Genomic DNA, 144,179 nt, shown 5'->3' with positions numbered 1-144,179 from the left:
TTCTTACATCATAAACATATGATTTTTCACCTATGAGAATGACACTACAAATGGTGTCATCTGGTAATGTCTCCTGGAATTCACAGATAATTTTAATGTTTGTCCTGTCATTCACCACAACTTGTTTTCTTTTTGAGGTGTTGATTACAAACATGGGTCTCTGTGCTTTGAATTCATCTGGTGTGTAATACATGTCAGTATTGCCTGTAGTGACACGCTTGAAAGCCGAAAAAGCCTCATATAATTTGAGGAAATCATCCTTGGAAATGTCTAAATTGTAATTTTCTCTAGGAAATACCTCATTTCTGCCATTTTTAAGATATATGTTCTTGATGTTGCAGTTATCAAATTTACTCGAATTTTTTTCCTGATTGTTGTGTCTTCCAGTCTGAAACAATACCACCACAAAATCCGGCATGTCATATTGTATGCTGGAGAATGAGTTTGTGGCATCAAACTCATAATAAGTACCAGCGGCGGGCTTCTGTACACATTGATATGTATAAAATTGCAGAGGAACCTGTGGATTTTTTATTATATCAGCTTTGTATTTAAGAGCATAACTGGCCTCATATTCAACAACAGGGATTCTTAGCTCCATAGTCTGAATAATGCATTTGCCTTCATCAGGTAAGGTATTAGGCAGAGCTTCTCCTGTAGGGTTTAATGTGCTGTACCTCATCAAAGTATTATTATCATTTGCAGCTCTTCTAAATGTAATTCTTAAACCGCCCTTCCACATAATATCTTTGTAATCTGAGAAGAATCCCGGCAACAGGCGCATGGGGAACAGCACTGTGTGGCTCTTGGTTAATATCTTATCACCAGCCTCAAATCCGCCGATTTGGTAGTATGAAGCCTCGGTTTTGGATAATTTTAGTGTGGCCAAAGCTGTGGAGGTAATGCCGGGATAATCTATTCTGTTTATAACAACGCCATGTTTTCTGATCTCAATTTCAGAGAACAGATGCGGTACAAAATTATCCACCAATCTTATATTTGAATTTGCCGGATAATCTGTTCCATCGAGCTTTACAACATCAAATTTGATGTATAGATCTGCTCTGTGAGGGTGTATAAATCCATCCCCTACATCAAGATCAATCTCAATTTCTGTGTTGGGTTGATTTAAATTTGCAAATGTCCTCCTGTTTGGAGGGAATGATTGTAGCTCATAACTCTCAATATTTTCCATTGTATGTATTTTTATTTAAATGTTAATCTCTATGATAGCAGTTGTTGTGGCTCCAGCAAAATCAACTAATTCTTCTTTTTCATTAGTGACCATCAATTCAATGTAATCTATTCTGTTATGACACACAGGAAAATATAATGTTGGGGATGGATTGTAGATGATTGGCTCCATGAATTCGGAATTAGGTTTGAATGTTGCAATGATGCCAGTTTGTTTGTGAGTGCCTATGCTATTTGATTTGGTGATCATACCCTCGGCCACATTACAGTGAATATTCAGAGTCTCTATGGCTAAGAATTTAGGTATATTCATAGCAGTGTGTTTGATGGCCGGTTCAAGTTTCGTGTTGTTCTCAAATCCTAACAGCTCTCCTATAGTACCCAGATCCACTGTTTCTGTAGCAGATACAATCTCTACTCTGTGAGTGACAGAATTTTGACTTAACACTATACCTCTGGGTAACTGAGCATTTAGAGTGGACAGATTATATTGCCCTGGAGTGATGACAATTTTTTGATCCCCTACTGCAATTGTATTGTTGTGGTGTGTAATATTAGGTATCAAGTACATGCCGTAAAATGCTCTGAGAGCTATTGTTTTGGGATACACTATATCATCATGTAATTTGAGTTTCAATATTGAATTTTGGCTGGTGAGATGGAATACCCCCATGATGTTTTAAATACCACAAGGCTTTTTGAAAATTTTCAATTGATGGTTTATTTATTTGAGACATATATCTAAGAACAGATAAACACAAATGTCCGCAATTAACATCTTTGAAGTTTTGAACACGGGTATTATTGTAATAAAGATTAGCTGATTTTAGATATTTTACTAAATTTTCAGGTGGAACACCTCCAAATGAATCAAACACAAATGCCTTATTGTTTAAATATTTAAGATAACAAATCCAGTGAGTGCCCTGATTTTTGTACTCATCCAAATTAACAATGCCACACTCTTTGTTGAGTGGTTGTTCCGGTAAAGAATCAGACATGTACACACCCCTAAAATGTTTGATGCCCAGTGGCTTGATTAAAGCTTCAATATCTTGGTTTGTAAGCGGCTCTTGTTTTTTTTAAACTTACTCATGGCTCTCTTAACACCTTTGCCTTTTTTCTCCATTGCCAGGTTATGGCGCCTCTGCTCATCTAATTCTGCCCTATTTTTCTTGGCATCTATTACTGTTTTTGCTATGGCAGCTGATCCCCCGGCCAAGCTCCCCACAGCCCCGAGAGCAGCTAAGATGGCAGGGATAGTAAATATGAAACCCCCCACATGTGATTTTTTTCTTGATTGCTGTAATTTTTTTAATTGGGGGGTACTAAGCAACAATTTCATACCATGTCCCTTTGCAATACAAGAGCTTTTTTTCTTGCGCTGCTTTTTGGTTAAAAGACTATCAATAGTTTTAAGAGATTTGAGACCTGCATAAGGTATTTGATACATAACACCCTTGGCCTTCATTGTAGGTTTATTATATTCACAAACCCCACCCCAGTTTTTGTTTGGTGCTCATAGCTATGGTGGTCCCCAATGCTGATATTCTCTCACTCAAAGAAGCATCTTTGCTTACAAATCTACCAAATGCAGCCTCTTCTAATTTCTTGTCTGCAACATGTCTCTTGTCAAGATCAGAATGTGTGTTGTATGCTATGTCATGGTCTCTACAAGCAGCATCTAGGGGATTTACACCAGGATCACCTCTGTTTAATCTATGCTCCAATTTTGTGCCTGGACCACAATACTGATAGCCTGGAATGTGTAGTTCAAATGGCAGCTTGTTTATAATGTCATTAACCAGGCCCCGACCCTCAGAAATATTCCAAAATTTAGGTGGTAGAGTATTAATAATTTTTATGAGATATCCAATCCCCTTAGGGTCATTCACTATAAAATTAGACAATTTGGTGCTTATCATGTCCATAATTCCAACCTTTTCATTGTAAAAATTGTGGTTCCCAGCATTTTCCTCCCCAGCTATCACCAATAACCTATCTACAAGTTTCCTAACATCATCAACCCACACAAATTCTTTGGGCAGGGTGTTGTATTGTTTGATTCCACTGCCAGTCTTGATCTGTGACCATATGGGCTTGATTAAATTATTGTATTTTGCCCCACTGCTAGACTTGACTCTTTTTTGTGTGGGATCATTGTTCTGGTATAGAGCATCTGATTTTATTAATATTTCTTTGTAATGTTCATAATCTTGATCTGTATAGCTGCCAGGCCTTTTCCTAGTCATCAGTTCCCACAACCCAGGTGTTCCGGGGTACTTAACAAAACCACCTTTTTCTCCGAGACGAGATTCTGAATAAACAATCAGATCATCCCCCATAAATGTTACTCTGAAATTGCCAATTCTATGTATGATGCTCCCGTCAAGCTCTGTGTCAGCATATAAGCCAAACACCTCATCTTTGTTGTCTTTAGGTGTGGTTAAATATTTTTGAGCAAGAAGACCCAATTCAATAGGATCCTGAGTAGCTTCAATTCTTCTAGGAGCAACAGGACTAGGTGTATGAATACTGGAAAGTGGGGTGAATGGATAATCTAATATGTTCCTAGCAGCAACAGGTACAAGCTCTGTGATCAGATCTTGATTTTGCTCTGTAACAGTTTTGATATTCTTACCTAAATTATTAATAGCATCAATTACGGGCTGTTCTGTTTGTTTGTGTTTTTCATAGATTCCCCGGTTCTCTGATTTCCATCCCTTAAATCTTTTTACAAGATAATCTCTTAACTTAAGATCATCAATGATTGGTCGTTTCATGGTTGTTTATATATGTTTCAACGTCTAGAAAATTGTTGATTTTATTTCTGTATTTGCCAGTATTGGGTGTTCTTGTCATATCAATTGTGACAAACCCATAACTGTCCTGGTTCCAGCACCTACTGCAAAACTTGGAAAAATCATTGTAGCTCAAGTCCCCACCTACATATTCATCGTGTATGTGTTTGAGGTTGGTATGATCTTGATGAAACACACATATAAAATTGCTGTTGTCTCGGATCAGCTGCTTCGGTATTTTAGAAAAAGTCTGTGCCAGGTAGAAGCAATCAATGTTTTTGTGCCGCCCCTGTGTAAAGAAATTTCTAACCTTGTTTTGATTATCCAGTATAACGTCATCAAACACAACAACAGAATTATCGAGACATTCATCAAGTGGCTTAACATCTGGTTCAAAAGTGGCAATATCCAATCCATCATATAGCTTCATCAGCTGCTGATATTTTAATTGTTCCAAGCTCTTAGAGAAAACATACAAGTGCCTGTTTTTCCAGTCTAACCAGTTGGGTGCCAATAAAAAATTATCAATTAATAGTGTAGTTTTACCACAAGCAGATGGTCCAACAATAAGACACCTAATATTATCAGGCAGCAAGTTGCCATTTCTCTTATTCTGCTGTTCAGGTTCTGGCAGCCTTTTTATAACATCCCAGGTGCTCATATTATCACTTTGTCTGCATCGATCCAGCTGTTTTCCGGATGACCCAGCCATTTGACAAGTAACTTGTTGCCTTTCCTGCGGATGATTTTTTCTATGAGATATGTGTCAGGCTGTTTAGTTTTGCTGAGTTCTTGTTCATAGAACCGGCCTTTGAGAATTTCTCCTCGGTGATCTTTTATTATATATGTGTTAAGGGTCCCGGGTTTAACTTGAACCACTGTAAATAATTCAGTGCTCCAGTTTCTTGTAAAGCCTCTTTTGAATAAGTGCTTATATTTGCTGATTCTTACTTGATCCCCCACCCTGAATTTGGCCCTTCTTGTTGTTGGCTGGTATCTAGGATAATAAACAGTCCTGATCAATTTTTGCTCATCAGATGAAGTTACTTCAGAGGGTTTCATGTTGATTGTGGAATGGACCGAGTGGTTATATTTATGTAGAAGTTCTGGAAGAATATTAATCCATTTATAATTACCTTGAAGTGTAAATTGTTTATACATAAGATTTTTTAAGGTTCTGTTGAATCTCTCTACAATTGAGGCCTTGAGATCACTGTAACTCGAGTAATGTTTTATTGCCTGGCTTTTAATAAATTGTTGGAACACTGAATTATAAAATTCTTTGCCATTATCTGTTTGCAAATAGCGCGGTGATCTTCCACTCTGATTGATGATTGTCCTGAGGGCTTCTGTAACACATTTTCCAGTCTTGGATTTGAGTGGCACAGCCCAGGCAAATTTTGAAAATGTGTCTATAACAGTAAGTAGATACTTGTAGCCCTTGTTGATTTTGTCTAAGTTTTTCAGCTGTCCACTTGCCATCTCAATCAAGTCGCTCTGCCATAAATCATCTATGCCTTTTGTAACTACTGGGAGTCTCTTATAATTATGTCTGGCTTGTCTGTGTAATTCATCAACAATAATTTGTCTAGACATAATATGTAAACAAGAATATTGCAACTATAGGGTGTTCAGCAGCTGAGACTGCAGGATTTTCTAAATATAATTTGTCCCCTATTTGTATTTTAAATTCCAGAGATCCATCATCTTCAGTATAGGCTGTTTCTAATGTATTGGGATCTGTAAAATCCTCTAACTCTACACTGGTGATTTTTGGTTTGTTGTCAGCATTTGTTATTGATAAGGTAGGGTAGTGGTGTGCCTGAGGTTGAAGCCAATATTTGATCTTGATTGGTCTCAGTGTGCCCCCAACAAAAAATTGATAATAAAATTGTGCAGGGGACAGCATATATATTTTGCCACCTGGTGTAAATGGTGAATCATATTCTTTGTTGGGGATGCTGTACAATTCAAGAATTACTGAATGTTTTGGATTCTCGATTATGCCTGTTATTTCCTTTTCTGCTGTGAGCAATCTGCTTGTTACAGATTCAAGGTGCTCATTGATGGTCCTAACAACATCATCATGGCCTGGCTTGATTTTTATGTCCACAATAAGTTTCTTGTATTGTTGCACAATTTCTTGTAGCTGGGTGGCAAAAACAGACAGAGCATTTGCTTGATTGGATTCCATGGTCCCTAGCTGTTGCTTGATATTAGCTACAATTTGTTGTAAATTTTCAACAACTGCCAATTTTGAATTTTGAGCAGTAAGATCATGTACCTGTCTTCTGATATCCTCAAACAGGGCATGCAGTTCATTAATATGTTGATTGGTTGGTAGAGTGGCCACTGTCTGAGTGAGTTGTTTGATCTCTGTCTGGATATTCTTGATATCTTCTGATTTCAATATGCGATTCACTGCCCTCTTAATATTTTTAAGTTCCTGTGATGTAGGAAGATTTGATACTGTATTCTGCAAAGATTCAAGTGCCAATTTTACATTATTTAATTCAGATGCATCAGCCACATTTTGCATAGCATTTTGGAGCAGGGCTATATCTGCCTGAGAGGGTGTTGATTGTTGTAAAATTTCAAGTTTTGTTTGGATATCATCGATCAAGTGATGAAAATGAGATAGTTCAGATTCAGTGTTGAGGTTTTCAAGCTTTGTGATCTGTTGCTGGACACTGACAAGTGTGTCTACAATACCGGGCAGGCGAGATTCTTGTACATTTGCCAAATCACTTTGCACTGCTGCTATTGTACCCTCAAGATGGGTTATGGTACTTTGAATTTTTCCAAAATCTTCATATGTTTCAAGTTGCAGCTTGATGTTGGCAACACTCCGAGTTATTGCATTCAAAGCATCAGAAGATGGCAAGTTGTTCATAAAATTTTCAAGTGTCTCAATTTTTTCTTTAACCTCGGCTATGGCATTGTGCAGAGGATCCAGATTAGGTATCTGGAGTGATTGAATCTGTTCTTTTAGAGTGGAAATCACTAGATCAAAATCTTCTTGTGATTTTATGCTTTTGACAATTGTTTGGAGCTGTGCCTGGACATTATTTATCTGTTCTTCCAATTGTTGTTTCAATTGCTCAGAGTTGTTAGCCTGGGTTTTAAATTTGGCTTGAAGAGCTGCTACAGCTTCTTCTAAACTTTGAAAATTATCTAATGTTGCCAAATCAGTATATTTCTGAAGCAGCACTTTGAGTTCTGAGTCAATTTTAAGAAGAGGGTCCATGCATTGTGATTGTAAATTTGTAATTTCTAATTGAAGACTGGCATTGAGTGTGGTTTGTAAAGCTTGTAAATCACTTCTTAATTTCTTGACTCTGACATCAAGCATCAGAATCTCATCACTGTGATCTTCATGTCTTGTATGGCCAAATATATCATTAGGCATTTTTGTTTTAGTGGTTATTTATTATAGAGTATCTGATTCTTAATTCTATAAAAAAAGGTATAAGCTTGTCATAGGATCCAGGGACCTCAATATATATGCAGTCACCAGCAGAAACAGTATATACAGTGCCAGAAATCATGTTTGAGTGCTTAATTCTATAAATATTTCTCCCTACTGAAATCTTGACATCACCCTCAGGGGTTGTAATAAATTGTAATTGCCCACCTACAGGTAATTGGTAATGATTTAAATTATTGTTAAATATGTACAATGTTTTGCCTGTTTCATCATCAACATCTGTAAGTATGCTGTTCAGATGAATAATTAACAAGCCACTCAGTTTAGATATCATATCAGAAGAGGGTTGTGGTGTTGGCAGCTCCATAATAGCCTGTTTTTTGAACCCAAATAAGTTCATAGGCATGTTTATTTATTTCAAATCATGCTCTGTAATTGGGCATTGTTTGCCACTTCTCAAATCACAATGCCCCCAAGGTAAAGTATGTATGCCACATGATAAAATGCATCTCTTATCATCATGTGGGTCCAGAGCCACTTTTCTTACAATATTTGAAGTCAAGAAGTGATCCTCACTCTGAATTCTATTTTCTGATGTTCTGATTGTGCTACATGATTTGATGCAATTTTCATAATCTTCAAATTGGAGATCTTTTTCAACAGTAACTCTGCCAATGCCCTTGGCTTTTTTGACAACAGCACTACATGTTTTAAAAGTGTACATCTTGGCACTTAACCCAGCAAATGCCACAATAACATCACCAAGTGTCTCATCTTTTAACTTGCCAGGCACCTTTTTGTTGTGGGGTTGAATTATTGTATGTTCACTGGTATCAAAATATTTAAACAATTCAGGCTGTGACATATCTTGATAAACATCTTCTGTTTGAATATCAAGAATAAAACTATCCGTGTCCATGTACAATAATTTTACACGATCACCATAAAAAGGTTTCAACACGTCATAATACAATGTTAACATATGTAATTTGGACAATTCCAATATCACAGCCCCTACATAAATAGGTTTATCAAACTTAATTTTTGTTTTTTTCATGTTGAAAAGTGCCATGTGCTCATCATAAATTCTTCTGTAATTGAAGTTGGGCTTTGCAACCAATTTTTTGCTCCGGCTGGGGTCAGTAATTATTTTAACATCGGTATGTTTTCTGACATTTTCAATTGTTTTGCCATAGACAGAATTAACCATCAATTTAAACAAGCCCTTATCAAATTGGCTCTTTGCAGATGTTCGAAGCTCCGTGTTTGTATCAATGTATGGTTTCAACCATCTTGAGTGCCTGAACCTCAAAACTTTGCCAACTTTGGTTACTTGAACACCATGTTTCATCAGGAACTGGAGGTTTTTGTAATATATAACATAATCCTGTTTCGGCTCTAGGGTCATCATGAGCTTCTTCTGTTTAGAGCCAGGTGAGCACTGAACCTCGGGAATTGGGGGCAGATCAGAAAATTTATTGTGCAAATCATCAGGAATTGTCAGATCAACCTCTAAGAACAGGCCATAATCACTGTCATCAAAGTCCTTAAGATCCTCAATATTGAAATCTTCAACCCATTCAAGCCCTGCATATGGCAGTTTTTGCATCATGGCATGACCATAGAGGCTGTTGGCATCTACATACAGTATATAATTTGATGGCCGTGCTGGATCATAATCAGGCATATGCTTGTTATTTGCTCTGGCATATCTCTGGGAACATTGCACCATCCCTCCTCTTATACATTTCTCCATAAACAGATACATATCTTGATCGTGGATTAGATCCAATTGCATTTTGGTGTTCAAAAACGTTGCGGCCCATGCTAGACCCGGGGCACTGTAAAAATACACTGGGTCCAGTCTATAATTTTGCATAGAAGATTTTCTGAATGCTTGCAATATATCAGCTAAGAGGGTGACATCAAGTTTTAAATATGCCATGTGATAATCACCAAATGTCTTGCATTTTAACTTGTTCCACATCAACTGAGCATGGTGATAATCATCATCAGTGATTCCAGATCCTCTGATTCTGCTGTAAAACTCTTCTTGTGGTGGCAGGGAACACTCATCAAATTTAGAAAAATCTGTAACATAGTCATATGGATATACACCCTTCCGCCTAATTAATTTCAGGTCCTGATTTGGAAACATTGCACGTGTGATTTTCAAGTGATCATCAGGTAATTGAGTGGCCAGTGTGGCCAGGCTAGCCGATAAAAATCTGTAAGAATCAAGAAATCTTATGTGAATGGGAACACCATTAACTTTAATTATCTTGCTAATAGATATATATTTCTCATCATTTTCAGCTAAAATATTTAAATTCTGCTTGTCAAACCCCCCGTACCTGATCAGATGATGGAAATCATAATTGGATGCTCCATGGAAAAATACGGGGACAAATCTTGGTCTCTTGATCTGAATATTACAGCTATTACACAGGGCCTGTTTATATCGACCATCTGCATGAGAATGGTGTTTCACCTTGATATTTGTATCTGAAAATTCAGAATCACATACCGGGCATTTTTCTGCATTGTTGAAATCTTCAATCTGTTCCTCTGTTAAAGGCAACATAGGCTTTGATTTTAATAAGATGTTAGATGCTATGTCACGGCTCTCATTTTCTATTCTATGTTCAAATATTTTGATGGCATCTGGTCCCATGTATAAGCGCGGCTCACTAGCTACACCATCCCGTATAACTGTATAACAAAAACTGGAAGGTTCATGTTGCTGGTATGGTGTACTTGAAGATTCTTCAGGATCTGGGCTACAGAATGCAAGAGGTTTGAGGTTCGATTCAAAATCACAGACAATATATGCTGGGTGTTCCAACAAGGCTTCAAACTTTTTGAATTTGCAATTTTCACTTGGATTGGGCATCACCATATGAACAGGTTTATGGTTCCCACAGTATTTCTGATGCTCAATTAACTTGTTTTTGGCAATTTCTGCATTCTCTTCCCGAACCCCATTCACCATTTTTCTACCATCAAATTCAGTTAAACATCTTCTACACGACTTGAATATTGTATTGGATTTGTCTAGTTGTTTTCTGACTAAAGCTTCAAGACTGTGTATCAGAGTGTAATGATATGTGCCATCCCCTTCAATTAAGAGCAGATCAATCGGAATAGCAGATTCATCATCAAGTGTACTGATTCTGAGAGGTGCTATCAAGCAATTGCCAGTGGAACAAATAAATACATTAATAGATAATTGCTTGCCATTGATGTGCCTGGCCCTTTTTTCAAATTTATCAATATTCTGAATAGACATTGGATATTCTAAACCCTCTATTGCATCGTCAAAAAGATGTTCATGCTGTTTGTAATAACTTATTCTCTGAGGATCCCTTGAAACTGGATACAGAGCAGCTAATATACACCACAAAAAGCATTTCTGGTCGGTATTTTTTATATTGACCACGGCTCTTTTGTTTTTGATATTAGCAGGTAATGGCAGATATGTAGAACCTTTTAATGGGCTGAATTCAGAAATATTAACATATAACTTGTGCGGAGAGCCACATAGGCTCCATCCGGACTCTTTTGCCGCAAATTCAGAGTGTTTGATTTTCAATTGATCTATCAACCTGCTTATTATTCTGTCCAAATTTGCATTTGAATATACCGGTACAGTTTCTGTTATGTGGGGCTGTATAAATTTTGTGTCATCTGGCTTCTTATATTGTGTATACAATTTGAGGGAGAGCTTATAAGAGCCATTTTGTGCATTTAGAATTGCCTGCACATCAGGATTTACACTGTTCAAGAAATTCTCAATGTCACATCTTGGCTCTGATACAAACCGGTGATCCCTTAATTGGGCATTAAAACTGCTACGGATGGGTTCATAGCGTGGCTGCTTTGCTGCTCTGGCATTAAGAGGTGCTTCGTGCCTTCTTTTCAGACCAGAAGTAGATGGTTGTGTTGATGATTGTGCAGAGCAAGTATCTTTATGTTTATATGTGAAATATTCCATGTTATATTCTCTATGGCATTTGGGGCAAATTATTGTGGGAGTTCTGTATTTGTCTGGGTTACAAATCTTTTGGTGCTTGGCCCAATTGGAGCTGGATATATTTTTATTGCACTGATTACAATATTTTTGATTCGGCATTTTTGTTGTTGTTTATTATATACAATTTCCTGGGATTCAAATCAATATTCTATGCTTAATAAAAAATATCAGCTGGGTTCAACACTGTGCTTTGTGTGTGTGTGTGTGTGTGTATGTGTGTATACACTTAATATTTTTGGCTTTGGTATTTATATACAATTTCTTGGGGTTCAAATCAAAACTCTATGCTTAATCAGTTGGGTTCAGTGCAGACAAAAAAACTGCATAGCTCTATGTCAATTAGTTCTTGAGTTTTGTATTTAGGAACCACTTTGGCCCCCCCCCCCTGCCAAAAATTGGCTTTTATTGTATCAGTGTATATTGTCTCTATGACCTTACTTGGGTTATTCCAGTGCAGACAAAAAAAACTGCATAGCTCTATGTCAATTAGTTCTTGAGATATTAATTATTTTGTATTTAGGAACCACTTTGGCCCCCCTGCCAAAAATTGGCTTTTATTGTATCAGTGTATATTGTCTCTATGACCTTACTTAGGTTATTCCGCCAAATTATATGCTTCAAGTCTCCTATACTTTGGTGGAGCCTTTTCAGGTTCTATCCCCCGCGATGTGGGTTCCACTGCCGATCCAGCAGTGGTGAAGAATCTGCACTGTGCCCTGGCTTATATAGATTTACAGAGCCAATAGAAACACTGCTTATTTAAACGTAACACATAATCGCATTATGTCATAAGCAACCAATCAGAAAACACCACACAGCACATTATGTCATAACCATTTAATCAATTAATATTGCACAACATGATGCAATAGAAGTGTGCCGGGAAGTAAATATGTATGGATGTGGGTGGGTGGGTGTGGGGGTGGGTGTGGGTGGGTGGGGGTGGGTAGGTGTGGGTGTGGGTGTGTGGGGGTAGGGGTGGGTGGGGGTGGGGGTGCATCTTGGCTTAGTTTTAAGTGCTGTGTTCAAAATAAAAATATAGTGGCTGGTAGCTATATCCAAGCCCTATTATAATTTTTGTTTCTCCATTCTGTCACTAGTTTTGATCCTAGGACAATTATATTTATAGGGGTGAGTCTGCATGGCCCCCAGAGCAACATACTGAAATTTTGAAAAAATCGATTATTTTATTTTTGCAATTTTCACTAGTTTTGATCCTAGGCCAGTAATATTTTATGGGGTGACTCTGCATGGCCCCCAGAGCAACATACTCAAATTTTGAAAAAATCGATAATTTTTTGGATTTTGATTATCTCTGGAACCATGAATCCTAGAGACATGGGGTTTGTTGCTTTGGACTCAGCACGGCAAGATGCAACTTTTTGGTCTCTATAAATTTTCAAAAATCTCTTGTTGTTCTCTAGATCTTGAATAACTTGCCTATTTTTCAAGATAGGAGCATGGGGGTTGCATATTTGAAGTTTAGAAGTTTTGTGAAAAAATCGATAATTTTTTGGATTTTGATTATCTCTGGAACCATTAATCCTAGAGACATGGGGTTTGTTGCTTTGGACTCAGCACGGCAAGATGCAACTTTTTGGTCTCTATAAATTTTCAAAAATCTCTTGTTGTTCTCTAGATCTTGAATAACTTGCCTATTTTTCAAGATAGGAGCATGGGGGTTGCATATTTGAAATCTAGAAGCTGTTTAGAAGTTTTGTTAAAAAATCGATAATTTTTTGAATTTGAGATTTTTCAAAAACTATCAGCACTGGAGACTTGAAATTTTGTAGGCATATTCTAGGCATGATTCTCTACATTTTTTGTCTCTATAATTTTCCTGATATATGAAATATTTAAGCTGTAAATGCCTAATTTTTATAAATAGAATTTTCTGAAAAATGCAATATTAACAAAATTGTTAATATTTTGAAATCTATACATGCTGGGGAACTATAGCAGTTACTATACTTAAGATATCATACAATATCAAGAGGGGCATATTTTTGACAAGTTTATGGACAACAATCTCACAGAAGTGCCTTTTGTAAGTGTGAACAAATCAATCTGAGGGGGGTCATACTTTCTCAGGAAATTCCCGAGGGCATTTTTACAAAAATCTTGGATTAGACAAGATTCCACACTTGAGCAAAAAGCTCATATGGGCATGTTGAGCCTGTTTTAAGTGTAGCCAAATCTGCTTGGGGGGGTTCGTACTTTCTCGCGCTGTCCCTACCACAAATACCACTACTTTCCGCTCCTGGTAGCGCTGTGGTTCGCTCGCGAACCCGGTACCCTGGCTACGACAGAATTCCCACATGGGAAATTTTCATCATTCCCAGGATTTTAGCTAATGTAGAAAGTGTCCCAGACTGTAAAATTTAGGATTTTCTTTCTTTCTTTTACATGGCCTTTGGTATGAAAATCATCATAGCTTCGTCTGTAAGTGTTACAATACAGCTATAGAAATTTTGTAAACCAATTTTTTATACTTGACGTTCCTGTGCAATTCGCTCAGACTGTGATTCTGCTTACCTTAACATATTAATTATCTACATCCTTAACCTGGATTAAAAGTAATATTAAAGTTATAACGAACGAGGAATATAAATTAGTATTAAAAGACTCTGACTCAATTGCACTCAATGAGTCACAGCAGAGAGTGTGCTGAGTCAATTGCGTTTGTTTTAATTAATTGAAGTTTTTAAAGTATCAATCTAAATTCCTACTCATAACCCGACCGTAATTAGTAAATGATCTAGAATGCATTAGCTATAAAATGTTAAAATTATTGCTAAGAGGATATTACATTTTAATAAATATAGTTTTGGGAACGAACAAGGTCCTGTGGTCGATTCATTCATATTCATTATGACTGAAATCTCCCAACCCCTCAAGAAGGGAGCTTAGATTAAGGAGATAGTCGAGGAATTCACGAGTCAGTGACATTGCCTTACGTTACCTTAACTAAGGAATAAATTGCTTTATCATTAGATACATGGTTAACATGTGAAGAAACGAAACCCTAATTATAAACCATCCGATTAATTAAAAGTTCTAGTTTAGAAATAATGGCTGTTTTAGTTGTATGCATAAATAATGAATAATGTGCATATAAGGATAAATAAAGCAGTCTGCTAGGACAGAGTGTAAGATGTTTTAAGCCATAGAATAGGCTTTAGTAATATAAAAGAGTACGTACACGTACGAGTATATATACATTTTAATGGCACCCACGGACCATAGAGGACATCAAAACAAACAAATTTTCTCAGTAACATTTTTCTCGTTGGAGCGTCGTTTCGGCGCTACATTCGTTCAAAAAAGCCCGTTTTGCCGCCTGAATGCTGGCAACCCAACTCAACATTTGATAGGATTTGTGACGTTATATCCCGTTGTGAAGCGATGCGTTACAGGATTGCCAGGAACACACATGTTCTGTGAAAAATGACATAGCTAAAATCAACCACATTATGTACCGTAAAACAAAACGAGAAAACACGTTCTGTAACTAACAGGAAGTAAACAAACGATACGAAAAATGGTAGAAAGAAAATAGAATTCAAGTGGAAGTGGTCATATCGAATTTTGTCTCAGCTTGCAAGTCAAATATTTGCAAATCTAGTTACAAAGTTAGCATCTACAATTTAGTCTATCCACTTCGTTCTTCTGATACTAGTTGTCTTTGACACACTGAACAGATGACAAAATACAAATGAAAGAACTCAAAATTCAAAAGATAAGTAACACATAATAAAGAAAAGGTAAAGTGTTCCCCTGTGCATAGCACCACGCCATGAAGGCGTATAGGGGGTGTGAGGGTAACGCCCAATATATTGTATATTCACGGCATTATGAGGCAAGGCAAAAATGGTTGAAAATACAGGAATATAAGTAGTAGAAATACAAGGTCTCTGACGACTGTGTTTATCTATGCACCAGATACACATGTAATAGTTTGCAACTGTGAACATGGCAGTATATTCGTTACTGATTCATCATTACGTTGTTACTGTGGTTGTACATGTTTTAGCCATAATGTAACAACATGAACCTCGGATACTTCCGTTATAAGCACAAAAGTACCACAAGGCATCTGGACACAAACCTGTAGCTATCAACTTTACAACGAAATTTGCAAATATTTGACATGTAGCTGGGCGTAAACAGCCACATGTAAGCTGCAACTCCAATAAAAATTATTGTTGTTAATATTTGACATGTAGTCTGAGACAAAATCCGATATAAACACCTTATTTTGAATACGTTTTTTACCATTTCTCATATCGTTGGTTCACTTCCCTATTCCCCTGAGATGACTGCTGATCTTCTGACTGGTAGGCTATGATGTTCGGTCTTCTGGACGCGTTTCTCGCTTCGTTGTACAGCTAATAATGTGGTTGGTAGTTTCTCATTTTTAAGAAAATTTGTGTGTTCCTTGCAATCCTGCCGTGAGCTGTTTCGCCGCAGGAAATCACGTCACAGATACGATCAAATGTTGTGTTGGGTTGCCAGCATCCAGGCGGCAAAACGGTCTTTTTTGAACGGCTGTAGCGTCGAATCGACACACCAACGAGGAAAATGTTACTGAGAAAAGTTGTTGTTTTGATGTGCTCTATACGAATCTGTGGTCCGTGGGCGCCATTAAAATGACACCCTATATATATATATTTATGTTTCAATCACCTTAGCCAACTTAATAGGATAGATATACAAAATTAAGAGAGCAGTATACACGGTGCGAACGTTTCTCACATATTAATGAGATTTTTTTGTTGATTATATATATATTTTTCTCTCTCAACTGTTGTATTCATATCTTAATATCCCTGTTTAGAATTTTTATAGTTTTGAATTTTCAATACTTTAAACTTCATGTGGAAAATTTTACACATAGTATTTAACAATTTCAAATAACAATAACACAAGTTTAAGAAGATTCATAAGAAGAAAACAAGTCACTAACTCTCACATAATAACATCTCAAACCAGGTGGTAAAATAAAGTGTGCACAAAATAACTTTAATCAAGGCATTAATTTTAAAAAAAGAAATTGATAAATATGCGAAAAAAAAATTCGAGCTAAATACACAAAGATACCGTCACAAAAAATAATTTCATCTTCAAGAAGAAGGTAAACTTTCATATTAGCAAAGTTTTGTATTTAGCGCAAAGTTATAGAGAATATTTATTTTATGTGAAAATGAATACGTCGACGACAAGATTATGTTGCGCACAAATAAGAAGTATTTTCCTCGGATATTGGATCATGACCAAAATCCTGGAAATGCATTTTGCTATCGTAGAATGTTTATGGTTAAACAACTAACGGTTTTAGTTTTAATCTTTGCCATAGCAATACGCTAAGCGTATTTTAGAATGAAATGAGAGAATGAAATATTGCATGCTCGAGTTTCTAATGAAGTTTAGTGTAAAATAAAGTTAATTATCGCATGTTTATAGAGTACTTTATCTTATTTTTGATGGTCGATCTCAAAATGAACGATTATCAGCAGTCCAAAAGTAAAATAACGAGACTATAATAATAATTATATTTTAAATAGTCAAGTTTAAACAAATTTAAAACAGAAAAGCCACCAGCAAGAAAGGTAAAACGTCAGGCAGGAAATAGCGTTAGTTGTAAGAAAGAGTATCTGCGGTTATAGACTAAATATGCAAGTTTAAGATTTCTAATAATTCTGAATTATCTTTCTTTTACGTTAGAGCCAAAATCGTTTACATGTCCATACAGTATTGCTACTGGTTAAATTTTACATCCCATTTTGAGCCTTCCAAACATGGTGTCTCACTTTAATGCATTAAGACCTGTCTATATTATAAACAAAGTTAAAAGACGAAACACAATAAAACAACCTTACTCGTAGTTCGTAGTTTAAATGACTGAAATCTCCTCGCCCCTGAAGATGAGAGCCTTGAGACTAATAATTGTAGCGAGAAAATGCATGAGTCAGTCGCATTGCACTTTTTTATTTTACCTTATTTAAGGAATATTTTTTTTACTAAAGTAAAGTTAATATGTGAAAAAACGAAACGATAATTATATTTCTAGGAACAGAGTAGCAAATATATGTCCGCTACCGCGCTGGCGTAAGTAGTCAGAATAACGCTACCATTCGGTTAGAGTATAACCAGCTCGTTGATTAAATGTTCGAGCTAAGAAATAATAATATGTGTTTTAGTTGTACGCACAGAAATACCGGTAATGAAATATAAGAGTGTGAGGAAGTATATACAGGGTGATTGGTAATTCGACCTATTCCTTGAAAGGGGTAATACTAGAGCATATTTGCAACAAATTTGACCCTATGCACCGGGGGTCGGAAATCAATGGGTTTCGAGTTATTGCAGTTTGTAGATTTTCGAGAAATATTCCGACTTGCGACAAAAAACTAATAATTGTGAAAAAACTACTACACCCTGGACACTTAATCGACACGTTGCTAACAGCTGACGAATGAGTGACTACTGGGGAAAAAATTCATGCCCAAAATTCCCCTACCCAGAGAAAGAAACAGTCATTGGTGCACACGTTATGAAGAAATTTGGAAATTATCGTTTAAATCGAAGAGGATTACTCAAAAATTGGCAACACACTTAGCGTAAAAATTACGGAAAAAACTTCCTCCTTTCATAAGCTCTCCAAAAATATACAAATGTTGTCAACTGGCACACGGGTTGGGGGAAAAATCTGAATAATAAGCGGAGAAGGCGCGTTGTAGACCTCTTTGTAATGTGAAAAGAAGTTGTTAGTTGTGAGAAATAAAGGGACGAAAATGAGTGAAATAATAATGTTATTTACCATTCTCATGATTCCAGGTTGTCAGAATTAACTGTTACAAAAACCACAAATCCTGTTCAAATTGCCTCCCCGGTTACGTATGCAAGCACGCAGCCCGCGGCGTACTTCAGACACAGTCACTCGCGTTGACACTCTGTCTCTTATGTCTCAAGTCTCTCTATCAACTCTTCTTGGGAATCCACTGGTGTACTGTAGACTAACTCTTTCATGTGGCCCCAAATGCAAAAGTTGCATGGCCACAAATCCGGACTCCTCGCCGGCCAGGGTTTCGGGCCGCCTCGACTAATCCATTGCATGGAATAATTGTCGTCCAGCCACTGTCGCACACCCCGGAAATAGTGGGCTGGGCAGCCATCATGTTGGTAAATCATATACCCCATCTTGTGGCGAGCGGCACATCCTCCAGCAGCGTCGTCAATTCTTTCCTTAGGCTGTTTTCGTAGGTAATGTGGCAGAAAGAATGGCCCGATCGCATGATTGTGGATGATTCCCATCCACACATTTAGTGAGAATTTTCTCTGGTGAGAATTATCTTTAGATGTTCTTGGGTTATAACCTTAGGGGCCCAAAAATGAGCATTATAGAAATTCGTAATACCATCGAGGTCGAATTTGGATTCGTCCGTCCACAGAATTCTTGTCAGGTGATGGGGGTCTTCAGTGTCGGTATGTAGTAAAAATCGACAAAAATCCATCCTTCTGACAGGATATCCCTCCTCAATAGCATGCGACTTTTACATTTGGGGTCACATGTAAGAGTTAATCTACAGTACACCAGTGGATTCCCAAGAAGAGTTGATAGAGAGACTTGAGACATAAGAGACAGAGTGTCAACGCGAGTGACTGTGTCTGAAGTACGCCGCAGGCTGCGTACTTGCATACGTAACCGGGGAGGCAATTTGAACAGGATTTGTAGTTGTTTTAACAGTTAATTCTGACAACCTGGAATCATGAGAATGGTAAATAACATTATTATTTCACTCATTTTCGTCCCTTTATTTCTCACAACCGACAACTTCTTTTCACTTTACAAAGAGGTCTACAACGCACCTTCTCCGCTTTTTATTCAGATTTTTCCCCCAACCCGTGTGCCAGTTGACAACATTTGTATATTTTTGGAGAGCTTATGAAACGAGGACGTTTTTTCCGTAATTTTTACGCTAAGTGTGTTGCCAATTTTTGAGTAATCCTCTTCGATTTAAACGATAATTTCCAAATTTCTTCATGACGTGTGCACCAATGACTGTTTCTTTCTCTGGGTAGGGGAATTTTGGGCATGAATTTTTTCCCCAGTAGTCACTCATTCGTCAGCTGTTAGCAACGTGTCGATTAAGTGTCCAGGGTGTAGTAGTTTTTTCACAATTATTAGTTTTTTGTCGCAAGTCGGAATATTTCTCGAAAATCTACAAACTGCAATAACTCGAAACCCATTGATTTCCGACCCCCGGTGCATAGGGTCAAATTTGTTGCAAATGTGCTCTATTATAACCCCTTTCAAGGAATAGGTCGAATTACCAATCACCCTGTATATACTCGGATGTTCATTTATAATGATAGTATGGAATATCGCATGCACAATGCATCCAATCGAAAAATTGCACAGATAAAAATTTGATAATTTTGTAAATTATTGCAACCTTCGAACATTTATAAACATTTTGTAGTTTCTGTTAAATTTTGTTCCCTTTATGTAATAACAGTTTTGGTTTCCGTTGAGAACATTGCAAAAACGATTTGTGTTCAAAAAATATGTGCAAAGAATTCGGCAAAAGAAAATTGTTTGCAATTTATGTTTTTGTGTAACAATAAATAATATTAATTTGTTCCAACTATTTGGTTTCAAGGAAGAATTTCATATGAACAACAAGATTAAGTATGTTACTACAAATTAGTTATCATTTGAGGCCCACAAATAAATGTTTTAAGGAGCAAATGTTCAAAATGATGACCGTTGAAATGCATTGAAAAGAACTGTCCTCATTTTGAACATTTGCTCTTTAAAACATTTATTTGTGTACCTCAAATGATAACTAATTTGTAGTAACATACTTAATTTTGTTGTTCATATGAAATTGTTCCTTGAAACCAAAGAGTTGGAACAAATTAATATTATTTATTGTTACACAAAAACATAAATTGCCAACACTTTTCTTTTGCCGAATTCTTTGCACACATTTTTTGAATAAAATTCGTTTTTGCAATGTTCTCAACGGAAACCAAAACTGATATTACATAAAGGGAACAAAATGAAAGTGAAACTACAAAATGTTTATAAATGTTCGAAGGTTACAATTTTTTTACAAAATTTTTCGAACAAAATACTTCATTTTCAACAGGGAATCCAAATATGTAAAACGAATGGGGGTGTTCCATTTGAAATTTCACATTTACCCCCACCCCCCTAAGAGGGTGGTGCCGGAAAACTTTTTGCGGCATTGACTTACCCCCTCATTAGTATCAAACTTTTTTCTGTGCAATTTTTCGATTGGATGCATTGTGCATGCGATATTCCATACTATCAAATTCCCAAATTACAAATGGACCACCCGGTATATGTTTTAAGGAATAGAGGCAATGATGTCCGCTACTAATAGTAGTAAGATTGACGCTCGCTTCCCATTAGTTTTAAGGTTAATTATGCCTAGCCCTACGAATTAATTGTGTACACAAAGGTACCCGTAGCTAGAGGAATGACACTGTCATTGTAGCGCAATGACATAAGAATGACTTAGTCTGCATGACTTTTAGTTTGTTAAAACACCATAGCAGCATATTTAACTTTAACTTACGTGACTTTCCTTTCATAGCCAGGGAACTTCGTGCTTTTAGAATGCAAAATAATTACTTATGGGATTACAGATTATTTTAATGCCAAATTTAAATTAATTGTATAATAAGAATACTTGCATTTATATTTAAGTTTATCCTACGTCATAAATCAAGTTGCTTTATTTACATTGTCGTTGAGGCCCTGTTTAGGCACCTGGGTTTAACGCAATGAACCATGACAAGTGCTACAGTCTCTTTCTAGGCCGATAACGATTGGCCACTGTTTCCGGATCCGATTGGATGGCTTTTTAACCACAAAACGACCATGAAAGTCGTAATATTATATTTTGTTTTGTCCTATTTAGCCCGATAATCAGAAGAGTGAATGGAGACGTAGAGCTCTCTCTTAAAAAAGAATATCTCCTTTCGCGGCGGGTCTAACAGACCAAGTGAATCGAGGTCTACGGCGGATAAGCATCAAATTTGAACAGTCCGATTTCTCTCTCTTCTGTTTCCTGCAAATTTGGAATCGAAAATGTTTTTTTTTTAATTTAAATTTTTGTTTGTTCATAATATTTATTGGTTTTCAATGTTTAATTCCTAAATAGCGCCTAGAGGCTAAAACAGACGTACATTGTGACATTTAGTTTCGACGATCCGGCCAGTGGCCAACCTTTGAACACCGGCTTCCCAGGTTTTAAAAGTTTATATTTTAATTTTTTTCCCCTTTTTTAGAGTTAACACCATAATTTTTCATCCAAAATGTATTATTCAAACTTAGAAAGTACATATTTCATATTACAGTTTATTTAGTTCCAAACGTTCACGATGCAATAAATTCTATCCTGTAAGAACTCGAAATAGTTACTTTAGTTCAGAACTTCTATCATTATTTTATTACCGTTTTTCTTATTATTTATTTAGCAACTGTTTCTATGCAAATGCAATTGTGGGGATTATTTAACTTCATGGATACTCAGTAAGCACAGGACACTTATTTTAACGGCAAAATAGAGGTATTACGTACCACCAGCTGGTCTTAGAATATCGTCGCCTAAATATGCACTAGCCTATTCGCAAGGACCGTGCCTACTGCGCTACATAACTGGTCAAGCTTTAACCCAAATTTCACAGGCAATTTTATTCCCTTTAGATCAGTTTATTATTGATTACAGTGCAATACAGTTTTCATTTATTTTATCCAATTTTTCCGTCGCTGTAATTTGAAATATTTTTTTTTAACTGTTTATATATGCTATACTTCAGGGGTATGCAGGCGCAAACCATCCTTGACTAGTGAGCGTTAAAAATGCGTGACTATGCTGCTTTTGCCTTAATAATCCATTTTATTCTGTATATTTAGTCAATATTGATCCTTACTTCATCGGAGCCATGTTATTTACTATTTACTATATATCAAGGATCCAGAACATACTTTCTTGGCTTGGTCCCCTTTAACAGTTGTAACGTTACCAAATTTTGGGTTAATTATAGTTTTCTTTTCCATCAATTCCTTATTTTTACAATGCTTCGACTTTTCTGACATGACGTTAATGGATTTCGTTGGGTTATTGTTCTGATACCACGGGTTATAATTTATACCGTACACCTTTACTCCATATACATTTATCAATACTTAATCATAGTTATTTTGGTTTCTTTTATTATTCTTACTTTATTAAACAATGGTGAAAACAATTAAAGGGACAAATGGTTTTTAATGCAAAAACAAAAGATAACAACGAAATAACGCCAAATGTGGCCACAATATCATCCCAGAACAAAACAATAGATGAGAAAACAAACAATGGTACAACCGCCACCCATAAAAACCAAAAAATGCCAAATGTCCAGCACAGCAGCTGACCGACGCTCTGTCAAGTGAGGCCAAAAAAACATGTCTAATAGGGCGTATGATCGCCCCCTACAGCAATACAACTCTGGCATCGGCGATCCATAGTGTGTACGAGGGTCCTTAGCAATTCCTGTGGCAACCGCACCCACTCTCGCATTAAGGCACACTTGAGCTCAGCGATGGTTGTTGGAGCTGGTTGGAGGGTTGCAATTGAGCGTCCAAGGGCGTGTTCTATGGGATTAAGGTCAGGGGACATCGCAGGCCACGGCAATCGTTGAATATCCTCTGATTGAAGGTATTCATCCACCAACTGCGCCCTATGTGGACGGGCGTTGTCGTCCATAAACATGAACTGCGGTCCATATGCTCCGCGGAAAAGTCGCACGTAGGGTGCAAGGATCTCGTCCCTGTATCGCGGACCTGTCAGAGAACCTCTATCGAACACATGAAGGTCCGTACGCCCGTCTGCCATGATGCCCGCCCACACCATCACACCCCCTCCGCCATAGTGGTCATTTTTGACAATGTTTGAGGGCCGATATCGACTCCCCGTTTCTCGCCAGATGAGAACACGTCTTGAGTCGCTGTCCAGACTGAATCGCGACTCATCACTGAAGAGAATGCGCCCCCAATCATTATCCGTCCAATACAGGTGTTCTCTGCTCCATGATAACCGGGCCCTTTTGTGCTGCACAGACAAAGGGATGGACACTACAGGGCGCCTCGCATCCAACCCACCTTCATGCAGTCTCTGGGCGACTGTTATGTGTGAAATTGATGTCCCTGTTGCATTATACAGGTTTCGAGACAGCTGTGTTGCTGTCGCGGACCTATCCCTCTTGGCAAGAAGTCGCAAATAACGGTCTTCAGCCGGCGTTGTAGCCCTTTTGCGGCCTTGACCACGTCGGCGGACCACTGTTCCCGTCTCTGTGAACTGTTTCCACAGCATGGACACCACATTTCTCGGAACCCCGAGGTCCCTACAACAGGTTGCCTGTGATTGGCCTGCCTCGAGCCTTCCAACTATCCTCCATCTTGTGGCATCATCTAAACGATGCCGACTCACCATACTAACGATGGGTAAACACAGAAATTCAAAACACACGGATTGCCCAATGCTACGGTGTTTCACAACGTACTGCGGCTCCGATCCACGCCGAGCAACTGGGTACCTATATATATTAATTTTAAAGAACTCATCTTATTCATTTTTCCAGTGCTACAAGGTTAAGGCGACAAAGTACATTTTCCGCCTTTTATTTTATTTTCATTCTCTCCAATTTTGTTTTATAATTTACATAATTTATTGGGAATTTATTTCATTTTATTTTACTCATGATTTTCACTTGCGTATAAAAAGACGATTATTTTATACATTTTTAATATTTTCAATCTACACTGACTGAGTGCAATGTATACTTTCCAATGTCCTACCTGTTTCCTACCTTGTTCGGTAGTTCTACTAGTTCCACGAATTTCAAAAGTAATCCAGCGATTCCTTTTGAGGACGGAAGAAGAACGCGTCATTCCTGATGGCTTTGGAGCTCCACAGCCTCCTTTTGGATACCAGCTGCTTATGTCACCGGAGCGACAGCTGAAATCCCCCCTCCAGATGCCCCCTGTTGCTGTCACGGATTTTCGACACTCAATGCAACCAGTACGGCCTATCCCCTTGGTAATCTCCGCCCCTGTTCCCTATTATCTACCATCAATTGGGACCAGCGAAGCAGCTACAAACATCCTACCTCACGTGCCAACCCAGAAACGGAACATACTAAACATCACAAGAAATGTAGATTTACAGAGCAAACCCCCCCATACGCTATAACCCTCTTAAGAAGAAACGTGAGCATCTTTCATGAACATCCCTTTTTGCTCTGTCCTGCCAGGCAGTGTATCGTAACGGCATATTGGAACTTTCCGGGTACAGTCAACGACCCAAATGTGTTGAGACCCCACCCCTGTGGATATGCAACCTGCCAGGCCACCTCTGCACAGTTTCATTCCAGCAGTGTCCCTGTTAGTGTTCCCCTTCTTGGAATGGCTGAGGCAATACATGACCCATGGACACCTTTTGCATACAGGATGCAACGGCACCGTACACTCTCGTTTACGCATGCACCCAGCAGCATTTTCTCTCCAGGGCATATGAGGTATGCGGGACCTGTGGAATGACGTGTGCTTTCCCTGGAGTTTCGAGGCCTATCATCAGCCCACCCCCACTGACAGCCATTGGACAACGCATATTTTGGGGCTTGCTAACGCTATTTGGAGTGACTCTTCATGGATTGCCCGGTATTCGACCGCCCCCACTGCCAACGTGTTTTCATCTGATGGACTGTATTCCAGAACTTTCCTCACCGGGATTCGAACCCGGTCCCCCTGTGAAATTTCGATCGGTCACGGACAGTGCCTCTCCCGGAACAGTGCTTCGTACCCCAGGACTCCAGGGTTCAAGTGTGTTTGGACTTTCGCCGCTTTGGACTGGAATTTCCCCGCCTGGCGACGAACTCTGGTTGTTCAGGAACTTGTGTACGTCACGATATGGTGTATAAGTAACAAACTACGTTATGGCAAGTGAATGTATCATAATCTTTACTTCGTGTGTTTTCGTGTTATAAATACCACAAGTGCGTTTTAATTTGTCTTCACGTGCGTCAGTGATTTACCTCCGAGCAGTACAAGCGGAGATAGGTGTTTACCACGATCATTTTCTCTCGTCTGTTGAACTGTCGTCCAGATGACGAGGAAGACCCCGAACATAACGCCTCGAGGTTTCTCAGCTCACGCCAGGCGCTTAGTTAGCACTTGCCAAGTTGCCGTTATTTATCTATCCGTGCTGTTATGTGAAACGCAGGAGCCATTGGCATATATGTGTACATATATGATACAGTGTATTGAACTTTCCGCTGACTTCGCGGACCTGCGAACAACACTTGCTGGCGCATGTTGATCAAACGTCAGCATTTTGATTTCAAAAGACTCTCCCAGTGTGTGGCTAAAGGAAAACAAAAGCCTTTCCATCTGCAGTCAAGCTCTGAGCTTCAACTTTCTTCAACCAATTTTATTTTTTAGGTGAAGGGTTTCCAACATTATTATTATTTTATTTTATGTAACTTTTTTTCATGCAATAAAATACTTTTAAATTTTCGGGAATGTCAGAAGGTTTAATTTAAAATTTTAATGATTACAATTTCAATTTGGGAAATTGTTTTGCAAGGGAGGGATCGTAGAGTATCCGCTCGGTTTAAGAAATATTCACCATGGCAGACCTTGTCAGATCCTGCATTAGAAATGTATAGAATAAGACTTTTACAGGAAATGGTAAGAACACTGGCCTTTGGCTAGAGGTGACGAGAGGCCAAGCGAGGGATTAAAAGGTGTGATGAAAGTAACACGAGGTCTTTTTGCCGGTAATCGTCGGGGAAGCAGGAGCTATTAGTCTATTTCCTAAACCAATCAGGGTAAACTATCCTTCGTTCTTATCTGCCATTCGCATTGCTCAGTTCAGTCTAAACCGAATCATGCGTTTATATTAATGTTAATTTAGATATTTGTACCTGCCCTTTCAGGGCTGTCTCTACCATCAGTACTGTTAATCGGGAGGGGCAAGTCACATCCCTATTTAAGATCCCAGCGTTCATGAGGGAACGCTACGATATCAATCTTGAAAACATTATGTAACCTTGCACATTTTTTATATTTGTTTAGAATTTTTTTTAAATATGGTGCCCGTACTTTTTAAATATAATCTATAGTGTCTACATAATCTGACAGAAAGTGTCGTGAAGATGCGTTTAGAACTTCTACTGCAAAATTCCATTTTATACTCTGCAACTAAAAAAAACTTTTATTGAAAATAAGAATTATGGAAGCTTTTGCTTAGATAAGCAGTTCTCAATATTTTAAAAATCTTAAATAGTTTTAGATACTCTCTCTCTCTCTCTCTCTCTTTCTTTCTCCCCCTTATTTCTCTCTCTCTCTCTCTCTCTTTCTCCCCCTTATTTCTCTCACTCTCTCTCTCTCTATTTCTACACCTTATTTCTCTCTCTCTCTCTCTGTTTCTGTCTGCATGTGTCTGTCTGCCTTTCTGGATGTGTGTAGGTGTACATAGGACTAGGCAAGTACGAGAATAGTAGCCTATCATATCATGAATCTAACTTCTTTCATATTCACACAATAACTATTCATATTATTTGAACATTTGGACTCAAATTGTCTTGTATAATTTCCATACTACTAAAGTAATTTATCTTCTAATTTTTATTGTTCGTACTTAAATTAGTATTTAGTACTAATCTTTTATCATTTCAAAGTTTGCTCAACGATATGCTACGTGGAATGAGAACCTTCATTTAGAAAATCACAATTAGTAATGTAAGAGTACAAAATAAAAAAATATACAGTATTAATAAGGAGACAACACTAACTTTAATAATTTATGCCAATCTTTAACTACAATATAATGTAATATTATATTATAGTCTTTTACAAATTACTTTCAAGATTTAAGACCAGGTATGTGATTTCATTTAGGATGTCGTTAATTGAAATAGAGTACAGAACATCACGTACTAATAGCTTATTGGCAGGGATGTTCAAGCATGGACGTCCAGCTCAGATTGCTGGCTGGGGGCGACTACAGAACCACGGCTCATCCCAGCCCTTCCTCAAGGGTGGGAGGGTGAAGACGATGTCCAGGGAGAACTGCGTGGTGCAGTCCAAATACACCCACAAAGAAGTGGAGCCGGGCCAGTTCTGTGCCCTTGCGGATGATGAGGAAACTTGCACAGTAAGTTCGCTCTGTATAATAAGAAAAGCAAAAGACTTAGTTGTACGGTTTTTCATTTTACACCATTGTTCATCACATTTGTGAAAAAGAAAAGCATTTAGGCTAGTTATGAAACCATCCCAGGAAGTTTCTCGCCTGAAAATGAATCAAGAGTATGACATTGAATTGCTTGCTTCATATTAGAAATGCCTCTTTTGTAAGCGCAATTTGAATATCGTTCTGAAACTTTTGATTGCATTTTTCTCCGTAAATTGATCTGGATATTCGAATATAGTACGTGATATCTAATGTAAATTTGCAAATCATAGAGAACATTGGAATGCTTTTAAAACTATTTTCCTTCGTCCTTTCATTGAAAAAAGTGGACAACAAACCCAATCTATACAATCATGAAGAATATTTATTGATGTATTTATTAGACAAATCATGACAGAGAACATTGTCCCGTTGAGGCTTACATGCATACTAGCATTGCAGAAATAATTTTGGAGTCATTAATTACAGTACAGATGAAATTTTCACTCCTTTCTCCACCGCGCCACTAAGGATCCTTTGAAAGAACGCAATGATGTACTGTTTACATCAAGCACCGGTTCATTTTCCTCCAGTTCACTGTCATGTTTGGCCATTTTTCCCATCGGAAAAGTTTACCAAGTTTATTCGAGATTTCGGCAAATGAAACAACCCAGATTTCGGTCTGGCTCTGAATTCAGGCTCACGATATTGTAATAAAGATACTAACCCTATAGAGTATATTTTGATGATAGTCAAGTCGGTTGGGCGTCTTACTGCCACGCGGGAGGTCGAGGTTCGATTCTCTGGGTGGGTGATTTAAGGCCGGAATTCTTCCGGCCTTGTTCCAGCATAATAATCAGCTCTAGGACTCACCCAGCCTCAAAGAAATGGGTACCTGTAGATAACCCTGAGGGATGAAGGTGGTCGGAGCGTGGTGCTGATCACATCACCTCCAAAAAATTCCTATATCGAGAATGTGTCGGGCCCTACCCTCACATCCCCTATGGCATGGTGCTATATGCACGGGGAACTTTATCTGTACCTTACCTTACAATTTTATACAGCATGCTAATCAAATTCAGATTTTCAGATTAAATCATTCTTCCATTTTTGCGATAGAAACTCAGGTCTAAGATTGTCTTCAAGACCCAGAGAATAAGATGATATTTCATCAGTTTCAGAGCCCTGATTGTAGACACGATAGAATGCATGACAATACCATTCTAAACCTAAGTGGAGACAATTTTGTATGTTACAGTTGAATTCTGAAAGATATACCACAACAAGTTGCTCCCAAAGCAGTCTTAATCGAATAGATCCAATCACTGCTGAGAAGTTGGAAGACGTTACTCTTGAAGAAGTAAATATATTCCTAGACATTATAATGTACTCTAGAGAATTTATGCAAGGAAGACATTCTGTATACTGTGACGTTACATAAACTTTATACTTCAGGCACAATTTACTTTTTAATTTTAGTTCTGTGAGTGTATCAATTTTCTAAAGTAGGGTTCACAAGTTTATCTTTTCTCTAAGCACTACATGGAGGTCCTAGGAAGAATGCATCACCTTATTTATGAACGAGTGAAACGTAAATGATGGGGGAGGGGTGTCATAAACAAATTGATAACACTAGGGAACAGCCATTTCGTACCCAGTTAGCGAATATGAGTTCTTAACTAATTCGCCATGCTGATATCGGATTTACCACTCATTTCTCCATAATGTACCATTTTCGAGATACACGTGACGTCATATATAGCATCATATGGGTGATGAATACACCACTGAATTCCGGTGTTCTTGTAATCTGGCAACACTGCAAAGCATTTCAGTGCCAAATTTTTATGTATACCTTCAGTCGTCTCTTATGTGTTGGTATGTGAGGTGTATTGTAACGCTGTTTGCTACGGAAAAGGATAATAAAATATATTCTAACAAAAAAGTATCATCTAGTTTACAGCATTTGATTTGTGCAGTGATACAGTGAACTGTGCTGTGATTAATAAAAAAACTATGCCGACTAAAAAAAACCTTAACTGTGTATATCATCCTAATACTTTCTGTTACATTTCTGACCAATGCACTCCAAAATTCCAATGTAAAATCATCACAGATTGTGTAAAGATAGTGTACCGACTGTACTTTCGTTGTCACTGGAATGCTAAGACCGCCCATGTGCCTCACGTGGTACATGTCATAGTCCTGCTGTAACACTAAGAGATTGGTTGAATGTTATTCATTCAATGCCTTTTGATGTGTCCATGATAAAGTTTGAACCAAGGAACCACGTGACATTGTTATTTTTGCCTCACCGTAATGCGTGGCTATTCCTCGAAGAATAAAAGCATATGATACCGATGTGCCCTCCACATTAAAGTCGTTACCACATAGTGAGGGATTCCCAATTCCTAAATCACTATCCACCACAGTGGAATTGAACATTTCTCGTGACCAGGAACGTTCTTTCAAATATAAATGATAGCGTTACATAGAAAATGATGGGTAGGTTAGTTTCTTGAACGATAAATTTCAAATCTTTTATTTCATCTGGAAACTAACTGAATAACATCGCCAGATATCGGCGCAAATGGTACTGCACTCTGGCACAACCAATGTGACCAGTAAAATTCGTAATTTCAAAAAACTTACATTTTTTTATGAATACGCATGAACATCTACATAAATCGTCTGAATTACTCCCATATCCTCTAATGCACCCTCATGGCACGGTGCTACTATATACGCTGGAAACTTTGACTTATTTTTTAATCTTTCATCCATAGAATGCATGAAAATGTATCGTTATTTTATCAATTCGATAAATAATCATTGAGACCATTGACATGCATCGAAAACTATTGCAAGCGACTCCATATCTGTCTTTCATCCATGTTTTTCTTTCCCTCGTACAATATTTTTTTTTACACCTTACAAGCTTTTATTCGATACTGAACGTTCATCCAGAGGATTATTTTCGTTTTAATGTTTAGAGAATATTAATATAGATAAAGTTAATAACTAATACAAGGTTCATGTCTATCGTCTTTTGAACAAAAGTTAAGTACGTTCAAAGTCTCGGTTAAATGACATTTTGGACACCCTGTATATCTCGGAAATGTGACGTCATACACAAATTTTGAGACTTTCTCTGAATTCATCGAACCAAAGTTAGTAAATATCACGTTATTTCATTCAGGATACAGAAAAAAAGTTGAAATTTGTCCCCTAGTATAGTGTAATATCCACAGTCCTAGTTAGATAATTCAATGTTCATTGAAAACTCATTTACGCAGCAATATTGGAATCATATTGATATAAATCTTAACTCTGGCATCACATTTCCCGAAAAAAAATAAACACCTAAACACGTTTCCCTGAAGCTATTGACTTATACATTCAATAAACCGGCCCTGTGGAGGAGTGGTTAGCACTTGGCGCTACGATGCCAGGGGGTCCGGATTCGAATTCCGGCTTGGACATGGATATTTCTGAGTGTCCATTCATCAATTTCATCATGTCATCACTCATCTTTATCTTCGCAAATTAGCCAAAAGTGGCACAAAAAGCTAAGAAAAATAAAGCAAATCAACCAATCAATCAATATGAATTCAATAAGAAGTTTTCAAAGTAGTGATAATTATATGCATGTTGCTGACAAAGCAGTAATCACATATACGTATATTCATATCTTTCAAATTGGAATTAACTTTTCAAATTAATGTTTGAAATATCGTAATGCATACTTTATATTTGTAGAACTGTCCAAAAAATTTATATTAAATATTATGACGACAATTAGGGTGGGGAGGGCAGTTGTTTGCGCGACCCCCTTGATTTCTTGTCACCACACTGTGACCTCTTAATGTCAATCAAGAAAAAGTAAACTGCCCCTCCCCCTACTTTGGGCTCCCAATGGCCGCTACTGCCTATTTCATTTATATTTTGTACTTCCGCATACTATGAGAGGAATAAATATTTAAAATATTGTTTAGTAGAACGATATAAGTTATACGTTGTGTTAAAACTCTGACTTTATTTGTGAATATGATGCCTTGGAAGGAATTTCCTTAACCTAAAGAGGCTTATTAATAGTTGATCTATGACATGACTTTTTCATACACAACACCAATGCCAGAAGGCCATATGTGATAACTTATACGGAATAATGTTGACCAAATATTGGCATGTGGTTGTATTTTGACAGGGAATATTACAGGAAGGGAGAGAAGAACTGAATACTGCGTATTAATGTGTGACTTGATAGCGTTTGTGAACACCTAGTAATTTAACATTCACTTATCCTCAATATGGAAATACATATTATGAAACGTACGTATTTATCATTAAATCCACTTTATATATTATAATATTATTTCCTCAGGGTGACAGTGGAGGTCCCTTGATAGTGGAGGTGCTAAGGTCGCCTGTTACAATGGAACAAATTGGTAAGAAAACAAAATAAGCAATGAAGTTATAAATAGTATTTTATTCGTCTAGGGTATATATTTCAAGGTCTTGCGTATAAGATCTATGTGAACTTAATTTCATAGATAATAAAATCTCTCTTTGTTGTTATTGCCTTAAAAAATTCTAAATTTTTACTGCATACTGAATGAAAGGTCAAGGGTTGACTTGTTTTTCTCGTAGAGTTCTATGTGCACCCAAGAATTTATGTAGTATCAGTGTCAAAATATTAGTGTTCTACAAAAGATGTCGGATTCAATGATCCAATGGATTAAAATGGCGATAATTTTTGTTCTATTCTCTAATTGATCTCAATAAATAAAGAATAGTTTTTTATAATTCACGTTTTCCTCTATCATTCGCATTTGTCCAACGATAATAATTTGAATTTTAAAAGCGACGTTTAACGTTTATGTGCTGTTAAATATCCCTTCATTGATTGTGTTTGCTTCTTTAAGTCCACTTTATGCACAGATAGGCTAGTCTAGACTAGACCTGCAGTTTAAAGTGAGATCCAAACCACTGTGCAATGTGCCTCGAAAGGGTATCGAATCCGGGATCATTTGACTACAAGGTTGTTAGCCTTCGAGGAGGGCCGCCCTTAAATATGTATTGAAAATATACTTTACATCTTCGGAATATAAAAGTGGAAATGAATTGATATTATAATTTGTATGTAAACCATCTATACACATTTTTCACAACATTAGTTATTTCTACTACTGCGTATTATAAAAATTCACAATTTTAACAGATATCCATACATAAATGTATGTAATTGTGTTCCTTGAATTTTCTCCTTAGGCGTTGCAGCAGGTGGCGTAGGATGTGCCGATCTTAGTTATCCTGGCGTTTATGTCAATGTATCCTATTACCTTGATTGGATTAAGGAAAATACTCTTGATGCCAAATATTGTAGATTTTAAGATGGAACACCATGTTGAGATGGAAGGTCATGAAGACAATTTTCTGAGTAGGATTGGATTGCTTATGTAACGTTATAATTAAATTGTTTGTACGTAATATAAGTAAACGGGTAGGAAGTGGATAGTGAAAGGTCTCTTTTAATTTTCAAAGACATTTAAAAGGACGTAAGTGGCAGACATTATCAAGGCCCTATCTTTTCCGAGAAGTTGAATTTGAAAGTGCAGGTGGCGGAAGAATTTCTAGGTTTGTTTTCATGTAAAAATATATTTTTATTTCATAAGTATGCAAAATGTGGCTTGGCACCATTTTACTCCAACTCCTTAATATGTAACAATGCATAGTACAGAGTCGCCCAAATAAAACTATATCCAAAATAAAGTTTTAATAAGCCAGTTTTTTATCATCAGAATGTTTTTGTGGTTTATTGTCAGAGACTTCTTGACTGACGTGTTCTTTGATTTATTCTTTAAAATTTGTCAAGAGTTTCAAAATCTCAGTTGCAGTTGTGATATTATACACCAGTAATTTCAAGCTGCATTCCAAAGCATTCTGAGAAAACCGTCATGTGCTACCTCTATGCGGACAAATATACTCTCAAAATCTTGTCTGGACAGTGGAATGTGTGCACTGTTGTGTCTCCATTTGTCAAAGTTTTAACATGTAAGTTACAGATGTACTTCATCGAACATACTAACGCACTTTGCTCCGTTCGGTATAGTTTTGTTTGGGCCACACACTGAAGTATAAGAAGAGTGGGTTTTGAACTACAATGCAACTTGAAAATTTATGCGCAATAAACTGAGGAAGCTGCAAAGAAATTACCAGATGATAGGATATGACATTGGCTACTCTGAACAAATTTCCTGCTATAAATAGTATCATTATGTCTTATTCCATAGGTGTATGCATTATTACAACAAATATTTTAATTACTTGTGTAGAACTAACTAACGAAAATAATTACGTTCGAATATACACATTTCTAATGGAAAAGTAAATCATACATATTAATGTGTAATACACAGTTTAATCTGCAGAACTATTTATGCGGCTACTATATGTGTTAGTGAGTTTGATTTTTTCAAATAAAGCTCCTCTATGTTTTCTAACGTATATGCAACTTACACATGCACTTTGTCCTTTCGGGCTGTACTTTCTATCTGAAGCAATAAAGTCCGTACGAATTTATTATTACTAATGTTATGGGCGGTATTTTAGTGCTTCGTTGTTATTTATTTGTTAGCTGTATTGTTTATATGAATGATTTCAAGAATACTTAATAATTCTAATTTTGTTCTTGATCTAGTTATTTCTTTCTCAGGGCTACAGGGAATAATTCCCGTGAACAAGCTTTGACATTTCAAAAAGTATAATTATAATAACAGACTGAAACAATTGACCAAATACCAAACAAAACAAGCAGGAGAAATTATTACATAGTATGCTTTTTGAGTAATTAAGTGAACATATCAATATACCATTAGATACGTATTACTAGGGACGTTCAATATATAAGTTTCCCTGTGCTATAAAATATTGTATAAAGCAATGCCATTAAAAAGAAGCACATGGTTGACAAGGGCCATCCTTCGTCTACAAGGAACAACAATCGATTCGTTATCAGACGTGAAGGCGCATGCGCTCAAGGGCGAAAAGTAAATGCTTGTTCGGAAAACGCGGGCTCGTGTCATAAGGAGAAGCATGCATGTCAAGGGCGTTCTGCTTATGGACTTTTTGGAACGAGGAAGAACAATTAACGCTGACCGTTATTGTCAAACATTGGATAAACTGAAAAACGCAATTCGACATAAGCGACCAGGTCTTCTGTGAGATGGTGTCATTCTTCTTGACGATTACGATCGCCCCCACTCAGCAGTGCAAACACAACACAAAATTGAAGAATTGGACTGGGAACGACTGCCTCACCCTCCATACAGGTCCGATTTAGCGCCAAGTGATTTCCATCATTTTCCGGTGTTAAAGTCTGAATTGCAAGGTTACCGTTTCGAAACAGATGAAGAAGTGAAGCGGAATGTGAGAATAGTGCTCAATAGCCAGAGCCCTGATTCTCTTACAAAGGGTATGGACAAATTGGTGCAACGGTGGAACAAATTCCTGAATCTCTATGGGGATTATGTGGAGAAGTGAGGATGGATCCTCCTACACATGTATGTATAGTTTTCTAATGTATCTTAAAAATAATTTTTTTTACAGCATACGGAAACTTATATATTGAACGACCCACGTATATAAAAGTTCTGTTCCTAAAAGTAAAGGAAAGTGCTCCCCTGTGCTTAGCACCACGCCATGAAGGCGTATAGGGGGTTTTGGGGTAACGCCCCACACTTTCTTGAGTGTGAGTGGAGGTGATGTGGAGGTGATGTGATCAGCATCACGCCCCTGACAGCCTTTATCCCCCAGGGTTTCCTCAAGGTACCCATGTCATTCGACGCTGGGTGGGTGCCGGGGACACTTCCAACGTTAGAAAAGGTACCGGATTTGAACCGGCCGAGTGCTGTTCCTCCGAATATTATAATTAATTTTTAATGAATATGTAGCCCCAAAGTGTTTTGTGTTCTCTATGGTGTATTATTGTAATAATGTAATGAATGAACCCATAAATAATACCTTTTATGTTTGTGGAAATTACGTACCAAGGTATCTTTGGAAATCAAAAGGACACAAACTTGGAAAACCTGGAGACAGAAAAACTCGTTGGTCAAAATGTCCGCGATTTGTAATTAATACTTTACACGTATGTAAAGGATTTACTTTTCACTTGACACACATGGAAATAATAACTACTAAAACTGTAATTTAAGAGGTTTATAATACAAATACAGGGTGGGGAGTGAAAACCTGATGATTTTTTAAATTATATGGCACAGTATATAAAAAAAATTGTCTTACAGACATACGTGGCATTGTTATTGAAAAACAAAAGATTTCCACCAACATTAAGTGCGGAAATTACGTCTCGCCTATTTTGATCCACACACTACTGGATTCGTTGACTGAAACTTCTAATCACATTTTGCAGCATGTTTCTCGGCATGGCAGCTACCTCGCGTTTAATGGCTGTATTTAATTAAGGATTCGAATTATTTATTACGAAGAAATTCTGAAATAAAAAGGTTTGACTTTATTACTACACTTCATACACAATAAATCTCAATACAATACTTGTAGAAAGAAAAGTAAACGTTTGTATTGTAACCCACGACGTCTAATTCCCTGAATGAAAATACAATCTCAGACATAGGCATTGTATATACCGATTACACTGCAAGATCACTGGAAGCAAAAGTCTATAAACGTGGTGATGATTACGCAAGCGACCACTTTACCATGTCACGAATACATTTCTTTTGCTCATTATGCTGAATATTAATTCTTGTGCATTGCACAGTACTTTGCAAGTTTTGTTCAATATATATTTCGCAAATTTACCGTGTTCGGGCTAGACAGGGATTCACTCCAGATGGACCACTATCGTGTGTAGTGATTCAAACGTCATAGAATATCTCTGCTTATAATCTAATAAGCAGAATACAAATATTATCAGATATTGTTCCAGGTATTCAGATTTTCATTTTGTTCCCTGTCAATATGCTGGAATATAGTTTTAGAAAATATCAATAAAATGGTAAGATTAAAAAATTCATAACTTTTAATTTTGGTGACCAGCCTTGTACACATGCAACCAACCTTCTGCTATCATTTGGTGATTTTTTTCTTTTTCTTCTTCATTTTTGAAATTAAGACCAAAGGCTACAGGCGTGGCACATACATAGGCTACTGTCGGGGTAAACGTACGTACATGCATGAATTTCATTGCATTTAAATAATTTCAAGTGCCACTTCTTTGGGGTTAATTTGTGTAGTAAATGAGTTTAATGTTTGTGGAATGCGAATGTATTTATTACTGACACAGTCCACGAGGTGCATGTTCAAGATCAGCTATGAACTGAGTCTACAGCGAAATATGATATTATTGTGTCATCACGAGGAAGCTTTGAGGACCTTGCCATCAAACTCTGGGAATTGCAACAGATAATGAAAAACTTGAAATCCACATATTAGAGGACCATTCCTTCATCGTTCGCCTCAAAGGCAAAAATACTGAAACCTCCAAATCTAACAGAAGAAAAATAAAAGCGGGATAAACTCACCACAAACGATGTGTCCTTGTCTAAATTTTGGTCTGTTGTGTGAACAGTACGAGAAGTGCAATATACGTGCTAGAAGTCGCCGTTCCTCTCCCCCGTGCCCTTCTAAAACCTCAGTTCCTGACCTACGAACTGAGGTTTCCTCGTGTATCCCAGTAACTAATTTTCATAAACAGACATTTCTTTGGTCATGACTCTCATTCGATGGACTATGAGAAGGTTCTGTTTGATTTTTTCTAATGTCAGTGGATTGGAAGAAATATGACCAAAATTCAGCTTTACGGAATTAATCCTGACATTCGATATTTCTCCCCCTTTATTGACTGAGTTATGAGGCTTTTCATTGAATAAGGCATATTATTCTGCCAGATTATTTTTTTATTTCTGTTTCCAAAGTCATCCCAATATGAAACTTACACCAAACAGAGATTGCATTTAACTTTGTAACATAGTTTGTTCCCCACAAAATGGAACATACATACATTTATACATGCAAGGTCAAAGCATAATGTGACCTTGAAATGAAAATTTGATTATTTTCATATAATATTTTTTTTATGAAAACTATATTCTCTTAGCATCAAAGCAAGCCCTAGATAAAAGATAAAGGGGAAGGTTGCCGTAATTGGTCCGTTGCCTAAATTGGACCGCCTTTGTTTTTGCCTATAGACGAGTACTTGAAACAGGTGAGTTGGCACTACTGGTTGGCGACAGTTTCCGTGTGCAAATGACTCAACGGTCAGTCAACTAAAGAGAGATGTTCGACGAAGTAGCAGTGCTGTTATTGTGTTTCATTGTTAGTGTTGCAATTATTGTGCTTCGGTTCTTAGCTGTTGTGTAAAGTAGAAGTATGTAATCAAATGTCCTGTAGTATATTATAAAAGTGTAATTCATTAACCACTAACTACATGTCGTAAAACTAGGGTTTAGTTGCGTATGTTTGTGTAGCGTAATATTTTTTATTTTTAGGGGAATAGTTGGCTAAGTTGGACCACCATGTGTTTCCCAAATTGGACCGGTCCATTTTAGAAGACGTTAGGTAAGGAGAGATATTTTTTGTTAAATTTCAACAGGACGTAATTGGAGGACTGTCTCTCATTATGTTCCCAAGATGTCGAAAAGAGGCACGCATGGGAAATGGAACGAAGATGATTTGCAGATGGCTGTGGCTGCTTACAGAAACGGTGAGTAGGGGGACAATTAGTGTGCCCGCGTATATAGAGTGCCATAGGCTACAATAAAGGGACACGCTTACAGTAAAAATACGTTTTTGAATACAAATAAGTGCTTCGGTAGGCAAGCAACCTTTACTGCAGAAATGGAAAAAATTCTCGCCGACCACATTCTGTTATTTGAGGAAAGGTTTTTCGGCTTCACAATCAAAGATGTTCGTAAGCTAGCCGTTGATATTGCAGAGATATACGAATTACCACACTGCCTTAACAAAGAAGAAAGAATGACCAGTAAAAAGTTGTTTTATTCTTTTATTAGTCGCAATCCACAGCTTTCCCACTGTCAACCTGAAGGAACATCAATAGCCCGAGCTAAAGGGTTTAACCAAGACCATCTTCAGGTTCAGGCCACAGCGCTCGGTCAAGACGTCATCATCTGGAGGCGATCGTCTTAACGCTGTAAACCCTTTGTAGTATTTTTGTCGTAGAGAATTAAGGTATATTTATTTCTTTTATGATGTTAAATTTTGACATTTACCCTCCCGATGAATATAGTTAGAAGAAAATAGTAGAATATTGAATATTTTCACCAAAATTCAGAAAGTCACTATGTCCATCACAAAAATTCCTACCATAGCACAGAGAGAGAGTTGAAAACCTTTAGAAACTTCCTGGCGGAAACAAATTAAACATTGCATTTCTTTGAAAAATATTATCCGGAATATTTGTCAGCTACAGTAAGACTCGTTACAGCTTTTGTATGAACTTTTGTATGTAAAAATCAATGGATGAAATCAAAATCCCGCATGTTCGGTTGACAGTAAACTTGCCAAGATACCTAATCAATTAAATTTTATTTATCTTTACCCAAAAATCAACCAGTTTCAAAAAATCAAAAATCAAAACAGATAATGCATATATTCTGTGTAGCTATAAAATCTCAATAAAAAAACTCAATTTCTATAACCTCACAGCAAATGCGAAAGAAATTGGTACAAGGCAATGTTACATTTCTGTGAATAAAGACTAAACCTAAATCACTAGTCACATTGTAAATTCAACCCTTTTGACTTTATTGAACAAAAGATAATAAACAAATTGAATCTTTTCATTGTGGTTAGTAAGATCTGTGACAATAACTTAAGAGTTTCAACATTTTCATTGAAAAAAAGCAGATTAATATTTCGATCTTAGCATTCATTTGGAATATTTCTTACACTTTGTTTACACTCTGTTAATAAAATGTGAATAATGTTAGTGAATTATGAAACATTATCACTGATTTAGTAATCAAAATTATAAACATCGAAGCTTCACAAAGTCGAAATATAAAATAACAATTCACATGAAACAATTTTATAAAATTTACTACACTTGTAGTTCATAATAACATAGCTAGGTAATAAAATGTTTTTTGTGTAAAAACAATTAGCTATATTGAAACATAAGTAATATAAATCTTGGATAATTTTACACATGAATATTTCATCGAAGTTCTTGTTACACATCATACCCTTGTATTTGAAATCATACCATATCTTCTTCCATTATCCTCCGATTAGCCTAAAGAAGCATAAAAGCGGAGTAAAATTAGAATGTAAATATACATATGTATCAATTTGGCCCTGTTGTATAACTTTCTTTCATTAGCCATATTTTGAAACTGAACATTTCTGTAAATTATATGAATATGTTATTGAATGCTTACATAATATTTACACTAACAAAACTGCTTTGGTAGATATGACCGTAATATTTTAAACGTTCACTAAATCTTAAAACTAATTATTTTGCAATCATAAGCAACAACGCATCTTAAACGCTAATCTTAACGTTGTAATTCAGGGTAAGTTATTTGATATTTCTAAAAAAATTGTTGTACAAAATATAGAACTTGACCAAATCTAAGAGTATATTAGATGCCTATTCCGGACGCATGAAATCCTTACATCATGAACTATTTCTGTTATTTATTTATTTATGAGGATAAAACCTTTGTTACTTAAGGGGGTTCTAAAGCCATGCTAAAGCATAGACCCAAATTTCTAAGGGTAACCGTACAACTAATATAGATTCGGTAAGGAAGAAATTTTCCGATATGAAAGATTGTTTTATTCACTAGAACATGTGAACCTTATAATTCTGTTACGATTGAAGGGATTTAAGTAAATAACAGAAAATATAAGGTCTCCGTCATGTTCAAACTGCTCCGTACAGATGGCGCTGAAGTGGTAGTTTTGTTAATACCGGTGCATTTTCTTTCTTTTATGACTAGTATGGAAGATTTCGTGGTGAAACAAAGATCACATGTTCTTCCCGCAAGCATCTGAAATACTATGTGAAAAAATGAAAACATTTCGTTACCTTCAGAGAGTAGTGCCTATCATTAAAACTTTTGAAGTGGCGTTTCGTCGCAATATACTCCGTGGTGCAGATTTTAGCCTACACTGTTGCCGATATTTCACGCCGTTTTTTCTAATTATATGATCAATACAAGTGCGTCGAAATCGTGAAAGTTAAACCGAGTTACCAGAGAATAACGAATCCAGTACATGTTGGAATAAGGAAACATCGGAAAACACTGAAAGGTAAGTCTTATATTTAAATGCTTGTTGCTTAATCCATCAAAAGTAAAACGTTTGCAATATGCAAGAGTGATGCAGAATGTATGATTTATTTATATGTTGAGGAAATACCTTCCGATATAATTTCTGTGAGAATATCGCTTCAACGTCTCAACCTTTACAACGCAGCACGCATTTTTCCTTACAAACGAAGTTCATAATTCTTTGCAATTGTAAAATCAGAAGAGAATGTTATATTAAATTAGGCATAATGCAGATATTACAGTCTTGTGATTATTACTAGAGCATGAAATACCTTGATATAGATTATATTCTGGCATTAAATCGATATTACACAAAATGCTCTACTATCGTTCTTGGGAGATTATTTTCGTATTTCACTGGTGCTATTCAAATGTACGTACATCGCAATTTGTATTACAAATCAGCCGTTCATTATAGTTTCACTTTGCCCTTGTACAAGGTTGGAACGAGTTGTTTCTGACCTGTTTTGAACATGATTTTTCTCTTTTATGTTTTTGAAACTTGAACACAGTTCATAAAACTCGCAAATGTTAAATGCAATAAGTAGGTTAAGTTGTTAGGTTGGATTGGAATAGATTTATTGTGAGATCACAGAATTTTGTGCAAGTTCTGGACAACGTTCTGTTATCTTCTTTCACAGAATCAGGTCAGAAAACCGGTTTTGTAAGCTGTATAAAACATTTGGTTTTCTCGTTCTTTCATAATTTGAACGGTTTGTAATGGTAGCGCAACATTTCCAATAAGTTCAAGCTTTATGTATTTAATGTGTAAAAGTACACCATAACAATCTACCAAACAATAGTTTCCGTATTTACTGAGAATTTACAAATTAGTATAGATTAGTAAATATTAGAAGTTCACATATTTTACAAGTGCAAGGCCAATTATTTATTTGTGGGTAAGATTGAGTGATTTTCAGAGAAATCATAATTTGTCCAGATTATGTTACGAATATTTGATTCAATAACCTACTTAAGTCAAAGTTCTATTCATAGGCGTGCGCACGGGGGCGGGCAAGGGGGGGTGGGGCTCACGGACGTTCGCAGATTTTTTCCACATAGGGACAAGCAAGATATTTTTCCGTGGGGCATATTACCCCGATAATAGTGTTGCCCCCTCAAAAACACCACTTGAATTTGAAATTATCGCATACTTGCGTCCCTCCATTACATACGTAATAATTAATGTAAATTCTATGACTGAAATCAAATTATACGTGTGAAATATATACTTTTAGGTAGATATTCGTTTTTGAAGAGGGGGGTGTGGTAATCCTTGCCCCCCTTCTAGACGTTCCATGCCCCTACATTATTATATATTCAACTAGAAATTTAGTGTAGAAGAATCTTCTGACTTATTAAACGATATTGGTTGCAGTGGCGCAACCACAAGGGGGCAGAGGGGCATTGCCTTATCACAACATTGGACGGAAAGCAATTCTAGGAGGGCAAACATTGAATTAAGAGAAAGTAAAACTAGCAGAAATTAAGAGTAGCAGGACAATAGGATACTCAAAATGGAATTAGTTTTCACGTCTTTCTATCACCATTTTTTCCAGACGGCCAGGAGCACTTGTAGGGTGGCACAGAGGGCCAATTGACCCCTCGACTTCAAATTTATATACAAACAAAAATACATTTCGTAAAATTTTCTTGCTCGTTTCGCTCGCAATATCTGCTTTTCTTACAGTCTTGTCAAGTTCATAGTCATAGCTTGGGGACGGCGGGAGTTGTCCCTGGACGATGAACAATCTGAATGAGAAAAATTGTAAAAGAGAACGCCATGTCGTCCCGTGATTTTTTTTGCGCCATATTAAATCAATACAGTTTTCACTTTGCAAAAAATTGGATCGTGAAATCTTCTTGCTCGCTTCGCTCGCAATTTATTTTCTGTAGTGCATTGTAAATTACCAGAGACAGTGTAAGAACAATTAAGTACTTCAGACAGTAGCTCCTGTAACAGCTTGGTTTGGAAAAAAATGAGCGCGAATATTTCAGAGACAATTTATAACATTTTTGCTATTGGTTTGTTATGGGGCGGATGAATTGATTATGTAATGTATATAAATAATATGTCATATACACACACACACACATATACCCATCAATGCAATAGAACTAAAACAGTGAGCTAAAGTGAAGTTTTTCTTTCCCGACTAAACTTTCAAGGCTTTTGCCCCCCCCCCTAATCAGAGGGTCTGCGCACGCCTATGGTCATATTTAACATGCACTGTAAAGATACGTAGATCTGAGTCACTGAAGTGAGCTGATACCGTGAATCAAACCTTTTATAATTCAGTTATAAAAGGACCACTTCGTTAACCATTATGGTGCAGTTTAGATCAATTATATTCATATCCACTTACACAACATCTCTAAGTTGTTTTCATTTTATTATTAACTCAACTTGTCTGTGGTTGTAACAATGGAATGAAAATTATTTTTTTCATCGTTGTTAAGTTCATAGTCTCATACACCATATTAACAATATTTTTATTTTCCCCTTTTGCAGATGAACACTTAAGAATCTATTTGATGTGTCTTCTAAGAATATCTTGAAATTTGTAAAAAGGTAAACAGATTTGACTAACAACGGCAACCCAATACCGTGGATATGTAGATATGCTTCTATGGAATCAAAATCGTCTGTGTGGATTGTTTGAACTGTACACAATTTGTACCTACATGGTTGGATGGTGATGGTTTACAAGATATCAAGAGTCCAAAATATACTCAAGAAATGATGTTGCAAGATTTCTTAATATCTGGTTGCAAGTAGTCAGCAATTGGGAACGGTATATTTGAGAAACTGAAAATAATGGGAATGGTATAACTTGTTTGTCTTGTCTGTCAAGTTATAGCACACATTCCTTGAAATTTTTGCTAGTTCCAATTTTGAAGGGTATTTGCCCACAATCTTAGGATATTTATTGCTTTCTGAATGGAATGATGATTTCAAGACAGCAAGAAGCATACGCATCTATGAGAGAACCACATAATGTTGCAGGATGGGCAAGAAAGAGAATGAAGTTACATTGAAAGAAAAATGTTAATGTGAATTTATACGTATATCCCGAATATATAGTTTTAGTAGTCCCTTCATGCAATGATTTTTGAATGATTTGAATTTTATTCTAATGGTAATTATTACCATATTGTATCTTAGAAAACTTCTCTCACATTTCTTATCTGAGTATCTTATCTAAGATATCGACAGTGTGTGTAAAGTTACTTTTCAAAAGTAATTCAAAGTTAATCACTTGAGAAAAATTCAGTTATAATTACTGTAGCTTTAAAACGTATCTAATTTAGTTACTATTACAATTACTTATTTCTAGATTAGTTATATCTTGTAAGACATGGTTCAGAACATGAAATGCAAGTGCACTATTCATTTCATCACAGATGACCACCAACAACTTAGCATTAAGTTCATATATAATTGAGAACTAAAAGTGGTAAACGTTGTAAGTGCCAAAAGCGAAAGTGTTGGGAAATCGCATCGTTCCGCACATCAGCCCGTAAGAACGTGCACACTAGTGACCTCTTTACACGCCCTTTGAACTACTTAGAGGACTACCAGCCACATTTCACGTTTACCACATTATAAAGCATGGCACATTTCACAGTTTAACGTGGAAAACGGTGTTTGAATTATTGTGGCACTTACAGCGTTTACCAATTTTAGTCTTCAATTAAAACTGCTGGTGTCCGTGTTGGAGTGGTTAGAACAGCGCGTTACGACTCTAGAGTCTCTGGTTCGTATCCCGGCATGGGTATGCTTTGCATGTGATCCTTCATAAGTTTCATCATTTATCACTCGTTCTCATCTTTGCGATTAGACAAAAATGGCAGAAAAGCGTAGTAAAATAAACTAAATCAATCAACCACATAATTATAACTAAGTTAATATATTTTATATGTTAATACAGAGGTAATAAAATCCACATCTTTTATTTAAAGATGAAAAAATACTATTTTATTGTATTTTTGTTGAGCAAACAATATATTATTCGGAATTACTGTTGAACTGTGGTATACCAATGAGGATTGTTGGAGATTATATAGCCTGATGTCGAAATTATTCTAATTAAAATACACTTGGAATAGATACATTCTGGTTCTTGGCAATAAATAAGATTGTTCTCATGGTTTCACGATTTCAATAATCACTAATTCATCCATTCTTTCAGGCGAGGATATGATTCAACAAATTGTAAAAATTGAACAGAAGAAAATTCCTTTCTATGCAAAAAAAAAAAAAAAATAGTAATTGTACGCTTCTGTTCACATCAATTGGTACATACTTCAACTGTTCGAGCCTATAAAGAGTGATACTTTATGTGAACAGGAGTGTACAACTAACTTCGAAGTTAGTTACTAGGTAGGTGGAAAAATAACTGAATTTCAGGTACTAATTTCATAAAGTAAGTAGTTTACAGTTAATGTTACTCGAAAATGTTACTGTTACTTCCAAAGACAGCTGCAGAACAAACCAGTATAATTCGTGAAGAACTGTGAAACAGGACTTTGGACATTGTGCGGAGGCAACTTTGTAAAATTGTACTTAAATATTTTGAAACGAACAAGCAATCACCCTGCTGCTCGTTTACCTTTATTCCCGGTTTTCAAATAAAGGCCTCCCCGATGGCGTGGTGGTAACGTCGTCGCCTTGTAGCTACTCGAGAGGTTCGATACATGGTGGAGGCGCATTGCACAGTGGTTCGGATCCCACTTTAAACGATAGGTCCAGTCCTGATTAGTCTTTCTGTGCGTAAACATGACTTAAAACATAAATTTAAGTTTTTCAAATAAATAATTTTCTTAAAGTATAGTAATTTGAGATTTAATTTCCATTGTAACATTGTTAAGCCTTGTTTTCATGTCATTAAAATGTTGACGTAGGAAAGCTTTTGTAGTAGTTGACTACGCCAGTGGCTGTTTGTGCCCTCGGGCGTTTAATATTCGCAATTCATTTGCACGTACTTATAACTAATTTGCACGTACTTATAACTAATTTGCACGTACTTAGAACTAATTTGCAGGTACTTAGAATTTATTTGCATGTACTTAGAATACTTTACATTTATGTATTTGCATGTTTATAACTTTTATAAATATATAATTATTTATTTTATGAAAAATATGTATATAAAAGGTAATTAGAGGTACTAAACGCTATGCATATGTTTTTATATTCATTACTACAAAGTATGTAATGTATGAAACTATAATAATTAATGTTTATAGTATTGAAAATAAGAGTTTATGGTTTATGAACCGCTATGGAAGGTGTTAATGGTACGAAAGAAGACGGTCCCGGTACTCGAACCCGCGATATGTAATATTATTAATTAGTACTATGTAATAATGTATGTTATTATTGTATGAAACACGATGATTTCAGACGCTAGACAGAATACTGTCTCCGAATCTCGACTCCGCTCTGATGCCAGACAGACAAGGGGAACTCCGCGCAGGTAGAGGAGAAAGGAATTTTGGGGGAAGTGCGTTCAAGGTCAAATGACGTCACAACGTCAGAACAAACAAAGAACCCGGTTGACCAATCAGAACCGATTTTTTCAAGGTTAACCAGTACGCAAGAACAGGGGAAAGCTATGCAATACTGTAGGGCAGGGGAGGGATTCAACCAGACAACAAAGAATGTCTGAGAATGCGCAGCAAGGGTCAAATCTCTGAAGCTATGCGTCGCTTGTAGAACCGGTTTCCGCCGCCAATTAATATTCCGCTCAGGTTTGCCTTCAAGGCACAGGACGCTTTAGCGCAGGGGTTTTTTATCTGTACTATGAAGAAGGGAGAGCTATTAGGGACGGGGCCTACAGTTTTCACCATTTGCTTTTATCACGGGGTAACGAACCTAGGACCCTTTGATTATTGATTTAGGTAGTAAATGTATGTTACTGTGTGCTATTTAACTTAATTTTGAGTTTATTTTTTACCAAACTTTGACTTTATGTCAAACATTTTCACAGCTTATCCTTATTTTTACAAAAATAACACTATTTGTACTATTCAGGCAACATTTTTTATTAAATTTTGGACTCGCAAAGATATTTTTACAACTTTTTAACTTATTATTTTACAATTTTATGTTAATTTTTTACCAAAATAACACTATTTGTACTATTCAGGCAACACTTTTATTAAATTTTGGACTCAAAGACATTTTTTCAACTTTTAACTTATTATTTTACAACTTTAAGTTAATTTTTTACCAAAATAACACTATTTGTACTATTCAAGCAACATTTTTTATTAAATTTTGGACTCACAAAGACATTTTTTTCTACGTTTAACTTATTATTTTACAACTTTATATTAATTTTTTACCAAAATAACACTATTTGTACTAATCAGGCAACATTTTTTATTAAATTTTGGACTCACAAAGACATTTTTTCAACTTTTAACTTATTATTTTACAACTTTATGTTAATTTTTACCAAAATAACACTATTTGTACTATTCAGGCAACATTTTTTTATTAAATTTTGTATTTACAAAGAGATTTTTCAACTTTTAATTTATTATTTACAAGTTTATGCTTATTTTTTACTCAAATAACACAATTCTATCTGTTCAGGATAGACTTTTAGTTACATTTTCGACACACAAAGTGTGTGTTCTCAACTTCTATCTGTTTATTTCACAAGTTTAGGCTTATTATTACCAAAATAACACAATTCAATCTGTTCAGGAAAGACTTTTAGTTATATTTTCGACACACAAAGTGTGTGTTCTCAACTTCTATCTGTTTATTTCACAAGTTTAGGCTTATTATTACCAAAATAACACAATTCAATCTGTTCAGGAAAGACTTTTAGTTATATTTTCGACACACAGAGTGTGTGATCTCAATTTCTATCTGTTTATTTCACAAGTTTAGGCTTATTATTACCAAAATAATACAATTCAATCTGTTCAGGAAAGACTTTTAGTCGCATTTTCGACACACAGAGTGTGTGATCTCAACTTCTATCTGTTTATTTCACAAGTTTAGGCTTATTATTACCAAAATAATACAATTCAATCTGTTCAGGAAAGATTTCTAGTTACATTTTCGACCACAAAGTGTGTGTTCTCAACTTCTATCTGTTTAGTTCACAAGTTTAGGCTTATTATTACTCAAATAACACAATTTAGATGTGTTTTGAATTATATTTTGGATGCAAAAGTATGTTTTGACAAGTTCTACCCTTTTATTTTACAAGTTTAGGCTTATTATTACTCAAATAACACAATTTAATCCAGTCAGGAAGGATTTGTTATTATATTTTGGATGCACAAAGAGATGTTTTCAACTTTTTTACTGATTTATTTTGCAGGGTATGTATTAATTTGTATTTATTTTGTTTCGTATCATATATACATTTACAAATTTTTAATTTAGAGTTTAGTATTTATTTAATTATTTTCAAAAACACTAAAGAAAAAGTACTTTTAGCTAAAATGTAAGCCACAGAATATATTATTATTATTATTATTAGGGTTTACTGATTTCCACTATGCTATTTTTGGTTCTGTATTTCTATATGTATTTATTTAGGTCAGGTTACGCCTGCTATGTAGGAAAGTTTGTTTATTTTAGAGTTTGCTGAGTATTTTGTTAGTTTTATACTAGGTAAAGTTTTCTAAATATATCAGGAAGGGCTCCATCCATATACTTTTGTTTTTGCTGTTTGGAGATGATGCGATCAGCATCACTCTCCATCTGCTTTTTATTTTATGTACCCAATATTATTTTGAGGCTTAGTGAATTCTAGAGCCTATTTATGCAGGAGAGAGGGCTTGAAAATTTTCATTTCAGATAACCCACAACTATTTGTCAGAGTATTTTAAAGGATATTTTATATTTATTATGTGCTACTAGAATATCAAAGCTTGCTTAATTTTTATGTTTGTAACGCTGTTATTGTATTTCTAGCTAAGGTTTACTGGATAAAGTACACGAAATGTTTATCATTTCGACTATTTACTTTTATACGAGGCCAAATTTTTAGTGTAACGAAAATTATTTATTTATTTATTTCCCCTTCAACAGAGACAAATCTCCAATTACAGAAAGGTAATATCAAAATATTACATTTTCATTTACAACTTGTATGTACACACGTACACATTCTCCCTCCTTCCTCCTGTACACACACACATATTCACAAACATAGACAGATAATACATAATACATATATATATATATATATATATATATATATATATATATATATATATAGACATCTTGGTGACAGATAAGGTTTACTGCTTAACTGTGACAACAGAAATTATCATATAGGCCTATTTACACATTTCATCTGAATTACACAAAACAAGTATCACAAACACTGGTACAATATATCATTACAACAAACTTCAATATGACAAATCCAATTCTCATAATAAATACATTATTAAGAGAGATACCCCTTTAACATATTCATAAATTTGGTTCGTGTCATGCCGAAATCTAAGTCCACCAAATGATTTGAGATCTTGTTATATTGAAGTGTCATTTTTTGTATTGGTGAACCTTTATACATTTCTGTTCTTGGGATTTTGTATGAGAGTAAACGTCTATTACGTAAATGACCCTGTCTTACATTAAACCATATTCTCTCTAGTATAGAACTACTATCAATATGTCCATTTATTATTTTATACAGAAACATTTGTTGAGAAATTTCACGTCTATTTGACAGGCTTACAAAATCAAATTCATTTAATAAATCATTGTATGGTATTTTAAGAATTATTGGCGATATTCGATACTTCTTATAATATAAAAATCTGAGAAATTTCTTCTGTATACGTTCAATCATATTTTTCTGGGACTCACAGTTTGGCGCCCATACGGAACAAGCATATTCTAATTTGCTTCTAACTAAACATTTGTAGAGCATACACAAAGAGCATATATCATTTAAACTTTTAGCATTTCTTATTAGAAATCCAAGATTCCTGTAGGCATTCTGAGTAATGCAAGAAATATGCTCAGTAAAAGTCATATTATGGGTAATAATTACTCCTAGGTCTTTGATTGAATACACTCTTTTTACAAATTCGCCGTTAATAACATACTTATCATTTCGCACATTATTTCGTGCTCTAGTAAATATCATGTATGAACATTTCTTAATATTAAACTTGATATCATTCTCTACACTCCACCTATGAACCATGTTTATATCAGTCTGTAATTTCCTAGTATCCGTAATATCCCTAATTTCTCTATATATTTTAACATCATCTGCGTACACTAAACACTTTGAAAATTTGATTGTACCTGGTAAATCATTAATATAAATTGCAAAGAATAGAGGACCCAGATTTGAACCTTGTGGAACCCCAGATTTAACATCATAAACAAAAGACTTCGCTTGTTTATAAGTTACATATTGTTTTCGATTAATAATGTATTTAATAATTAATAATTTAATGTATTAATAATTATTGTGTGTCTATAAAGACTGAAATCCCTTTACCGATGGGTCCATAACTGGACGCTTACCAACATTGTTTCTTTTTTTTAAAAAATATATATAACCATTTATCAATATATTCTCAATTCACAGGACAAGACGAAGTTCACAGACGACTGACTATATGGACCATAGGTCCACTTGCTAAATTTTTTTCTATCCTAGAAGAATAATTTAGCCTTATAGCCTTTTTCAAGGTATTTTTGAAGTATTACTGGCTTTTTTGGGTGCATCAACATTTGGGTTATTTCTATTTTCTTTATTATACGAGGCCACAATCACTATCTGAACACTGAAATTCTCTGATTGAAACTAAAACCTTAGGCTGTAACTAGGGATTTAGTATGTATATCGACAATTTATAGGACAACACGAATCTTACAAAGGGTTGTAGGTGATGTAGGCCCACACGCCAGAGCTTTGTTAACCTGCAAGAAGCATTTACAGCTAATGCTACGAGGAAATGAGGTTGATTTTTACTGTTTCACAAGAATGCTATTTTTTATACACCCAATATTTGCTTTTCAAGTAACTACATGTACCAGAAGCACTTACAGGCCAACTCTAACTAGACTTCGACTTATTCTATATCAGGTGCTAAATTTATAAAGAACTATGTGTATATTTCTGAGGAAGTACGCAAAAGCAGATTACCCGATTAAAGTATCTGAAAAACATATTTTTCTATGCAAGTATATTTTTATTGACTGGATTATTTAACAGATCAAACAGGAAGACTGCAAAATTCATTAAATGTAGTTCTATAGTATAGGTGGTTTCAGAGATATAAAAAGAACAAATATAAGATTTCGCTTTTTTTTTGCTTCTGAGGCTAATCGCGACGCTAAGGGTAAATGGCCAGGAAATGTAACGGAGGAGAAACAATCCCAAAAGTTATGGGCTGCATGTAAGTTAATACCACAGAGATATTACAGTAGGTGTAGGTTCTTCCACCAGAACATTTCTATCATAATAATACTGGTTATGCTGTACTGTTAGCTAAAGATGCTGATATTTGAGAAACTTAAAAGCTTACTCACGACTTACTGTTGCAAAAGATCCGATGACAAAATTTAAAAATTGTTATCGTCCAGACAGGGACTCGAACCTTGGACAGATAGGTTAAAAGCCTAACGCTATACCAACTAAGCTATTTGGGCACAAGGTATTCTTTTTTTGAAAAGTTAGTTATTTTAAGAAATATATTGAAACACTTGAGAACACTTTTGGTCTGGTTACAAGGAGACAACATTTCTAAATTTTTACAGACTGGGTGTATTTTTCCACTATAGAGACCTTCACTATATGTAATTCGAAACGCTAAAGTTCAGCTAGCTTCCAAAATTGAGGTAAAGATTGTGTTTGGCGAGATTAACAAGTTACAATTATATCCAGTTACGGACAAATAAAGCTAAAACTCTTAGATTTACTGTACTAGCCAAGTTTTAGTAATATTTTCTTCACTTTAGTACAAATACCAAAGAAATAGGTATATTTTATTTATAATTTGACAAAATGTACTAGTATTTAATTTACAAAGTTAGGTAAAAAGCAGTATTTTTTAAAAATATTGTTACTGCCTTCAAATTTTATGTTATTTAGCCACTAACAACTGATTTACACTGTTTGGCATTCTTTAAATAGGAAAAGAAGGAATTATTTGTTTATTATTTTTACTTTATATTTATATTTATTTAAGAAAACAATTCTACAGTTTAACTTAATTTTAACAAATTGTTACTAATTTATATATCAAAGTTATGTTATTTAGAGTGTATCAAGGCGTATAAAGTTAATATTTGTACTTATCAGTTCAACTAACAATTATATTTTACACACAAAAGACGATGTTTACAGTTAAATTACTTGAATCAGAGAATAATATTTTACAGTAATTGATTCATTCAGCACTAGTCAGTACTTTTATGCTTCAGAAAGTTTTCTTAATTTTCTATTACGCATGCTATTTTGGGCTATTTTTAAAATGTATTTCTAAGGCAAACTGGTTTAATTTTCTGCTTATAATGCAAAGTTGACATAGTTTTCGCACAATGCATTGTACATTTGTTATATTCTCTACTTACAATTCAAATATTATGCTTATTTAATGTATAACTAACTAACTCTCTAGCCTTCTTAAACCCGAAGGTTCTTGGCTGCAGCAACACATGCCTTTCATCTTTCCCTGTCCTGAGCAAGATCTATATACTCCTTTCCTTCCCTACCAATTTCCTTTTGGTCCATCTCTACATTATCCCTCCATCTTTGTTTTGGTCTTTCTATTGGTCTTTTACCATCAGGTTTCCCAACAAGAATCCTGTATACTCTTCTTTCCTCTCCCATTTGTACCACAGGATCTACACACCTAAGTCTTTTTGATTTAATCATTCTAATAATATCTGGACATGAATACAAATTATGTACTTCCAAATTATGTAACCTTCTCCACTCATCTGTCTCCTCATCTGTTTTAGGTCCAAATATTTTCCTAAGGATTTTATTTTCAAATACTCTCAATTTATGTTCCTTTTTCAATGTAAGGGACCAAGTTTATTTACTGTATTTAACTTTTATTTTTTGTAATTAACAAAAATTAAAAGCTTATACTGTAGTTATTATATCTTTTTCTATCAGCTTATTTTGAAATTAATATTATTAGTTATAGTCTTTGATTTATAACTATATTGCTTTTTTATCAATTTATCTAAGAGTACACGCAGACAAACACATGTGTTCACACTTTTATGTAAATAGATATGCCATTTTTCAATATTTTAGTATGAAGATTGCACTTTAGCTATTTAAGCAAGGGTAGGAAAGGTAGGATTTCTGAGAATTTGTTGCAGGATTTTGTTGTCCAAGTATAGATGAGAACTGAGCTGGGAGACTGTTTTGAACCTTTTCATGAGAGTTTGCATGTGAACTGTATGCAAATTGAGCACTATTGACTGTGCATGCTTCTAAGTTTTGCTGTTATTTTACATCAAGTCTGTGAGACTGTAGTCAGTTTTCCCATTTCAAGTAGTTTTTATTGATTGTATTTGTATATGTTGTGGGGACTTAGCAGTTTTATGTTATGAGTCAGTTTGTTGTAGAATATTTTTACATGATTGTTTTGAGATATTGAGTGTCTGCTGTTTTACTTGTAATTATTTTCCTTCTTGTGTTGTGTATTTGACTATATTTTGTCCAAGTTCGTAGTATTTAGAATAATTGTTATTGACTTGTAGATGTAGGGAGTAATAATCCTTTGCAAGATGCCCTATACTTTAGTCTGAATATTATTCTTAGTGTTCACTTTTGAAGCCTTAGTATTCTGGTAGTATTATTAATGTAGAGGTAAATTAGGCTGAAACGTAGGCATTTTTTCTGATAAATTATACTCACTTAGTTGTTTCAGCAGGTAGAAGTTGCATGATGGTTTACTGCTGATGATGTTCATTTGCTCTTCTTATGTACTACGTATGATGTAGCTTACTTGAGTAACTGGTATTTTCTACTGAAAAAAGGATTGCTTGTCTATTTTATTCCTATGTTGTTAAGTTTGTCCATAAGCAACCCATGTTTTTTACTCTATCCTATGCCTTGGAAGAATCTAGATATATTGTGTTTGCAGTTTTATGCTTCTCTAAGGTTTCAGCTATGTAGTTTTAAACTGTGCTATGGCTTAACTATTGATTTATTTTTCTGGATGCCATGTTGGTTCTGTGTATTCCTTTTGCTGCTTGAATTTGACTTAGGTTGTTTGCTTTTTTTCTTAGATCTTTATTTGTTTATTTGTTCAGTATTTTTTATTTTTTTGAATTTTAATTACTTTAATTTTACATTAACTAACATATTTTACTTTAACAACAAAGAATTTACTCTAGTATAAAAACTTCTAACAAAAATGTACTATTATAACTTTTAATTTTAGAAAATTGTATTTTTAAAACTTTAACTTTGAAAAATTGATGTTTAATTACTTTAATTTTACATTAACTAACAAATTTTAAATTAACAACTAAATAATTTGCTATAGTATAAAAACTTCTACTAACAAAAATATACTATTATAACTTTTAATTTTAGAAAATTGTATTTTTAAAACTTTAACTTTGAAAAATTAAATTTTAACACACTTTGACTATAACAATGTACTTTGAATTTTTTATGTAAAAAAATATTAAAAAATAAAAAATACTGAACAAATAAACAAATAAAGATCTAAGAAAAAAAGCAAACAACCTAAGTCAAATTCAAGCAGCAAAAGGAATACACAGAACCAACATGGCATCCAGAAAAATAAATCAATAGTTAAGCCATAGCACAGTTTAAAACTACATAGCTGAAACCTTAGAGAAGCATAAAACTGCAAACACAATATATCTAGATTCTTCCAAGGCATAGGATAGAGTAAAAAACATGGCTTGCTTATGGACAAACTTAACAACATAGGAATAAAATAGACAAGCAATCCTTTTTTCAGTAGAAAATTCCAGTTACTCAAGTAAGCTACATCATACGTAGTACATAAGAAGAGCAAATGAACATCATCAGCAGTAAACCATCATGCAACTTCTACCTGCTGAAACAACTAAGTGAGTATAATTTATCAGAAAAAATGCCTACGTTTCAGCCTAATTTACCTCTACATTAATAATACTACCAGAATACTAAGGCTTCAAAAGTGAACACTAAGAATAATATTCAGACTAAAGTATAGGGCATCTTGCAAAGGATTATTACTCCCTACATCTACAAGTCAATAACAATTATTCTAAATACTACGAACTTGGACAAAATATAGTCAAATACACAACACAAGAAGGAAAATAATTACAAGTAAAACAGCAGACACTCAATATCTCAAAACAATCATGTAAAAATATTCTACAACAAACTGACTCATAACATAAAACTGCTAAGTCCCCACAACATATACAAATACAATCAATAAAAACTACTTGAAATGGGAAAACTGACTACAGTCTCACAGACTTGATGTAAAATAACAGCAAAACTTAGAAGCATGCACAGTCAATAGTGCTCAATTTGCATACAGTTCACATGCAAACTCTCATGAAAAGGTTCAAAACAGTCTCCCAGCTCAGTTCTCATCTATACTTGGACAACAAAATCCTGCAACAAATTCTCAGAAATCCTACCTTTCCTACCCTTGCTTAAATAGCTAAAGTGCAATCTTCATACTAAAATATTGAAAAATGGCATATCTATTTACATAAAAGTGTGAACACATGTGTTTGTCTGCGTGTACTCTTAGATAAATTGATAAAAAAGCAATATAGTTATAAATCAAAGACTATAACTAATAATATTAATTTCAAAATAAGCTGATAGAAAAAGATATAATAACTACAGTATAAGCTTTTAATTTTTGTTAATTACAAAAAATAAAAGTTAAATACAGTAAATAAACTTGGTCCCTTACATTGAAAAAGGAACATAAATTGAGAGTATTTGAAAATAAAATCCTTAGGAAAATATTTGGACCTAAAACAGATGAGGAGACAGATGAGTGGAGAAGGTTACATAATTTGGAAGTACATAATTTGTATTCATGTCCAGATATTATTAGAATGATTAAATCAAAAAGACTTAGGTGTGTAGATCCTGTGGTACAAATGGGAGAGGAAAGAAGAGTATACAGGATTCTTGTTGGGAAACCTGATGGTAAAAGACCAATAGAAAGACCAAAACAAAGATGGAGGGATAATGTAGAGATGGACCAAAAGGAAATTGGTAGGGAAGGAAAGGAGTATATAGATCTTGCTCAGGACAGGGAAAGATGAAAGGCATGTGTTGCTGCAGCCAAGAACCTTCGGGTTTAAGAAGGCTAGAGAGTTAGTTAGTTATACATTAAATAAGCATAATATTTGAATTGTAAGTAGAGAATATAACAAATGTACAATGCATTGTGCGAAAACTATGTCAACTTTGCATTATAAGCAGAAAATTAAACCAGTTTGCCTTAGAAATACATTTTAAAAATAGCCCAAAATAGCATGCGTAATAGAAAATTAAGAAAACTTTCTGAAGCATAAAAGTACTGACTAGTGCTGAATGAATCAATTACTGTAAAATATTATTCTCTGATTCAAGTAATTTAACTGTAAACATCGTCTTTTGTGTGTAAAATATAATTGTTAGTTGAACTGATAAGTACAAATATTAACTTTATACGCCTTGATACACTCTAAATAACATAACTTTGATATATAAATTAGTAACAATTTGTTAAAATTAAGTTAAACTGTAGAATTGTTTTCTTAAATAAATATAAATATAAAGTAAAAATAATAAACAAATAATTCCTTCTTTTCCTATTTAAAGAATGCCAAACAGTGTAAATCAGTTGTTAGTGGCTAAATAACATAAAATTTGAAGGCAGTAACAATATTTTTAAAAAATACTGCTTTTTACCTAACTTTGTAAATTAAATACTAGTACATTTTGTCAAATTATAAATAAAATATACCTATTTCTTTGGTATTTGTACTAAAGTGAAGAAAATATTACTAAAACTTGGCTAGTACAGTAAATCTAAGAGTTTTAGCTTTATTTGTCCGTAACTGGATATAATTGTAACTTGTTAATCTCGCCAAACACAATCTTTACCTCAATTTTGGAAGCTAGCTGAACTTTAGCGTTTCGAATTACATATAGTGAAGGCCTCTATAGTGGAAAAATACACCCAGTCTGTAAAAATTTAGAAATGTTGTCTCCTTGTAACCAGACCAAAAGTGTTCTCAAGTGTTTCAATATATTTCTTAAAATAACTAACTTTTCAAAAAAAGAATACCTTGTGCCCAAATAGCTTAGTTGGTATAGCGTTAGGCTTTTAACCTATTTGTCCAAGGTTCGAGTCCCTGTCTGGACGATAACAATTTTTAAATTTTGTCATCGGATCTTTTGCAACAGTAAGTCGTGAGTAAGCTTTTAAGTTTCTCAAATATCAGCATCTTTAGCTAACAGTACAGCATAACCAGTATTATTATGATAGAAATGTTCTGGTGGAAGAACCTACACCTACTGTAATATCTCTGTGGTATTAACTTACATGCAGCCCATAACTTTTGGGATTGTTTCTCCTCCGTTACATTTCCTGGCCATTTACCCTTAGCGTCGCGATTAGCCTCAGAAGCAAAAAAAAAGCGAAATCTTATATTTGTTCTTTTTATATCTCTGAAACCACCTATACTATAGAACTACATTTAATGAATTTTGCAGTCTTCCTGTTTGATCTGTTAAATAATCCAGTCAATAAAAATATACTTGCATAGAAAAATATGTTTTTCAGATACTTTAATCGGGTAATCTGCTTTTGCGTACTTCCTCAGAAATATACACATAGTTCTTTATAAATTTAGCACCTGATATAGAATAAGTCGAAGTCTAGTTAGAGTTGGCCTGTAAGTGCTTCTGGTACATGTAGTTACTTGAAAAGCAAATATTGGGTGTATAAAAAATAGCATTCTTGTGAAACAGTAAAAATCAACCTCATTTCCTCGTAGCATTAGCTGTAAATGCTTCTTGCAGGTTAACAAAGCTCTGGCGTGTGGGCCTACATCACCTACAACCCTTTGTAAGATTCGTGTTGTCCTATAAATTGTCGATATACATACTAAATCCCTAGTTACAGCCTAAGGTTTTAGTTTCAATCAGAGAATTTCAGTGTTCAGATAGTGATTGTGGCCTCGTATAATAAAGAAAATAGAAATAACCCAAATGTTGATGCACCCAAAAAAGCCAGTAATACTTCAAAAATACCTTGAAAAAGGCTATAAGGCTAAATTATTCTTCTAGGATAGAAAAAAATTTAGCAAGTGGACCTATGGTCCATATAGTCAGTCGTCTGTGAACTTCGTCTTGTCCTGTGAATTGAGAATATATTGATAAATGGTTATATATATTTTTTAAAAAAAAGAAACAATGTTGGTAAGCGTCCAGTTATGGACCCATCGGTAAAGGGATTTCAGTCTTTATAGACACACAATAATTTTCGTTACACTAAAAATTTGGCCTCGTATAAAAGTAAATAGTCGAAATGATAAACATTTCGTGTACTTTATCCAGTAAACCTTAGCTAGAAATACAATAAGAGCGTTACAAACACAAAAATTAAGCAAGCTTTGATATTCTAGTAGCACATAATAAATATAAAATATCCTTTAAAATACTCTGACAAATAGTTGTGGGTTATCTGAAATGAAAATTTTCAAGCCCTCTCTCCTGCATAAATAGGCTCTAGAATTCACTAAGCCTCAAAATAATATTGGGTACATAAAATAAAAAGCAGATGGAGAGTGATGCTGATCGCATCATCTCCAAACAGCTAAAACAAAAGTATATGGATGGAGCCCTTCCTGATATATTTAGAAAACTTTACCTAGTATAAAACTAACAAAATACTCAGCAAACTCTAAAATAAACAAACTTTCCTACATAGCAGGCGTAACCTGACCTAAATAAATACATATAGAAATACAGAACCAAAAATAGCATAGTGGAAATCAGTAAACCCTAATAATAATAATAATAATATATTCTGTGGCTTACATTTTAGCTAAAAGTACTTTTTCTTTAGTGTTTTTGAAAATAATTAAATAAATACTAAACTCTAAATTAAAAATTTGTAAATGTATATATGATACGAAACAAAATAAATACAAATTAATACATACCCTGCAAAAAAATCAGTAAAAAAGTTGAAAACATCTCTTTGTGCATCCAAAATATAATAACAAATCCTTCCTGACTGGATTAAATTGTGTTATTTGAGTAATAATAAGCCTAAACTTGTAAAATAAAAGGGTAGAACTTGTCAAAACATACTTTTGCATCCAAAATATAATTCAAAACACATCTAAATTGTGTTATTTGAGTAATAATAAGCCTAAACTTGTGAACTAAACAGATAGAAGTTGAGAACACACACTTTGTGTGTCGAAAATGTAACTAGAAATCTTTCCTGAACAGATTGAATTGTATTATTTTGGTAATAATAAGCCTAAACTTGTGAAATAAACAGATAGAAGTTGAGATCACACACTCTGTGTGTCGAAAATGCGACTAAAAGTCTTTCCTGAACAGATTGAATTGTATTATTTTGGTAATAATAAGCCTAAACTTGTGAAATAAACAGATAGAAATTGAGATCACACACTCTGTGTGTCGAAAATATAACTAAAAGTCTTTCCTGAACAGATTGAATTGTGTTATTTTGGTAATAATAAGCCTAAACTTGTGAAATAAACAGATAGAAGTTGAGAACACACACTTTGTGTGTCGAAAATATAACTAAAAGTCTTTCCTGAACAGATTGAATTGTGTTATTTTGGTAATAATAAGCCTAAACTTGTGAAATAAACAGATAGAAGTTGAGAACACACACTTTGTGTGTCGAAAATGTAACTAAAAGTCTATCCTGAACAGATAGAATTGTGTTATTTGAGTAAAAAATAAGCATAAACTTGTAAATAATAAATTAAAAGTTGAAAAATCTCTTTGTAAATACAAAATTTAATAAAAAAATGTTGCCTGAATAGTACAAATAGTGTTATTTTGGTAAAAATTAACATAAAGTTGTAAAATAATAAGTTAAAAGTTGAAAAAATGTCTTTGTGAGTCCAAAATTTAATAAAAAATGTTGCCTGATTAGTACAAATAGTGTTATTTTGGTAAAAAATTAATATAAAGTTGTAAAATAATAAGTTAAACGTAGAAAAAAATGTCTTTGTGAGTCCAAAATTTAATAAAAAATGTTGCTTGAATAGTACAAATAGTGTTATTTTGGTAAAAAATTAACTTAAAGTTGTAAAATAATAAGTTAAAAGTTGAAAAAATGTCTTTGAGTCCAAAATTTAATAAAAGTGTTGCCTGAATAGTACAAATAGTGTTATTTTGGTAAAAAATTAACATAAAATTGTAAAATAATAAGTTAAAAAGTTGTAAAAATATCTTTGCGAGTCCAAAATTTAATAAAAAATGTTGCCTGAATAGTACAAATAGTGTTATTTTTGTAAAAATAAGGATAAGCTGTGAAAATGTTTGACATAAAGTCAAAGTTTGGTAAAAAATAAACTCAAAATTAAGTTAAATAGCACACAGTAACATACATTTACTACCTAAATCAATAATCAAAGGGTCCTAGGTTCGTTACCCCGTGATAAAAGCAAATGGTGAAAACTGTAGGCCCCGTCCCTAATAGCTCTCCCTTCTTCATAGTACAGATAAAAAACCCCTGCGCTAAAGCGTCCTGTGCCTTGAAGGCAAACCTGAGCGGAATATTAATTGGCGGCGGAAACCGGTTCTACAAGCGACGCATAGCTTCAGAGATTTGACCCTTGCTGCGCATTCTCAGACATTCTTTGTTGTCTGGTTGAATCCCTCCCCTGCCCTACAGTATTGCATAGCTTTCCCCTGTTCTTGCGTACTGGTTAACCTTGAAAAAATCGGTTCTGATTGGTCAACCGGGTTCTTTGTTTGTTCTGACGTTGTGACGTCATTTGACCTTGAACGCACTTCCCCCAAAATTCCTTTCTCCTCTACCTGCGCGGAGTTCCCCTTGTCTGTCTGGCATCAGAGCGGAGTCGAGATTCGGAGACAGTATTCTGTCTAGCGTCTGAAATCATCGTGTTTCATACAATAATAACATACATTATTACATAGTACTAATTAATAATATTACATATCGCGGGTTCGAGTACCGGGACCGTCTTCTTTCGTACCATTAACACCTTCCATAGCGGTTCATAAACCATAAACTCTTATTTTCAATACTATAAACATTAATTATTATAGTTTCATACATTACATACTTTGTAGTAATGAATATAAAAACATATGCATAGCGTTTAGTACCTCTAATTACCTTTTATATACATATTTTTCATAAAATAAATAATTATATATTTATAAAAGTTATAAACATGCAAATACATAAATGTAAAGTATTCTAAGTACATGCAAATAAATTCTAAGTACCTGCAAATTAGTTCTAAGTACGTGCAAATTAGTTATAAGTACGTGCAAATTAGTTATAAGTACGTGCAAATGAATTGCGAATATTAAACGCCCGAGGGCACAAACAGCCACTGGCGTAGTCAACTACTACTAGCTTTTATAGTATAAAAAAATATACATAAAAAAGGTAACGTTTCCACCCTCTAACAGACCTTTTTCAGACGAATATTCACAATTGACAATAAGCAAAGATTTTAAAAAAAGTACTCCCCTGTGCATAGTACTACGCCATGAAGGCGTATAGGGGGTGTGGGGGTAACGACCCACACTTTCTTGATCCGGTCGTGAGTGGGGGTGATGTGATCAGCACCACGCCCCTAACCGCCTTTACCCCCCAGGGTTTCCCCCGGGTACCCATGTTATTCGACGCAGGGTGGACGCCGGGGCCGCTTCCAACGTTAGAAAAGTTCCCGCATTTGAACCGGCCGGGGATCGAACCCGGGACCTTTAGCATGGTAGTCAGACGCGTTACCGACTTTTTTTTTTAAGGTCAATTAAAAAGGAAAGCCCCCTAAGCGGAAGCTTCCCCCATCACATTCACTCATATCATTTCATTCACATTTCTATTTCGGGACTTTTTCAGGACAGACAATCACAAATACCCATGCCTTACCCGGGACTCGAACCCGGAACCCCTGGCGTTGTAGCGCGCTTTGCTAACCACTTTTTTTTTTTTTAAAAAAAAAGGAAATACCCCTACACGGAGGTATCCCCCACCATTCACTCTTTTTCTCACTTTTACACTTATCAATTCTTACATTTTTCTTTGTTTCTTATCAACTGGACGAACACAAATACCCATGCCTTACCCGGGACTCGAACCCAGAACCCCTGGCGTTGTAGCGCGCTCTGCTAACCACTTCACCACGGAGGTCGACATCCACTTCGCCACGGAGGTCGGCAACTGAGCCACCGCGGCCACCTTATTTGGTCTTATCGTCATCCTGAGAAAATGGAACATTTTTTTGTATCAATTGTAATTCTGCAAGAAAAATATATTAGGAAACTGAAATTTACGGCCTTATGGAAAAATTAACATTAATACTTTTAAGCATTTTTCAACAATGTTTATAATTGAAAAAGTTGAAAATGTGTTTTATCTTTAATTTAGTTTTACTAACACAGGGTGCAGAAAATAATATCTTGCGAATGGTATTTCAACAATGAAAGCACGGTGCGTTGAATACGTTCTACCAAAGAATATTTTGAACAGTCGAACCATACACAAGAAAAGAACTTCGCTGGAGCAAGCGAACGAAAGCAAGTCTCTGCGCAAGTAGTGACGCGAGACGGCTCTACCAATGAACACGTGAGAGGGAACGGGATTGCGCGGAACGGCGGAAAGCTGCTGTAGTTACCAGCTTTCGCAGCATCGTGTACTGCTTCGCTCTGCCCACTCGATCCCCTTCTCTGCCGCTATGTGCAGCCTTGCTGCAGCGGAGATAGTTGGGACAGAGTATAAAGTCTCCAATCAAAAGTAGAAAGTACTGTCATACCAAATGAAGTGTATAGTCAACGCAGGCACGTATCCAGAAATTCCTTTCGGGGCGAGGGGGGACAATATATTTTTAAGTGGTATAGATAGAACCTCACAGGTGCCAGTGGTGCCCTTTTGGTGGCAAAGCGGGGAAAGGGGGGGGCAAGGAAAGTTTACTTTCTCTAGCATTAAGAGGCCATAGTGCGGAGGCAAAAAAATGGGGAGCAACTGTCCCCTAAATAGTAGCCATCGTTTAAGGCTGCCATTTGTATCACGTGTTTGTCCGTTTCTTCTCATCAGGCATCAAAACATCTTTGGTGTCTTTGAGTATCTTCACGAAGCTGTTACACAATGGATGGACAATCCACTCGACGATGCGAGATTCAAACTGTGGGCTGTGAACTGGATGCACACAGTTCTCGAATATTTCTCCCTGATTCGAGCCTGAACACCACTAATGTGTCTTCTCTTCCCATGTATGCAGCTCTTATAAAAGCTGAAACCCACCAAATTGTTCATATTCAGGCCTAAGCACTCGCAAGTGTTCAAAATTGTCCGTCACAGCTTCCGCAGTCTTGTCATATATCGGCACGAAACAAAGGAAGTATTCTCGAACACAGCTGGATCGAGAAACAATTAATGCACAGTGAAAACCCTTATTTATTATTTCTCTCCTTAAATTATCGTCGCATCTTTCAAGAAACCAAAAACCTAATTTTATGTAGTGTAAACTGAAAGATTTCCCTTGGAAGGGGCTCGACCCCTCTGATCCCCATCTTGGATACATGCTATTATCAATAACAGGGTTATAGAATATTTTCTGTCTTGCCTAGATAATTATTACTCTCCTTAAATTATCGACACATTATTCAAGAAGCCAAAAACCTACTTTATCCAGTGTAAACCGAAACATTTCCTGGGGGATCGACTCCCCTTATCCCCACATTGGACACGTGCTATTATCAATTACAGGGTTGTAGAAAAATTTACCTTGCTTCCATAATTATTTCTCTCCTTAAATTTTCGTCACATTATTTTATTTCACACACACAAGAAACCAAAAAGCCTCATTTTATCTAGTGTTAACCGAAAACTTTCGGGGGGCTCTAGCCCCCTGAGCCCCCTTGGATACGTGCCTGAGTCAAAGCAGCATTTGCTTCAAACTTATTCACATAATTTTTCAATTATTTCAATTACTGTCCTCACTTGGTCAGTTTCGTGTTTGAATTAACTACACTTATTATTGTATTTTCTTCTCTGCGTTCTGAATATTAAAATAAATACTGAACATAAAACAACGAATTTTATATTAATATTTAACTACACTCGTTATTGCATTTTCTTCTCTGCGTTCTAAATATTAAAACAAATACTTAAAATAAAACAACGGATTTTATATTAATATTTCGACTATTTCTACCCTCCACTGATGATATATTGTTTATTTCTGTAATAAGAACATATAACTTAAATCTCATGATTATCAATTTCCCTGATTTACTACTTTTTTTTAAATTCACTAACTCACCTCTAACCAATATGGCGTCATCTCACATCGATTACCCTAATCGACCTACCTGTATGTATGTACCTTGGTTATATTTAGGCGGAGATCTGGCAACATGGCCCTCGGTTGCCATGGCAAACGATGCTGCCATCTGTTTTCGAAAAATTATCACAAAATTGCCTTTAGTAGTGAAAGGTGTTTCCTACACTTCCAATGTCAGGTGAACCCTTATCAGTTGTATTGGATGCCTGTGAACATGTTACTTCATACGTCATTGTACTGTGGTGGATTTCTTCCCCTTCCCCTTTTACCTTGAACGGAAGTAATTCTACACAGGATTATATCATATCACTGCAGCATATAAGAAAAACTCGTACCTGAAAGAAGTTTGAAGGTATTTATTATAGAGGAACTGGAAGACCATCATCATCACTCTCGTTTCTGTTTTCTGGTATGTTTCCCAGAAATTTTGAATAGGTGTTCACCGATTTCTGTGGTAAATACGTTACCCTGTTTCATAATACGCAACACAGTATGCACACAGACACTACACGCATTAGCCGTAAGTTCTCGACTCGGAGAAAACACTGTTTCAGCACGCACTTCTTCCGACTGTGAACGTAATATTTTACCCTTGGCGCCTGTACTAATTGTAAAAGGTTTCGAGAGCGACATTATGAATTTGATTTGATTTACTTTATTTTATTTAACTTTTCTGTCACTTTTGGCTAATTGCGAAGATGGGAATGAGTGATGATATGATGAAATTGATGGATGGACATTCACAAAATCCATGTCCAGGCCGGAATTTGAACCCGGGATCCCTGGCGTCGTAGCGCGATATGCTAACCACTCTACCATGGGGGCCGGCGCGAAATTATTAAGTAACACTCGCGGAACACACACTATTGCATAACTATCGAACATAACGGCTGGACTTCAAAGTGCGCTAATACGCCAGGGGTGCCGGGTTCGAATCCCGGCCCAGGCATAGGTGTTTGCAAGTGTCCCTTCATCAATTTCATCATATCATCATCCATCCTCATCTTTGCGATTAGCCAAAGGTAGCAGAAAAGCGAAGTAAAATAAACCAACATTTAATCAATCAATAAGGGCCATATTGAATCGTCTCACAACCGTTCTTCGTGGTTTACGAGTACAATTATCTTACACCGCCCACGACAATGAAGGGCCATTGTTGATATTCAGCCGAATTTGACACCCATAGTTTTACCAAGACACAACTCAGCGGGGTTAACAACGTGGCAAATAATAAAAAAAAAAAACAGACGGAACACTGAAGGAAAACGAAGGGTCATTCTGTGTGTGTGTAGAGACGTGCTGTTTCCCTTGTTTCTTCCAGAAACGATATCTCCGGCTGTAGGCGACGGAAATGAATGGGACTTGGACAGTCAGGTTCATAATGTCGTGTCCCATGCAATGATGAACCTTAAAGTGGCGAGTTTTATAAAGAACTTCTTGCGCGCAAAAAATTACAGAACACGGCGCTTAACTTGCTCTCCGCAGTTTCCTAACTGTACAACGTTGCACTCCTGCTATTGGCTGGTCGCCAAAGACACACTCTCCGTAACTCCGCCCGATATCGTTTCTAAAACCGTACGTCGTATAACATGCTGAGCTAAACAGACTGCAAGGGTGTAAGGGATGACCTTCCAAGAAGTATGTACACCCAATTGTTGCTTCCACGTAGTACACCCTGGACTTCAGTTTCCAGACGAACGAGGCACTGGCAACTGGCTACATGGCCAGTATAATTTTCTGTGTTGTCCTGTGTTTGGTCCTTGTGGGTGCTGAGTGCCTCTTTACAGCCTCAGCTTTTAACCGAATTCAGAATATTTTAATATGTTAGTTACAACACGACGTTACAGTTATGTTATTTTAGTTCTGGTAAGGGGCTGGACCCCGTATAAAGTGACAGGTGCAAAATAGCCTAAGTGCTGACGCACCCAAAATTTTGAATTCAAATTCAAATTCAAACACTACATGCAATATTACATGTAGTACTGAAGACAATATTTCACTTGTAGTTCCTCAACTGTAATTACACATTAGGCCTACTGAAAGTGTTCAGTAGGAAATCATTGATTTTGAGTAGATTTCCGAGAGACACAGTAGAGTACTACAATTGATAACAGTAGATTCTGTCTACTGTATACAGTAGAAATTACGTAGGTTTATAACGACGATGAGAATGAAACAGAGGTAAAAACAATGATAATGAAATGCAGAAGCGACCTGGAGCAAACAGGAACGTAGAATGTCTGGCAGCGAGACGCAAGAGTTGTAGCGACAAATTTAGCTTAGAGCTCATAATTGATATTTCTACATGAGCTCAACATACAAGTTACATACAATGAGAGAATTGAATTGAGTTTACATCTCACGTGATATGAGTCGAAATTATCGTTGCACATTGAACTGTGAAGTCAATCAATATTCAATTCGATTAACTAGTGAATGGTGATGTGCTGAGATTTTGTAACGAGATGTGCCAAATGGCTGACAGTATAATAACGTATGGACACATTGATTTAATATATTTGAACAATCTTATAACTTGCGATTTTGCATGAAATTTTATTACTTGAATCTACATCACTTCATTGCAAAGGCTACAAGGCATTTTATGGGTTGTAAAATTCTGAGTTCGGTTAACTGTGCGATTTTTATTTCTTATGAAACCGAAAAATTATTTATTGCATTTTACTTATTACGAAAATTCGTATATTATTTGCTTTGCGAAATGTAGAGAATATATTGTTTTTCATGCTTTTTACAAGAATACAACTATGCATGGTGAACAAAAAATAATGTAAAATAAATACTATTCACAAAAGGATGTCAATAGTATTTATTTGTTTCGTTTCTTGATAATTTTCCCTAAAATAAAAATGTATAACTTTCGCTGTACATGACATTTCATCGAATATGACACATGGATAATTTTTATGCCAATTCTAGTAAAATTATGATAAATTCAAAAACATATTCTGGAAAATTATTTTCAAAAATAACATTGAAAAATCATTAGAAAGGAGTGTTAGTTTTTTAAAAAATATATATAACATTTTTATTTGTTTAAATTATTAAATAATACAACACTTAGTTGCTATATATAATAATAATAGGGGTAATCGAACAGAAGTCAAACCTATAATCTACGGCGTGTAATACTGATAGCCTATCACCGAACCAATTTACCATCATAAAAAAAATGAAGTTTTTTTTCTCGGAAATTACTGGCTAGTACACGCAGGAACCTTCCCATACGAATATGTACCCTACGACTACATAAAACCACGTCACAACCTCAATTTTCGAAGCTGTAGCCTCTCCATGTAAAACGATTGCGTCGTAAATATAGTAGATTTTGCTTAAATGTTTTGTGACATTTATTTCATTTGCTACAAAGGAGCGTTTGGGTGTGTTGTTTATAAAGAGGCGGGTGGGGATTATATTATCTAATGCATATTGAACGAATTGGTCTTAACTCATAATCATGCCGTAAGAAAGAACGAACTCGTGGGGTAGTGGTTATCGCACAGCGTTGTCACTCTAATGGTCGTAGGTTCAAATCCCCACGGTAGCAAAAACTTTTCGTAAGCTTTATTCGTTCCCATTGTTACTATTTGAATTAGTCTTCTTTGAAACTAACAACGAAAGATTATACAATTAACTCTCTCTCTTTCAAAATGGATATGAGGACAGGTTTCTTATTATAAGAATTGGAAATTTTAGTGGTCTCAACGCATCTAAAATCCAAAATACTAGAGCGACGTTATTTTCTACTGAATTCTAAATCCACGTTATACACAGATAAGCTAATGGGGCCTGGACCTACAGTTTAAAGTGAGATACGAACCACTATGTGTCTCCACTTGTTATCCTGCACTGCGTAAAACATACAGCTCCCGCCCCCATTTTTAAAACAAATTTGCATTAAATATGGTATTTATAAGATAATCATCATTGATTTGATTGTTTTTATTACTGAACGTCAAATGAAACATTTTCCACAATCACCTCTTCGTCCCATCTCTCCCAATATCTTTCTGTCCCTCTCTTTTCCCCCTTCCCCACCCCCACACAAATGTATCAAAATAAATATTTTCTTAGGTTTGTATGTGTATAAATATAACATTAAATACCCCCAAAAATACTATTTATTTTCTACTTTCCGTCACCCCTCTCCCACTCCCACAACCCCTCATTATTATTGGCGTTCGCCAGACCAAGTGGTAATGTATCGACGTCTTGTAATCAGTATGTCCTTTTCCGAGTTCCAGTCAGGTCGCATAATGTTTCAGATTCCAATTTAAATGTATCCCAAGTCGTGATTATTCTATGTGTGCAAAAAGTGATGTTAAAACGAACTCTTGACCTCAATAATACAAGTTGTGTATTTTCCTTCAGCTGTGGTTCCATCTTTTCGCGAGAAATAACGAATTAACCTAATCATTAACTCAACAAATAAAAATGCATCTCTAAATTAATTAATGAAAACTGTTATTACACCCAAACCACTATTTTATCGTAAATGTAAATGAAATGTCATCTCACGTAGTGAAAACAATGTGAAAATTGTTCTAATGAGTTATATATGATTGTCAAACACATGCATGAATACATTATATTAAGCTCGTGCTCTATAATTGGGACAATTTAATACTAATTTGAAACGATTAAAGGCAATTAAAACGACAAAGTAAACTTTTGCGCAATCTTTCTGCCGATTCGCATTATTGAAACAATATTTAACCAATGGGGACGTTATCTCATATTTAGAAATGATGTATTGGTTGAACTTCCTGTGGACAAGACCGTGAGCCACGCCTCCTGCACCTCCGAATCGAACTTCACTCTGATTGGAGGATTTTATATTTCACAATACTTCCTTGTTTCAGAGCTACCAGCATAATTTCGTAAGACGTTGGACTTAGAAAATATCCATGCGACAGATTTTTTGAACATGACTGTACAAAAATACGTTTTAATGCTGGGTTTCACGTTGGCAGACCTGTGTGTACCGATGACTGACAGTCCATACACTGGGTCATATCTTCTAAAGGTCTAAACCTTTAATAGAGGTTGTGACGTTTTTCTGCGCGATTCGTAATAAAAAGTATTACGTTTAAACTACGCGTAGAAAAGCCTCACATTTCCTCCTTCGTCGGTACGCCTTGCGTCTGTCTTGTGGTTTATTGGTTGTGCGAGTTACCGCTAGAGGTCTCCACTGGGCCTTTTGTTTGAGTGCTGCGATTACGAGCGTGCAAGCTCAGCAGTCCCGATCCAGCTGGCACCCACGTAACCAGCCAGCGAGCCTTGAAAGAAAAGAGAGGGAGAGAGTATGACGCGTGTTTAGAGCGGAACAGAAACTCGCTGGACGAGAATTGTCTATCCACCGTCGATTACACGCTGGGATATTGGACTCTCTCTATATTCGGACTACTACGCAAACTGCCTCATTTTTATTGCACCGCTTGGAGTAAAGACATGGAAGAACTGTATTTTTTGCGAAGAAGGGAATCTGGTTGAGCAGAGTTTCGTTTGACCTTAGGACAGCTCGATTGCCGTATTCTTCAAGGTACCATTCGACATTAGGACCATTGAGTTGCAGATGGGATTTGACAGAGAAGGAAGTTCGAGGGACGTATCCAGATTCCATGTAAGAGTATGAAGACTGTGCGAGAAGGACACCAAAACCTATTTGATTCCATGGTGCCGGAGTTCGATTGGTCGGCAGGACGAGTTTTGTCCTGGTGATTGAGGTATGTACTTTTTCAACCCTCCTTTTTTGACATATTGTGAAAAGTGAAGTGTGCAGGATACATGTATCTTTCTGAACTGAGTCACGAGTTTGAATATTGGGAGGAAGAAGATACGAACGGCGAAACCTTCGAATTACAAGGCACATAACGATATATTATTGGTCAAAAATGAGTCGTCGTCGCGTTTTGTAATAAAGGAATGTAAAGGTGGCGTTCAAACGTTTGAATGTCGAGTAAGCAAGGCGTACACTAGCGTAGTTTAGTAAATTACCTCAGGGAAGGGAGAATACAATTAAAGATAATGGTTGGTTGGCACATGGAAGGATAAAATAAACGGGAGCACCAAAGTTAAAACAGGGAATTGGTTGCAAAGAAAAGAGTGAACATTAATGTACTGTTGAAGATTGACCTTGTTAATTTTTATGTTATGAATGTCGACGTGTTTTGATGATTGCATTTATTTGTTTGCTCTCTTACGATTTAGTGTATAAATCTCAGAGTATAAAAGGAGATAATTGTTGAATCTATTTGAATGTTCGTCGTGAGAGTTAAATGGGAAGGGTTGTTAATAATTGTTTAATGTACCTGTTTGTTTGATTGAAACGTTAATCGAGCTTCGTTGGGTGATTAACGTAATAAATTCAGACCTAGTGTCTCAAATTGAATATTGCTCTATGTTTTGACCCTTTACTCCAAACAAACTTAAAAATCCATTATCTGAATTTGTAAACTAATTGATTTGTATTGCAACGGATTGTTCGGAGACGGACGCGTGGATATATATATATATACACACACACACACACACACACACACACACATATATATATATATATAGATTGACTTGTAAATCTAGTGTGAATTTTGGCAGCGATACATGAACGTATTTTGCTTGGTGTCTTTCGATAGATCCCATATTTTCGGGCATACTCTACACTAAGTTTTGGTTCTCGTTAGAGACTGAGGCGACAGTGCTAACACTTGTCATTAACCTCAAGAAACCGTGACTTTGTAACTGATTGGTTCTTTTGTTTTTTAGCGTACGTCTATTAATTTTGATCCCGGACTCTTTGCGCGCTTTCCTAAAATTTTGATTACTTTTCTTACGTACGCAACCATCACGTTACAAGGTAGATTCACGTATCAAACAATCCAACATTGCTAAATTATCTGATGGCGCAAAATCTTGATCTTCAAACACGTTCCTATTTACAGGTCAAATCCCAGATGCTCGAAAGGCACTCTCCGCTGTCCCAACAGATGTTGCTCGCCCATAAGCTTCATTTAAGAGCCAAGATATTTGAAACTCTGTGATAGTTTTTCCTGCATTCTGACGCAACCATTTGTCTTGTGCTTGTTTGAAATACGTTTGAAGGGGAGCAAGAAACGTAACATCAAGTGGCTGCAATGTATGGGTTGTGTGCCCAGGCTGGGGTGCCCACAGGGGAGATTATGGCGCAGGCTGCGCCATCGAGATTTTTAGGGGGGATTTTTACCTTCAAAGAATATAAATTTCAACATTTATGTATTTTTCCAAAATATATGTAAAAATTGTACACCTTGAATGCACCATATTTAATCCATTTGATGAAGAAAAGAAAGTGTTCAAGGGTATTATCGAATGGGTGGGGGGGAGATATATCCAACTCTTACATATTAGGCCTTAATTGACACATGTGTTCTGGGGGGTCTGAATTAAACGTTGGGGGGACAGTATCCAATTATAGGTGTTAGATTATGGCGGGTATTTTAGTTAGAGGGGACTGAGTATTAAATTTAGGTAGGGTATCCAATTCTTGTGTATTACTAATGTCTTATACTGTTGCAAAAATTCTGGTGTGGAGACTGAGAATTAATTTTTTGGAGGAGGCAATATTCACTCTTCAATATCAACAGTAAGTCTAAAATTGGTATTAAATTTAAAGGGAGGAGATACGAAGCCCTAAATTGTTAAATCTTAGATTGTCAAGGGATTTCTGTAGTGGAGAGAGAATTCGAAAATTAAATTTTGGAGACTCTATTTAGCGATATGGTATCTACATGTTTTCGACCCCCAACGTGCCAAAAGAGAAGCTGGAAAGGACTAAATATCTCGGGATCCTAAGAAAGTATTGACACCCCATTAAATTAATATTCTTGAAAGCCTGCACAGAAATGGATGTAAAAATTTTCTTCCTCGCTTCGCTCGCAATAATGTGATGCGTGAATGCTTGTTTCGCGTATTACTGAAGATAAAATTCACTTGATTATTGTTATGAGTTACTAAAATATATGTACCCCAAGAAACGTGGGCGGTGAGGGGGGGATTAGTTCTTTGAAAGAAACATCGTATTATGTTATTGCCCTGAGCTTAAGACTTTCTAGCTATGTTTCTGTAATGTCTCGCAAAACAGAATCGGTCATGCGGCAGGAGCATGTTATTTGCTGAACAATAAAAAATTATGGACAATTTAACATGCTATTATTTCATTAAAAAAAACATAATTTATTATGAATTCAACAAAAATATTTTGTGGGGATTATGATGAACTATTTTAGAGGAGGTCTTGAGTGATGGACACCCCTGTTTATGGAGGAGGGGCAGATCAAGTGTGTTCAGTAAAGCTGAGAGAAAAGTTACTTTCGGTAGACGCGCTGTCGTAATTAAATGCTCTGTGGGTATTACGATGTAGTTTGAGGGCATGAATGATATGATTTATTTGGGGGGGACACATGATATGATTTGGGGCGACACATGACATGATTTGGGGGGGGATTGCGCCATTTGCCTTGGGGGGATTGGTACCTCTGTGCCCAGGTAACTGCAACATAATGATAACGTTATCACTAGCATAGTCAACCGTCTCTACGTTTCTGCCATGTGTGGTGTGACCATCTGGTAGTAGGAGTACAGGTGAATCTTTACTGCAATTCACATGGTTCTTAAAGTGCTTGAGCACTTTAACTGTGCATTTAAACAACTGTGAATTTGTGTACCCAGTGTCGGAAATTTCTACCACGATCCCTGCCGGGGCACCAATCTCAAGTTCTTGCTGCTTTCTTGTTCGCTGAAAAATAATCATTGGTGGGATAAAGAAACCCGTGGCATTGACAGCACAGTCTACTGTCGTGTATACTCCTCGTTCTCCGCTTGTAATGGCTCCAACTTGGTGCTTACCATTTCGAGCGAATACTTTTTGTTGTCTCTTTTGCACAGTTGCGTATCACACCACCGTACACTACGGTTGTGAATTCGGATTCATTAATATTAAAAATAGTATTTGCAGTAATACCGTTCGTCAGTTGTTTTCAAGTAGGTCAAAAAAATTTGTTAACACACTCCCTGTTAAACCATTACCTTCTCTATCTGAAAGCCTGATCGCTTACTCTGGTCACGTGACTAAGCGTCAGCAACTGGAGGCAAGATAGCCGCCATGTTTGAACTGTTTCTTGGGAATCAATGTTGGACCTTTTTAATGAATATGGAATTGTAATGAAAATTTATGAACTGTATTTGAGTTTACATGACTTGTAAATATGCTTAAATGTACAAAAGGTATGGTGTATAAGTGTTGTGTGCTCAATTGTAGAGGCAATTATTATGAAAAAGGTAAGAGTAACGTTCACATTTCTTCAAGATGTTGCTGAAAATTAGAAATGTGTAGTGCAATTCAATGGGATTCGGTCCCTACGAAAAGTACAAGTTAAGGCCGTACTAAAGGCAATTTTGTAGTAATTTTTCGAAAACAGATGGCAGCAACGTTTGCCATGGCAACAGAGGGCCATGTTGCCAGATCTCCGCCTAAATATAACCAAGGTACATACATACAGGTAGGTCGATTAGGGTAATCGATGTGAGATGACGCCATATTGGTTAGAGGTGAGTTAGTGAATTAAAAAAAAAGTAGTAAATCAGGGAAATTGATAATCATGAGATTTTAGTTATATGTTCTTATTACAGAAATAAACAATATATCATCAGTGGAGGGTAGTAATAGTCGAAATATTAATATAAAATCCGTTGTTTTATTTTAAGTATTTGTTTTAATATTTAGAACGCAGAGAAGAAAATGCAATAATGAGTGTAGTTAAATATTAATATAAAATTCGTTGTTTTATGTTCAGTATTTATTTTAATATTCAGAACGCAGAGAAGAAAATACAATAATAAGTGTAGTTAATTCAAACACGAAACTGACCAAGTGAGGACAGTAATTGAAATAATTGAAAAATTATGCGAATAAGTTTGAAGCAAATGCTGTTTTGACTCAGGCACGTATCCAAGGGGGCTCAGGGGGCTAGAGCCCCCCGAAAGTTTTCGGTTAACACTAGATAAAATGAGGCTTTTTGGTTTCTTGTGTGTGTGAAATAAAATAATGTGACAAAAATTTAAGGAGAGAAATAATTATGGAAGCAAGGTAAATTTTTCTACAACCCTGTAATTGATAATAGCACGTGTCCAATGTGGGGATAAGGGGAGTCGATCCCCCAGGAAATGTTTCGGTTTACACTGGATAAAGTAGGTTTTTGGCTTCTTGAATAATGTGTCGATAATTTAAGGAGAGTAATAATTATCTAGGCAAGACAGAAAATATTCTATAACCCTGTTATTGATAATAGCATGTATCCAAGATGGGGATCAGAGGGGTCGAGCCCCTTCCAAGGGAAATCTTTCAGTTTACACTACATAAAATTAGGTTTTTGGTTTCTTGAAAGATGCGACGATAATTTAAGGAGAGAAATAATTATCGGGGCAAGGTAGAGAATGTTCCATAACCATATTATTGATCATAGCACGTATCCAAGTTGGAGATCAGGGAGCCGAGCCCCCGCAGAAAATCTTATCAGTTTACACTGGATAAATAAGTTTTTTTGGCTTCTTGAATAATGTGACGATAATTTAAGGAGAGTAATTATCGAGGCAAGACGGAGAATGTTCTATAACCCTTTTATTGACAATATTGCACGTAAACTTTTCTTGCGTTTTCATTGTTGTTGTCGCAGCGAGCGCGATCATTGTGTAAAGATTTGTCATCATTTTGAATCTGCACAACAAAGCGTGCCACGAGTAGGACGATTCTTTGTATTATTTATTCTTTGGAAAGCGGAAAAGGAAACATTCTTAAATAAGAGGCGAAACGTTTTACCTGCGGAACATTCTAGAATATAATGAAGACGTAAATACCCGGCTTCAATTTCCCGGTTGATCAGTACAACAGAATCTGCTAGTAATTCGAAAATGAAGAGGACTAGTGAGACAATGTCCCGTAAACTACCGAAGACTACTTCTAGTTCGTGTCCAATATTGACGTCTGTGGAACTCTAGGAGCCTCAGTGTAGTGCTAGTTCGGGGCATGAGCCGAAGAGATCGAAGGTCTAAAGTGAATATTTCAGGAGTATCGGATATTGGGGCGGTTTATTAAGACATAAATAAGTTGCTCAGATCAATTGTAATTTTATTTGTGCCCGGGCCAAATTTCGTGTTTGCAGTCCGAGACTTTCATGGGATAAAAATGCCTTTTATTTAAGCCAACTGGGTTCGACCCACACTCAAAAACTTAACCACTACAATGGGACAGCCGAAAATTATATGAATGTCGAGAAGAGAAAGCAGGAAGATGTTGGATATGTAGATATTTTAGCGGAATTTTCAGGCTCTGCCAGGACCCGATCCAGGGTCTCTGGCATGTCGTGCGGTTCCTCTTCCCAGGATTTTCGAAGCGATGTGGGAGGGAGGGGGTGTTACGTACACTTTTTCTCGGTAGTCAGTCTTCATTTTGCCATATTTCTCTGCCTTTGACGTTTTTCTTCTTTTTTTTCTTTTTTTTTTTTAGAAATAATGGGCCAATGGAGGGTTATGACCCCCATCACGCCACTGGAGATAAATGAGTGAGCATTTTATCATATTAGAAGTCGAAACATTAGATGTGTTGGGAACGGAAGGGTTTTCACTGTGCATTAATTGTTTCTCGATCCAGCTGTGTTCGAGAATACTTCCTTTGTTTCGTGCCGATATATGACAAGACTGCGGAAGCTGTGACGGACAATTTTGAACACTTGCGAGTGCTTAGGCCTGAATATGAACAATTTGGTGGTTTTCAGCTTTTATAAGAGCTGCATACATGGGAAGAGAAGACACATTAGTGGTGTTCAGGCTCGAATCAGGGAGAAATATTCGAGAACTGTGTGCATCCAGTTCACAGCCCACAGTTTGAATCTCGCATCGTCGAGTGGATTGTCCATCCATTGTGTAACAGCTTCGTGAAGATACTCAAAGACACCAAAGATGTTTTGATGCCTGATGAGAAGAAACGGACAAACACGTGATACAAATGGCAGCCTTAAACGATGGCTACTATTTAGGGGACAGTTGCTCCCCATTTTTTTGCCTCCGCACTATGGCCTCTTAATGCTAGAGAAAGTAAACTTTCCTTGCCCCCCCTTTCCCCGCTTTGCCACCAAAAGGGCACCACTGGCACCTGTGAGGTTCTATCTATACCACTTAAAAATATATTGTCCCCCCTCGCCCCGAAAGGAATTTCTGGATACGTGCCTGCGTTGACTATACACTTCATTTGGTATGACAGTACTTTCTACTTTTGATTGGAGACTTTATACTCTGTCCCAACTATCTCCGCTGCAGCAAGGCTGCACATAGCGGCAGAGAAGGGGATCGAGTGGGCAGAGCGAAGCAGTACACGATGCTGCGAAAGCTGGTAACTACAGCAGCTTTCCGCCGTTTCGCGCAATCCCGCTCCCTCTCACGTGTTCATTGGTAGAGCCGTCTCGCGTCACTACTTGCGCAGAGACTTGCTTTCGTTCGCTTGCTCCAGCGAAGTTCTTTTCTTGTGTATGGAGCGACTGTTCAAAATATTCTTTGGTAGAACGTATTCAACGCACCGTGCTTTCATTGTTGAAATACCATTCGCAAGATATTATTTTCTGCACCCTGTGTTAGTAAAATTAAATTAAAGATGAAACACATTTTCAACTTTTTCAATTATAAACATTGTTGAAAAATGCTTAAAAGTATTAATGTTAATTTTTCCATAAGGCCGTAAATTTCAGTTTCCTAATATATTTTTCTTGCAGAATTACAATTGATACAAAAAAATGTTCCATTTTCTCAGGATGACGATAAGACCAAATAAGGTGGCCGCGGTGGCTCAGTTGTCGACCTCCGTGGCGAAGTGGTAGTCTGCCTGCAGCTTGTGCAGGTATCAGTTCGTACCGAGCTCCGCTCTTCGCGTGAGAAGGCTTAGTGATCGAACTGTCCGAGTTAGCTAGGGCCGTATACGGTTTGCTAGTGTTGTGTTAGTTCTTTTTTCCTTTGGAGTGCAAGCGAGGTTTTGACTACAATTACCGTGAGCCAGTGAAGATACGATGAAATAGTTCACGATGAATACACAAAGAGAAAACACCTTGAAATTTGTTTTCCGTGAGGTCAAAACGCGACCTACGTCATTGGATTTTCATCGATGGTTTCATGATGTCTACCAAGTGCCTACGAACCAAGTGTTCAGTTTTGAAATAGATTACTTTCGTAAGTGTTTGTACGTGAAATTTGCGACAAAAGTGGTAGGAGAAAGGTTACTAAATGATTTTGGTGCTGAGGTAATCTACAGTGACGTAGATGGTGATCATAAAGTTGAAGTAGAATGGGCCCACCAGCGGCATGTAATCGTCAGAATCCATGTAGTCCCAATTGAATTAAGTGCAGAAGTGATAAGTCGTGTCATGAGGTCTTATGGCGAAGTGTCAGAAATTGAAGACGAGACATACTCTGCAGATCACATTTACCCTACTCGAACTGGACGTGTCTTGATTAAAATGATACTACGTAAACCCATACCCTCATATGTAACAATGAATGGAGACTCTTATTGGGTAACATACCCTGGGCAGGTGCGTACGTGCCTCGCGTGTTCGGGGGAGGATCATGTAGTTGCTCAGTGCCCTAAGCGTCGATCCTCAGGGAACCAGCCCCGCAGAGGTCCGGTTAATATACCCGCTGACAATGTACCGATGGTATATGAACCAACTGTGCTACCCGTACGGACTAAACCAAGCGATTCAGCTCCGTTAGTTGCAGAAGTCCCAGCGTCAGGAGATAGCAATGGAGGGAACACGGATAGCCCCAGAATCACCGACGAGGAGACAGGTACCAGACAGGAAGTTAGTGAGAAGAATGCACCAACAGGAAGGGAAGAGATGGAGCAGCCAACATTGACCACTTCAGAGGAGATGCATCACATACCCCCACCCCCACCCCCAAGTGCTTTGTTCGCGGAGGCAGAATTCCCCGTAGTTATCTCTCCTAGGAAATCACGGTCAAGATCTGTATCAAGGTTACGGTCAGTGGCGGAAGAGTCCATGGTGCTACGTAGAAAGAAGAAGAAAAATAATGAATGCGTAAGTTCCACAATAGTTCATAACGAATTTAGAGTAGAACCTGGTACCCCAAAACAAGATGTTTCAAAGGGTAGTTTAACAAGTCATTCAGGAAATGTAATTAAAGAGAAACCTTCGACGAGTAACAAACTTACCCCAGATTTATTTAGTGGAAAGCATAGTTAATGCATTCTAGGCAGAAATTAGAGTTTAGTAATGTTGAAGAATGTAAGTAAGTTTAGTTTTCTTTTGTGGACAGTTCTAATCATGCAAACATTTACCTTGGCATCTATAAATTTGAATCAAATGCAAAGTAAGACCAAAATAATTGCTCTCAATGACTTTCTCATTAAATCGTCTATTGATGTGGCCCTCTTACAAGAGGTAGCCATAGACGATTTTTCTGTACTGAACATGTTTAAAGTTTACAACAATTTTACTCCCTTTGCACAAGGGACTGCCATAGCATGTAGGCGACACTTGGATTTACGTAATGTAGTGCCCCATCCCACGGGCAGACAAATAAGTGCCAAATTAGGCTCAGTGTTTCTCTGTAATGTGTATGCTCCGTCAGGAAGCCAAAACAGACGGGAAAGAGAAGATTTTTTTTCAACAGTTGTAGGCCCCGAGTTGACATCCCACACACTGGACACTATACTAGTGGGAGATTTTAACTGCGTAATTCGTTCACAAGATCAAAATCCAGGATACAACTTCTCACGTGTGCTCTATGAATTAACGCAGGGGTTACAACTGCGTGACGCTTGGATACACACCAATGGCGAAAGTCAAGGTTACACACATATCACCTCCAATAGTGCGTCAAGGATCGATAGGTTTTATGTCGCACCAAGATTTCAGGAATATATCATTAGTGTTCAAAATTTTCCAGTATGCTTTAGTGATCATAGTGTCCCAATTCTCAAAATAAATTTAGATTTGATCAAACCCCGACAAGGTAGCGGATACTGGCTTTTAAATAGCACATTATTACGGAATGGTAGTTATGTCAAGCTAATCAGAGAAACGTGGAACGAACTCAAGGCCTCTCGGCCAGTGCACAAGACACTAATCGAGTGGTGGGAAACTCGAGTTAAGCCTAAATTTCGTCAGGTCAGTAAATTCTTCAGTGCAGAGGTTAGTAGAGATCAAAGAAACAAATATAATTTTTTGTATGCAGTCTTGAATGATCTCCATCGTTTAGCATTGCAAGGTAATTTCGATCGTCCTTATGCAAATGAAATAAAAGCGCAATTACTTGCTATACATAGGAAACGAAAATCTGCACCAGTAATAAAGAGCAAGATTCTTCCTATAGACCCAGACGAGCAAGCCACACTAAGTCACATTCTTCAAGAACATAAACACGCCAGGAGTCACGTTATTCATAAATTAACTTTAGATTTCGGTGAAGTTGTCACCAGCTCTCATAGTATACACGACAGGTTTTTGCAATACTATAAAAATCTTCTTGGTCAAGCCTTTAATCCAACAGAAACGCAATGCAATTTTTTGAACTACCTCCCTGCGTCACTGACAGAAAATGAAAGAACTGAGCTCACACAACCGTTTAGTAAAAAGGAGGTTCATGATGCAGTATTCAAAGCTCCGAGGAATAAAACTACAGACGAAGATGGATTACCATCAGAATTCTATCAATGTTTCTGGGATCTAATAGGAGACGAATTAACGGAATGGGTCAACGAAGTGTTGACAACAGGGACCATAGGGAAGACCAGTAGCACGGGAGTTATAGTGTTAGTTCCCAAAAAGGCAAATCCAAAGTTCGTCACAGATTTTAGGCCAATTTCCATATTGAGCAGTGACATCAAACTTATAAGTAGGTGCATAAATCAGCGTTTAAAAAAATATATGGTTAAACTTATTGGCAATTTACAGTTCGCTTGTAATACGTCCCAAAGTATACATCACTTGCTACAAACGATAAGAGACGTAATTATTACCAAACAAAATAAGAATGCATCAGAGGCAATTCTATCTTTAGATTTTTCTCAAGCATATGACAGAGTGAGCCACGAATATCTGTACAAAGTCTTAGAAGCATATGGCTTCGGAGACACTTTTCTTAATTGGATAAAAACATTATATAATCATATGCTGCTAAAACTCAAAATAAATGGTTTCTTGACAACAAGTTTTAAAATGCGACGAGGTGTACTACAAGGTAGTCCCTTGAGTAGCACATTGTACGTCCTCACAATAGCCCCCTTTTTGTTTAGTATCCAGCATCATTTACAGGGCATTTCTATGGCTTCCACCACAATACAAGTTGGCAGTTTCATGGACGACGTCACGATTTTTCTCAAGGATGAAAGAGATATGTACAGTTGTACAGTATTAAAAGCCAAATACATACTTTTGAGCTCACATCAGGAGCAAAACTAAACAATCGAAAGTCATTCCTAATGCCCCTTGGCAAGGAGAATCCTTTCACAAACAATACGGAGATCCCTGTAGACAAGAAAATAAAAGTTTTAGGTATAAACTTCTATGCAAATATCGATGAAACGATCGAAGCCAATAGTAATCTCACGTGCGAGAGGGCAATCTACGTCCTCAGAGTGAACAAGATGCGCTCTCTGAGTTTAAAAACACGAGTAAGATTTATCAACGTTTTTGCTCTCTCTAAACTTTAGTATGTAGCAAAAATCCTGCCCTTCAAAACACAGCACTTAGCCAAGGTCAACAAAGCTGTTGGCTGCTTTTTGTGGCACGATACAATTTTCCGGGTGGCAATAAATGAGGTCACGTTATCAGAGAAGACAGGTGGTTTGGCACTAATACACGTGAACACACAGGCAAGAGCATTGTTTGTACAGACTGGCCTTAACAGCTTTCTCACTGCACGAGTCAACGACCCAAGCATGTATACAGATGATAATACAGGACATTCCATTAGAAGCTCCCATCGATATCCAAAGTATCCCCAAAAGATTTTCGTTTTATAAGGACATCGCTTTACAGGTATGCTAGCAGTTATTACGACATGAGACAATTACACCATCTGTTAAAAGTTATATAGTGAAATCAATAGTTTCAAGCACACAGTACCACGAATAGTCAGGGATTTCAATACATATATTTGGCCACAAATATGGGAAAATGTCTCCGCCAAACACCTTTCAAAAGCTGCCCAATCAATATGGTACAAAGTGGTTCATCGTGTTATAGTGACAAGAGATAGGACATACCAATATGGAATCAGTGACTCTCCTAACTGTATATCATGCAACGTGCCTGACTCTTTAGCCCACAGGATAACCAAGTGTCGCAACTCCTCCACGGTGTGGAACAAATTGCGAACAATGCTCAGTCGTATATGCCGCACCTCATTAACAAAGTTTACGGATACAGATATAGTTTATCCTGCTTTCAATTTTTATCCACCCAAAACAACGAGCAGTACAATGGTTAATAACAGAATACTTATTATATATATTTCACAATGACGAGAGCAGTTTTAAGAAACAATTCAGTATCTTCTTGCAAGAACAATATGAAAAAATTCCTCTCCAAGCAAGGAAGAAATGGTATGCAAATTTCTTATTAGTGCTTTATACTTAATTTAGGTCAAACAAAAATGTAAAAGTTAACCAGATAGAAATACGAATTGTAATAGCAGTACTACACTTATGTCAAAAACAATGTAATTCCATAACTTGTATATCAGAATGAGACAATAAAAAAAAAAAGTGGTTAGCAGAGCGCGCTACAACGCCAGGGGTTCCGGGTTCGATTCCCGGGTAAGGCATGGGTATTTGTGATTGTCTGTCCTGAAAAAGTCCTGAAATAGAAATGTGAATGAAATGATATGAGTGAATGTGATGGGGAAGCTTCCGCTTAGGGGGCTTTCCTTTTTAATTGACCTTAAAAAAAAAGTCGGTAACGCGTCTGACTACCATGCTAAAGGTCCCGGGTTCGATCCCCGGCCGGTTCAAATCCGGGAACTTTTCTAACGTTGGAAGCGGCCCCGGCGTCCACCCTGCGTCGAATAACATGGGTACCCGGGGGAAACCCTGGGGGGTAAAGGCGGTCAAGGGCGTGGTGCTGATCACATCACACCCACTCACGACCGGATCAAGAAAGTGTGGGTCGTTACCCCCACACCCCCTATACGCCTTCATGGCGTAGTACTATGCACAGGGGAACACTTTTTTTAAAATCTTTGCTTATTGTCAATTGTGAATATTCGTCTGAAAAAGGTCTGTTAGAGGGTGGAAACGTTACCTTTTTTATGTATATTTTTTTATACTATAAAAGCTTTCCTACGTCAACATTTTAATGACATGAAAACAAGGCTTAACAGTGTTACAATGGAAATTAAATCTCAAATTACTATACTTTAAGAAAATTATTTATTTGAAAAACTTAAATTTATGTTTTAAGTCATGTTTACGCACAGAAAGACTAATCAGGACTGGACCTATCGTTTAAAGTGGGATCCGAACCACTGTGCAATGCGCCTCCACCATGTATCGAACCTCTCGAGTAGCTACAAGGCGACGACGTTACCACCACGCCATCGGGGAGGCCTTTATTTGAAAACCGGGAATAAAGGTAAACGAGCAGCAGAGTGATTGCTTGTTCGTTTCAAAATATTTAAGTACAATTTTACAAAGTTGCCTCCGCACAATGTCCAAAGTCCTGTTTCACAGTTCTTCACGAATTATACTGGTTTGTTCTGCAGCTGTCTTTGGAAGTAACAGTAACATTTTCGAGTAACATTAACTGTAAACTACTTACTTTATGAAATTAGTACCTGAAATTCAGTTATTTTTCCACCTACCTAGTAACTAACTTCGAAGTTAGTTGTACACTCCTGTTCACATAAAGTATCACTCTTTATAGGCTCGAACAGTTGAAGTATGTACCAATTGATGTGAACAGAAGCGTACAATTACTATTTTTTTTTTTTTTTTGCATAGAAAGGAATTTTCTTCTGTTCAATTTTTACAATTTGTTGAATCATATCCTCGCCTGAAAGAATGGATGAATTAGTGATTATTGAAATCGTGAAACCATGAGAACAATCTTATTTATTGCCAAGAACCAGAATGTATCTATTCCAAGTGTATTTTAATTAGAATAATTTCGACATAAGGCTATATAATCTCCAACAATCCTCATTGGTATACCACAGTTCAACAGTAATTCCGAATAATATATTGTTTGCTCAACAAAAATACAATAAAATAGTATTTTTTCATCTTTAAATAAAAGATGTGGATTTTATTACCTCTGTATTAACATATAAAATATATTAACTTAGTTATAATTATGTGGTTGATTGATTTAGTTTATTTTACTACGCTTTTCTGCCATTTTTGTCTAATCGCAAAGATGAGAACGAGTGATAAATGATGAAACTTATGAAGGATCACATGCAAAGCATACCCATGCCGGGATTCGAACCAGAGACTCTAGAATCGTAACGCGCTGTTCTAACCACTCCAACACGGACACCAGCAGTTTTAATTGAAGACTAAAATTGGTAAACGCTGTAAGTGCCACAATAATTCAAACACCGTTTTCCACGTTAAACTGTGAAATGTGCCATGCTTTATAATGTGGTAAACGTGAAATGTGGCTGGTAGTCCTCTAAGTAGTTCAAAGGGCGTGTAAAGAGGTCACTAGTGTGCACGTTCTTACGGGCTGATGTGCGGAACGATGCGATTTCCCAACACTTTCGCTTTTGGCACTTACAACGTTTACCACTTTTAGTTCTCAATTATATATGAACTTAATGCTAAGTTGTTGGTGGTCATCTGTGATGAAATGAATAGTGCACTTGCATTTCATGTTCTGAACCATGTCTTACAAGATATAACTAATCTAGAAATAAGTAATTGTAATAGTAACTAAATTAGATACGTTTTAAAGCTACAGTAATTATAACTGAATTTTTCTCAAGTGATTAACTTTGAATTACTTTTGAAAAGTAACTTTACACACACTGTCGATATCTTAGATAAGATACTCAGATAAGAAATGTGAGAGAAGTTTTCTAAGATACAATATGGTAATAATTACCATTAGAATAAAATTCAAATCATTCAAAAATCATTGCATGAAGGGACTACTAAAACTATATATTCGGGATATACGTATAAATTCACATTAACATTTTTCTTTCAATGTAACTTCATTCTCTTTCTTGCCCATCCTGCAACATTATGTGGTTCTCTCATAGATGCGTATGCTTCTTGCTGTCTTGAAATCATCATTCCATTCAGAAAGCAATAAATATCCTAAGATTGTGGGCAAATACCCTTCAAAATTGGAACTAGCAAAAATTTCAAGGAATGTGTGCTATAACTTGACAGACAAGACAAACAAGTTATACCATTCCCATTATTTTCAGTTTCTCAAATATACCGTTCCCAATTGCTGACTACTTGCAACCAGATATTAAGAAATCTTGCAACATCATTTCTTGAGTATATTTTGGACTCTTGATATCTTGTAAACCATCACCATCCAACCATGTAGGTACAAATTGTGTACAGTTCAAACAATCCACACAGACGATTTTGATTCCATAGAAGCATATCTACATATCCACGGTATTGGGTTGCCGTTGTTAGTCAAATCTGTTTACCTTTTTACAAATTTCAAGATATTCTTAGAAGACACATCAAATAGATTCTTAAGTGTTCATCTGCAAAAGGGGAAAATAAAAATATTGTTAATATGGTGTATGAGACTATGAACTTAACAACGATGAAAAAAATAATTTTCATTCCATTGTTACAACCACAGACAAGTTGAGTTAATAATAAAATGAAAACAACTTAGAGATGTTGTGAAAGTGGATATGAATATAATTGATCTAAACTGCACCATAATGGTTAACGAAGTGGTCCTTTTATAACTGAATTATAAAAGGTTTGATTCACGGTATCAGCTCACTTCAGTGACTCAGATTTACGTATCTTTACAGTGCATGTTAAATATGACCATAGGCGTGCGCAGACCCTCTGATTAGGGGGGGGGCAAAAGCCTTGAAAGTTTAGTCGGGAAAGAAAAACTTCACTTTAGCTCACTGTTTTAGTTCTATTGCATTGATGGGTATATGTGTGTGTGTGTGTATATGACATATTATTTATATACATTACATAATCAATTCATCCGCCCCATAACAAACCAATAGCAAAAATGTTATAAATTGTCTCTGAAATATTCGCGCTCATTTTTTTCCAAACCAAGCTGTTACAGGAGCTACTGTCTGAAGTACTTAATTGTTCTTACACTGTCTCTGGTAATTTACAATGCACTACAGAAAATAAATTGCGAGCGAAGCGAGCAAGAAAATTTCACGATCCAAATTTTTGCAAAGTGAAAACTGTATTGATTTAATATGGCGCAAACAAAATCACGGGACGCCATGGCGTTCTCTTTTACAATTTTTCTCATTCAGATTGTTCATCGTCCAGGGACAACTCCCGCCGTCCCCAAGCTATGACTATGAACTTGACAAGACTGTAAGAAAAGCAGATATTGCGAGCGAAACGAGCAAGAAAATTTTACGAAATGTATTTTTGTTTGTATATAAATTTGAAGTCGAGGGGTCAATTGGCCCTCTGTGCCACCCTACAAGTGCTCCTGGCCGTCTGGAAAAAATGGTGATAGAAAGACGTGAAAACTAATTCCATTTTGAGTATCCTATTGTCCTGCTACTCTTAATTTCTGCTAGTTTTACTTTCTCTTAATTCAATGTTTGCCCTCCTAGAATTGCTTTCCGTCCAATGTTGTGATAAGGCAATGCCCCTCTGCCCCCTTATGGTTGCGCCACTGCAACCAATATCGTTTAATAAGTCAGAAGATTCTTCTACACTAAATTTCTAGTTGAATATATAATAATGTAGGGGCATGGAACGTCTAGAAGGGGGGCAAGGATTACCACACCCCCCTCTTCAAAAACGAATATCTACCTAAAAGTATATATTTCACACGTATAATTTGATTTCAGTCATAGAATTTACATTAATTATTACGTATGTAATGGAGGGACGCAAGTATGCGATAATTTCAAATTCAAGTGGTGTTTTTGAGGGGGCAACACTATTATCGGGGTAATATGCCCCACGGAAAAATATCTTGCTTGTCCCTATGTGGAAAAAATCTGCGAACGTCCGTGAGCCCCCCCCCCTTGCCCGCCCCCGTGCGCACGCCTATGAATAGAACTTTGACTTAAGTAGGTTATTGAATCAAATATTCGTAACATAATCTGGACAAATTATGATTTCTCTGAAAATCACTCAATCTTACCCACAAATAAATAATTGGCCTTGCACTTGTAAAATATGTGAACTTCTAATATTTACTAATCTATACTAATTTGTAAATTCTCAGTAAATACGCAAACTATTGTTTGGTAGATTGTTATGGTGTACTTTTACACATTAAATACATAAAGCTTGAACTTATTGGAAATGTTGCGCTACCATTACAAACCGTTCAAAATTATGAAAGAACGAGAAAACCAAATGTTTTATACAGCTTACAAAACCGGTTTTCTGACCTGATTCTGTGAAAGAAGATAACAGAACGTTGTCCAGAACTTGCACAAAATTCTGTGATCTCACAATAAATCTATTCCAATCCAACCTAACAACTTAACCTACTTATTGCATTTAACATTTGCGAGTTTTATGAACTGTGTTCAAGTTTCAAAAACATAAAAGAGAAAAATCATGTTCAAAACAGGTCAGAAACAACTCGTTCCAACCTTGTACAGTGGGATCCATGAGTATTACCGTGCAAATTGTCCATGACTATTTTCATTAACTTTTCTCTTGCATCCTATTTGCTTTTAAACTATGGATTTTTAAGTATGCTGGTGCAGAAGCTGTCAACAGCATGTTTTGAATTTTCTTTTAATTCTTGAAGCTCTTGTTGGGTCAAAAAAAGTGCACGAACATGGTGATGGACAATTTTCACGGTAATACTCATGGATCCCACTGTACAAGGGCAAAGTGAAACTATAATGAACGGCTGATTTGTAATACAAATTCCGATGTACGTACATTTGAATAGCACCAGTGAAATACGAAAATAATCTCCCAAGAACGATAGTAGAGCATTTTGTGTAATATCGATTTAATGCCAGAATATAATCTATATCAAGGTATTTCATGCTCTAGTAATAATCACAAGACTGTAATATCTGCATTATGCCTAATTTGATATAACATTCTCTTCTGATTTTACAATTGCAAAGAATTATGAACTTCGTTTGTAAGGAAAAATGCGTGCAGCGTTGTAAAGGTTGAGACGTTGAAGCGATATTCTCACAGAAATTATATCGGAAGGTATTTCCTCAACATATAAATAAATCATACATTCTGCATCACTCTTGCATATTGCAAACGTTTTACTTTTGATGGATTAAGCAACAAGCATTTAAATATAAGACTTACCTTTCAGTGTTTTCCGATGTTTCCTTATTCCAACATGTACTGGATTCGTTATTCTCTGGTAACTCGGTTTAACTTTCACGATTTCGACGCACTTGTATTGATCATATAATTAGAAAAAACGGCGTGAAATATCGGCAACAGTGTAGGCTAAAATCTGCACCACGGAGTATATTGCGACGAAACGCCACTTCAAAAGTTTTAATGATAGGCACTACTCTCTGAAGGTACGAAATGTTTTCATTTTTTCACATAGTATTTCAGATGCTTGCGGGAAGAACATGTGATCTTTGTTTCACCACGAAATCTTCCATACTAGTCATAAAAGAAAGAAAATGCACCGGTATTAACAAAACTACCACTTCAGCGCCATCTGTACGGAGCAGTTTGAACATGACGGAGACCTTATATTTTCTGTTATTTACTTAAATCCCTTCAATCGTAACAGAATTATAAGGTTCACATGTTCTAGTGAATAAAACAATCTTTCATATCGGAAAATTTCTTCCTTACCGAATCTATATTAGTTGTACGGTTACCCTTAGAAATTTTGGTCTATGCTTTAGCATGGCTTTAGAACCCCCTTAAGACAAACATTCAACGAAGGTTATTGAGTGAGAAAATGGGAGATTGTGTAAAATAGCGGCCTAGTTGAGTGAAGATCGAAGGTTCGAATCCCTTATAGAACCGGCTATTTCTTGACACTAATATTTGGTGCATAATATATTTAATGTATTGTCGACATTTATAAGAAACAAAATATGAAAAATCTCCTCCTCCGTAACGGTGCGGTCTAAGAATCTGTGCTTTGGACTCAAACTGCAGCGGGACGGCATGGATTCGAGTCGTCCTGGGTTCTCGGCCTGTTATCTGTATAGGACTGGTGGCAACCCACCATCTTGAGGAAATTGGGAAGCTACGAGTGACTGGTGTAACCTGGTTTCAGATATCTTCTATAACGGCTGAGGGTTCGACGTGCTGACCAACGTTACCTCGTTGCCAGTTGAAGATAACTCTATGTAGGATTGTGGAAGGGAGACTGACAGTCGGGAGATGGCCTATGGCCCTTCGAGGTTTTAAAATATGAAAACTATTCCTTCCGTAAATCTAATTTCTCGTCATTGTCACGTGAGATTTCTTTTCAGTATAACTCCTGCAATACTAATTAGTTCCTAAGTAGGATAATGAGATGGACAGAGAGATATTAAATTATGAGTTCACTGTTTAAAAAATAAGCATTAACACATTTTTATATTCAAATACCTCTTTACAAATTCCTGAGCACGTCACTACAAATGAACCAATCTAGTCCACACTAGAGCCTTGGCTTATCGATACCTATGGGGTATCCTACAATTACAGTCAAACCACAACCTCAATTCTCGAAGCTGTAGCCTCTCCATGTAAAACGATTGCGTCGTAAATATAGTAGATTTTGCTTAAGTGTTTTGTGACATTCATACCACCTCTATTTCATTTGCTACAAAGGAGTGTTTGGTTGTGTTGTTTATAAAGAGGCGGGTGGAGATTACATTTCTAATGCATATTGAACGAATTGGTCTTAACTCATAATCATGCCGTAAGAAGGAACGAACTCGTGGGGTAGTGGTTATCGCACTGGGTTGTCACTCTAATGGTCGTAGGTTCAAATCCCCACGGTGGCAAAAACTTTTCGTAAGCTTTATTCGTTCCCATTGTTACTATTTGAATGAGTCTTATTTGAAACTAACAACGAAAGATTATACAATTAACTCTCTCTCTTTCAAAATGGATATGAGGACAGGTTTCTTATTATAAGAATTGGAAATTTTAGTGGTCTCAACGCATCTAAAATCCAAAATACTAGAGCGACGTTATTTTCTACTGAATTCTAAATCCACGTTATACACAGATAAGCTAATGGGGCCTGGACCTACAGTTTAAAGTGAGATACGAACCACTATGTGTCTCCACTTGTTATCCTGCACTGAGTAAAACAAACAGCTCCCCGCCCCCATTTTTAAAACAAATTTGCATTAAATATGGTATTTATAAGATAATCATCATTGATTTGATTGTTTTTATTACTGAACGTCAAATGAAACATTTTCCACAATCACCTCTTCGTCCCATCTCTCCCAATATCTATCTGTCCCTCTCTTTCCCCCTTCCCCACCCCCACACACATGTATCAAAATAAATATTTTCTTAGGTTTGTATGTGTATAAATATAACATTAAATACCCCCAAAAATACTATTTATTTTCTACTTTCCGTCACCCCTCTCCCACTCCCACAACCCCTCATTATTATTGGCGTTCGCCAGACCAAGTGGTAATGTATCGACGTCTTGTAATCAGTATGTCCTTTTCCGAGTTCCAGTCAGGTCGCATAATGTTTCAGATTCCAATTTAAATGTATCCCAAGTCGTGATTATCCTATGTGTGCAAAAAGTGATGTTTAAACGAACTCTTGACCTCAATAATACAAGTTGTGTATTTTCCTTCAGCTGTGGTTCCATCTTTTCGCGAGAAATAACGAATTAACCTAATCATTAACTCAACAAATAAAAATGCATCTCTAAATTAATTAATGAAAACTGTTATTACACCCAAACCACTATTTTATCGTAAATGTAAATGAAATATCATCTCACGTAGTGAAAACAATGTGAAAATTGTTCTAATGAGTTACATATGATTAGAGGCCAGCATAGTCTGCATTTTACCTACCCACTGCCCGCTTGCCCGTGAAGACAGGTATACCTGCTAGCCTGCCCACGGCAACGAGTCGACTTGCGTCTTTACCCGGGTTCTTCGTCTTCCAGGCGCTCTGCGCTTACAAGGTAACTGGGCATTCAACTAGACCCGGGCGCCTGCAAAACCTGCTGGAAGGAAACAGCCCTCCGGCAGCGTGTCGCTCCAGGTGTTTCATCACCACGTGGACAGCTTCAGCCAGTGTTGCCTGCTTACGTAGCTCGTAAATCCTACGAGGTCCTAGGAGGAGCTCTCTCCTCCAAGGAGAATTTATATACTTAGCGATTTCAGTTCAGCGTAAGCAGTTTTTATCTTATTGCCAGGAAATGCACGCAGTATTACAGCTTCATTTATTTAAATGAATGATCGAGCAAACAAAAATCTCCTCACTGAAAACTAATTGCTTTTCATTGCATGGTGCCTTAACCAGGCACGCAGTGGCGCAACCAGAGGGAATAGGTTGCATTGCTCACAAGCTTGGACGGAAATTAAGTCTAGCGGAAGGGTCAGGGTGGGGGTCAAACATTAAAGTACAAGAAAAACAGACTAGCAGAATTTAAGAGTAGCAGGGCTAAAGGGTACTCAAGATGGAATTAATTTTCATATTTTTCTTGCATTTTCCTTCCAGACGGCCAAGGGCACCTGCAGAGGTGGAATGGAGGGGTAATTGCAACCCCTTGATTTCAAATTTTATGAAAGTAGAAATATATTATAAAATATTATCCAGTCTCATCAAGTTCAATGCCGTAGCAAAGGGGTAGCGGGAGTCGGCCCTGAGCGCCGAACGATCTAAGTGAGAAAAGTTTTAAAACAGAGAATGCTATGGCGGCCCGTGATATTATTTGCTATTAATGTTGGTTTGTTACGAGTTGGATGAATTGATTATGTAATACGTCGCTCCATGTGAAAAGAAAATATTGTAGATGGAAATTTTACATGCCATATGTCTGTAAATTCGGAGAGCATTTATCATGCACTTTCTTTCTTTCAAAAACAGTTTGTGTGCTTGTTTTCCATTATTAGCTAATGTGAAATTGACTTGTTGAAAAAAAATATTTCTAATCCTCTGTTTCAACACAAATGCGCGTGAGAACCGACTTCTACCCCCTTTTTGCGTGATTTATGAGGATTATAATGCCTTTCATGCTACTTTATTACTATTATTGTGATTGTTCTTGTTGGCACGTTTATTTATCCAAGTACTTGGCCCTACCCCCCAAACGAGGGTAACGGCAATGGCCCTGGCTGGCTACGGCCCTGGTGTTCGCAGTAGAACAGTGTGTTGTTCGACTCGCGACCTCAGCGTCGAACGTGACATGTTTCAGTCCTGTCCTATATCACTATATATACGTATATTGGTTGTTTACGACATATACTTATGGATCCTGTGCCACGGAAAACCTATTTCAATGTGTGTGTGTGGGGGGGGGGTAGCAACATTCGTAAATCTCATTTCATTGGTGATGTGGCTTACGAAGCTTCGAGTTCCCTTTTTTAAGTAGTGAAAATCTATTGCAGTTGGCAACACTGCAGAACGGTGTGTGCCAGGTGCAGTTTCTACACGAAGCAACTACGTCATGCAGAGGGAGGGGTCTGCAGTTGATGGAAAGAACGAACTGAGGCCTACTAGGTATCGTAAGACTGCGGGTACCCGGCGGGTCTACAATGCCTGCCAGGAACGATCTGTGCAGGTGGGCATACAAGCTGCTCAAGCGAGGGTGTTGCGCAGGTTGCATGGCATTTCAGGAGCGATGTCTCGCGAACGGGTCTGCTTCAGGTCTTGTGCAGGCCTTTACATATGATTGTCAAACACATGCATGAATACATTATATTAAGCTCGTGCTCTATAATTGGGACAATTTAATACTAATTTGAAACGATTAAAGGCAATTAAAACGACAAAGTAAACTTTTGCGCAATCTTTCTGCCGATTCGCATTATTGAAACAATATTTAACCAATTGGGACGTTATCTCATAATTGGAAATGATGTATTGGTTGAACTTCCTGTGGACAAGACCTGCACCTCCGAATCGAACTTCACTCTGATTGGAGGATCGTATATTTCACAACACTTCCTTGTTTCAGAGCTACCAACATAATTTCGTAAGACGTTGGACTTAGAAAAAATCCATGCGACAGATGTTTTGATCATGACTGTACATACTGAAAGTGTATTATTTCCAAGTGCTGATTTCTAGTTTTACTCTTTAAATTCAGTTTTGTTCATTAAAAGTTCAAAGTGATTTTTTATATATTTTTATATTTTGTTTTTTACATTTAGGACAGTCAGGCATGTAGAGAAATAAAGAGGGTGATGCTGTTTAAAGTGACATTTTTCTCTCAGTGTAGTTGCCGATGTATATCCTTTAGGATTAAAATATTTAATGTAGGTAAATAGCTGCTTGTTTCAACAAAAATATGTTAACACATAAGTGGAAAACAATACATACAAATATTATTTCTTTTTAAAATTGTTTGCTTCTTTATGTTACATTACATTAAGAGTCATATGCAGATCGTTTCAGCATAAGTTTCGTATTTCCTATTTTTTAGTAAATACGTTGTAAGTATAATGAAAATTGTTGTATTAAAATATTGTTTTTTACGCAAAAACACTTTTAATTCATACTAATGTTAATAATAATTGTTATTTACAGTTTTACTTCTCAGGTCCAACTTAAGCAACGGTAAGTCTAAATTAGGCAACCAATTTGGACCATTTATTCAATTTATTTTATCTTATTTTATAAATGTTAGTACTTAGTATATATTTTAAAATTTAATTATTACTATCTGATGAAAGTGCAGGTAATGTCCTATACTTAAAAAATTCGAATTAGTCATTAATAGAGAAATGGATTGAGAAAGACCAAAATGGTCCAATTTCGGCAACCTTCCCCTACCATAATTGGAAGCAAAGTTATAAAATGTTTTATTTTACCATGTAAACACATGCATTTTATATTTGTTATGATGTTGGCAAAACCTGCTGTATGAAAACCGTGATTCAGTATCACTCAGGAGTAAAATTTTACAAATGTAAGTTACTGCATGTCTTCTACCAGCCTACCAAATTTGATGAAAATCTGAAATGGTCGGGTTGAAAAGTTCATTTCTGTGATGATTTATTATGGAATGGCCCATACACATGTACATAAAATTTGTTTTAATGAATATTTATTAATAGAAGCATTAAAAATGCCACTAATTTTATTCTATAGGCAATTAGAACTTTAAGCTTCAATTTCAAAATAAAAATGGCATCATACTTAAGTGCCAATTAGTAATAATGCAACTTTGGTAAAGTCGTACGTTGACACAAAAACATTAACATTATTTACAATAGAAGGTTTTTTTCTGACTGTAAGTGCAAAGGAATCTCGGTGACAACTTTCAAATGGAATATGCATATATATTACATAATAATATGTCGTCCACCCATCAATTCAACCAAACAAAATTCTCTGCCAAAAAAACTGCTCACGACTTCCTCCCAACAGAGAAATAGTTGGTAATAAAACTACCAAGCGAAATCTTGGAACTAACAAAATAATTAACAGAACTTTGGAGCACTAACGAATGGTACTATTGCAATCGTAAGTGCTCTATGTGGGGAGGGAAACGTGAATTTAACAGCCACAGCAGTTCCTTTTTTAAAAATTACCTTTGTTCTAATAATGTAGTAACGAAATGGTTAAATGTAGTTTTGTAGCACTAACAAGTGACACTATTAGATTCGTTAGTGTTCATTTGTGCAGTTCAGGTTGTCACTGACCTAGTGAATTTTTACACACGACCGCTGCTCTACCTTTCTAAACATGTTTTTGAGCGGATCACAACATGTTGTGCACTTCAACCGAAACACAAGGGAGCACCACACTCTGAAGTGGCAATACGTATGTGGAGCAAGGCCGCGTATAACGTCAAACAAGGTGATAAAGCGAGTAGGCGGAGCAAAGCAGTGCAATCTGTGGGAACGGCTGGTAGATGCAGCCATGTTTATACCTCCATGAACTTACTTTTCATCTTACGCTTTCAGAGGGGAAGTGAATACAGAGAGAGGCTGGAGATAGCAACTCTTTTCTGCAGTACGCACTAGTTTGCTCCACCCACTCGCACTCTCCCTTTCTTAACTGTTATGCGCAGCCTTGTTTCAGAGACAAGAATGTAACTCTTAGTTTTTGTTGTTCTCGCAACTGCATTGTAAATGCTTTCACATATGGAAACAGAAACATTAATTGAAAGCCCATTTGCACATGGCATATATTCCATAATTACACATACAGAAGCTATTAAAAATGCATTGTTATGACCTCTTCAACCTTCTCATACTCCATGGCGGTTAAAATAGTAAACATTGTGTTCAAAGAAAGCGACTCAACATTGTGTAACGTTTATACCTGAAACATGTCACTAATCGAATCTTCCAGAAAACTTACGATACATTGTGTGTTACAGATGTAACTATGGTACAAGTCATTGTAAATACCAGGTCTTATCATCTGGCACACAGCGTAAATGGGAATTGCGCCAGTCCTTTAGCTGAAACGGCTCCATAAATTAAAGAACAATCGCCGCTTTGTTACTTCTGCATGTCGTTCTTACAGAACACTTAAGCGCTATAAACACGAATACCGCAACACGGGCACGAATCGAAAGGCCAAAGATATTTGACATAAACCACTTTCTCTCTCTACTGCCATGGCTGTGAGAGTTGGTGCCACTGCGACCGTTCTGTTGGTAGCATTTCATTTTTCTGTGGTACGTAGATATACGTTTAAGTTATTGCCTAAGGTAATTGTTCCCACATCTTTGTTCTTTAATTGATACTACGCATATTACTTGTTTTTCGGAATATTCCGAGTCACAACTACTTACACGGCATCAAGTCTTGGGTAATCAAGGATTCCAGCAACGAATCATAGTGAATAAATCGGTTCAAAATCATGGATATTAAACTCCAATGGAAAATGCAGATTAATCTTCTCGAATCCTCAGAACGGCAGATCTAATCTCAAGTTCAGCGATGTCATTTGTTTTGATTGATTATTTTAGGAAGGGAATTGTTCTTTACATTGACGTTATATGTTGAAGCGACTTTATACCTTGGTAGGTTCTAAATACATGTAAGGTATGATATCACCTTTGAAACGCATGCTAGGCGAATATGGTGTGTTGTCACATGAAGAAAAAGAAAGACAAAGGATGACTGCAATGAAATGCATACGAAGAAGAAGGAAGCAATGATTTAAGTATGGCAACTCGATAAAATGTTTTGTTATTGTGAATATAGGTATCATTATTTGCGGGCCAAATATCCACACGAATTTTGAATCCTTAAAATATTAAAGTGGATTTCTTAAAGAAATGTTTTTCAAGAAGTAACGTGTTTTTTTTTTAAAGATTGAACTGGTCTAGTTTTTGTTCTATGTTCTCGACCTGACATTTTTTTCATAGTATTTATGAATGGCTGTAAGTAAAACAGTAATATAAAGGATCATGATAAGTTAGAAGCAACATTTTCGTATTTGCAAAAAACACAGTATTTTAAGTTTAAATGCAGGAAGTAGTAATTTTACACTCGGTATTTTTTGCAGCACGTATTTTGTACTATACCGAATTGAAATATATGCGTTCATAACTTATGTAATTGATTTTATCTATCATATCACATTGAAATGGAAATAAATACAATATATCGCCAGTACCTCTTCAATCGTAGGACTAGTGTTATTTTTAAGAAAATTGTATTCCTTAATCATCATATATAGATAATTTAAATTGAATAGATTAAACAACACACGCACATGGCACGCGAGCGGGAATGTGTGTTATTGACTAATTTTTATTTATCTCACACACATACATAAACAAACAAACTATATTTAATTTTAATACAGATTGAATGAAATATTAATATCATTTGTAGCGTTCCTTTCTTTAAAGTTAAAAGGGCTCTTAAAATTTTACAAGCGAAGAGTTAATTTTATATCATGGAAAAAAATTATATACACAATGTGTTAGTGGAGGCACATAGTGGTTCGGATCCCACTTTAAACTGTAAGTCCAGTTCCGATTAGCCTTGCTATGCATGAAGTGGATTTAAAACATCGAATCAATCAATCATAATGTGTTAACTCAGATTCGAATGGTATATACAGGGTGACTGGTAATTAGATGTATTCCCTGAAAGGGGTTAAAGTAGAGACAATTTGCAATAAATTTGACCATATGATACCCCGTCCGAAAATTAGTAGTTTTCGAGATAATCGAATTTCAATTGTTTTTTTAAAAAAATGACAATTTTTCACATAAAAAGATGAATTGAGAAAACACTGCTCATTGTATGGAACTTATTTCAGAGTTTTCTGATAGCTAACAAATACGTGGTTCGTTGAAAAAAAAGTTTTTCCCAAATAACAATCACATGTAAGTACCGGGTGGGTCTAAACTTACAAGTGATGATAAAAAATGCACTCTTAGTTTACTTGGCAACGTATTAATGACAAAAATGGTATGACACGAAGCGTACAAATGACTTAAATTACTTCCTTGTGGCATCTGCTATCCAACAAGCTACAAATGTTGCTAACATTCACATTTCTGTACAACAAATAATACTTCATTCATCTTCATGTGAATGGAATCAATGAACAATACAATTAAAGAACATTACACGTCTGGCTCAAAGTGGGCACCTCCGTTACGAATGCAGGCACGCAGGTTTTTACGGACATTTGTTCTCTTAACTCGTGATGTGATGGTGTCCTTGATGTGTTGACCAGCTGTTCAGATTCTTTCCCTGAGCTCTTCTTGCGAGTTTACCGGTGTCTTGTCATGTGGCTCCAAATGTAAAAGTGGCAAGGCGTCAAATCGATCGGGGGATCGAGCTGAGCAGTCATCATACTGATAAATCATGTCACGTCTTGTACCTAGAGGCACATCCTCCAACAACATTGCCATCCTGTTCCTCAACAAATGTTCATAAGTGATGCCATTTAAGATTTGGGGCAGGAAAAATGGCTCGATCAAATGATTGTTGATTACGCTTATCCATACTTCTGCCTGGGCGTGCGACATTGGCTGGATGAAAATTACCCAAAGAAATGGATTGGCCGAGGCGGCCCGATTCCCTGGCCGGCTCGATCACCCGATTAGAAGCCTTTCGACTTTTTACATTTGGAACCACATGATAAAACACCGGTAAACTCGCAAGAAGAGGTCACGGAGAGAATCTGAACAGCTGGTCAACACATCAAGGACACCATCACATCAGGAGTTAAGAGACCAAATGTCCGTAAAAACCTGCGTGCCTGCATTCGTAACGGAGGTGCCCACTTTAAGCCAGACGTGTAATGTTCTTTAATTGTATTGTTCATTGATTCCATTCACATGAAGATGAATGAAGTATTATTTGTTGTACACAAATGTGAATGTTAGCAACATTTGTAGCTTGTTGGATAGCAGATGCCACAAGGAAGTAATTTAAGTCATTTGTACGCTTCGTGTCATACCATTTTTGTCATTAATACGTTGCCAAGTAAACTAAGAGTGCATTTTTTATCATCACTTGTAAGTTTAGACCCACCCGGTACTTACATGTGATTGTTATTTGGGAAAAACTTTTTTTTCAACGAACCACGTATTTGTTAGCTATCAGAAAACTCTGAAATAAGTTCCATACAATGAGCAGTGTTTTCTCAATTCATCTTTTTATGTGGAAAATTGTCATTTTTTTAAAAAAAACAATTGAAATTCGATTATCTCGAAAACTACTAATTTTCGGACGGGGTATCATATGGTCAAATTTATTGCAAATTGTCTCTACTTTAACCCCTTTCAGGGAATACATCTAATTACCAGTCACCCTGTATACATTGACAAAAAGTAAATAATTAAATATATATTTCTCTAACTTCTCTCCTTGATATGAAAGGAGCACGTTCTTTCGATAATTGAACACCAAGCAATCGCATTCATGTCGCAGAACGTTATGAGTTTAAATATTGTAATAATTATGTTAACTAGCTTGTAAGTATATTAGTATATTTTACACACTGATTATTGTATTCAATGTGACGACAGATTTATCATATTACTTCATATCACAAGTTCGAGAATAACAATAAATACTTCATTCCTTCTGTTATATATGAGGACTCGCGTACTTTCGACGTGGCCTTTTGCCACGTCTTGTACGCTCGCATGCGTGACCTTCGGCCACGTTGTGGTCGCAATCATGTTATAGATGGGGTTCTTCATAGATCTTAATGACTTTGAAAATGTCTGCATGGTGTATTGGATGATGGGGAACATATGTATAAGTTAGAAAAGTTTAGAAAGTAACTTTATATGTGTATGTGCTCTAATAAGGTACAAATATTCAAACTATTATTGTCTATTTGTATGGGCTCTAATAAGGTACAAATATTCAAACTATTATTGTCTATTTTCTTAATAATGAACTGAGTAAGTAATAACCGTTTCAAGTTAATTAGTTGGATGTTTTACATTTACGAATTAAATTGCGACACTAAATTGAAAATGTTACATTTACATCTTTTGTCATTTTCACATTTTTGAACGTAATTGGATAATAACTGTTTTCCGTCATTCCCCTCTTTTGCCTACCTTGCCTCTGTAATAAATTCTGATGCTCGCATTTTGAAATTCGAAGAGTCTAGCATAATTCCCTTTCAGTAGTTTTCGGGTGAAAATAAACATTCTTTAAGTTCCCTAGCAACGTCCGTTTCCATGAACAACAACAGGCACGGCAAGCTCTAAGGAATTGCATGTCATTATACCCCCTAAACATTTATTTAAAACAAGAACGATGTAGATATTTACGCATTGAGTATAACAATATATACGTAATTGTATCTGGGCTGAAACTCCTTATTATGTAGATGTCACACTTGTTTCAGGCACCTTTTCAAAACCATGAGTTCATTCATCTGTGTGCTATTGATCTGTGAGAAATATAATGTATCTCGACAATTAAGAATTGAAGGAAGTAGTATAGAAATACGATAAGCTCAATCGCTGCATGGGTGGTCTTTAATTTGCACGGGTGTTAATTAATTTGCACGGGTTTTAATTAATTTGCACGTACTTAGAATTCATTAGCATGTACTTAGAATACTTTACATTTATGTATTTGCATGTTTATAACTTTTATCAATATATAATTATTTATTTTATGAAAAATATGTATATAGAAGGTAATTAGAGGTACTAAACGCTATTCATATGATTTTATATTCATTACTACAAAGTATGTAATGTATGAAACTATAATAATTAATGTTTATAATATTGAAAATAAGAGTTTATGGTTTATGAACCGCTATGAACGGTAGTAATGGCTGTAGGTACAGGTCCAATTACGATTGGGGACGGTCCCGGTACTCGAACCCGCGATATGTAATGTTATTAATTAGTACTATGTAATAATGTATGTTATTATGTTATAAAAGACGGTGGTCTCAGACGCTAGACAGAATACTGTCTCAGAATCTGAACTCCGCGCAGGTAGAGGAGAAAGGAATTTGGGGGAAGTGCGTTCAAGGTCAAATGACGTCACAACGTCAGGACAAAGAACGAACCTGATTGACCAATCAGAGAACGCGTCGGTAGATTTTGAGAACCAGTTTTCCCAAGGTCAACTAGTACGCAAGAACAGGGGAAAGCTATGCAATACTGTAGGGCAGGGGAGGGATTCAATTAGACAAAAAAGGATGTCTGAAGCTATGCGTCGCTTGTAGATCCGGTTTCCGCCGCCAATTAATATTCCGCTCAGGGTTGCCCCAAGGCACAGGACGCTTTAGCGCAGGGTTTTCTTTATCTGTACTATGAAGAAGGGAGAGCTATCAGGGACGGGGCCTACAGTTTTCACCATTTGCTTTTATCACGGGGTAACGAACCTAGGACCCTTTGATTATTGATTTAGGTAGTAAATGTATGTTACTGTGTGCTATTTAACTTAAGTTTGAGTTTATTTTTTACCAAACTTTGACTTTATGTCAAACATTTTCACAGCTTATCCTTATTTTTACAAAAATATCACTATTTGTACTATTCAGGCAACACTTTTATTAAATTTTGGACTCGCAAAGACATTTTTTCAACGTTTAACTTATTATTTTACAATTTTATATTAATTTTTTACCAAAATAACACTATTTGTACTAATCAGCAACATTTTTTATTAAATTTTGGACTCACAAAGACATTTTTTCAACGTTTAACTTATTATTTTACAACTTTATATTAATTTTTTACCAAAATAACACTATTTGTACTAATCAGCAACATTTTTTATTAAATTTTGGACTCACAAAGACATTTTTTCAACTTTTAACTTATTATTTTACAACTATAAGTTAATTTTTTACCAAAATAACACTATTTGTACTATTCAAGCAACATTTTTTATTAAATTTTGGACTCACAAAGACATTTTTTTCTACGTTTAACTTATTATTTTACAACTTTATGTTAATTTTTTACCAAAATAACACTATTTGTACTAATCAGGCAACATTTTTTATTAAATTTTGGACTCACAAAGACATTTTTTTCTACGTTTAACTTATTATTTTACAACTTTATGTTAATTTTTACCAAAATAACACTATTTGTACTATTCAGGCAACATTTTTTATTAAATTTTGTATTTACAAAGAGATTTTTTCAACTTCTAATTTATTATTTTACAAGTTTATGCCTATTTTTTACTCAAATAACACAATTCTATCTCTTCAGGAAAGACTTTTAGTTACATTTTCGACACACAAAGTGTGTGTTCTCAACTTCTATCTGTTTATTTCACAAGTTTAGGCTTATTATTACCAAAATAACACAATTTAATCTGTTCAGGAAAGACTTTTAGTTATTTTTTCGACACACAGAGTGTGTGATCTCAATTTATATCTGTTTATTTCACAAGTTTAGGCTTATTATTACCAAAATAATACAATTCAATCTGTTCAGGAAAGACTTTTAGTCGCATTTTCGACACACAAAGTGTGTGTTCTCAACTTCTATCTGTTTATTTCACAAGTTTAGGCTTATTATTACTCAAATAACACAATTCTATCTGTTCAGGAAAGATTTTTAGTTACATTTTCGACACACAAAGTGTGTGTTTTCAACTTTTATTTGTTTATTTTACAAGTTTAGCCTAATATTTACTCAAATGACACTATTTATATTATTCAGGCACCATTTTTTATTACATTTTGGACTCTCAAAGACACACACACACACACACACACACAGAGAGAGAGAGAGAGAGAGAGAGAGAGAGAGAGAGAGAGAGAGAGAGAGAGAGATTTTTTCCAAGTTTACAGTATTATTCTCTAGTTTACTCAAATAACACAATTTAGATGTGTTTTGAATTATATTTTGGATGCAAAAGTATGTTTTGACAAGTTCTACCCTTTTATTTTACAAGTTTAGGCTTATTATTACTCAAATAACACAATTTAATCCAGTCAGGAAGGATTTGTTATTATATTTTGGATGCACAAACAGATGTTTTCAACTTTTTTACTGATTTATTTTGCAGGGTATGTATTAATTTGTATTTATTTTGTTTCGTATCATATATACATTTACAAATTTTTAATTTAGAGTTTAGTATTTATTTAATTTTTTTCAAAAACACTAAAGAAAAAGTACTTTTAGCTAAAATGTAAGCCACAGAATATATTATTATTATTATTATTAGGGTTTACTGATTTCCACTATGCTATTTTTGGTTCTGTATTTCTATATGTATTTATTTAGGTCAGGTTACGCCTGCTATGTAGGAAAGTTTGTTTATTTTAGAGTTTGCTGAGTATTTTGTTACTTTTATACTAGGTAAAGTTTTCTAAATATATCAGGAAGGGCTCCATCCATATACTTTTGTTTTAGCTGTTTGGAGATGATGCGATCAGCACCACTCTCCATCTGCTTTTTATTTTATGTACCAAATATTATTTTGAGGATTAGTGAATTCTAGAGCTATTTATGCAGGAGAGAGGGCTTGAAAATTTTGATCTCAGATAACCTACTACTATTTGTCAGAGTATTTTAAAGGATATTTTATATTTATTATGTGCCACTAGAATATCAAAGCTTGCTTAATTTTTATGTCTGTAACGCTGTTATTGTATTTCTAGCTAAGGTTTACTGGATAAAGTACACGAAATGTTTATCATTTCGACTATTTACTTTTATACGAGGCCAAATTTTTAGTGTAACGAAAATTATTGTGTGTCTATAAAGACTGAAATTCTTTTACCGATGGGTCCATAACTGGACGCTTACCAACATTGTTCCTTTTTTTTAAAAAAATATAACCATTTATCAATGTATTGACAATTCACAGGACAAGACGAAGTTCACACACGACTGACTATATGAACCATAGGTCCACTTGCTAAACTTTTTTCTATGCTAGAAGAATAATTTAGCCTTATAGCTTTTTTCAAGGTATTTTGAAGTATAACTGGTTTTTTGGGTGCATCAACACTTGGGTTATTTCCATTTGGTTTATTACACTAGGCTACAATCACTATCTGAACACTGAAATCCTCTGATTGAAACTAAAAGCTTAGGCTGTAACTAGGGACTTAGCATGTATATCGACAATTTATAGGACAACACGAACCTTACAAAGGATTATAGGTGACGTAGGACCACACGCCAGAGCTTTGTTAATCTGCAAGAAGCAGTTGCAACTAATGCTATGAGGATATAATGTTAATTTTTCATTGTTTCACAAGGAGGCTATTTTTTACACAACCAATATTTGCTTTTTCAAGTAACTACATGAACCAGAAGCACACATGCCAACACTAACTAGATTTTGATTTATACTATCTCAGGTGCTAAATCTATCAAGAACACTGATTGTACATATTTTTGAGAATCCAACTATATCAGGATTTTTCTATGTAAGTATATTTTTATTGACTGGCTTATTTAACAGATCAAACAGAAAGACGGCAAAATTCACTAAATGTAGGTGATTGCATGAAAATAACTAGATCAAGGGGTGACCAACAGTGAGCTGAATGTATATATAGAGGGTTGCGCTCTATTATTCTCACCTTCGCTGGATTGGCGAAGGAACGCACTTGTGGGCGGTAGAACCTGAATGGGCTCCACCATGGCATCGGAGACTCGAAGCAGATGTTTTGGAGGATGAACCCAAGTAGGGTCATAGGCGCTACGACCAATTTGGTCATTGCTTTTTATATGAGGAACCAATTTGGCCCACTCCCAAAATTAACTTAGATTGCTTATAATTTATGAAATTTGAAGTCTGCACAAGATGCGATGACAAAATCTAAAAATTGCTATCGTCCAGACAGGGACTTGAACCCTGGACAGATAGGTTAAAAGCCTAACGCTATACAAACTAAGCTACCTGCATTTTTAAAAAGTTAGTTATGTTAAGAAATATATTGAAACACCTGAGAACACTTTTGGTCTGGTTCGACAGAGAAGGAGACAACATTTCCAAATTTTTACAGACTGGGTGTATTTTTCCACTATAGAGGCCTTCACTATATGTAATTCGAAAAGCTAAAGTTCAGCTAGCTTCCAAAATTGAGGTAAAGATTGTGTTTGGCGAGATTAACAAGTTACAATTATATCCAGTTACTGACAAATAAAGCTAAAACTCTCAGATTTACTCTACTAGCCAAGTTTTAGTAACATTTTCTTCACTTTAGTACAAATACCAAAGAAATAGATATATTTTATTTATAATTTGACAAAATGTACTAGTATTTAATTCACAAAGTTAGGTAAAAAACAGTATTTTAAAAAATATTGTTACTGCCTTCAAATTTTATGTTATTTAGCCACTAACAACTGATTTACACTGTTTGGCATCCTTTAAATAGGAAAAGAAGGAATTATTTGTTTATTATTTTTACTTTATATTTATATTTATTTAAGAAAACAATTCTACACTTTACCTTAATTTTAACAAATTGTTACTAATTTATATATCAAAGTTATGTTATTTAGAGTGTATGAAGGCGTATAAAGTTAATATTTGTACTCATCAGTGCAACTAACAATTATATTTTACACACAAAAGATACAGTTAAATTACTTGAATCAGAGAATAATATTTTACAGTAATTGATTCATTCAGCACTAGTCAGTACTTTTATGCTTCAGAAAGTTTTCTTAATTTTCTATTACGCATGCAATTTTGGGCTATTCTTAAAATGTATTTCTAAGGCAAACTGGTTTAATTTTCTGCTTATAATGCAAAGTTGACATAGTTTTCGCACAATGCATTGTACATTTGTTATACTCTCTACTTACAATTCAAATATTATGCTTATTTAATGTATAACTAACTAACTCTCTAGCCTTCTTAAACCCGAATGTTCATGGCTGCAGCAACACATGCCTTTCATCTGTCCCTGCCCTGAGGAAGATCTATATACTCCTTTCCTTCCCTACCAATTTCCTTTTGGTCCATCTCTACATTATCCCTCCATCTTTGTTTTGGTCTTTCTATTGGTCTTTTACCATCAGGTTTCCCAACAAGAATCCTGTATACTCTTCTTTCCTCTCCCATTTGTACCACAGGATCTACACACCTAAGTCTTTTTGATTTAATCATTCTAATAATATCTGGACATGAATACAAATTATGTACTTCCAAATTATGTAACCTTCTCCACTCATCTGTCTCCTCATCTGTTTTAGGTCCAAATATTTTCCTAAGGATTTTATTTTCAAATACTCTCAATTTATGTTCCTTTTTTCAATGTAAGGGACCAAGTTTATTTACTGTATTTAACTTTTATTTTTTGTAATTAACAAAAATTAAAAGCTTATACTGTAGTTATTATATCTTTTTCTATCAGCTTATTTTGAAATTAATATTATTAGGTATAGTCTTTGATTTATAACTATATTGCTTTTTTTATCAATTTAACTAAGAGTACACGCAAAAAAACACATGTGTTCACACTTTTATGTAAATGGATATGCCATTTTTCAATATTTTAGTATGAAGATTGCACTTTAGCTATTTAAGCAAGGGTAGGAAAGGTAGGATTTCTGAGAATTTGTTGCAGGATTTTGTTGTCCAAGTATAGATGAGAACTGAGCTGGGAGACTGTTTTGAACCTTTTCATGAGAGTTTGCATGTGAACTGTATGCAAATTGAGCACTATTGACTGTGCATGCTTCTAAGTTTTGCTGTTATTTTACATCAAGTCTGTGAGACTGTAGTCAGTTTTCCCATATCAAGTAGTTTTTATTGATTGTATTTGTATATGTTGTGGGGACTTAGCAGTTTTATGTTATGAGTCAGTTTGTTGTAGAATATTTTTACATGATTGTTTTGAGATATTGAGTGTCTGCTGTTTTACTTGTAATTATTTTCCTTCTTGTGTTGTGTATTTGACTATATTTTGTCCAAGTTCGTAGTATTTAGAATAATTGTTATTGACTTGTAGATGTAGGGAGTAATAATCCTTTGCAAGATGCCCTATACTTTAGTCTGAATATTATTCTTAGTGTTCACTTTTGAAGCCTTAGTATTCTGGTAGTATTATTAATGTAGAGGTAAATTAGGCTGAAACGTAGGCATTTTTTCTGATAAATTATACTCACTTAGTTGTTTCAGCAGGTAGAAGTTGCATGATGGTTTACTGCTGATGATGTTCATTTGCTCTTCTTATGTACTACGTATGATGTAGCTTACTTGAGTAACTGGAATTTTCTACTGAAAAAAGGATTGCTTGTCTATTTTATTCCTATGTTGTTGAGTTTGTTCATAAGCAAGCCATGTTTTTTACTCTATCCTATGCCTTGGAAGAATCTAGATATATTGTGTTTGCAGTTTTATGCTTCTCTAAGGTTTCAGCTATGTAGTTTTAAACTGTGCTATGGCTTAACTATTGATTTCTTTTTCTGGATGCCATGTTGGTTCTGTGTATTCCTTTTGCTGCTTGCATTTGACTTAGGTTGTTTGCTTTTTTCTTAGATCTTTATTTGTTTATTTGTTCAGTATTTTTTATTTTTTAATATTTTTTTTACATAAAAAATTCAAAGTACATTGTTAAAGTCAAAGTATGTTAAAATTTAATTTTTCAAAGTTAAAGTTTTAAAACTACAATTTTCTAAAATTAAAAGTTATAATAGTATATTTTTGTTAGTAGAAGTTTTTTTTTACTTGAGTAAATTATTTTGTTGTTAATTTAAAATTTGTTAGTTAATGTAAAATTAAAGTAATTAAAAATCAATTTTTCAAAGTTAAAGTTTTAAAAATAAAATTTTCTAAAATTAAAAGTTATAATAGTACATTTTTGTTAGAAGAAGTTTTTACACTAGAGTAAATTCTTTTGTTGTTAAAGTAAAATATGTTAGTTAATGTAAAATTAAAGTAATTAAAATTAACTTTGAAAAATTAAATTTTAACATACTTTGACTTTAACAATGTACTTTGAATTTTTTATGTAAAAAAAATATTATAGAGAAGGTTACATAATTTGGAAGTACATAATTTGTATTCATGTCCAGATATTATTAGAATGATTAAATCAAAAATACTTAGGTGTGTAGATCCTGTGGTACAAATGGGAGAGGAAAGAAGAGTATACAGGATTCTTGTTGGGAAACCTGATGGTAAAAGACCAATAGAAAGACCAAAACAAAGATGGAGGGATAATGTAGAGATGGACCAAAAGGAAATTGGTAGGGAAGGAAAGGAGTATATAGATCTTCATCAGGGCAGGGACAGATGAAAGGCATGTGTTGCTGCAGCCATGAACATTCGGGTTTAAGAAGGCTAGAGAGTTAGTTAGTTATACATTAAATAAGCATAATATTTGAATTGTAAGTAGAGAGTATAACAAATGTACAATGCATTGTGCGAAAACTATGTCAACTTTGCATTATAAGCAGAAAATTAAACCAGTTTGCCTTAGAAATACATTTTAAGAATAGCCCAAAATAGCATGCGTAATAGAAAATTAAGAAAACTTTCTGATGCATAAAAGTACTGACTAGTGCTGAATGAATCAATTACTGTAAAATATTATTCTCTGATTCAAGTAATTTAACTGTATCTTTTGTGTGTAAAATATAATTGTTAGTTGCACTGATGAGTACAAATATTAACTTTATACGCCTTCATACACTCTAAATAACATAACTTTGATATATAAATTAGTAACAATTTGTTAAAATTAAGGTAAAGTGTAGAATTGTTTTCTTAAATAAATATAAATATAAAGTAAAAATAATAAACAAATAATTCCTTCTTTTCCTATTTAAAGGATGCCAAACAGTGTAAATCAGTTGTTAGTGGCTAAATAACATAAAATTTGAAGGCAGTAACAATATTTTTTAAAATACTGTTTTTTACCTAACTTTGTGAATTAAATACTAGTACATTTTGTCAAATTATAAATAAAATATATCTATTTCTTTGGTATTTGTACTAAAGTGAAGAAAATGTTACTAAAACTTGGCTAGTAGAGTAAATCTGAGAGTTTTAGCTTTATTTGTCCGTAACTGGATATAATTGTAACTTGTTAATCTCGCCAAACACAATCTTTACCTCAATTTTGGAAGCTAGCTGAACTTTAGCTTTTCGAATTACATATAGTGAAGGCCTCTATAGTGGAAAAATACACCCAGTCTGTAAAAATTTGGAAATGTTGTCTCCTTCTCTGTCGAACCAGACCAAAAGTGTTCTCAGGTGTTTCAATATATTTCTTAACATAACTAACTTTTTAAAAATGCAGGTAGCTTAGTTTGTATAGCGTTAGGCTTTTAACCTATCTGTCCAGGGTTCAAGTCCCTGTCTGGACGATAACAATTTTTAGATTTTGTCATCGCATCTTGTGCAGACTTCAAATTTCATAAATTATAAGCAATCTAAGTTAATTTTGGGAGTGGGCCAAATTGGTTCCTCATATAAAAAGCAATGACCAAATTGGTCGTAGCGCCTATGACCCTACTTGGGTTCATCCTCCAAAACATCTGCTTCGAGTCTCCGATGCCATGGTGGAGCCCATTCAGGTTCTACCGCCCACAAGTGCGTTCCTTCGCCAATCCAGCGAAGGTGAGAATAATAGAGCGCAACCCTCTATATATACATTCAGCTCACTGTTGGTCACCCCTTGATCTAGTTATTTTCATGCAATCACCTACATTTAGTGAATTTTGCCGTCTTTCTGTTTGATCTGTTAAATAAGCCAGTCAATAAAAATATACTTACATAGAAAAATCCTGATATAGTTGGATTCTCAAAAATATGTACAATCAGTGTTCTTGATAGATTTAGCACCTGAGATAGTATAAATCAAAATCTAGTTAGTGTTGGCATGTGTGCTTCTGGTTCATGTAGTTACTTGAAAAAGCAAATATTGGTTGTGTAAAAAATAGCCTCCTTGTGAAACAATGAAAAATTAACATTATATCCTCATAGCATTAGTTGCAACTGCTTCTTGCAGATTAACAAAGCTCTGGCGTGTGGTCCTACGTCACCTATAATCCTTTGTAAGGTTCGTGTTGTCCTATAAATTGTCGATATACATGCTAAGTCCCTAGTTACAGCCTAAGCTTTTAGTTTCAATCAGAGGATTTCAGTGTTCAGATAGTGATTGTAGCCTAGTGTAATAAACCAAATGGAAATAACCCAAGTGTTGATGCACCCAAAAAACCAGTTATACTTCAAAATACCTTGAAAAAAGCTATAAGGCTAAATTATTCTTCTAGCATAGAAAAAAAGTTTAGCAAGTGGACCTATGGTTCATATAGTCAGTCGTGTGTGAACTTCGTCTTGTCCTGTGAATTGTCAATACATTGATAAATGGTTATATTTTTTTAAAAAAAAGGAACAATGTTGGTAAGCGTCCAGTTATGGACCCATCGGTAAAAGAATTTCAGTCTTTATAGACACACAATAATTTTCGTTACACTAAAAATTTGGCCTCGTATAAAAGTAAATAGTCGAAATGATAAACATTTCGTGTACTTTATCCAGTAAACCTTAGCTAGAAATACAATAACAGCGTTACAGACATAAAAATTAAGCAAGCTTTGATATTCTAGTGGCACATAATAAATATAAAATATCCTTTAAAATACTCTGACAAATAGTAGTAGGTTATCTGAGATCAAAATTTTCAAGCCCTCTCTCCTGCATAAATAGCTCTAGAATTCACTAAGCCTCAAAATAATATTTGGTACATAAAATAAAAAGCAGATGGAGAGTGGTGCTGATCGCATCATCTCCAAACAGCTAAAACAAAAGTATATGGATGGAGCCCTTCCTGATATATTTAGAAAACTTTACCTAGTATAAAAGTAACAAAATACTCAGCAAACTCTAAAATAAACAAACTTTCCTACATAGCAGGCGTAACCTGACCTAAATAAATACATATAGAAATACAGAACCAAAAATAGCATAGTGGAAATCAGTAAACCCTAATAATAATAATAATAATATATTCTGTGGCTTACATTTTAGCTAAAAGTACTTTTTCTTTAGTGTTTTTGAAAAAAATTAAATAAATACTAAACTCTAAATTAAAAATTTGTAAATGTATATATGATACGAAACAAAATAAATACAAATTAATACATACCCTGCAAAATAAATCAGTAAAAAAGTTGAAAACATCTGTTTGTGCATCCAAAATATAATAACAAATCCTTCCTGACTGGATTAAATTGTGTTATTTGAGTAATAATAAGCCTAAACTTGTAAAATAAAAGGGTAGAACTTGTCAAAACATACTTTTGCATCCAAAATATAATTCAAAACACATCTAAATTGTGTTATTTGAGTAAACTAGAGAATAATACTGTAAACTTGGAAAAAATATCTCTCTCTCTCTCTCTCTCTCTCTCTCTCTCTCTCTCTCTCTCTCTCTCTCTCTCTCTCTCTCTGTGTGTGTGTGTGTGTGTGTGTGTGTCTTTGAGAGTCCAAAATGTAATAAAAAATGGTGCCTGAATAATATAAATAGTGTCATTTGAGTAAATATTAGGCTAAACTTGTAACATAAACAAATAAAAGTTGAAAACACACACTTTGTGTGTCGAAAATGTAACTAAAAATCTTTCCTGAACAGATAGAATTGTGTTATTTGAGTAATAATAAGCCTAAACTTGTGAAATAAACAGATAGAAGTTGAGAACACACACTTTGTGTGTCGAAAATGCGACTAAAAGTCTTTCCTGAACAGATTGAATTGTATTATTTTGGTAATAATAAGCCTAAACTTGTGAAATAAACAGATATAAATTGAGATCACACACTCTGTGTGTCGAAAAAATAACTAAAAGTCTTTCCTGAACAGATTAAATTGTGTTATTTTGGTAATAATAAGCCTAAACTTGTGAAATAAACAGATAGAAGTTGAGAACACACACTTTGTGTGTCGAAAATGTAACTAAAAGTCTTTCCTGAAGAGATAGAATTGTGTTATTTGAGTAAAAAATAGGCATAAACTTGTAAAATAATAAATTAGAAGTTGAAAAAATCTCTTTGTAAATACAAAATTTAATAAAAAATGTTGCCTGAATAGTACAAATAGTGTTATTTTGGTAAAAATTAACATAAAGTTGTAAAATAATAAGTTAAACGTAGAAAAAAATGTCTTTGTGAGTCCAAAATTTAATAAAAAATGTTGCTTGAATAGTACAAATAGTGTTATTTTGCTAAAAAATTAACTTAAAGTTGTAAAATAATAAGTTAAAAGTTGAAAAAATGTCTTTGTGAGTCCAAAATTTAATAAAAAATGTTGCAGATTAGTACAAATAGTGTTATTTTGGTAAAAAAATAATATAAAGTTGTAAAATAATAAGTTAAACGTTGAAAAAATGTCTTTGTGAGTCCAAAATTTAATAAAAAATGTTGCTGATTAGTACAAATAGTGTTATTTTGGTAAAAAATTAATATAAAATTGTAAAATAATAAGTTAAACGTTGAAAAAATGTCTTTGCGAGTCCAAAATTTAATAAAAGTGTTGCCTGAATAGTACAAATAGTGATATTTTTGTAAAAATAAGGATAAGCTGTGAAAATGTTTGACATAAAGTCAAAGTTTGGTAAAAAATAAACTCAAACTTAAGTTAAATAGCACACAGTAACATACATTTACTACCTAAATCAATAATCAAAGGGTCCTAGGTTCGTTACCCCGTGATAAAAGCAAATGGTGAAAACTGTAGGCCCCGTCCCTGATAGCTCTCCCTTCTTCATAGTACAGATAAAGAAAACCCTGCGCTAAAGCGTCCTGTGCCTTGGGGCAACCCTGAGCGGAATATTAATTGGCGGCGGAAACCGGATCTACAAGCGATGCATAGCTTCAGACATCCTTTGTTGTCTGATTGAATCCCTCCCCTGCCCTACAGTATTGCATAGCTTTCCCCCGTTCTTGCGTACTAGTTGACCTTGGGAAAACTGGTTCTGAAAATCTACCGACGCGTTCTCTGATTGGTCAATCAGGTTCGTTCTTTGTCCTGACGTTGTGACGTCATTTGACCTTGAACGCACTTCCCCCAAATTCCTTTCTCCTCTACCTGCGCGGAGTTCAGATTCTGAGACAGTATTCTGTCTAGCGTCTGAGACCACCGTCTTTTATAACATAATAACATACATTATTACATAGTACTAATTAATAACATTACATATCGCGGGTTCGAGTACCGGGACCGTCCCCAATCGTAATTGGACCTGTACCTACAGCCGTTACTACCGTTCATAGCGGTTCATAAACCATAAACTCTTATTTTCAATATTATAAACATTAATTATTATAGTTTCATACATTACATACTTTGTAGTAATGAATATAAAATCATATGAATAGCGTTTAGTACCTCTAATTACCTTCTATATACATATTTTTCATAAAATAAATAATTATATATTGATAAAAGTTATAAACATGCAAATACATAAATGTAAAGTATTCTAAGTACATGCTAATGAATTCTAAGTACGTGCAAATTAATTAAAACCCGTGCAAATTAATTAACACCCGTGCAAATTAAAGACCACCCATGCAGCGATTGAGCTTATCGTATTTCTATACTACTGAAGGAAACAATGTGTGCTGCAAAATGCCCGTGGCAACGGTTGCTAAGGACGTGAAAAAAGGGCATTTTCACCCTTAAGGAAGGGCCGATTGAGTGATTTTTTAATTTTCTCGGCCTTTTGGGACGATTTCATGGAGGGTCGTAATCTGGCATTTTTCGCCTCCGGGGCTTCCTTCATGGAGAACATTTATGTCAGTGAGTCAGTCAGTGGTGGGATTGGGGCTTTATATATATTGGATAAAACAGTCCCATAAGCAGAAATCACTACGCAGAAATATATATATACAACATTTATGTCTGGGCTAGCTCCCTCAAACCGTTGGAACGAAAAAGAACAGCCTCAAAATGATGGACAATTAATAGGATCTGCCCTGACAAGGTCTGCCATAAGTCCATGACCAGAGTAACTCATAAAATGATACAATAAATCAAAGCGATTTAACCAGAAAGTATATTCGCATTACATTTTGTGTGGCACTGTGCCACGTCGTGATTCAAGCACTTAAAGCTTTTTAATAAGCTGTTGTAAATATTTTAGATTTTCATGGAAGATTGTGAGCATTTCTATACTCTCAAATTTGGTTATTGACTAACCTATGTTAACACACGGGGGGGGGGGTCGGGGGCAAGCACTGAGTTCTTGTTATAAGTGCGTTTCGATTTAGTGTGTCTGTATTTTAATTTCTTAACCAAAATGTGCGATCATTGTGGAAAATTGTGAAGCTTCTAGGATTTCTCGTATCGTATTCATGGCATATTTCAGAAGGTGTAAGTTTTGTAATTCAAGTCTGTGCTGTGTAAGATGTGTTTTGCCTTTTGTCAAACATAATATAGAAAAAAATATTAATTGTGTTTTCGTGTTTTACATAGACATCTCATTACAAAACGTTTGTACTCGTCGTTGATTGACTATTGTGTGAAAAAAAGGGGGAACACCCGAAGTAAGCCCGACTCCACCCAAATACATTCAAGGGTATGAGCTTATTGTCCTGGTACCTTTAAATAAACCTCGATGTCAGATTCTCTGAGCTTAACTGTTCCCCCGCCATTATAATGTCCATCTTTACATCTTTATTTTCAAATTAATACATAAATACAAAAAGAAAAAAATATAGTATTCTATAGGTACATACATTGGTAACTTCAAATTTATATTTTTACATTGACCCATTCTGGTGTCCGAAACAGGTTTTTTGCAAAGTATCTTTAATCTCTTAAGGATTTTAGTTTATTTGGTAATTACTTAAGCTTTTAGTAATGTAGTTTAAGGTTGAGTATTTATGTTAGTTTATGGTTAGTTTTAGTTATGTAACTATTGTTTTTAGAGGTATATTATAAATAAGTATGATAACCATTCCGAAATCCAGAACAGTTAATGGGTAGAGTGGTTAAAGATGGTAGGGTTGTGAGGGCTGAGGGTTTAGGTGTGGGCGATTTTATAGGAACTTCATTGGGAGGTTGACTTTGATTGGTCTGCACGAAAGCTAGTACCGTGTGAGTATTGTGTAAGATTACACTAGCTTGCCTTTAGATTGTTTACATACCATCCTCTAAGAAGCCTCAAAGTAGACAGGTTGATTTTGATCGCTTTAACCCAAGGAAACATCTACATCCTTTATGTAAATTAAATTGACGTAAAACTGAAATTTTAGTGTAGTGAGAAAATAATCTAATCTACACACGAGTTTTATCATAATTGTGTAATGCAATGATCTGTAAACACCCTCTGCATAGTAATTTTGAAAAAAGTTGATAGAGAGTTCGAAAACGACAAATAATGCTTAATTTTCTACTGCAGGATGGTGTGCTTGGGCAACAACTTAGAGATGACTGCGGTAAGTTTAGTTAATATACGTACATTACGCCATAGAATTTTGTTTTTAGTTTATATATTTTCTAAGGAATAGGAACAAGATATTACCCGGAGCAGAAACATTAGAGGGGCACAAATTAAGAGCCTCTTTCAGTGTACCCATTAGAAAAAGCTCAAAAAAGTATCATTATACGCCGGTCATTTCCTTCCGTCCGTTTGTGTCAACAATCACAGCTATAAAAATAACATTTGGTCTGTCCGTTTCGTCATGAAGGAAAACAATCGATCAAAAGTGACATGTATTAGGAAACTAGTAAAACTGAAGATTTAAAGTTTCCTAAAATTTACTGCTTACAGCAAATGCTATTTAACGCCACAACATTTAATCATACCAATCCCTTTGTGTCTATGGATATATGTGGATTGAAAGTAAAAAAAATGATAAATTTTTAAGGCTATAAATAGAGATTGTCAATAATAAAGAATAGCCATTTGTCAATTGATGTGATACCCATAGTCTCAATCAAACCCGCCTACTTATCTATTTTAGTAAAAAATCAAAGTCCTATCGATTTTTGGAACTATTAAAGATGGAAACATAAACTTCGATGGACAGAAATATGTACGTAATACTATCCGAACGTGGAAATAAATCATCTCGATCTGAGTGTCTGTCTGACTACTTGACTTAACCAATCACAAGTGCATAATACATAATATGCATACAACTTTCGATATCAAAGAATTCATAAAGTTACAATACATATCAACGATATTCTACAAATGGTTGAGGCATTGGTCTGTTTACGCCAACAATCTAACTATTCGATGTCTATTTATTGGGCGGAAACTACTAGACACAAATAAATATACATATTTAATTATTTCTTAGATTCGGAGAGATATTTGAATTGTCTTTTTAATAATAGTAGCTAGAGATAATATTATATGTAATTAATTTTACTGTTGTAGCTTTCCTACTATATTTGACCGGTCTTCTTATATGCTTGTTGATGAACTCAAAAGGTGATAATCCTCTACATTATAGAAACCTATCTGTAACAAATAAGAGGAGTAATGATATTTTGACACTACTTTGAGAAGATAATAATTTTAATATATATTTTTATCTGACTGTGGCTATTTAGAAGAAAACTACGAATCGTACGAAGATAAAACTTTATGCATTAAAATTGGATTCAAATGTGAATTAATTAAGATATAAATTATCCTGACTAGTAAATCGTTAAAAACCTAGAACCAATAAACCGAGCCATACGCCAACATTCTGACAGTGTGAAAAAAGTACCACATTTGGGCTACTATCTCAAATTGCTGTAACAGAACGATATAGCTACAGGGTTACGAAGGCGAGGTGCTTGTGATGTCGCTGCAGTTATTAAAGTGAGGCTCGGATGGCTGGCTCGAACAGTGGACAGAGAGAAATATATTATATCGAACCTGCAATTTACTATGAATTCGACCTAGTGTTAAATACAAATACAACTTCATACATACTGTTCAATATAATGGCAAAACTAGACTGCGATTTTATTGTGGTTTTCGTCAATCTCTCTAGGCTGAATGATGGAATGAAATTTTTTAAATGGACTTTTCATTTATTCGTCCATATGTCTCAAATCACCGCTAATCCAATTGAATAAATACACAGTGATGTTTAAATACAATCATCTAAGTAGAATTGCATGTTGTTATATTTCCATTCAACGATGTTTGACATTTTTTCTATTTTAAACACAGATATTCAACAGAAGTTTGTTACAATGAAAGAGAGACTATTCTACGCTACTTTTCTACCTATCTAGGTAAATCTTGACTATGCCTGACAATAATAAACAGACTTAACAGACGACAGGACCAATTCCATGAGACATGAATGTGCTACTTATGTTTCCAACATGGAACCCCTTGTTCAGAACATAACAGTATAGATGTTTCTAATTATTACACAAAAAGTAAATGACTCTTCACATAATACTGTTAGTCCCTGGTTTCCAAATGTTTAAAATAAATAGTACCTTATATCTGGTAAATTATAAGAACAACTTTTTTAAAAAAGTGCTCACTTCATGATTTGACGTTTGTTACTAAGAAATGGAGTATTTGTTTGGGATAATACACAAAAACTACTTATTATATGAGATGTATGAAACATAGACTTGACTTTCTAGTACTAACTTTTTAACCGTTTATTTTTCCTTGGATTATGAGTAGAATGTGGTGTAATACCTACATCGGAAAAATTGGAAGAAGACTTTCGGAGTTCTACTTCAAGGACTCCCTGGATAGCCGCAGTCCGTGTGAATAAGGACTTCGAATGTGGAGCTTCCCTCATCAGCGACAGATACCTTCTCACTGCCGCCCACTGCGTTGCTGAGTTAAGTACAGCTGTTCTATAACAGAGTAAAATGTATATTTTATTTTAATACAGTAAAGCATGGACATGGCAACAGACTGATGAATGAGAAACTCAAAGTAAATTTCTTGCAGACCACAATAATTCGTACAGTAATTTTTGGAAAAGCAAGAATGATGAACTAAATATCTTAGCGCTGTTCTTCTAGGTTAAAATTACATTCAGATAATTATTTTGTTCGGTTTTGTGTGAAAATACATGTCTCTTATGGCTTTATGCCTGTACTAATATTATGGCTCTATTCCTGTTCTCATTAGCTGTCCTTATACTAAAACAAGAGGTAGAAATTCGGTCTGTTATTTATCTTATTGCTATGCAAATACTTCAAGTATATATTCTCATTTAGCAAAGGAATATAACCTTCCCAAATTATTCGTGTAGGTATTTTCGATGTTTATTTCCTTTCAAAATGAATTTTGTATCAACGTTTTTTTCTTACAGAGCTTCCTTAAACTGCTAATTGTTGTATCATGTATGTTTTGATGTTTCCAGCTTGCCCATTTATGAGACAGATGTTCTTCTTGGTGTGCATGACAGCGTTTATACGGAAAACAGTACTGTAATTGGAACAATATACAGAATTATTATTCACGAAAACTACACGGAGTGGAAACATTACGCATCACATGATATAGCTCTCATACGTCTTGATCAACCTGTGATGTTTGGCTCGAGGATAAACCCTGTCTGTTTACCAAACGTTTCAATCGGCAATGGAGGGATGGAAGGTACGTAAATAAGCCAGCTTGAACAACCTATTGTGAAGTAAGTTTGTACAACTTATGACATAAGATCAATTCTCATTAAATATCTTTAGGAAAATGTCCACAATATAGTCCAGAAAGGTTCCATATACCATAACCATTCCTTAAGAGAGGGGACATGTTTTTCAGTCTCAAAATTGCATATTTTCATGACCTACTTCAACACATAAAAATGTTGATAAAAGAATTCGACTTTCCAAATATAAATTTTTAAATCTGAATTTAAAAATAATGGCACTTAATGCTATGATAATTAAGCATTCGATACAAATATCACTCAAAACATAGAAATGCCGACCTACAATATGGATATTATTGTTGATTTGCAAAATATGTAGTAAATATACTTCTTCCCTTTCTCCGCTGTTAATAGTGAAGAAGGAGAATAATAACATTTGCATAAACCTAACATAGGAACTGAATCGACTATCACAAGCAGAAAATCAGTCTGGAATTATCTATAGCTCTTGTCTACTCTCACGGCGGGCGCCCTACATGCTGGCAAGGGAAGTGGGAAGCAGGGAAGCGACTAATCCAGCCCAATGAGAAGAAATACAACAGCTCGTAGAACTACGTGCACGAAGCACATCCTCCCGCGAAGTCGTTACTTGCCATCGCTGTTGTCTGGTTGGTCTGCTGCGTATTCCCCGCTCCTCACTTCCCTTGTCAGCATGTAGGCCGCCAACCGTAAGACTGAACAAGAACTATAAACAAATCAAGAGCCTCCGGATTATTTTAAATATAGCTACAGTCTGTAGAATATTGCAGTTGTTAATGAAACATTAATGCACAACCTAAAATTCTTGCAATGTATAGCCTATCCTTTTCCGCAGATAGGATAGCTAATGCTAAAAATGTAGAGGAAATACACGCTACCAGGCTGACTTTCGTTATAGGATGTAAGATGTTGCAGCTCCTTTCCAATCCAAGGAAAATCATGATTTCGGATGAGGTCAGAAATAGGATTGGATAAGTTCTTATCAACGGCGATTGTCCCTTTACTATAAATAATTGCAAATGAATCTCGAGACGAAAATGACTTATACTATGTATTAATATAATCGCAATGTGCTTTCAACTGGAATTGATTGAATATCTTGATAATTTTTGGAATAGTGCATTATGCTTTAACCTAACTAAAATGGGAAAACTCATTGTCCAAATGCTCACGTCCAGAATTTCAGAACTTAATCTTAATTACAAGTATAGATGGATTTCATGGGACGCCGGGATGCGCTCAGCCGCCATGTTTGCGGCCAATTTCATTTGTTGTTTGTGTGGAAATATCTACCACATAGCGTTCGTTAGATCTGCACAAACTGCACGTTTGTTTTAAATCACAAATGTCTGTGTCAGTACCTCCCGCTCGCCCACTTAAATTCCGTATACTTACTAGAACTGGCCTCAATCATGGCTGCTAGAAGCCATAATGCAACAGATTGTGATGTAGGTAAAACATACGTATAGTAAGTAAGCCTATTTTCATTATTTTTTTCAGGTGTATTCAAACATGGGCAGAATGCTCACATTGCCGGTTGGGGACATGTATCTCAAAAAGGGTTTTACAGAGCAGTACTTAGAGATGGACAAGTGACGACAATGTCGAAGGAGCAGTGTATAACAGAATCCAAGTATTCAGAGAAATTCTTAGGAGAAGATATTTTCTGCGCTGCAGCACATGGTGACGATTCCTGTATAGTATGTGTGCTATTTTGTGTGATATTCACTTATATACTCTGTCTCTGGGAACTATGAAGCAGAGGCCGCGGATAAAGATACAGAAGGGCGGAAAGTTATCAACTGGAGTAAAGCAGTCCGCGCTGCTGAAAACGGCTGGTAGCTGTACTCACTTTCCTCTCACGAGTTCATTCGTCGAGACTTCTTTAGTCACATTTGACGCAGATATATTTGTTTTCATTCGTTCGCTCCAGATATTCCCGAGACGAAGTGTACCTGACATCAAATACTAGAAGACAAGCCAAAAAAGAAAATACAACTTATAACTTAGCGAGCATCAGTGAGGTTTCTCTTCTGATCAGAAAATGTGTTACAAGGATATGTAAACACGATGGTTATGTATCATTCATTCAAAGTGCTCTTTTCAGAACTTGCGGAACATTACTTCCGATTCAATTGTAATAGAGTACCTTAACCTTTACTCTGCCGAGGGGGTCGTCAGAAAGTAACCCCGGTTTCGCCGAGGCCTTTGGCGCGAATTTTAAATTCGTACACTTATTTGACAAAAAATGTTATAACTCGTAGTCTATTTGACCAATCTACTTCGAGTAACTTTTGTTTTTCAGCTAAGACATCAGAGCATGCAATCGTGCAGAAATCAAAACACCAAAGCAAATAAGAAGTGTTGGGTGGGCCACGGCCCTGAACTTTCAATGAAAAAAAATATAAAAAGGGGAGTTTGTTTCACATATTCGATAATGTAATGCACCCAGGAACATGAAATGACTTTCATTCGGTTGAGAAAGGAACATGCTTTGAAAATAAGGCTAAAGTTTGCGTCCCCTTGTCAAAATAGCGGGGGAAGAGGGGAACACCCCATTTTCATTATTTTTTCATTGAAAGTTGGGGGCCGCGGCCCACCCAACCCTTCTTATTGCCTTCGGCGTTTTGATTTCTGCACGGTTGCATGCCCTGATGTCTTAGCTGCAAAAGAAAAGTTACCCGACGTAGATTGGTCAAATAGTCAACCAGTTATAAAATTTTTATGTCAAATAACTGTACGAATTTAAAATTCGCGCCAACTTTCATACGTAACTTTTGAACTCGGAGGGAGGGGGAGGGGGGATGCATCCACATGACGTGCCAAAGCATCGTTTAACCCACTGTAAGTGTTTCCAACCGAACAGAAAAGTATCAATATAATAAAGAAACAGGAATTTTGTAATTAGCTGCATGGTCGAAATATCCACCAAAATACGAGTAAAGGTTAACGTGCTTAAAAAAACCTTCGAACATGTTAGTTCACATATACTAAAGCCGAATGTCAAGTAGTAGTTGAGAATCCAAGGTGTGTGCTTGTGTGTGAGTGTTATCTGTTTATATCAATAGTGCCAATGAGGAAGAATGATGATTAATTGTCTGATTGATTTGATTTGTTTTAGTTCACATTTCTTCCACTATTGGCTAATCGTGAAAACGATGATAAGTGATGAAACTGAGAAAGAGTCCTTCACAACGAACACCCACCCGCAAGCTGGGATTCGAATAAAGTGCCTTTACCATAGTATCGCGCTGCTCATGTGCTAACCACTTCGCCACGGAGGCCTGCAGGGAGAATGATTAGTTTGAATTTTTAAGTCCACTTTGTCCTTATTAGACTAATCGAGGTAGGAAGAATAATGACCTAATGAAACAGATGTGAGAACAAACTAAAGATGACATTCGCTCAAAGATATGTTCACATGGCTTTTCTAATTACAGATTGACAACGGAGGACCTATGACAATTGATGTTGCGAATTCAGTTCCCAAAACGGAACAAATAGGTAAATAATATTTGTGGTAGCTTTAAAGAGAATAATTCATATCTTTCAATGACAAAACTCTTACATTGTTTTAATTGTGTGTATCGTGGAGGAATAGGCAAATTATAAGTATTATAAATGGGATGAAAAATATAATTTATGCTGATTTGGACTAGTAGTTTCGAGATATAATTTGATTGCATTTTGTCCATTCGGCTCTAGTTGCTAAATATACCGCCTAACGAACTTTGTTTTTATCAGTTTCTTTACCCAGCATTTTTGTTAATAATTTGTACAGTGTCTGTCAGAAGATTTAGTACAAAGACATTTTAAACTAGGCAACCCATCTTACGCAAGACGATGGTGGGTTGCGTGTAGAGTTAGGCTCAATTTCAGGGTTGCCACATGCAGAATAGATATTTATAAAATACGCGAAAGAAATAAAAAAGTATTATTTTATAAAAATATAAAAATATCACTATTATATCGCAAATGACAAAATTCTTTCTGAAAAAAAAAATAGGTTTTCTAGCATTTCATCTTTGATGAGTCTACAGAAAGGAAAAGAGGTGAGAGGAAACTAAAGGTGACAAAGGAGAGCAGAAAGAGAAAGCGAAAGGAGAAGAGGAAAACGAGAGGAGAGAAGATGAGGGGAGGAGACGAGAAAAGGGGAGTAGAGAGTAGAGTTAGAGAGGGAAAAAGAAGAACGAAAAGAAGAGGAGAAGAGTGCAATGGAGTCGGAAATCGAAGGGAGAAGAGGAGTTAAGAGGAGTGGAGAAGAGTGGGATGGAGACAACATGCGAGAAAAGTAAGGAAGGCGATATGAGATAAAAGCAGAGGAGAAGCAGGTGAAAGAAAAAGGAGAAGGAGAGGATAAGAACTGAAGGGACTGGAGACGAGAGGAGAGAAGAGGTAGTTGCAGAAAATATCGTCTTGGCGTCAGGAATAGATGCATTGATCAAATTATTGACATGAAACATTCAATAACATTTTAAAATGTATTAAAGAATGTATTAGATTGGTGCAAAATTCCATTTGGCTGAATACAGAGCAAGAAAAATCTTCCTCGTAAGATCTTTGATTTTACCTGCGATTATATCACTAAAAACATGAATGTAATTTTAATAGTTATCCAATTTTTCTCCACTTCTCGGTTCGTTGAAATGGAGATTCTGTAATTTAATATCTCATCTTCCCCCATAGTTAATTCCAAATTGAAAAATTCCGTTTCACACGGCGTGGATATTGAACACAATGGGATATGTCTAAAACTTACGAAAATGTTCTGCCACCGGAGGGGTTTGAATCTACGACCATCAGGTTGACAATCCTTAACGTTTACCACTATCCTACAAGCTTTTGCTCCTGAAAGCAGGTAGAAGGAGCTGCCCAATAAGAAATGTAGATGCAACTCTCCTCCTACGTGTAATGTGCAAAGAACACTTGTTTGTAACAAAGTAAACTAAGGCACGCGTAGTACGAATCGGCGAAAACATTTAATGGAGAATTGCACATGATGAAAACTTTTCAGTCGATATTTGCATTGAACTCGATTGGAAAAATGGGTAAAATTGGTATGTCTTGAATTGCCACAAATATAAATAGTTATTTCATTAATATTTGCCAAAGTCTTTCAAGCAGTACATAATTATCGTTAGAGTATCATAATTCACGATCTTATACATGAAAATATCCTTTTGAAATTGTGTCAATTCATTTTTCTTATATATATAAATTCCAAATGCAAAACAATGTAAAGACTTTACTCTGCTATTACAAATAATGTCACCATGCTCTTCATTAATAAAAAAAGAACTAAAAAAGAGAAAACACCTCATAAGAAGAATCGAACCTGAGACCACTAGAAGCCCAATCGAGAACTCTAACCACTACACGACGCCCTTTCCTTTCGTTGTAACAACAATTTTTAAGTATTCTGTCCCTCCAATGTTGTAACTGTCGTTAGGTATACATGTAGTTGAACTGTTACTTTAGTTTTTAATTGCTTTCTTGTAGTATGCTTGTTTACTGACGCAGTCTCGTGTCCAGAACATGAAATGTATTTGCTGTTGCGTAAGGTAACACGAAATCATTACACCGCTTGCCAACTGCCAAATGTACGAAATGTTATACGTAAACAAGCGGAAAATTGTATTCATAAAATCACGTCACATTTGACAGTTTTAGTTAAGAGGTAGATAAAGCTGACCAATGTGAAATGTAGATGCAGACAGTTCTGGACACGAGACTGTGTCAGTAAACAAGCATTTCGTCTGTTAAAGTATCACAGGAAGAGAACATCGTCCTGCAATGTTCAATCCTCTAGATATTTTCCATTAATAATGTCTAATCACAATAATAAGTTGGAAGAAATAACTCGCAGGAAGAAATAATTTTCACAACTACCAATATTCTCGTTTTTCATCATCACTTCGAAACTTATTTCTCGAAGATAGCTGCTATACTACAAGAAACCAATTCAGAACTAAAGTAACAGTTCAACTACATGTATACCAAACGACAGTTACAATATTGGACGGACAGAATACTTAAAAATTGTTGTTACAACGGAAGAAAATGGCGTGATGTAGAGATTAGAGTTCTCGATTGTGCTGCTAGTGGTCCCAGGTTCGATTCTCGTTACTAGGTGTTCTCTTTTTTTAAATTCTTTTTTTATTAACGAAGAGCATGGTGACATTATTTGCATTAGCAGAATAAAGTTGTTACATTCCATCTGGAATTTATATATATATATATATATATATATATATATATATATATATATATATATATATATAAGAAAAATGAATTGACTCACGTTCAAAAGGATATTTTCATGTATAAGACGGTGAATTATGATACTCTAACAATAATTGTGTACTGCTTCAAAGACATTGACAAATATTAATGAAATAACTATTTATATTTGTGGCAATTCAGGACATACCAATTTTACCCATTTTCCCACTCGAGTTCAATGCAAAGAAACCTCCACAAATATCGAGTGAAAAGTTTTCATAATGTTCAATTGTCCATTAAATGTTTTAGCCGATTCGTACTACGCGTGCCTTACTTTGCTTTGTTACAAACAAGTATTCTTTACACATTACATTTAGGAGGAGAGTTGCATCTAAATTTCACATTGGGCAGCTCCTTCTACCTGCTTTCAGAAGCGAAAGCTTGTAGGGTAGAGGTTAACGTCAACCTGATGGTCGTAGGCTCAAACCCCTCCGGTGGAAGAACATTTTCGTACGTTTCAGACTTATCCCATGATGTTCATTGTCCACGCCGTGTGAAACGGAATGATTCACTTTGGAGTTTGTGGAAGGGGAAATATTAAATAACAAAATCTCTATTTCAACGAACCGAGAAGTGGAGATAAAAATTACATTAATGTTTTTAGTGATATAATCGCAGGTAAAATCAAAGATCTTACGTGGAAGATTTTTTCTTGCTCTGTACTCAGCCAAAATGCATTTTGCACCGATCTACGTAATACATTATCTAATACATTTCAAAATGTTTTTGAATGTTTCATGTCGATAATTTGATCAATGCATCATTTCTTTACGCTGAAATGATATTTTCTGCAACTACCTCTTCTCTCCTAACATCTCAAGTATCTTCTGATCTTCTCTCCTCCTTCTTCTCCCCTCCCCTCCTTCTCCTCTGCTTTTATCTCATATCGCCTTCCCTACTTTTCTAGCATCTTGTCTCCATCCCACTTTTCTCTACTTCTCTTATCTCCTCTCCTCTCTTCGATTTCCGACTCCACTGCACTATTCTCCTCTTCTTTTCGTTCTTGTTTTTTATCTCTTTTAGTCTACTCTCCACTCCTCTCCTCTCTAAATTCCTCTTCTCTTATCTCGTTTTCCTTCTCGTGTCTCCTTCTCATATTTCTCTCTTTCCTCGAATGTTTTCCTTTCTCCTGATTACTTCTCCTATCTACTTCTGTCCTCTATTTTCTTCCCTCCTGTACTTTCCTCTTCCACTTTCTCTCTTCTCCTCTCTTTTCTCCCCTCCCGTTTCCTCTCTCCTCTTTTCTTTGTGCAGACTCATCAGCAATGAAGTACTAGAAAATCGATTTTCTTTCTTTAAGGAAATATTTTTCATTTGCAACAAATGTAATAGTGATATTTTTTTCTAGTTTTATACAATAATACTCATACTTAGATTTCTTTCTTTCGCGTATTCCATAAATATATATATTGTGCATGTGGCAACCCTGAAATTGAGCCTAACTCTACACGCAACTCACCAGCGCCTTACGTAATTTGGGTTGCCTAGTTTAAAATGTCGTTGTCCTAAAACTTTTGAGAGACACTTTACAAAGTAACTAGTAAACAAACCTACATACCTCTTCCTATTTTCAGCTATGAAACTTAATGGTACAATCTATGTTACCAAATGTCTTGGTTGTGGAGCGTCTTGAGTAGTGGAGTCAGGTTGCCGAAGTTTCTTTTCTTTTGTTCGGGTTCCGGCTACACCATGTGTTTCTCTTCGTCTTTCTTATATTATCAATTAACGTATAGAGACGGAGAAATGACGTTAAAATTTCAAATACAAACGTACGTACAATTCCAAATGTTACTGTTATACCGAAACGAAAATGAGAACAATGAATATTATTTATTTCACTTATTTCCTTTGTTCTTGTTAACAGGTATTCGAAGCTTTGGCGTTGGATGTGCTGACGAAAGCTACCCTAGTGTGTTTATCAACGTGTCGTACTATCTGGATTGGATTTTAAAGAACACACTGGATGCCAAGTACTGCAGATATTGAATTTTCAGTACATAAGAATGCCTCATAGCAATTTTGTATACTTATGTAAGCAATGTACGTGTCAATATTTAATATTTTTATTTTTTTTAAGAGATCTAATTGATTTTTACATCTAAATGTTAAATGTTCTATATTGTAAAGTAAATGGATGTTAATATTCTATGCATCATTGACGTGTAATTAGTAGACTGGAAATAGTTTAAAATATGTTAATTTGCATGCAGAATAATAGAATGCGGATTTCTTCATGTTGAACACCTTTCATGTTGTCTATATTAATTTAAAAGTGCTATTTTTGGAATTTAAATCTCACATAGGATATGGAAGAAGAAGATTATGGTCTTCAGTCTGTAAGTATTACTTTACAATGAAAATGAATTGACTTTAAAGACATTTACCTGAACATTGTGGTTACTTTAGAGTTAGCTACCGAAATTCCAGCTGCTAATTATAACAATTTAATTACAATCTTATTATTGGAATAAATCCTAAATGTATTTTGTGGAACAAATTTAACAGAATGGATATAAATAACTGATAACTTTTATTAAACGTTACTAAAAACAAAATTTACTCACATGTTAGTTGCATATAACATGATGAACATTACTTGTTCCAGACAAGAGCTTTTATGCCTTTGCTGTAATACCAAAAAGCAGTGGCGTGCATACAAGCATTGCTTCGGAATACAATATGCAATAACATAACAATATATTATGTCATTATAATCACACGCTTATTCAATAATATCTAGATAAAACCGTCACATTTCTTCGGTACAAATAGAACAAATACCAGTTCCTGCAGGGCTGCACTGAGGTTGAGCCAAAGCAATCATCCTCTCACATCGGTTAAGCAGTGGCAGACAGTTGCGCGCACCTCAATGTCACGGGCCTATGTTCGTGTATTTCTTCTGCAACCGAAGCTATTCGCGATTAAAATTACCACCTGAGTGCTAGTGTCGCTTCCAATATGGCCGCTCTACGTAGGATAGATCCTTGTTTACATTCAGTAGTAGTACGTAATAGCAGCGTGTTGTCATTGCTAGTATGGAAGAAACGTTTAAATTACGCGTTATATTTAAATATTGCGAATGCGATGTGAATTCCAGAATCTATAATGAAGGTGAAGCTGTTCTGAGAGCGAAGTATTTAATTATGATAATAAAAATAACACTGAAAACGCAGACGAAACTAATGTATACGCACTAGTTCATCGAAGCAGTGCTGTTTCATCTGCACTGCACCTCGGTTGTAACTGCCTAACTGGGGCTTTCAGAAATGATTTGAAAATAAAGCAATTCACCTGTATTGCAAAGCTTGGGCAGGAAATAAATGTAAACATGCCGTTGCAGTTTTTTCCCCAAAGAGGCAGGCTTGTTTAATAACAGCACCGGATAGTAATAACAATAACAACAATTTAATTGAGGCTGTCATCAGCCTTCACTGAAAATTGACTTACCGACTGAAACAGCAATATTAGCATGTCAATTATGTTTTTCTGACTTACCTTTATGATTACAGACATTATTAATTCTCAAACTATTTTCATCTTCGCACTTAATCGACTTGCACCTGCTACAAATTACATACATACGTAATATATTGTTTTCGAAAAAAAATGTTATATTCATAAAGAACAATTTAAAACTTACTTTCATGGCAATAAAATCATCTTTCCGAAAGCGGAACATAAAGTGAACAGACTCGTGCATACTTTGTAATTTCCTTGCCGCATTTCAGTTATGCCAATCTTGTCAATCAGTTCTGTTTTCCCTGATTTATTTAAACATTTAATTTTGTGGATTCCACGGGGTGGAAAACTTATGTAAGCTTTTCACTTGTCCTGAACCACAAAACGATTTAGACCAAAAAACTGAACAGTAAACGCTACTTTTTCGCATGTTCCCCATGCTTTGAACAGTTTCAACACGGCGAAGCGCAGCGAAGTGTCCTACGTGGAGTTATTCCTGAAAATCTCACCAGATGGCATATCGGATACTTTTAATCGCGAATAAGGCTGAGAAGTTAAGTCCCGATATGCGCAGATCGCTGCGGAGCACTTCCTCTTACGTCATCCTCCCCACCACTCTTCTACTCAATGGTCTGGCGTTGAGAGTACTAGTGGTGCCAACTCAGCAAAATTAAGCAAAAACAAATATGACAAACGATTTTCACTGTTTAGCGTGACGGTGCATGTAGGCTCCTATTATATCAGTTCAGTGGTTCATTTTATTTAATCCGGTCTTTGAAAATGCGTGCGGTGCGCCGATCGTAAACTGTAGTATTACGCACGTGCGTTAAGGTTTATAACGAAGAGAAACTACACTGCGAATGACTTCATTTTCTGAATGCGACATCGAGCAGTGGCCTTTTTTTTTCTTTTCTTTTTTAACTGAGTGGGTTGGTGGTTCGTTTGTTTATCGTACAGCAATCACTACGAGAAGGCAATCTGATAACATTCTTGTCTCTGTTCTTTTCTAAAGCATTGAAATGTTGTTGCTCTTTACTCTTGGCTGCATATTTTTGAAATGCAAGCTCCTCTTTTATATCTTATCGATATCAGTATGCGAACAATATTTCACCGTTGTTTAACCCTATCTTTCTTTATCTGACGTCACAACTGCAGGCACTATTTTCAGATGTTTTTGTTTTCGGAGGGGTTTCTCTGCTGTTGAACTGGTGTGTTTCTTGTGTATGTTTGCGTGTGAGAACAATGGTGAGTGCGTGAGGCGAATTATGGGACTGTTGTCTCTGAAAATCAAATCATGCCGGTTCAAACGAAATCCACAATCTGTTCTGGAAAACCCCTTAGACGACAGGCAAGAGAAATTGTTTACAATGTTGCAACATATTTGCGAAATCAGAAGAACTTAAATTAACTTAAGTATAATGTTGTCGAGTCCACAAGCGCCGCCACGGGAGTATCTAAATGGATGGTTTATCAAGTTTTAAAAGAAGGAAAAGAGTCGTTGGCGAAAGGTGAGCTGAAATTCTGTACTCCGACAGGTAGAAATCAACCCAGGAAAAAAGCGAATACAAACCGATGAGTTTACTAAAGGTGCAATTAGGCGAAAAATCCACGAATTTTACACACTAAAGAAAGTAGTTCCAACATTACGAAAACTTACTGCAGCTATAGCCTGACAAGTTAAGTCCCGATATGCACAAATCGCTGCGGAGCACTTCTTATTACGTCATCCTCCCCATCACTCTTCTACGTACTGGTCTGGCCTTGAGACTACGAGTGGTGCCAACTCAGCAACATTAAGATAAAACAAATATGACAAACTATTTTTACTGTGTAGATTGTCGATGCCGGGTCATATCAGTTTATCAGTGGTTCATTTGATTTAATCCGGTCTTTGAAAATGTGTGCGGTGCGCTGATCGTAAACTGTAGTATTACGCACGCGCGTTAACGTTTATAACGAAGAGAAACTACTGGGCAAATGACTTCATTTTCTGAATGCGACATCGAGCAGTGGCCTGTTTTTTTTTTTAAAGCCGAGTGGGGGTGGGGGTTATTTGGTTTATCTTACAACAATCGCTACGAGAAAGCAATCTGATAACACGCTTGCCTGTGTTCTTTTTTAAAGCATTGAAATGTTTTTGCCGGGTGGAACGAAATCCACAATCTGCTCTGGAAAGCCCCTTAGAGGACAGGCCAGATAAATTGTTCACAATGGTGGAACATATTTGCGAAATCAGAAGGACTTACATAAACTTAAGTATAATGTTGTCGAGTCCATGAGCGCCGCCACGGGAGTATCTAAATGGATGGTTTCTCAAGTTTTAAAATAATTGGATTAGATTGCTTTGTTGTTTTAAGTCCACTTTATGCACAGTAAGGCTAATCGGTACTGAACGTAAAGTTTAAAGTGGGATCCGAACCACTATGTGCCTCCACCGGGAATCGAACCCGGGATCCCTTGAAGGGAGGCCAAGTTTTAAAAGAAGGAAAAGAGTCGTTGGCAAAAGGTGAGCCGAAATTCTGTACTCCGACAGGTAGAAAACAGCCCAGGAAAAACGAATACAAATTTCGTTGAAAATCCTCAGACGATTCCGCTCCCTCCAGGTTGCAACACTGAGAACCAACGTCGCTGCTGAGAATGGAGTGGGGAAATGTGGTGTGCGTTGCGCTACAGCTATTTGCAACGTCTTGTTTTTAAACTTGTCAAGTTATATAAGACAAGACTACATATTAGATTGCAGCAGTGAATATTTACGTTGTCTTTTAAGGTATATAGGGTTTAGATGGAGAATATGTCAGTCAAGGAGAAAGATTCTGATTGAAAATCCCAACATTGCTGAGTGGCGTGCACAATATTTAAGGGACATTCGTGACTACAGAAAACAAGGTAGGCCAATTGTGTATGTTGATGAGACCTACATTCACACATCACATTCAGTATTAGCATGTTGGCAAAGTGAGTGTGAAATAGGGGTAACTGAAGCTATTGGAAAGGGGCCACGTCTTATTGTCGTCCACGCAGGAGGAGAACTTGGGTTTGTAGATAACGCTCTATTAGTGTTCAAATCGAAGCAAAAGAGTGGAGATTATCATGATGACATGAATAACAGAAATTTTTCAAAATGGGTCGATGAAAAACTGTTACCTAATCTTAGTGAAAACAGCGTTGTTGTCGTTGATAATGATAGTTATCACAACGTTCAAATCAATAAAAAAACCATCTATGTCTTCACAAAGCGACATGGTACAGTGACTCTCAGCGACAGACAAACCTGCAAACGAATCTGAAATTGATGCGGAGAATAGAGTGAAAGCATTGTGGACATTGAACAAAAGGCAATTGTACTTAAAAATTCAAAGTGTACCTTATGCGAAACAGCATGCGATTGACACGAAATTTAGAAACGTGGGGCACACCATAATACGACTTTCGCCTTACCACGCAGACTTAAATCCCATTGAACTTGTGTGGTTGGAAATCAAGGTAAGGTAAGGGAATTCATTTCGGATTCACTGGACGCAAAGAAAGAATTGCTTGGGAAATTATTTAGTGAATATTCTGTACAGAAATGGATTAAATGTTGTGAACGCGTGAAAAAAAATGAAGATTCTTACTTTGAAAGAGATGGACTTATGGACAAGCGTGTAGATGAACTGATAATTAGACTTGGTGAAGCCGATTCAGACACGGACACAGATTCATCGGTAGACACAAACTCGGATGAGTGGGAGAGTGAAACTGAAGAAGGAGAACTGGAAAGCATTTAGAAGGTGAGCTAAGTTCTATCGTTTATATATTTTTCATTTTTCTATCGTTTTATTTCATACATTTCTTATGCTGGTAAGAAATATCCCTAATATAACTTTATTTATTTAAGGTTTAAAGGGAAAATATCAAAATGTATTTAGAATTTAGTGTAATCGTTGAAAATTCCCAGACGATTCCGCTCCCTCCATGTTGCAACACTGCGAACCAACGTCGCCGCAGACAATGGAGTGGGGAAATCTGATGTGAGGTGCGCAAACAATGGATTGCAGCGTCTTGTTTTTAAACTTGTCAAGATAGCATCGGACAGGGAGTTCGAGAGTGTATCGGATTGTTTCAACTCGTATTGTTTTCGGTTTTCCGGTGTTTACGGGTTTGGTTTGCCAAATGTATATGAAAATGTGTGAAGGTACCAGGTAGTATCTAGTAATATAGAACAATGTGTACTATAAAAGAGCTTTTGTCCAAGCCGTTTTCTGCCCGTTCTTTCTCAGAAAAAAAATGAAATAATTAAGAATTAACGGCCAACCCCAGAACTACCGAACTTAGTTCAAAAGACTAGTAAATTCACTAGACATTTTCAGTGTAATATGTATACCAAATGTGACTGGTTAATCGGTAGCGCTGAGCTAAATGCGGTGTTTTGCTGGTATTGTCTGTTGTTTGGAAAGCATAGAAATACTTCTTGGACTAAAACTGGGTACATGCATTGGGAAATTTAGTGAAGTCAATAGCCGAACACGCACTGCCTGTTAACCATCTACGATCGTCTGTAGCTATAGATGTTTTTGGGGAAAACAGAATAGAAACTGCGCTTGATGACCAGCTTAAAAATGAAATGAGCTATTACCAGCTGTGATTTTTATCAAGGCAAGCTTGCCCCTTGATTTGCTATTGTTTACTTAAAAATTATATATTCAGTGCTTCGGCTATCTAAATGGTCACCGCACGCCTTGCCAAAACGTCATTGTTGACTTGCACTGGAGTATGCTACAGGTTTTATATTTGATTTTGATATCAGGTGCAATTGATATCATCCCGGCTGTCATGATTGAGCATTTTGACATGTTAAAAATGATGTACAATTTGTGTGCAATACTCCTTAGTACAACAAACTAGAAATAGAATAACAGGTAACCATCTGGGCAACGGTATAATATGCTGGGAACTTCATGAATATATACACTGCTCGAAGTTAGTCAATTTGCAATAGTTTGAATTTGAATTGAGATAGATAATTGACAAGCTTTCCTAGTAGGCACTAAATCGTTAGAAATTTGTTTCACGAATGTTCGTATGTTATAGGTGAGACATTCTCACAAATTTGTATAACGTGACAATTCTAGCATCGTTTTTTATTAACCTGTTAGATGTTTACGAAGATAATTCAACCTATATTTAACAGTAATTGAAAATTTAAATGACATAATTATAGTTTTATTGTTGTGAGTATGGATATGCAATTTTATGATTAGTGTCCATAGAGTAGTAGCATTACAAAATAGTCTAGAGCCAGTCTGCAAGAAATAAAATTATACCCTCTCATGTAGAGTCAGCAAAAATAGTTTCTTCCAAGAAATTTAAGTAATTATTTTGAAGTAATTAAAATTAGATTATTTTTATACAAGTCGAACCTGTTCCTATGAATTATCATAGATTACAAATTATATACAGGGTGTATCAAAAAGAATCATCCAATTTGACAAGTCTATATATCTGAAACAAATATACAAATATTTTTTTTTGCCCATGAAAGTGAAACTCAAAAAGTTTTTGTTGCCTCTTCATAGGTGTTCAATATGCCCCCCGTGAGATACACGGCATATGTCCATACGGTATTCAAATTGTTCCCAAACTGCAGCTAGCATGTCTTCAGTTACAGCTTCCACGGCTGCTGTTATGCGATGTCTCAGTTCATTCATTGAATTCTGTATGGTTTCATGTGTAAACGACGATGCAACACACCCCAGACAGACATCGGGGGCATGTTGAGCTGTCGACCTGCACGACGAACGGATTTCTGCGGACTGCGTGTAAAACATTGACGGACGCGCTCCACGTCTGTGTTGGACACTCGGGGGCGGCCCGGTGATTTTCCCTTACACAAACAGCCTGTTTCTCGGAATTGTGCATGCCATCGTCTAATGCTCTGTGCAGTAGGAGGGTCCACACCATACGTAGTACGAAAGTCACGCTGAACAGTTATCACTGACTCGCACTGCGCAAAACGTAGTACACAAAACGCTTTCTGTTGTCCAGATTCCATTTTTTCCAGAACCGAAGTGGGCGTTCACCGTGTAAAACTTGAGATATTCTTCTTTCCAACAGTACGTTGTTCACTCACATATCTGAAAAGATAGAAAAGATATTATTGTTTAAAATCGGATGATTCTTTTTGGTACACCCTGTATTTTGTGTATTAAAAAAAAGAAAAATACATCCTCGCTACCCCCTTTACACAAAACGGGCTCTCGTAGAGTTTCCTTGGACGCGACTGCCGCTATTACTGCACTAATATTAATAGATCTTGATCCTTCAGATTCAACACTGATAATACTGAGTGTGCTAACTTTGGCCTAAATTATACTACTACAGAAGTAGTTCTTTGCAAGTTTCAAATTTGAGAAAATGACTTAATGTAGCGACAGTTAAGAGAATAGTAAAAAAAAAAAAAAAAAAAACAGTGCAAAAATCGCAAACACTTGAAATTAATGCATTGTTATCAACCAGAAGAATCTTTGTCAGTAGTTGTATTGATGATAGGGACAGGACCGGAAAGTATGAACCCCCCTCCAGCAGCTTTGCTTACACTTAAAACAAGCTCAACATGGCCATATGAGCTTTTTGCTCTAGTGTGGAACCCTGCCTAATCCAAGATTTTTGTAAAAATGCCCTCGGGAATTTCTCAGAAAGTATGACCCTCCTCAGATTGATTTGTTTATACTTACAAAAGGCACTTCTGTGAGATTGTTGTCCATAAACCTGTCAAAAATATGCCCCTCTTGATATTGTATGATATCTTAAGTATAGTAACTGTTATAGTGCCCTAGCATGTATAGATTTCAAAATTTTGTTAATATTGTATTTTTCAGAAAATTCTATTTATAAAAATTATAGAGACATAAAATATAGAGAATCTCGAGTAGAATATGTATACAAAATTTCAAGTTACCCCTGTTGAGAACTGCCTGCCTGCCGGGGGAATCAATATCTTCTGACCTAAGTTCTCAACAGCTCCCAGTTTTATTGCCGGATTAATACTTGTTGGAGCAGTTCCTCAGATTCCTGCAGTGCGGCGCTGGCAGCACCGAAGTGGGATTAATACTTGAGCAAGTTCCTCAGATCCCCGCAGCGCGGCGCTGGTAGTGGTAACAGTAGGATCAATATTTGGAGCGGTAATTCTATTGCCTCCTGAGTTTTATTAGCAGAGCTCCGGCAGTTCTATCAGCAGTCTTATTGACATCAATTAGTTCCAGAGAGTGCCGCGCTGGGGCATGGCGCTGCAGTATGGGTGGGATCAATATTTCGAGCAGAGCATTTCCAACATCGATTAGTTCCAGAGAGTGCCGTGCTGGGAGCATGGCGCTGCGGTATGGATTGCGTGTACGCTCAGCAGAAAAACGGGATGTACGCTCAGAAGAAAATACTTCAGCAAAAATATTAGAGAAGAGCTCATGTTTCTGAATGCACCCCCAACACACCCCCACCCACCCCTACCTACCCACACCCACCCCCACACCCACCCACCCACATCCACCCACCCACATCCATACATATTTACTTGCAGACAAGATTGGACAAGACAGAACAAGATTCAACAAGACAGGACAAGAATAGACAAGATTCAACAAGACAGGACACAATATTACAGGTTAGAACCAGTGCAGACAAGATTCAACAAGGCAGGACAAGAATAGACAAGATTGGACAAGACAGAACAAGATTCAACAAGACAGGACAAGAATAGACAAGATTCAACAAGACAGGACACAATATTACAGGTTAGAACCAGTGCAGACAAGATTGGACAAGACAGGACAAGAATAAACAAGATTGGACAAGACAGAACAAGATTCAACAAGACAGGACAAGAATAGACAAGATTCAACAAGACAGGACACAATATTACAGGTTAGAACCAGTGCAGACAAGATTGGACAAGACAGGACAAGAATAAACAAGATTGGACAATTAATAAACAGAAATTTTGCTTAGCTAAAACAAACAAAGTTTTGATTGGCTAAAGCAAGCAAGGTTTTGATTGGTCCAACAAATCTATATAAGCCAGGGCACAGTGCTGTTTGTTACCATTGCTGGATCGGCAGTGGAACCCACATAGCGGGGGGCAGAACCTGAACAGGCTCCACCAAAGTATAGGAGACTTGAAGCATATAATTTGGCGGAATAACCCAAGTAAGGTCATAGAGACAATATACACTGATGCAATAAAAGCCAATTTTTGGCAGGGGGGCCAAAGTGGTTCCTAAATACAAAATCTCAAGAACTAATTGACATAGAGCTATGCAGTTTTTTTGTCTGCACTGAACCCAACTGATCCAGCATAGAGTTTTGATTTGAACCCCAGGAAATTTTATATAAATACCAAAGCCAAAAATATTAAGTGTATACACACATATATACATACACACATACAAAGCACAGTGCTGAACCCCAACTGATATTTTTATCCAGTATAGAATTTTGATTTGAATCCCAGGAAATTGTATATAATAAACAACAACAAAAATGCCGAATCAAAAATATTGTAATCAATGCAATAAGAATATATCCAGCCCCAATTGGGCCAAGCACCAAAAGATTTGCAACCCAGACAAATGTAGAACTCCCACAAAAATATGCCCCAAATGCCATAGAGAATATAGCATGCAATACTTCATATATACACATAAAAATACTTGCTCTGCACAACCATCCACTTCTGGTCTGAAAAGAAGGCACGAAGCACCTCTTAATGCCAGAGCAGCAAAGCAGCCACGCTATGAACCCATCCGTAGCAGTTTTAATGCCCAACTTAGGGATTATCGGTTTGTATCAGAGCCAAGATGTGGCATTAAGAATTTTTTGAACAGTGTAAATCCTGATCTGCAGGCAATTCTCAATGCACAAAATGGCTCTTATAAGCTGTCCCTCAAATTGTTTGTACAATATAAGAAGCCAAATGACACAAAATTTACACAGCCCCACTTAACAGAAACTGTACCGGTTTATTCAAATGCAAATTCGGACAGAATAATAAGCAGCTTGATAAATCAACTGAATATCAAACACTCTGAATTTGCGGCAAAAGAGTCAGGATGGAGTCTATGTGGCTCTCCGCACAAGTTATATGTTAATATTTCTGAATTCAGGCCATTGCAAGGTTCCACATATTTGCCATTACCTGCCAATATCAAAAACAGAAGAGCTGTGGTCAATATAAAAAACACCGACCAGAAATGCTTTTTGTGGTGTATTTTAGCTGCTTTGTATCCAGTTTCAAGGCATCCTGAGAGAATAACTTATTACAAACAACATGAACATGATTTTGATGAAGCAATGGAGGGTTTGGAATATCCAATGTCTGTTCAGAATATTGATAAATTTGAAAAAAAGGCCAGGCACATCAATTGCAAACAATTATCTATTAATGTATTTACTTGTTCCACTGGCCGTGGCAATTGCTTGATAGCACCTCTCAGAATCAGTACACTTGATGATGAATCTGCTATTCCGATTGATCTGCTTTTAATTGAAGGGGAAGGCACATATCATTACACTCTGATACACAGTCTTGAAGCTTTAGTGAGAACACAACTAGACAAATCTAATAGAATATTTAAGTTGTGCAGAAGATGTTTAACTGTATTTGATGGTCAAAAAATGGTGAATGGGGTTCGGGAAGAGAATGCAGAAATTGCTAAAAACAAGTTAATTGAGCATCTGAAATACTGTGGGAACCATAAACCTGTTCATATGGTGATGCCCAATCCAAGTGAAAATTGCAAATTCAAAAAGTATGAAGCCTCGTTGGAACACCCAGCATATATTGTCTGTGATTTCGAATCGAACGTCAAACCTATTGCATTCTGCAATCCAGATCCCGAAGAATCATCAATTACACCGTACCAGCTACATGAACCTTCCAGCTTTTGTTATACAGTTATACGGGATGGTGTAGCTAGTGAGCCACATTTATACATGGGACCAAATGCCATCAAAATATTTGAACATAGAATAGAAAATGAGTGCCGTGACATAGCATCTAACATCTTATTAAAATCAAAGCCTATGTTGCCTTTAACAGAGGAACAAATTGAAGATTTCAACAATGCAGAAAAATGCCCGGTATGTGATTGTGAATTTTCAGATGCAAATATCAAGGTGAAACACCATTCCCATACAGATGGTAAATTCTTAATGGCCCTGTGTAATAGCTGTAATATTCAGATCAAGAGACCAAGATTTGTCCCCATATTTTGCCATGGAGCATCCAATTATGATTTCCATCATCTGATCAGGTACGGGGGGTTTGACAAGCAGAATTTAAATATTTTAGCTGAAAATGATGAGAAATATATATCTATTAGCAAGATAATTAAAGTTGATGGTGTTCCTATTCACATAAGATTTCTTGATTCTTACAGATTTTTATCGGCTAGCCTGGCTACACTGGCCACTCAATTATCTGATGAACAATTCAAAATCACACGTGCAATGTTTCCAAATCAGGACCTGAAATTAATTAGGCGGAAGGGTGTATATCCATATGACTATGTTACAGATTTTTCTAAATTTGATGAGTGTTCTCTGCCACCGCAAGAAGAGTTTTACAGCAAAATCAGAGGATCTGGAATCACTGATGAAGATTATCACCATGCTCAGTTGATGTGGAACCATTTAAAATGCAAGACATTTGGTGATTATCACAAGGCATATTTGAAACTTGATGTCAGCCTCTCAGCTGATATATTGCAGGCATTCAGAAAATCTTCCATGCAAAATTATAAACTGGACCCAGTGTATTTTTACAGTGCTCCGGGCCTAGCATGGGCCGCAATGCTTTTGAACACCAAAAAGCCATTGGATCTGATCCACGATCAAGATATGTATCTGTTTATGGAGAAATGTATAAGAGGAGGGATGGTGCAATGTTCTCAGAGATATGCCAGAGCAAATAACAAGCATATTATGCTGCCTGATTATGATCCAGCACGGCCATCAAATTATATAGTGTATGTAGATGCAAACAGCCTCTATGGTCATGCCATGATGCAAAAACTGCCATATGCAGGGCTTGAATGGGTTGAAGATTTTAATATTGAAGATCTTCAGGACTTTGATGACAGTGACTATGGCCTCTTCTTAGAGGTTGATCTGACAATTCCAGATAATTTACACAACAAATTTTCTGATCTGCCCCCAATTCCCGAGGTTCAGTGCTCACCTGGCTTTAAACAGAAGAAGCTCATGATGACTCTGGAGCCGAAACAAGACTATGTCATATATTACAAAAACCTCCAGTTCCTGATGAAACATGGTGTTCAAGTGACCAAAGTTGGAAAAGTTTTGAGGTTCAGGCACTCAAGATGGTTGAAACCATACATTGATACAAATACGGAGCTTCGAACATCTGCAAAGAGCCAATTTGATAAGAGCTTGTTTAAATTGATGGTGAATTCAGTGTATGGCAAAACTATTGAAAATGTCAGAAAACATACCGATGTTAAAATAATTACTGACCCCAGCCGGAGCAAAAAATTGGTTGCAAAGCCAAACTTCAATTACAGAAGAATTTATGATGAGCACATGGCACTTTTCAACATGAAGAAAACAAAGATTAAGTTTGATAAACCTATTTATGTAGGGGCTGTGATATTGGAATCGTCCAAATTACATATGTTAACATTGTATTATGATGTGTTGAAACCTTTTTATGGTGATCGTGTAAAACTGATGTACATGGACACGGATAGTTTTATTCTTGATATTCAAACAGAAGATGTTTATCAAGATATGTCACAGCCTGAATTGCTAGAATATTTTGATACCAGTGAACATACAAAGATTCAACACCACCACAACAAAAAGGTGCCTGGCAAGTTAAAAGATGAGACACTTGGTGATGTTATTGTGGAATTTGCTGGGTTAAGTGCCAAGGTGTACAGTTTTAAAACATGTAGTGGTGTTGCTGCCAAAAAGGCCAAGGGCATTGGCAGAGTGACTGTTGACAAAGATCTTGTATTTGAAGATTATGAAAATTGCCTCAAATCCCAGAGTTCAATCAAAACATCGGAAAATAGAATTCAGAGTGAGGATCACTTGCTGACTAGCAATATTGTAAGAAAAGTGGCTCTGGACCCACATGATGACAAGAGATGCATTTTATCATGTGGCATACATACTTTACCATGGGGTCATTGTGATTTGAAAAGTGGCAAACAATGCCCAATTACAGAGCATGATTTGAAATAAATAAACATGCCTATGAACTTATTTGGGTTCAAAAAACAGGCTATTATGGAGCTGCCGACACCACAACCCTCTTCTGATATGCTGTCTAAACTGAGTGGCTTGTTAATTATTCATCTGAACAGCATACTTACAGATGTTGATGATGAAACAGGCAAAATATTGTACATATTTAACAATAATTTAAATCATTACCAATTACCTGTAGGTGGGCAATTGCAATTTATTACAACCCCTGAGGGTGATGTCAAGATTTCAATAGGGAGAAATATTTACAGAATTAAGCACTCAAACATGGTTTCTGGCACTGTATATACTGTTTCTGCTGGTGACTGCTTATATATTGAGGTCCCTGGATCCTATGACAAGCTTATACCTTTTTTATAGAATTAAGAATCAGATACTCTATAATAAATAACCACTAAAACAAAAATGCCTAATGATATATTTGGCCATACAAGACATGAAGATCACAGTGATGAGATTCTGATGCTTGATGTCAGAGTCAAGAAATTAAGAAGTGATTTACAAGCTTTACAAACCACACTCAATGCCAGTCTTCAATTAGAAATTACAAATTTACAATCACAATGCATGGACCCTCTTCTTAAAATTGATTCTGAACTCAAAGTGCTGCTTCAGAAATATACTGATCTGGCAACATTAGATAATTTTCAAAATTTAGAAGAAGCTGTAGCAGCTCTTCAAGCCAAATTTAAGACCCAGGCTAACAACTCTGAGCAATTGAAGCAACAATTGGAAGAGCAGATAAATAATGTCCAGACACAGCTCCAAACAATTGTCAAAAGCATAAAATCACAAGAAGATTTTGATCTAGTGATTTCCACTCTAAAGGAACAGATTCAATCACTCCAGATACCTAATCTGGATCCCTTGAACAATGCCATAGCCGAGGTTAAAGAAAAAATTGAGACACTTGAAAATTTTATGAACAACTTGCCATCTTCTGATGCTTTGAATGCAATAACTCGTAGTGTTGCCAACATTAAGCTGCAACTTGAAACATATGAAGATTTTGGAAAAATTCAAAGTACCATAACCCATCTTGAAGGTACAATAGCAGCAGTGCAAAGTGATTTGGCAAATCTACAAGAAACTCGCCTGCCTGGTATTGTAGACACACTTGTTAGTGTCCAGCACCAAATCACAAAGCTTGAAAACCTCAACACTGAATCTGAACTATCTCATTTTCATCACTTGATCGATGATATTCAAACAAAACTTGAAATTTTACAACAATCAACACCCACTCAGGCAGATATAGCCCTGCTCCAAAATGCTATGCAAAATGTGGCTGATGCTTCTGAATTAAACAATGTAAAATTGGCACTTGAATTTTTGCAAAATACAGTATCAAATCTTCCTACATCACAGGAACTTAAAAATATTAAGAGGGCAGTGAATCGCATATTGAAATCAGAAGATATCAAGAATATCCAGACAGAGATCAAACATCTCACTCAGACAGTGGCCACTCTACCAACCAATCAACATATTAATGAACTGCATGCCCTGTTTGAGGATATCAGAAGACAGGTCCATGATCTTACTGCTCAAAATTCAAAATTGGCAGTTGTTGAAAATTTACAACAAATTGTAGCTAATATCAAGCAACAGCTAGGGACCATGGAATCCAATCAAGCAAATGCTCTGTCTGTTTTTGCCACCCAGCTTCAAGAGATTGTGCAACAATACAAGAAACTTATTGTGGACATAAAGATCAAGCCAGGCCACGATGATGTTGTTAGGACTATCAATGAGCACCTTGAATCTGTAACAAGCAGATTGCTCACAGCAGAAAAGGAAATAACAGGCATAATCGAGAATCCAAAACATACAGTAATTCTTGAATTGTACAGCATCCCCAACAAAGAATATGATTCACCATTTACACCAGGTGGCAAAATATATATGCTGTCCCCTGCACAATTTTATTACCAGTTTTTTGTTGGGGGCACACTGAGACCAATCAAGATCAAATATTGGCTTCAACCACAGGCACACCACTACCCCACCTTATCAATAACAAATGCTGACAACAAACCAAAAATCACCAGTGTAGAGTTAGAGGATTTTACAGACCCCAATACATTAGAAACAGCCTATGCTGAAGATGATGGCTCTCGGGAATTTAAAATACAAATAGGGGACAAATTATATTTAGAAAATCCTGCAGTATCAGCTGCTGAACACCCCATAGTTGCAATATTCTTGTTTTCATATTATGTCTAGACAAATTATTGTTGATGAATTACACAGACAAGCCAGACATAATTATAAGAGACTCCCAGTAGTCACAAAAGGCATAGATGATTTATGGCAGAGCGACTTGATTGAGTTGGCAAGTGGACAGTTGAAAAACTTAGACAAAATCAACAAGGGCTACAAGTATCTACTCACTGTGATAGACACATTTTCAAAATTTGCCTGGGCTCTGCCACTCAAATCCAAGACTGGAAAATGTGTTACAGAAGCCTTCAGGACAATCATCAATCAGAGTGGAAGATCCCCGCGCTATTTGCAAACAGATAATGGCAAAGAATTTTATAATTCAGTGTTTCAACAATTTATTAAAAGCCAGGCAATAAAACATTACTCGAGTTACAGTGATCTCAAAGCCTCAATTGTAGAGAGATTCAACAGAACCTTAAAAAATCTTATGTATAAACAATTTACACTTCAAGGTAATTATAAATGGATTAATATTCTTCCAGAACTTCTACATAAATATAACAACTCTGTCCATTCCACAATCAACATGAAACCCTCTGAAGTAACTTCATCTGATGAGCAAAAATTGATCAGGACTGTTTATTATCCTAGATACCAGCCAACAACAAGAAAAGCCAAATTCAGGGTGGGTGATCAAGTAAGAATCAGCAAATATAAGCACTTATTCAAAAGAGGCTTTACAAGAAACTGGAGCACTGAATTATTTACAGTGGTTCAAGTTAAACCTGGGACCCTTAACACATATATAATAAAAGATCACCGAGGAGAAATTCTCAAAGGCAGGTTCTATGAACAAGAGCTCAGCAAAACTAAACAGCCTGACACATATCTCATAGAAAAAATCATCCGCAGAAAAGGCAACAAGTTATTTGTCAAATGGCTAGGACTTCCAGAACACAGCTGGATCGATGCAGACAAAGTGATAATATGAGCACCTGGGATGTTATAAAAAGGCTGCCAGAACCTGAACAACAGAATAAGAGAAATGGCACCTTGCTGCCTGATAATATTAGGTGTCTTATTGTTGGGCCATCTGCTTGTGGTAAAACTACACTAATGGTTGATAATTTTTTATTGGCACCCAACTGGTTAGACTGGAAAAACAGGCACTTGTATGTTTTCTCTAAGAGCTTGGAACAATTAAAATATCAGCAGCTGATGAAGCTATATGATGGATTGGATATAGCCACTTTTGAACCAGATGTTAAGCCACTCCATGAATGTCTCGATAATTCTGTTGTTGTGTTTGATGACATTATATTGGATAATCAAAACAAGGTTAGAAACTTTTTTACACAGGGCCGGCACAAAAACATAGATTGTTTCTACCTGGCACAGACTTTTTCAAAAATACCGAAGCAGCTGATCCGAGACAACAGCAATTTTATATGTGTGTTTCATCAAGATCATACCAACCTCAAACACATACATGATGAATATGTAGGTGGGGACTTGAGCTACAATGATTTTTCCAAGTTTTGCAGCAGGTGCTGGAACCAGGACAGCTATGGGTTTGTCACTATTGATATGACAAGAACACCCAATACTGGCAAATACAGAAATAAAATCAACAATTTTCTAGACGTAGAGACGTATATAAACAACCATGAAACGACAAATCATTGATGATCTTAAGTTAAGAGATTATCTTGTAAAAAGATTTAAGGGATGGAAATCACAGAACCGAGGAATTAATGAAAAACACAAACAAACAGAACAGCCTGTAATTGATGCTATTAATGAATTAGGTAAAAATATCAAAACTGTTACAGAGCAAAATCAAAATTTGATCACAGAGCTTGTACCTGTAGCTGCAAGAAACATATTAGATTATCCATTCACCCCACTTTCCAGTATTCATACACCTAGTCCTGTTGCTCCTCGAAGAATTGAAGCTACTCAGGATCCTATTGAATTGGGTTTTCTTGCTCAAAAATATTTAACCACACCTAAAGACAATAAAGATGAGG

General features: G+C 35.9%; 2 protein-coding genes across 2 annotated transcripts; both read left to right on the top strand.

The window, feature by feature from the left end:
• The first annotated feature begins 27,494 nt into the window (after positions 1-27,494).
• On the top strand, positions 27,495-33,680 carry LOC146003586 (tryptase beta-2-like). Its single transcript, XM_083141891.1, has 3 exons — positions 27,495-27,690; positions 32,090-32,153; positions 32,977-33,680. The coding sequence occupies exons 1-3, from the start codon at positions 27,592-27,594 to the stop codon at positions 33,096-33,098; spliced, it is 285 nt and encodes a 94-aa protein (XP_082998017.1). The 5' UTR covers positions 27,495-27,591; the 3' UTR covers positions 33,099-33,680.
• Positions 33,681-95,508: 61,828 nt separating this feature from the next.
• LOC146003585 (venom peptide isomerase heavy chain-like) lies at positions 95,509-126,642 on the top strand. The gene is made up of 7 exons (XM_083141890.1): positions 95,509-95,645; positions 114,768-114,804; positions 117,018-117,180; positions 117,712-117,947; positions 119,482-119,681; positions 121,422-121,485; positions 126,128-126,642. Exons 1-7 carry the CDS (start codon positions 95,586-95,588, stop codon positions 126,247-126,249), a joined length of 882 nt encoding a protein of 293 aa, XP_082998016.1. The 5' UTR covers positions 95,509-95,585; the 3' UTR covers positions 126,250-126,642.
• Positions 126,643-144,179: the final 17,537 nt, after the last annotated feature.

This window comes from Lepisma saccharinum, chromosome 20 (assembly GCF_977018435.1).
Source record: "Lepisma saccharinum chromosome 20, izLepSacc3.1, whole genome shotgun sequence".
Lineage (NCBI taxonomy): Eukaryota > Metazoa > Arthropoda > Insecta > Zygentoma > Lepismatidae > Lepisma > Lepisma saccharinum.
The sequence above is the reverse complement of the archived record's forward strand: the minus strand, read 5'-3'. Positions and strand labels throughout refer to the sequence as shown.

Coding starts and splice junctions, on each gene's coding strand:
- LOC146003585 (XM_083141890.1), top strand. CDS start 95,586: ATGGCTGTGAGAGTTGGTGCCACTGCGACCGTTCTGTTGGTAGCATTT. Junction 95,646..114,767: donor TAGCATTTCATTTTTCTGTG/GTACGTAGATAT, acceptor TTTCTACTGCAG/GATGGTGTGCTTGGGCAACA. Junction 121,486..126,127: donor TCCCAAAACGGAACAAATAG/GTAAATAATATT, acceptor TCTTGTTAACAG/GTATTCGAAGCTTTGGCGTT.
- LOC146003586 (XM_083141891.1), top strand. CDS start 27,592: ATGTCCAGGGAGAACTGCGTGGTGCAGTCCAAATACACCCACAAAGAA. Junction 27,691..32,089: donor ATGATGAGGAAACTTGCACA/GTAAGTTCGCTC, acceptor TTATTTCCTCAG/GGTGACAGTGGAGGTCCCTT. Junction 32,154..32,976: donor TGTTACAATGGAACAAATTG/GTAAGAAAACAA, acceptor TTTTCTCCTTAG/GCGTTGCAGCAGGTGGCGTA.